At 36.8% G+C, this 144179-nt stretch overlaps 2 protein-coding genes across 2 annotated transcripts; both read right to left on the reverse strand.

Moving 5' to 3' along the window:
* Nucleotides 1-8478: 8478 nt before the first annotated feature.
* Nucleotides 8479-8721, reverse strand: CTXN3 (cortexin 3). Its single transcript, XM_070935683.1, has one exon. It carries the CDS (start codon nt 8719-8721, stop codon nt 8479-8481), a length of 243 nt encoding a protein of 80 aa, XP_070791784.1.
* A 29268-nt stretch (nt 8722-37989) lies between these two features.
* MEGF10 (multiple EGF like domains 10) lies at nt 37990-113801 on the reverse strand. Its single transcript, XM_070935684.1, has 24 exons — nt 113686-113801; nt 111659-111760; nt 110133-110233; nt 105203-105295; nt 82011-82257; nt 80161-80281; nt 79298-79434; nt 77415-77627; nt 70767-70941; nt 70271-70391; nt 66805-66968; nt 65597-65699; nt 56125-56271; nt 53584-53718; nt 52465-52593; nt 49861-49989; nt 48729-48857; nt 46946-47074; nt 45271-45507; nt 43723-43850; nt 42668-42791; nt 42482-42526; nt 41030-41236; nt 37990-38150 (listed from the first exon to the last, which is right to left on the reverse strand). Exons 1-24 carry the CDS (start codon nt 113799-113801, stop codon nt 37990-37992), a joined length of 3393 nt encoding a protein of 1130 aa, XP_070791785.1.
* Between the last annotated feature and the right edge of the window lie 30378 nt (nt 113802-144179).

The raw sequence follows: 144179 nt of genomic DNA on the forward strand, positions 1-144179 counted from the left end.
AAAAGGAAAACCAGATGTCAGCACTTCAAGCTGCATTTACTCTAGTGCTGACATAAGAAGGAGAAGCGGAGGCATCTGGAAAGGGATGTTTGACTTTTCACCTCCTTATTTTCCCTAGGAGATGGAATAGGAGGGGGGAAATCCTTTGAGCTGGAGCAGTAGATTAGGGATAGAGTGACTTGGAAGATGGCCAATGAGTGCAGGGGAGTGGGGAACGGAAAGGGAGGGTTTTGGGTCTGGAAGTCAGTGTTGGCTACAATGGAGTCAGATTTAGAATGTTGTGCTCAATAAATGGGAGTTTTTATCAAAGACTTTGTTTGAAATGCAATTTCAAACCTTGGTAGTACAGTGGTTTAATGCACCCTGTTATTAACACAGCTGCCTGCAATTTCTGCAGGTTCGAATCTTACCAGGCTCAAGGTTGACTCAGCCTTCCATCCTTTCTAAGGTAAGTTAAATGAGGACCCAGTTTGTGGGGGCAATAAGCTGACTTTGTATAAATATACAAAAGTATGAAGGCTATTACTTAACGCATTGTAAGCCGCCCTGAGTCTCCGGAGAAGGGTGGCATATAAATCAAATTTAAAAAAAAAATATTTGAGATGACCTCGAAACCTGACACCAAATGTAAACTAAACTCCTCAAACTCAGCCCCAGAATCAAAGACGCACCAGAGCTTGAATGGGTGATCAACATGTCCAGCCAACCTCTATCCACTGCAGAACACAGTATTCTACAGAAAGGCCTCAAAACCTAACACTGATGATGTTACCTAATTTGGTAATGAAACGTCTGCAGGAAAACAACCAAGCTCAGAGAGCACCAAGGACCCCCTCATTTCAACCAGGAGCTACAAATATTCTCCTTTAAAGGTGCAATCAGACAATTGATTTGCTACCTAATGAATCAAGTAGGAGATATCAAAAGAATCTTACTCCCACATCTGAGGATTACCATACAGAAAATAACAACTGCCAAACATTTCCATCGTGCCAAACCTATTGCAACAGTATCACTCAAAGAGCAGATTACTTGAATCCTCCCATGACGCCAGCTGATCTTTATTATGCCATAAGGGATCCTTGTTTTTCTGTTGTTCCCTGGTTGAAAGCTTTGCAACCTGATACAAAAATTAGGAGTGGGGGTGGGGGGTGGGGGTTTCCTTGAAGAACATTGTAACAGAAATTTCAGCTGTGATATCAATCTGCAAACCTTTAGATGTACTGTGAGAAACAGCCTGGCCACCTACGGTTCATGTGTCTTCTAGAAAGGAAAATGCTAGGAGCCCAAATTAGGCTCTGGGGCTTGGCAAAAGTCTTCCTTTTTCTTTGAAATGTGTGATACTGACTCATCTGTGAAAGGTGGCATCAGCATATGCCACAAGGGAACAGGAAACTAGAGAAGAACATTTAATTGCATTGTATTTCCATAATGTCCGAATAAGCATACGTTCAGTAATTAACTATCACATAAGTAGGGGGATGATTTAATAGCCCTGTTTACTGTTTTAATACGTATGCTATAGTAGGTATCCATGAAGATATGAGGGATTCTAATATACAGGTCAATGAACACAACTCTATTCATAATTGTTCGATTGTAGGCAATTTCCAATCCTGTGCTCTACAGGATTGCTACACTGGATTACTACATAGAAAGTAGTACATAGAATCATATATTTGAAAGGGCTTATGTGTCATAAGGTACAGCCCGCTCAGATACAGTGGCTTTAAAGAGTTGCAGGAAGAGGCTATCATTCCACCTTTGTCCTTGAAGCACATTTAAGGCACTGAATGTGAAGCGTCACACAATCCTTCTTGCAACATACAGAAAAGAGAAATATCAATTTGTCTTTTCAATTTGTATAGTCGCTCATAGTAACTATCTTCTGTGCAGACAGTCATTGTTTATCGGATGCCTTGTTATAAAAATCCAATGGTACATAACTTTTGAGAGGCAGGTCTGTTCGGCATCAGTTACCCTTTTACTCCTGTGCCCTCCAGAATCCTGAAACTGCTAAAGATAATAATGATTGTGTGTGTGGGGGGGAGGTATCTATGTGTGTGGCATTAAGTCAATATTGCCTGGACAAGTCCTTCCAGTTTTCTTGGCAAGATTTCAGAAGTGGTTTTCCATTGCCCGTTTTCTAGGGCAGAGAGTGAGTGACTGGCCCAAGACACCCAGCTGGCTTTGTGCCTAATGGGGGACTGAAATCATAGTCTCCTTATTTCTAGCTTAGTGCCTTAACCATTACACCAAACTGGTTATCAGTGGTTATTTAAAGGTAAAGGTTCCCCTCACACATTTGAGCTAGTCGTTCCCGACTCTAGGGGGTGGTGCTCAACTCTGTTTCAAAGCCGAAGAGCCAGCAGAGTCTGAAGACATCTCCATGGTCATGTGGCCGGCATGACTAAATGCCAAAGGCACACGGAACGCTGTTACCTTCCCACCAAAGGCGGTCCTTATTTTTCTACTTGCATTTTTACGTGCTTTCGAACTGCTAGGTTGGCAGAAGCTGGGACAAGTAACGGGAGCTCACCCCGTTATGCGGCACTAGGGATTCAAACCACTGAACTGCTGACCTTTTGATTGACAAGCTCAGTGTCTTAGCCACTGAGCCACCATGTCCCTTAGTGGTTATTTACATAACCCCAAAATGTGTATGTTATTTGCATTTGCACAATTACAGGTAGTCATTGACTTAGGGCCATTCAGCAACTGCAATTACAATGGTGCTAAACTTGGAACTTATGACCTTGCCTGAAGTTATAATCACTGCAGGGCCCCTGTAGTCATGTGAATACAATTTGTGTGCTTAGCAATCCATCCACCCTTACAACCAACTGCAGAGATGTAACAGTGTCCCCACCAACTATTAACTCCATCCTCTCCTGCTAGGTCCCTGCAGGCCTTGTGCCTGCTTCCCAACCCTCTGGGTCCCACATCTTCCTGTCCACCTCCCATCTCCGACTGGTTACTTACCTTTTTGGGTAGATCATTGGGAAGCAAAGTGCCATGCGACCTTTCTGTGCAGCAGAGGCCACACAATGCCATCTCAAAAACAGGTGCTATTTTGGGAGCAATTGCAATGAATTGTGGTTGCTCCAAAATGGTACCTGCTTTCAGGAGGCTAAGGGATGGAGCAGCCAGTTCTCCTTCTTCAGCGCAATCTCTGGAGATCACATTTGAGAAGAAAATCTGGCCAATCTGCCCCTTGGCTGCCCTGTATAGTGGAGGCCATGTGGAACCATCTTGAAAGCTTAGTGACCAAAATGGGGAAAGCAGAGACTGGAGTCATTAAGTAAAATGACCATGTCGGCACCTCATTTAATTGCTATGGTGATTTTCGACCATGATGGTCATTATGATTGTAAGTTGAGGACTACCTGTATTACCATATTTATTGTCATCAACAATAATTTTTTTTGGTACTAAGCATCACTGAAAACAATTTATAAGGGAAATATTAAGTAGATAATTTGTCCAAATTTCTGCGAGGAAGATTCTTGAATCATTTCCCAAGGGCACAATTTTCCATTAATATTAATATTAGTGGTAGCACCACTGCTGATGAAAATTAATAGGAAGATTTCCCTTATAGTATCTTTTCTTGGGTTTTAATTGTAACATACAGAAGCTGCAAGGCTTCAGAGAGATAATTGTGCAACAAAAGAGAGAATTTTCACCCATGCCTCCAGACCGTCTCTTAACTAAGTTGGAGAATATCCAATTTCACCCAAAGAATTTATCTGAAATTCTCTTCTTTTGGGAAAAAAAAACATCAAAATGAATTATCATGGATCAAATTGGATGAGACCTGATTTGAAAACAAAGCAATACAAGATAATTTTTCTGTTTGCCCTATTTCTGAAAGCAAAAAAACCAAGCCTTTTGTGGCTGTGTTATGTCCAGTTGGAAATAACTCTGATCTCTTGTTGACATTGTCAGCCTTTAATAATTCTATCTGTGCTGCAAAGAACAGGGATGAAGACAGCAAGAGTTATACCAGTTCTTTCTACCCTTACTTAATTTTTTATTAAGTTCGGCTGCTTGGCATTCTCTACAGTGTTTATTCTTGATGTGGACTGAAGTAGTTAGAAGAAAGATATAAAGCCAACATAATGAGCTGTTAAAACCTACTAATAACAAATAGATTCAGATGGAAGGCTGGGACTCCTATTACATATCTCTTGGAAGGATAAATAGTCCAGGACATGAGATGACAAGGCTGGCATCACTGCACTGTGGAACGTGTAACTCATCTGAATCATTAAACATTCCTGAGTGCAAAAAATTCCCTAGGGACGCGTGACTCCAAAAAGATTGGCAGTGTCCTCAGACCAGCTAATGCAAAAGTGCCATCTATCAAAATTAAACAACGGTGAACATTGGCTATGCAGTTGGTATGGAAGGGCAGACATAGGCAGCATTTTTTGAGTCAAGGAATATATCTGGACTTTTGAAGGTTGTCCCGGACACCTTCACTGGTTGCCAGAACGGGTGTGAGGCTTAGTCTTATTTGGAGATGGCCAATTGTAAAGCACTCATTTATCAGAAACCGAATTAGCAAAGGTGTTCCTTTTAAGCTCACAGAATGTCTTTCTTTTCTGAACAAGTGAGGCATATAGTATGGCCAAAGAAAGCATTGGTCTGTAGATACCCACCATTTATATTTTCTAAGAGAAATAGAAAACACAGAGGGTATTCTTGTAGACAAAGAATGGCACTTGCTTTACAGATGTCAGCTCCTCTTTTTTTCTATATATTCTCTATATCAGGGGTGTCAAACTCACATCATCACGTTGTCATCATGTGGCGTATCATAACTTTCCCCCCTTCAGTAAAATGGGGGTGAGCGTGGCCAGTGTGTGATGCATCCGGCCCATGGCCCGTGAGTTTGACACCCTTGCTCTATATGTATCCATGTCTGTATTTTTATTTAACACAATCTAAAGAATTATATTCTGGTGAGTCAAGAACACCATCAAGGGTAACTCTCATAGGCTCAGTGAAGTTCCAGGCGCTGTTGCCTACCCCCATCATAGAGTTTGCCTGGGGCTATTGTGTCAGGCCCTTTTAGAATAAGCTCTGGATGGTTATGTATTTATTTTATTTATATAGCTATTGAAATAATTTATATAGCTGCTCACCTTGTAAAGAACTCTGGGCAGCTCCCAATCAACAGTTATGTACAGTACCCTTTTCTGAAAACAAACAAAAGTTGTTACAGCATATGAAATGAGTATTATTCTTGTTCTGAAAGATTGACAGTATCATTGGGAGGCAAATACAAATATCAGTGCTGAATTCTATCAGGTTTTCCCAAAATAATGACCATTTCACTTGCAACTAATTGCTGCTAGTTTTTATGCTCCCAAAATAGTACTGTACACCAGATATGAATTTTGTATCATAGACCCCAACAGATGGATTTCTAATCATGGGTAAGTTTCAGAGGTGGGCTGCCGCTAGTTCGCACCGGTTCAGGCGTACTGGTTGTTCAGATTCTGCACAGTGTGGCAAGCAGGCAAATCCCACCACTGGCTCACCCCACCCACCCCACCCCACCCTATCTTGCCTCGCCCATCTTGGCAGGTAGCTAGAGTCATGCCCATGCCCAGATACTCTCTGGCTCCTTTGCTCACTCACCCAGATCATGTGGCCCAGTTGATCTCTGCACCTCAGCTGCTCTGCTTATCACCTCGGCTGCTCTGCTGCCCACGAAGGTAAGGTGCTCAGCCGAAAGGCCACCTCGTGGTAGACACAGCGAGGCTTGGCTGCCTTTCGGGCCTGGCTCTCACCATCCTTCCTCCTGCATGCCACCTGCTCGCCCTCAGGTTTGGGGATGCGCCAGTCCCTGGCTCTGGCCTTCCCCAGGCCTCCTCCCGCATGCCAGGCTGCCACTGTGAGAACGATGGGCTAGAAGGTAAGGTTGATGGCAAGGAAGGAAGATCCGCTCTGGGCTTGCTGTGCTCAGCTGAAGGACTGCCTTGGTGGTGGGGAGACACACAGTGAGGTGAGCTGCCTTTTAGGCCCAGCTTCGGCTTCCACGGGGCCTTTCGGGTGAGAGACCTGAGAGAAAATGCCTCCCCTGAAAGCCGCCTGGTCACCCATCCTCCAGCCAGGCTGGCCTGGAAGCGGCATATCCCCTTGTCGCTGACTGGATGCAGTACCCGAGGAGGTCAAGCAGGCAGCAGCCCAGAGCAGGGCCCAAAAGGCGGCTGAGTCTTACCATGCCCCCCCCATCAAGAATCCTGAAGCTGACACCTCTTTGATGGTGTGAGAATCCTCCAGCCACCGCTCCCAGCTTGGTTCTGGCTGGCAAAGAGGCAGCTGCTGCAGGCCCTTTGCGCCAGCAAAAAGGGGCAGCTGCAGGCTTCTCATGCTGAAAAAGACCGCCGGCGGCTGCAGGCCAGTGCTCGGGGCAGGGTCGTGTGCCCAGCTGCACCAACAAAAGCCAGAAGTAGCCGTCCACTGTTTGCTACTGAAAAAACTTTTTAAAAATCCTGACTGTCAGGCAGTGAGACCCAGCAAGAGATGAGGTGTCAGAGAATCACCATTGCTATTGCTGCACAAAGGTAAGTCTAAGGCTCTGGCCACTGCCACTTCACCCTGCCTGCTCTGCCCCATCTTGCTGTGAGTGACATCAAGTTGGCCATGCCCACTCAGTCACATGACACTTGCCCAACCGCACCCACTCGGTCTTTAGGATGAACTGGTTGTTAAATTGCTTGGAGCCCACCACTGGTAGGTTTCCTTGCTTTAGAATCAGACTCCATCTCCATCCCATCTCCAAAAATTTCTGAATGCCTAAGCAAAGTAGGAGTCTAGACTTTTAATGACTAACATGTTTGTAGTAGAAATCAAAGCATGTTCCATTGTTTGTTTTGTTTACACACAAAAATCTTTATATAACAAGAAAAGAACAGGAAAAGGAGAGAAAATGTTTAACTTCACATGATGGCTTGACGTGACCCTTAATGTAAATAGGTCATAAAACAATCATTATTTACACAAATTACTATGTGCAAGCAACATCTTCTGTTAGTACAGCGCAAAGAGTTGGAACAGATGCAGGCAATGTGACCATTTATTTAAGAGCAGCTGTACAAAAAGTTTATATAAAAAGGAGCTGAGACCCAATTCCTTTTGGTAACCAGGGAGCATAAAATAAAACTTGGCTTCATGTCAAGTGTGAGTAGATTATGACGTATTTGCATCTGATTACCTGCAGCTTCCAAGTGTGGGTAGATAAATTTCAGCTTACTGTAAGCTTATGCCATATTTGCATCTGTTTACCTGCAGCTTTCAAAGTGAGTCTTTTGTTGCAAAACAGGCGATGCATTGTTGTTCCATCAAGCTGAAAGGATTGCCAAGGCTGACACCAAAGCTTGCCAGAAACAGGCACATGCCTAGCCCAGGCCTACTTCCTGCTGGTGCTTTCTGCTATCCCTTGGAGCCTCATAGTACTCCTATGGCTCTTTTCTGCTGCTTATTTTTATCCTTCCTGAAGAAGTAAGGAAGCAGCTCTGGAGGTAAGAAGATGAATCAAAACCTTGATAGACCCTGAAGCTGACTTCTGCTGATTCTCTCAGTTCTCTTGGCACTGTTACAAAAGTACAGGTAGTCCTCAACTTACAACAATTCATTTAGTAACCGTTCAAAGTTACAACGGCACTGGAAAAAGTGACTTATGACTGCTTTTCACTCTTACCATCATTGCAGCATTCCCATGATCACATGATCTAAATTCAGATGCTTGGCAACTGGTTCATATTTATGACAGTTGCAATGTCCCAGGGTCATGCGATCACCTTTTTCAACCTTCTGACAAGCAAAGTCAATGGGGAAGCAGATTCACTTAGCAACCATGTTACTAACTTAACAAATGCAATGATTCACTTAACAACTGTGGCAAGAAAAGTTGTAAAATGGGGCAAACTCACTTAAAAAATTTGTCACTTAGCAACATAATTTTTTTTTGGGGGGGTCAATTGTGGTCGTAACTCAAGGACTATCTGTAGTTAACTTTGGCTTCTTCTGGGATATGTCCCCCCCCAATTATCCAGTCTATCAATGGAGCTTGGACTTCCATGGAGTCATGGAAGCTAACCCTGCTTTATTTGTATGATCAGGCAAGGTTGACTAGATTCTTAAATCTGCCACTAGATAGATTTCAGGTTAGAACAGCATTCGTCTCAAAATAAATCATGCCACCAGATAAGTCGCTTACTTTGTGAACAGGATTGAAGTCTTACATGGCACTGATATGAATTGAAGTTCTTACAAATCAATTAGTTTGACACAAAAACAAACCAGAAATTATGTCTGTCATCCTTTTCCACCTGGGCAATATCTAGCTATGATAAAACCAGAGATTTTTTTCATCAAATGCTCACCATGTTTCCCAACTATTCATCCAATTTTAGCTTATTTTGTGAGAACAAGAAATGTTTCTAAGTAGCTACATTTCTGGCTCTAAGCTAAAACATAATCAAATTGTCCTTTTTCTAGCCCCTCCAACCCATCTGTCCAGGTGGCAGTTGGCATAGTCCTGTAAGGGTCTAAGAGGATTCGAAAACATCGGACAATGAGAACACCAAGGAAAATAAACAATAAAAGCACAAAGGCAAAGGTCGTCTTCTGTTCCAAGGTAATGCCAATTTCAGAAGGGAAGTTTCCAGAGGAAAAGAAATTGGAAGTAAAAGACTCTCCATCCATTCTTCAGAAATCTTAAAACAGGAGTTCTGTAAGTTTCCTTTCATTCTTGATGCACAAAAGCCAGAACTGGAGTCACCTTGAAGTCCATTGTCCTCTGCAATCAAAATGATGGGAAACAGATGTTACAATTGGGATGGTTTCGAAATATTACAGTGTGAAGGACTTCTAGATTGGGATTCCAAGCACTCAGCTCTCCTCCCACAGTAGTCCATCCATATTTCCTGACCAGTGAGTGATCCTAGCACTTATCAAGTTCTTGTTTGATGGGGAACTCACCCTAGTCATAAGTTTTCATACCATTAAAGTATTGCTTATTTGTGAGACTTCCGTGTGGGTGCCATTTTGACTTTTGGGGCTTTCTCTAAAATAACCTACCTGTGCTGAGCATAAAGAATGTAAGGAACTGTGTCTCAGCCTCTTTAGTAAAACAGAAGGCAACCAGTGGCTATTAATATCTGGCTATTAGTATCAATATTACTGGACACTTATTAAAAAGGGCTCAGAGAGAATTCAGGTGAACTAACAAATAATGCTTTGGAAGAAGAAATAATAATTAACTAAACTGAAGATTATCCAAACAATTAAATAAAGAGGGGGAAAGTGGTTACGCTGTTCCTAGAAAATCTATCACATCTCTATCATCTGTCTGTCTGTCTGTCTGTCTACCTATCTATCATCTCTCTCTCTCTATCTATCTATCTATCTATCTATCTATCTATCTATCTATCTATCTATCTATCTATCATCTCATGTTTTCAATGGAGATAATCACATTTCCTGACTACACTCTGGCTTGCAACCAAACATTTTTATTGTCTAAGAACATGTTTGTGGTGCCCAGAGCCATGTTTTGAGATAAAGAAAATAATAGAAGTATTTGTTAATTAATTAACTTTTTTTTTAAAAAAAGTAAAAAGATAGTTCTAGAAGTATCAGAAACCTTTCCCCCCATCATATATATTCAGATAAAACAAAGCTAAAAAACCCCAAGTTATAGCAGCAGGGTTGTTGGGATAAAACACAACAAAAGATAAGGAAGTACTTAGAGAAGAACAATCAGGACAATCCCAAATCGGAACAAGTACATTTGTGTAATATATTAAATGAGTTTTTGTATGATGTTATATAACAGATTGGCATTATGACTTCCCCACCTGTGCAAGAAGTTTGGCAACAAAAGTTCACTGTGCTGAAAAGTTTGTAGACAAATTGTTCTTCTCAACCAACTTATGACCAGCTTCTTTTGCAATGTTTGTTTATTCTGTAATGGTTGCCAACTGAGGAACTGTGTAGTGTCTTTGGAAGACTTAATTTCAAGGAAGCCAAAATAAACAATGGGCACTCCTCACTTTGTTCCTACATTTTACATTTTACTACCAGAAGAAACAACAGCAGGTTATTTGACATCTCCTGGGGAGTTCAATTTATCCTCCCCCAACTTTTTTAAAAAAAGTAAAATTGGTTCAGGGACCTTATTCCTGCAAGCAGCCTTTTTGTTTTTGATTCAATTGTTCAGTGGCTTTCCATATTTTTGTGGCCCAGTGAGTATCAGGATTGTCCATCGGTAACTATTTCTTTGTAATGGTGTCTTTGAAATCATAAATATTATAAGGTGTTTATGATCTAAGCTGCAGCTGGAACCAGAACCTATTCTGTCTTTCTTTGAGGAGCGTCTCAATTTGTTTTCAGGCCAACTTGATTTTGATATTGTCCAACCAATGTTGTCCAATAATTGCCACAAATATTGGGTTTTCTTGGCAATGTTCCATGAGTCTGTTTCCTGCTTTATTTTGCACATGGGGGCTAAATTTTCCTGTTATCCCACATGTTGTTTTGTTTCTATCTTTAGCATACCAGTGTCCAAAATTAATATGACATCTTCAGGGTGAGGGGAACGGGGTTGTCATCCAATTATTGCAAATCTTCATAGAATTGTTCAATTTATGCTTCCTCTGCATCTGTATTAGGAGCATAGATTTGAATCACTATAATATAGATTGGTTTGCCTTGGATTTGAATTGAGATCATTCTATCTTTTTGAGATTGTATCTGTGCCCTGATTACAATGCTATTTAATAATAACTCCTCCATTTTTTCTCTGATTTTCCTGACAACAGTAGATCTGATACTCCTCTGATCTGAAGTGACATGCTCCAGTACATTTCCATTCACTGATTCCCAGAATGTGAAAGCTCAATCTTGATGCTTCTGCTCTGACAACTTCTAGTTTGCCCTGATTTATGATTCTGACTTTCCTCATACCAATGAAATTTTTGCAGCATCCAACTTTCCTTTTGCCTGCAGTCAGTATGCAGGGGCAAACCATCCCTTTTGCTTTAATCTAGCCACATGAAGCACCACTGCTGTTCCCATTTGCCCCCGGCTCTTCCCCTTTACTTCACAGGATACTTTCAATCTCAGAACTCATTTTCCAATATCATGTTGATAGTTATGTTTTACTTATGAATGTTCATTTGGGTTTTCTTGGGAGAATGTTGCAGTGGGCTGCCAATTCCTTCTCCAATGAATTGTATTCTGATCTCAGTTACAAGCTGTTCATCATGTACAGCCCTTCTGGGAATGTACACTATAAGATAACAGTCCGTGAAGGGGAACAGCCCTTTAATCTCCAGATAAGACAGTCCTTCTGCTCAAAATTAGTAGTGTTTAATCTTGGGGTCATATTGACTAAATTGCAGTACAAATCAGAGAAAAAGGTTATATCTTCTTCCTCCAGCACCATAGTGCATAAGAAGAGAGGAATTGATAGGAAACCTACTTTAACACCAAAGCAAGTCTTAAGGGTTATATTATTGACACTCACCAAATGCTAAAAACATCTCAATCGCTTTTAAAACCAGGGGTCTCCAACCTTGGTAATTTTAAGCCTGGCGGACTTCAACTCCCAGAATTCTGGGAGTTGAAGTCCTCCAGGCTTAAAGTTGCCAAGGTTGGAGATGGAGATCCTTCTTTTAAAGTGTTTTTTTTTTAAAAAAAAAATATTATTTTACAGAAACTTAAGTGTAATCAATTGGCAAATTTCTACTGCAAATATTTCCATTTATTGTAACAAAAATAAACCAGGGACAACCTTACTCCATTAAATGACTTCTTGATCCATTGGATTACAATTCCCTTCACCCCCATCTTGACCTGTAGGTACCAGTGAAAAAAAAGGTCCTGATAAGGAAAACAATTTCCCAGTTGATAATTTTGAGAAAGAATTGTGTGAAATGTTAGAGAAGGTTTAACAACCTTCTCTGCCCCACTGCACACAATGATGTATTGTTTGTTAATCATTTCTTCAAATAAATCCACAAAGCAAAAATTTCTAGAGGGAATATGTGAGCAGTAACAGAAGACACATAATTCATTCACGAATGTTTTGCAAAGCTGGGTAATATTACAAACTCTAAAACTAGTCTATGGTTATACAAAATCTATTCAAAGTCATTGAATCCCAAAGTAGGGAAGCTGGAATATTACAGTGCCTTAACTTTGAATATTTATCTGAAAACCTAGCACAAAGAATTCATTGGATTTACAATTAGTAAGGAAGGGAGGCAACTGTCATAGAAAGTGATGAGTAACCACAAATGGCTCTCAACTGCACGAATCCTTCACTTTGAGAGCGGAATAGTTAGGGTTAAGATTAGAAACAATAAAAATACAGAAACTTCTCAGCAGATGTGAAATGACAATAGGGAGAACTCAGCAATATTTCTTCAACCTTAGCAATATTTCTTCTGAGTTGTACCAGTGGTGAGATTCAAAATTTTTTACTACCGCTTCTGTGGGCATGGCTTGGTGGGTGTGGCAGGAGAAGAATACTGTAAAATCTCCATTCCTACCCTACTCCAGGGCAGGGGTGGGTTCTACTTAACTTTACTACTGGTTTGCATTGTGCCCCCACGCGTGCGCTTGTTATACTCGCACACACGCGCACTCTTCTGCGCATGCGAAGATCAACTTCATTGATGTCGGGGTCGGTGGGCAGAACCTCCCACTGGTTTTACTACCAGTTCTTTTTTTTAAATACACTTTATTAAACTTTTATTACATTAAAAACATAAAAAATTATTTCACTCAACAACAGCTTTTTGTGGTGTTTTTCTTGTGACGATAATTCGTGCATTATTTACAAAAATTAAATTGTGCGTATTTACATTCTTATTTTATCTATTACTTATACTTAATAACTATCTATCTTTAATCTATCTCTGTTATATCCAGTTATACCACTGTTCCCACACATTGTCAAATATCAATGTCTCTTTATCTTTTAGACTCAGTGTTAATTTGTCCATTTTTGTGCAATTCATGCCCTTTTGTATGACCAGTTTCTTGCGGGTGTGCATGGCTGTTTCCAAAATTGAGCATAGGCAATCCTGGCAGCGGTTAATATGTGTAGTACTAGATATTTTGTGCCCTCACATTTTTTTTTTGAAGATTCCCAATAGGAAGAGTTCCAGTTCTAAGTCTAATTGTTCATTAGTAATTTCCTGTAGCCAATCTTTAATTTTTAGCCAATATTTTTGAGCCTCAGGACAGGACCACCACATATGGTAGTATGTTCCCTCTTTCTTTTTACATTTCTAACATATGGGGCTCATTTTAGGGTACATTTTTGCTAATCTTGAAGGGGGTAAGTGCCATTTACTACCAGTTCTATAGAACTGGTCAGAACTGGGGGCAACCCACCACTACTCCAGGGGAAGGATACTGTAAAATCTCCATTCCCTCCCCACTCCAGGGGAAGGTTACTGCAAAATCCCCATTTCCACCCGATCAGCTGGGACTCAGAAGGCAGAGAATAGATGAAGGCAGGGCCAGTCAGAGGTGGTATTTACCAGTTCTCCGAACTAATCACAATTTCCAGTACCAGTTCTCCAGAACTGGTCAGAACCTGCTATATACCACCTCTGAGCTATACGCTTATGTACATAGATCATGAACCCTGTGCACACATAAGGCATAATAGGTCCACACAAACCAGTATTGCTAAGAAATGTTAATTGTTTCATCTTTATTGAGAAATAAATTAAGAAACTGAATGATTCCCACTCCCAGGAACCTTGCTTGCACTACATGAGAACTTCCCACTGGTTCCTTCAGCCCTTTATCTCAGTGTTTTGTTCCTGCCCTTGCATTCCTGCCAACAGTCTGTGAGACTCCTGGCACCTTCAGTGGGACTGGCTGGTAGAATGGGAACATCAGCAGAAGCTAAATGGCTTACAATGTTGCTGGTCAAACTGGGAGGAGACAGATCAGACTTGGTCCCATGGGGGGGCACACCAAAAGAGCTATTTCTTATTGTATCCATGCAATTGTCTTAGTACATTAAAAGTAATTTTTTGGAAAAAAATATTTTTTTCAGTATCTGCCAAATTTCATTAGCTTCCGTATCTGCCAAAGGTCTTGGAGAATTATAGTGAAAACGTAGGAAGGTGTATGAAAATTTGAGTTTTTGAAGCATCATTTGTTGAATAAATCACATATAGTTGGTGTACAAAGAGTAAGAAATTGGGAAAAAAACTTTCACAGGAAGCTTTGTGTGGTATGCAGTTTGAAAGCTTTCTTGTAGTGCCGTGTTTATTATTAAGTTGTATAATTATTTTCATCAAAATTAAGGCAAGTGTTTAAAAGTCTGTTTTAATTATATGACATATACTTGAGTATCTTTGTCTCAAGGTGGACATTGGAAATCCAGTTGAGAAGAAAACTCTTGTATATACAGTCTAACAAAAATCAGAAGGAATGTTGCTCTCCAAGTTTCCTGTGACTCATCTAATAGTAGAAATAATCCATCATTAACACAAATACAGTACATCTAAATATTTATAGTTGCCATAACACTGAACTGCCAGCATGAAACATTTTATTTCATAAACATTTCAATTTTCAGGATTGTGATGGTTCTTCCTGGTGCAGCTCAGGCTTCTGCTCTATTAATCCCCAAGAATCCTCAAGAATTCTGGATTTCAGTTTTTGTTTATGTCTATCTCTGCCAGACAAGAGCTGAGAAGAGGCACAACATGATGAAGAAACAGTAAAGAGTCAGGCAGTTATTCAGTTGGGGAAGTAGTAACTCAGTAATCCAGTCAATACTGTATACCTTTTCAATACCTTTGTATACCTTTCAATACCTTTGAAATGTAACCACATACAATAAGAAGGTTAAGGGAGAGGCAGGAAGAAATCTACCCCATATTTCTGGGTAGACTTCCTTTCCCCTCATTTCAGACAGGTTGTAAGTAAACATTGTTTCCAAAGTACTTCCCTCTGTGCCAACTCACTGCTTCTATGCCATGAATAGATTTTCCTAGAAGATCCACATCAGTTGGGTGGAAACATAGTACAGAGTCCTGGTTATTTTCTTGGTGCCAAGCAATGTAGTTAAAAACAGCACTTGTAATTGCAAATGAAACTCAGTAGGAAGCACATCAGTGGTGGGTTTCAAACTTTTTTTTACTACCAGTTCTGTGGGCGTGGCTTGGTGGGCATGGCAGGGGAAGGATACTGTAAAATCTCCATTCCCACCCCACTCCAGGGGAAGGTTACTGCAAAATCCCCATTTCTTCCCGATCAGCTGGGACTTGAGAGGCAGAGAATAGATGGGGGCGGGGCCAGTCAGAATTTTTACTACCAGTTCTCCAAACTACTCAAAATTTCCACTACCGGTTCTCCAGAACTGGTCAGAACCTGCTGAAGCACATGTATAACAAGCTAATATGTCAGGTGAAATAAATTGACATTAGTAATATTGCAATTATTGTAAAAAATATACAGTAACTTCTATACTGTTTTAGATTATAGTTTGGATTTGCAATTTAATGTATCACAAATAGACCTTTAAAACTGATCATGTTTGTTCCTGCAACACAACTCAGCAACAGAAGCACACCTGAGATAATTTACTACAAGAAGATGCTGTAGAAATGGCAGAGAGGAGCTTGGGATAGACATTTCCTGCATAAAATTCAGGAGAATATATCTTGTCAAATGGTCTTTTTATACTGTTTTGGCAGAGTCTGCTGGTGTCTAATTATAGGCTTTTGAAACCAACAGAGCAATTAGACTTGTTCCTAATTTAAAGACAAAGCTGGGAGGGCACCAACATGTTCAATGCTGTTTCATGGCTGCTTTCACAAGTAACCTTTCCTTATGTGTAACCTAGAAATAATGCATGGGTACTTAATCAATGGTTTTGAAGTCAACAAAGTTATTAAAGTATACTTAAGAAGTTCTGAAATGTTGATTTTGGAAATGATAACAGTTACTCTTTTATAGTTCATTATTTGATCTCATACTTGATATGGTAAAATAATATGCAATGGGAAATTATGAATTACATTATGGAGTGTGAACATCTAAAGAATGTATTGTTAATGCTGTAGGCTAAGATGCAAACAGAATCAGTCAAAAAGCTTGATTCAATGTTGCTTCTGCATTGTCAGCATTAAAAAAAAGCCATACAAAAATTAATGCCTTTTCATTATTTTTGCTAAATTATATCCTATAATCATTTGAATCTTATATGTTATGTGGAACTATGAATGGATTTGACATGAACATAATGGAGGCATGGGAAAGAAGAGAATCCATTAAAAATCTGGATCACTAACATTTATGTACTACTGTTAGCTTAGCAAGGTAGTCCAGACAAAAAGCACACCCAGAAGAACCAGCAGTATTTGTAAGGTTGTATTAAGAGAACCTTGCAAGTCTGAAAGTATATTTCCTTCCATCACCATTATTGTCCAATAAACTAGGGAAGATGATTGCTGAACATTTCTCATGTCCACGTTCCTGCTGCTATATTCTTCCTCCGTCTCTTGAGGTCATTCTCACGTACCATAATAGACCAACATACCAAATATGTTTCTTCTTACTTGGGTTTCTAAACGCTATACGTCATAGTAGACTCACACACTACTTCCCGTATAGCAACATTTTCCTTTTGGTTTGGCAAAATATTACATAGAATTTAGACATAATGGAATGGTTTGGTCAATTGTATTGGTCTCTGATTCGGCATGTCTTGGAAAACTTTCAAAGTTTGGGTTGAGCCATCTGGTGACCTCTTTTTCAGCAGTCTGTCATTTTGGCAAATTAATAGCATTTAGTAACATCAAAAAAAGGACTGACCTATTATAACCCATACACTATTATGTCTTGCCATGGCCACACAGAGTTAAAATTTGCTAGAGATTGGGCAAAAGGCAGATAACTAGACCAATTTATAGATGCCATAAAGAGTATTTATTAGAACTTTCACTGAAAGCATAGTCTGAGAAGCCTTACTGCAGGATAAATGCAGCATTTAAAAAACACCTGCTTTGGAATAGGAGCAGTTTTGGGTATAACAAAAAATTTCTAATTGGATTTAAGATAGTACGTTTTTTCCTGGTTCTTTTTCCAACTAAGTAAAATGTCTCGTAGCCCCCTGTAATTTAAAATAGGTAACCCTAGGAACATCCCAGTGAATGTGTGAACAGACTTATGAACGTGATTCTGTTACTGATCACAATTCCTGAGCTGAGCATGTATTTCAATGCTTTTTGGACTTTAATTCTTAACATATCTTGACCACAATTTTGCATTTACAATTGCAAAATTGATGAGTCCTGTTTTAAATGAAAAGTTAATTTTGATGGATTGGCCAGATTTTTCTCTACCACATTTCTACATCAATAAACAAATTAATGTACTTGACAATAATAATAAGCATCAGTAGCAATGTGTGACTAGCATAACATAACAAAGCAGGTGTGCAATGTACAGTTACTGTATACACATATAAAAATGTAATTAACCAATACCTTTTTCTATCTTGATTAAATGTAAGCTCAAAAACCCTAATTCAAACTGAATGTTCTTGATTGTGGTGGATTCTATGAATACTAGCTTCTATTTATGTCATCTCAATTATTACGGAATGCTATCATTTTCAGATGCTAGATTGACACTGGTAAAATTTATATTAGCATCAAGTTACTGCAATAGCACTTAGACTTGGTGCTTCATAGTGCTTTATAGCACTCTCTAAGTAATTTACAGAGTCAACATAAATTCTAGTTATTTATCAATGAAGCATTGTTGTATTTGATTTTCTGACTTATTTTGTGATAACATTCAGTATACTGACAGGAGCATCATGCACCTTTGTTCTTTTTTATTGTATAACTTTCATTAAAACTTTTAAACAAAAAGATAACAGCTAATAGCCTGGTCGTGCAGTGGACTAAACTACTGTTAAAGTAGTATTTAGCTGCCAGCTGCCAGCTGCCAGCTGCCAGCTGCCTGCAATTACTGCAAGTTCAATTCTCCTCAGGCTCAAGGTTGACTCAGCCTTCCATCCTTCCAAGGTAGGTAAAATGAGGACCCTGTTTGTGGGGGCAATAAGCTGACTTTGTATAAAATAGAACACGGCTTAGGGGGGGCCAAAAGCCCTACTAAGCAGGTATATACAAAAGTATGAAGGCTATTGATGAAAAGCATTGTAAGCCGCCCTGAGTCTCCGGAGAAGGGCGGCATATAAATCAAACTAATAAAAAATAAATAAATAAATAAATAAATAAATAAATAAATAAATAAATAAATAAAAATACAAGCTAATAGAAAGAAAAAAAATGAGAAATTAAAAAATCAAATGATGCAAAAAAGAAAAAAATTAAGGAAGAATAGAAAAGAAAAAATCCTATACAGATTCCAATATTCTTCACAGCAGTTATACGTACAAATATATATTTAACCTCTCTCTCTCTCTCTCTGAGATTACATTATATTACTCTTCTTTCTATAATTTGTCCTGTCTAATCATCAAAACCAGAAGTCACAAGTTCATTTTTTTTTATTTTTATGCAAAAAGTCCATAAGAGATTTCTAGTTAGCAATAAATTCAGATAATGTCTTTTCGCTAATCATAGAAGTTAATTTTATTTTTTAAAAAATAAAAAAAATCCTTGCTTGAAGCAAGCAATGCTGAGATGATATAATTAAACTCCTGAAACTCATTAAAAATTCACCCAGGAGAAACTTTAATTTAAGTCCACTTTTTACTAAATTTTGGGTACTTTTCTACCGTTGAAAATACTCTTAAGTATTGGACAATATAAACCAAAGAATTATGACAAAGCACTCTCTATTGCTTTTGTACAAACATTGCATTTTTAAACTAAATTATTTTAGATCATCCTGGTGTGTGATTGTAAAAGTGATTGCAAATGAATTTGGTAAACAATGCAAATCCGAAATTTTCTTAAACAACTTAATAGGGCACATAATCACAGCCAGAAACCAGCAGAGGTCTCAACAGTAGAACAGTAACACTCTATAGTTGTCAATGACTAGCAGAGTAAAATCCGCATGACTCTTTTACCTTTTACCTCAGGCATAAAGAAGGATCCTTCTTGTTAAGTCCTCGGGGCTACGACGTCACCCACAGACTTGCTGGCTGCTGGGCAATCCTGATTGGCTAAGACGCGAGCAGCCAAAAGAGCGGGAAAAATGCAAACCTGTCACTGGTTCTCCATTTGACAGCTCTCTTATTTAAGCAGCTGTCAATTGTTGCTCTTGCCCTCATGGGAGTTTAGCCTGTAAGCTGTTATTATTGTTAGCAAAAAAGGTTGTTTGTTAATTGCAGCCTGACTCGCCTCAGTTCCTACCCACCGAGTTCTCCCAACAGAGCACTTCTAATGGCTGCCAAGCTCAGGCATACTTTGTGAAGACCTCTGAAAATCTTTAGGTTTAAATAAGTACATAAGGAAGACAGTTTGTCTCTGGTAATCTGGATTAGTTACTGTATTTTGAATTTATCAAATTGCAGGCACAACATTATATATTCTTAATTACATGATTAAATTACCATGCGGTGATAATAAAATCATATTCTAGGGACTTTAATATTCCTATTGTGGTGATGTATTGTACTTAAATGGTGAAGTTCCATTTTTTTAATCCAGTTTGGTACTGTAAGGAAATATGCCCGTTTTCTATGTGAAACTACCTTAAGGAATACAGCAGTATTCCAAGGCCCCACATTTATTCAAATCTTTGAAAATAAAATAGAAAGGCATTGTTTCTGTGAGGAAACAGTAATTTCACATTTTGTTGGAAAATCCATAAATGCAGTGCAAGTGATAAGGTGTGTAAAAACACATTCTTCTTATTATGAAAGATAAGCCTTATTACTTATTACAGTCCTTACAAACCTTATTAAAAACCCCATCCATTTGCTTGAAAATATTCCCTGAAATTAGTAGGAATAAATGGGTATCTGATATATTATTTGTGATGAAATATTATATGAAGACATTTGACTGGTTGGCTTTCATCCAAGGACAATTTGGCAAGATATATTATTGTACTAATTCAAAGGACCAAAACCTGCCAGGGAATCAGCAATGAAGTGAATCCTTTTGCAACTATACTGTGTACCTTCACAGAAAATAAATATAAATTGATGGGTTCTATCAGCACAGCATAGAAGATAAAAACATTTTTAGACAAAAGACACAATATGTCTAATTCTTTTAAAATAATCTCTCTATACTTTTACAGATTTGCTGAGTAATTGGTTGCAGCATCTTGAAAATGCACGTTAAAGCATTCTCCAATTGAAGTAATAAAACATACACTGGAAGCATTACTGTAGAGACAGCCATCAAAGCAAGGTTACTTTGCCTGCTCATAAATGCAAACAAGTGGAAATGTTTAGCTGCTGGCTGAGCCTTCTAAGAGCTTGCTCACTCTAACATGCTTTGTGGAAAAACTCCACTTGAATGTATTGCAAAACCCTCCTAAGTAACAGCTGTGCTATTCGGATAGAAAATATGCCTGGACCAAGTTCTGAAGGTAGGGTTTTATTTGACAAAGTTTCAATCAACACCCCCCAAAGCAGATTAATGAACTGAAGCCAAATCACATATTAATACTGCAATTTGAATCAAGTAGCTGCAAAGCCCTTCTCAACACTGCAGATTCAATTGCTTTTATTACCATACATAAGGAAAAGGGAGACATTGATTGGTGTGAGTAATCATTAAACTCTCTGCCAGGCACAGAGTTTTTGGGGTGGCAAAGCTGACACTGCTTGGATTTCATTCACTTTTTCTGCTCTTAGCTTTAACTTTGTTCTTCCTTGTCCTAATGGAATGCTATAGTTCCATGCTGAACCTGTCAATGCAAGCGGGAATTCAGTTCAGCTCTCAGCATGCTAAATATGGGTTTAGGATTGATCCCGTTGTTAAATTCTGCACATTTGGGGTTCATTTAAATCACTGAACATGGAAGTGGAAGAGTAACAGCCACTTTCTTTGTGCTTGCCATTTTCCCCAGTCTATTTCTGATATTGTTCTCATAGATATATGAGAACCAGTTTCTGTTCTTTCTGCAAATCAACTCATTTCCAGCAAACCACAATCCTAAATCAACACAGTCTTGCTCACAAGAGACCTGACTCCCAACCAAAGGTAGAGATAATTTGGTACTTTCCCCCCCAAATCTAATCCATTTGAATCTTGAAGCAGAACTCAAATACAGTTACACCCTTTCCAATCCTGATCAAATCAAGGTTGATTTGCCCCAACCTCACTCACTTTGAGGCACTGGTTCCTCTATGGAAAACAGATTTTTGCTGTTGTTATAAATTATATGCTTTTACATTCAAATTCAGGGGTGATAGGGAAACCTTCCTGGATTCTATAGAAATATGGAAAACAATATTTAGTCCAATGGATGGAATTACACCCACCTTTATTTAAAAAAAAAGTAATAATATCCAGTTGTCTGTGTGTAAAGATTTATTTAAATAGCCAATTCAGATTTATGCCATTTGCTGACATTTTCAATCTTGTAACATCTTTCATTCCTTTTTTTCGGTATATACAATAACTCTACTTTTTGTAAAAACAATTTTATCTGGGTGTAATCATAAGAGATCACTTAGAAACAAATTTAGTTGTTTTTTTTTTAAAAAGAAAGTTTTGGCAGACACCCCTCCACCCAAAACATTTTCTGCCAAATCCTTGTGCAATGCCTTTCACTAATTTATAATGTAAAAACTATAATATGGTTTTTGTTAAGAAAAGAAAAATTGGGGAGGGGGAAGCTGCAAAATAGAAAAGGAGCCATTTTACACAAAGGAAACTCTATTCTGGTCAGCAGATGCTCTCTAAGGTCTCAATTGGTTTAATACTTGCCCCACAATTAAATTCAGGAGTCAGGTTTGAAAAGAGAAGCTAGAGGAGGTTAACAAGCCAGAAACATCTCGGGTGTGCCTACATTGTGCCTTATGCTGCCTCTGCCCCATATGTGAGCCAGTTGGACTCTACTCTGCTTAAGAAAATTCTTTCTAGGCTGGAAATGCAGCAACATGACAGGTGTTCAGTCCAGACTGCCAGATGCTGCTCTCTCTCCAATTGGACAGTTCCTTTGCTGTTGTGCCCTCCCAACTTTCTGTGCCAGAGAAGGATTGCCAATCATCTTCTCTTTCTTTAAAGAGTATAGGAGTTTTAAAATACATTTACATAATGAACCTCAGGAAATATGCATTCTTATCCCCAGACTAAGCTGATTTCCAGGCAGGTACGGGGAGCAGAGATATCACAGTCTCTCTCCTTACCGATGATCAGAAATAATCTCTTCAAAAGCCTAAAAAAATAAAAACACCTACACAAGCACAGAATTGTAGCCACAGGAAAATAAATGAATAGAGAAGAAAATTGGATTCGGAGAGAAGAGAACTGGCAGGAATAGCCAACACCCGTGAAGATCCATCTCAAAATCCAGATGGATCGCGACAGCCTGGGACAGCCTGGGACACTGGCCCTATCTAACAAAATAAAATTCAAGGTAGAGAAAAGTAAGGTTTTACACTTAGGCAAGAAAGAATAAACATACAGGTACAGATTAGGTGAAAGGTGGATCAATAGCAGTAACTCTGAAAGGGATCTTGGAATCCTAGTGGACCATCACTTTTAAATATCACTTTATGGGCGCGACTCATTGTGCCCATGTGACACCTCTCCTGCGCGAGCTGCACTGGCTCCCAGTGGTCTTCCGAGTGCGATTCAAGGTGTTGGTCACCACCTTTAAAGCGCTCCATGGCTTAGGACCCGGGGGTACCTTCAAGACCGACTTCTGCCACTAGTAACCTCCCAATGGCCAGTCCACTCCCACAGAGAGGGGCTCCTCAGGGTGCCATCGGCCAAGGTATGTCGGCTGGCGACACCTAGGGGGAGGGCCTTCTCTGTGGGAGCTCCTGCCCTGTGGAATGAACTGCCCCAAGAATTGTGCAAGATCTCCAACCTCCGTGTATTTCACTGTTCCCTCAAGATCCTGCTGTTCTGCCAGGCTGAGCTATCAATGTAAATGATTTTAAATTGGGTGTTTTAAATTTTTGGGTTTTAATTTGGGCCGAAATTATTTAATAATTTTAATTATTTTTAATTGATGTCTGTATATTTCTGTGTTTTTAATAGGCTGTACATCGCCCTGTACAGGAGAAGGGCGGTATAGAAATAAAATAATAATAATAATAATAATAATAATAATAATAATAATAATAATAATAAAATATGAGCCAGCAGTGTGCAGCAGCCGCCAAAAAAGCCAATGCAATCTTAGACTGTATTAAGAGAGGGATAGAATCAAGGTGATGTAATGTACTAGTACCACTTTATAAGTGGTACTAGGAATACTGCATCCAGTTTTGGTCACCAAATTATGTAAAAAATATTCAGATCCTGGAAAAAGTACAGAAAAGAGCAACAAAGAGGATTAGAGGATTAGGGGATAAAACATATAAAGAAAGGCTGCAGGAGTTGTGTAAATCTGGCAAGGCAAGAAACAATGGATGGAAAGTAATCAAGGAGAGAAGCAATCTAGAAGCAAGGAGAAATTTCTAACAGTGAGAACAATTAACCAGTGGAACAGCTTGCCTTCAGAGCATTTGTGGGTGTTCCATCACTGGAGGCTTTTAAGAAGAGACTGGACAGACACCTGCCTGAAATGGTATAGGGTCTTCTGCTTGAGCAGGAGGTTGGACTAGAAAACCTCCAAGGTCCCTTCCAACTCTGTTATTCTGTTATTCTGACTAAAGCAATTAGTTTATACAGGTAGTTCTTGGTTAACAATATTGAATTTCCATCACTACGCGCAACATCACACGACCACATTGCTTAGCAATGGCATTGCTAGAATTCACTGTTGCCATTGTTAAGTGAGGATGGTGTTTTATTAAGTGAGACTAATTGGTTTTCAAGCAGGCTGGCAGGGATGTAAGTGGATGCTGCTAGGTGGGGAGGAGTCCACAGGGGCATGCACGGTACATCACCAACATGTAGGGCTAGGGTTGGTTGCTGATAGGTAGGGAAGAGTACGAGCAACTAACTGGAGTAACTTGTGAGCTTCCCTGCCAGCTTTCCCACTGACAACTTGTGGGAAGCTTGCAGGGAAGGTTGCAAATGGTAATTATATGATTGTGGGACACTGCAACTTTCATATTACAAGTTGGTTGTCAAGCATCCAGATCACAATCACATAACTGCAGAGGAGCTAGAACTTCAAGGACAGGTGATAAGTACCATATATTAAGTGTTGTAGCTCCAAATGTTAATTGAACAAGTGGTTGGTAAACAAGGACTATCAGTAAGTATATATGATGCTGGCCATCACTAAAAGTAGGACAGAAGACAAACAGAATAACAGAGTTGGAAGGACCTTGAAGGTCTTCTAGTCCAGGCAGCGGCAGTGAACTCAATTATGTCTTTGTCAATTGTGGAATGCCTACTCAGTGAAATCCTATATAAGATTATTTGCAAGATAATTTTAATCTTGTTATACTTTGATGTCAGCATCGTCAGCGTCATACACTTCCTCTTTCTAAACAGTGATCCCAAAGTAACACTTTCTTCTACTTGTTTATGTTGCTTTCTGCTCTGCACCTCAGCTTTCTCAAGTTGCTTTCAAACGCAGTGCACATATAAGAAGGCCAACCAGTCGGTGGGCCAAGTAAGCACCGAGAAAGCTAATTACCAGTTTACTTTGGCCTTTCTAAACTCTTACTAATCAAGTCATTCTGAATTACCAATCTTGGGCATGGTTTGAATTAGCAGATCAGTAAAAATGGCTTGTGAAACCTTTCCTGGAACCTAAAAAGAAGGTCAAGACTGTGGGTGTGTTTGTATGACTCTGAATCACAGCTAGCCAAGTGTATATTAAACTCAAATATTGTGCAAACCCAATTCTTGGCTCAATGTGTTGGGTAATGCAAAAAAAAAAATTGCATTACTTGATAAAACCACAGTTAAATAATGTGAACAAAGCAAGCAAACTTCTTACAGTATAGCAATGAAGTACAACAACCTATGCAAATATTCCTTTTGGTGAAATATATAAATTTTAAAAGGAAACTGGACAGGCCTAGTCCCTTGCGTCATTCTTCTTTCAACATTTATTTTAGGCCTGTGCCATTTCTCGTTCCCTCATAACCCTCAAGTGTGTCTCGGTGAAACCTCTTCCTTCTTTTTGGCTGACCTACAGAACTGCCTGCCACTTTTCTTGGGGGAAAAGGAACAAAGGAAGCAACAGACCACAAGAAAAACTGAATCCCTGCTCCCCATTCTGGCATGTCCCCAATGGCCCCCTGCATTGGGAGGAAGAGAGCTCATCCAAATCCAGTGCACTCCTGCCAGCCCTGCCTCACTAGCCAGCATCTAATTCAGTCAAATATGGCTCTCCCCAAAACGACCAATACAGCCTAGCATACATTGCTAGCAGACTGGCGGTGGGGGGCTGGAATCTATTGCTGTTCTTGTTTGACTCCATTCTTTGAGACGATTTCCATTTGGTGTTGATTGGGAGCCAGAGATCTGTCCCTCGGCCTCTGCTTTGGGTAGGTGCTTACTCCACTTTTTCCATTCCTATTTTAACATTTACATGAAAGCATTGAGTGAGATCATACATCACCACAGGGTGAGCTATTATCAGTATGCCGATAATATTCAGTTGTACATCTTTGCCTGTGGTGAGTTAAGTGATGCCATGACGACCCTTTCATGGTGCCTGGAGGTTGTTGATGTGAACTAAACAACAACTTATGAACCTGCTGCCTGATGGGGAACAACAGGTTAAAACCGAACCCTGGAAGGCCAAGTGACTGGGAATCCTTGGTTTTTCCAGAACTGTTGTGGAGGTTGTGGGGATTCTCCAGAAACTGCACTGCTCCAGACAAACCCGGTGCATGATTTGGGGGCTTTCCTAGACTTGTGACTCCAGATTGAAGACCAAGCAGCAGTCATGGTCAGGAAGGCCTTTGCACAATTGTGTTTTCTGCACAAGTTACACCCTGGACCAACAGGCCCTTGTCACAGTCACCCACCCCATGGTCCCATTTGGACTATTATAATGTGTTTTACATGGGTTGCCCTTGAACAGCATCCAAAAGCTACAGTTGGCTCAAAATACAGCAGCCTACATGGTTTTGTGCAAGTCCAAATTTGCCTATGCAACCTCTTTTATAAGAGCTGCACTGGTTGCTGATTTGCTTCTGGGTGCAATTCAAGGTGCTGGTTACCACCTTTAAAGCCCCTACAGGCAGTGGTGGGATTCAGCCAGTTCGCACCACTTCGGGAGATCCGGTTGTTAACTTTCTGAGCAGTTTGGCAAACTGGTTGTTGGAAGAAATCATTAGGGCAAAGAACCAGTTCTTAAATTACTTGAATCCCACCACTGCCTACAGGGCAACCTACCTTTCTCTGATTACATCTACCCAGCCCACAGAGCAGGAGGACAGGGCATATTGCAAGTCCCAAAGAAGAACATCTGGAGGGATCTAGGAACAAGAACTTTTCTCTGGTGGCTCCCTCCCTTTGGAATATCATTCTCCCAAAGATATCTCACCTTGTTGCTTTTCTGCAAGATCTTGAAGATGTGTTTTTCTCATCAGGTTTGGGAGCCCCATTCAGAATTGAACATGTGGCTTGTTTGATTCTGTTGCCATTGCCACAAGGTGGGGGAGGGGGGATTTAAACTGTGAATATTTAATTGTAGATTTTTAATGTTATATGCCACCCAGAACCACTTTGTGTGAATTCGGCAGCTATATAAAATTTGTTTAATAAAATAAATCTTTATCTTAGTTTATATTATTATCATCCAATGTTTATTCAGATTTGCTCACTTACTATTTTTGGCCTAGTTCTTTTGGCCGCTTTTATGTTCTGCCAGTTTTACCACTGCTGACTTTAAAGGTCCTTTATTGTTTACTTCAAGTGCATCTCTTCTTTTCCTCAGTATTCTTCTGACTAATCTTCACCAAGTCCTTTCTGGCAATTTATATATTTTCGATTGATTCTGTATCTATCGTAGTACTCACTGTACTATAGAGACAATTTTCTTTTTTCTCATAGAAGCTGAGCTTCATGAATTCTGATAGCTTTGTTCTCTGAATAACTGGATATTTATGGATATCCCCACTCTCATCCTCCCAGTTTCCCCAGTCGTCATCAAAATCTTTGATTTAGCTATGTTATTCATTAGAATACACACACTAAAATGAAAGGTATGCTTTATACAGAATTCTGTATTGACTAACATTCAAAAGAATGACAAACATGAAAAAGAAGATCTGTTCTATTGCTTGCAATTCTATATCCTTAAGAAAGTAATAAGAAAAAAACCCGTTCAAAGTATTACATTGCATTGTATTATATTATATAATATTATTATATATGAGATACAAACAGGACCTACCTTAGATAAAATGTTATTAAATTCATCATCCCAAGGCTTCCCTTTATATACATTGGTGCAAGGAGCCATTCGGAAAGCAGATCTTCTCCTGCCTGCCACCTCTTCCACTAGAATCTGATGTCGTGTTCAGGCTGCTTATATATCTGGACTCCCACCCACTGCAGGCACTTGGCATCATATCCTACTTGACAACCATGGTAGCATGATTGGCCACTATCCTTTTAATTCTCTCACACTTTAATTCTTTTTCACTTCATCTTCCTAGCCAGATTAATATTATCCTTTGGAGAAATCCTCAAGATGAAAAAAAGTGCCATATTTGTCATCATTAATTCAAGGCTAGTCCAAGATATTGAAGCATGGTGCTCACCACTATCTATGTCAAATTGTGTTCTATCTACCTGGGGTCAACTAAAAGATCTTACACCCGAGTCAGAAAATCCCACAAATGTAAAATCTCTCTCATTCTGACAGTCTAGTTGTCATCATCTTATTTTAAAGACAACAAATCACTGCCAGGTGTTTTCACCCACTTCACTTTGCCAGATGGTAGTCTGGTAAAATCTTTTGAATTTTTGTGTTACATTTATTGGCGATCACAAGCAATCAACAGCAAAGTTAAATTCTACAACTGACTTGTGGGTAAAGCATAAAAGCTTCAAGAAGAGCAGTTAAGTTCACAATGTGCTGAAAGAGAATCAGAAATGTACTTTGCAAATCAAGCTGACAATTGGGATTGATTGGCCACGTAAAGTACAAAACTGTTGGGTGTTGTGAATGATAACCATTAAAACAATGTAAGACAGTTGTTTGGACTATGAAGGGGAAGCAAGGTTTTAATTATATTATTATGATAATCATTATTATTATATTTGAATGGCATAGAAAAGGAGATTCCAACATAAGCTAACTGGCTTTGGCCTAGTTTAGGGAAATGTGACAGCTCTAACAGTCTACAGACACTTAGAGAATCCTTAGGGTGAATAGAAGAGGATTCTTTAAGAATCTGAGAAGTAAAATGGGACTTTAACATTATTAAATTAAATTATTAATTGAATAAATTATTAAACCATGTAGAAAGTGAAACAGCCAATGAGGATTTCCAGTGAAGACTGCAAACTCTCAGAGATAGCTGTGTGTCTCCTATGTCACAACGCTGAAAAGTATTGAGTTATAGATGCTGCTCACAGTTCTCACCTCACCATTTCCCCATATCCTCTGTTTTCAGACTGGCTTTCTACTTCAGCTTCCTTTGAAGCTTATGAACCCGCTGCCTGAAACAGAATGGTCCAGGCCGAGTGAAGATCACCAGGTATATATACAGCTATGTCCTACATGACAATCTTCTTTTTTTATGCAATTCGAGGCAGGAAGAATAAATAGGTGGCTTGCTAAGCCTCTAATGAATGGCTATACATGGTGCTAGGCTATGATTAGATCAGGTGGGTCACAGGCTGGATCTAGAAATAGACTTATCATTTCAGGTCCATGGCATTTGCCTGTACCTTTGAACATAAAAAGTGCCAGATAATTTAGCTGGATTTTCTCAGATCAAGATACTGATTCCAAGCATAACTGCCTGGGTCTGCTTGTTACCACTGTGAGAAACCATGAATTTGATGTGGAAGAGATGGAAGAAACCCAGAAAGAAATGAATAAATTAATATTGCTTTCAGACCATTTTGCATCAAAGTCAGCAGAATATTGTGGCATCTTATAAATGTTTTATTCTACACACTTTTTTGGATCACTTTTTATTTCATGAGCTAGACGGAGTATACCGGGAGCACTGAGAGCAAAAAGGAACCAATGACATCACACTTCTAATAGCATGCTGAAATTGTGGAATGACATCATGCTATGCATGAAACTATCATGACTATACTCCCATAGATTGAACATTATGGCTGCCCATCTCAGTCAATGACTCTGGGTGGCTTACAATAGAATAGAAATAGAAAATAGAAATCAAAAACAATAGAATGAGTGGAAACATTAAAAAAACATCCAACTCAAGTTACACAACAGCAAGATATTTGGCCTGTTAGCAATATAATCAGAAAAACGTGGAATATTCAGCACCCCAAGCTCAGAATCATAGCCAGATTTTTAAAGTCTTATGAAAAGCTAATAGGGTTGGGCCCATTCTGATCCCCAAAGAGAGGGTGTCCCAGAGAAAAGGGGTCACTGCAGAAAAAGGTCATCTTTGATTCAAGAGCTAAGATTCTTTGTCTGATGGGATCTTCATCAGGCCCATTTTGCTTGACATAATTGAATGGTAGAGACTCTTGGAAAAAAGTGATTGCTCAAGTATTCTGGTCCCAAGCCATGTAAGGCTTATTTATTAATATCACGTGAAGTGTTAATACCACTTTATAATGCCTTGGTAAGGCCACACTTGGAATACTGCATTCAGTTTTGGTCGCCATGGTGTAAAAAGGATGTGGAGACTCTAGAAAGAGTGCAGAGAAGAGCAACAAAGATGATTAGGGGGCTGGAGGCTAAAATATATGAAGAACGGTTGCAGGAACCGGGTTTGTCTAGTTTAATGAAAAGAAGGACCAGGGGAGACATGATAGCAGTGTTCCAATATCTCAGGGGCTGCCTCAAAGAAGACGGAGTCAAACTATTCTCCAAAGCACCTGAGGATAGGACAAGAAGCAATGGGTGGAAACTAATCAAGGAGAGAAGCAATTTGGAACTAAGGAGAAATTTCCTGACAGTTCGAACAATTAACCAGTGGAACAACTTGCCTCCAGAAGTTGTGAATTCTCCAACACTGGAAGTTTTTAGGAAGAGATTGGACAACCATTTGTTTGAAATGGTATAGGGTTTCCTGTGAGCAGGGGGTTGGACTAGAAGACCTCCAAGGTCCCTTCCAACTCTGTTATTCTATTCTATTCTATTCTATTCTATTCTATTCTATTCTATTCTATTCTATTCTATTCTATTCTATTCTCGGTGTGTTTCTCGATTCAAGGTGCTGGTGGTTACTTATAAAGAAGGGGTATCAAACTCACGTTGTCACAGAGGTGTCACGTGTCGTATTGGGACTTTTTCCCCCCTTCGCTAAACTGGGTGTGAGTGTGGCCAGTGTGTGATGCATCCGGCTCCTGGGCTGGGAGTTTGACAGCCTTGCTATAAAGCCTTATATAGGTAACCACCAGCACCTTGAATTGAACCCAGAAACACACCAATAATGTTAATACTGTCTTTAAGTATGTTGTACAACTATATGAATTGCATCAAGAAGCCTTTCAGATAATTTGTTTCCTCCCAGGAATGTTCAGAAGACATCCATGCCTTGCCAAAGCTTCTCCTAGGAGATCAGGATCCATGACAACGATTAAGAACAGGGTATCAGAAAAATTAGTGGGTGGCTAATAAAGAGGCAGAGGACTCTCCTTGAGCTTCTTCTTTAGATCAGATGAACAATTTGGATGAACAATTCTGCACTGAGTAGTGTGTGTAGTGAGGGTAGAGCAGGGCAAGCAGGCAAATGTGGCTATAATTCAAAACCTAAAAATAAGGGGCTAAGGAAAAATATTTGAATATTGAGACATTATATAAATAGCTTTTGTTCACTATGTTAAAAACCCCTTAGCTTTGTAAATAAAGTTAAGGCTAAAATTTTCAGCTACCAGATCTGAGTTGCCAAACATGTTCTGTTGATAACTTGAGGATTTTTGCAGGCCAGATCTGGTAACCCTATTAAAGCCAAAGATAAAGGTGAACGGGAAGATTCATCCCAGCAGCCTTCCTCAAATGCTATCTGCCTGGACCATTAAAATAGAAAACTGTGAGTTTGATTGTTGTTTTAGTTCTTGGACTGTTCACAAGAAACTGCCTACCAGACAGTCAGGCAATAGTGTCAGGACATAGTTGTCAGACTTCACTGCAGAACTAGTGAGCTGTCTGTTTTCTGCTGGCATGAAGGAACCAATCTAAAGAAACATAAACACAGCAACAACATGCCTTTCATGGGCACCAATATCTATTGAAAGTATTCCCCTACCCCATGATGGCGAACTTATGGCACATGTGCCACAGGTGGCACCCGGAGCCATGTCACTGGCACACGCGGCTGTGCCCATTCCTCTTCTGGGTTTCCGGCGCACGCATGCGCAGTGGCCAGCTAGTCTCAGCAGGCCTTCATGCATGCGGCTGTGCCAGAAACCGGAAGTTTATTTCCCGGCACACGTTGGAGGCTATTCGCGCCAGCAAAGCAGCGCTGCCTCTTTGAGGCAGCGACAGCTCCTCCTCCTCCTGCCAGCCTCGCTATAAACCTCGGGGTTTGCTTTAAGGGGGGGAGAAAGGTTCTGTGGGGGTAATGTCCATGGTGCCAGCGGCTGCAGCCATGCTCCAGCGAACTCCCATTGGAGCGCCGATCAGCTGTGTGCATGGCATCAGCCAGCGTAAGAGAAGCAAGATGCCAGATGCTCAGCCCTGCAGCCCTGCAGAGCTGGTTGGGCGGTTTCCAGCATGCTGGTGGGGCCCAGGGCTTGCCTACATAACTTAATATAACTACATAACTGTTTGCTGGTTCTAACGGCCTTCCCCTGCTACCTCTTTGCAGAGGCAGTGGTGCCAGCAAAGTTATGTAGGCAAGCCCTGTGCCCTGCCAGCGCAGGCCATGCCGGAAATCACCTGACCAGCTCCGTGGGGCTGCAGAGCTGAGTGTCTGGCATTCTGCTTCTCTTGCACTGGCCGCCATCATGCTCACAGCTGATCTGGGCACTCCAACGGGGCTTCTCCAGAGTGTGGCTGTAGTCACTGGCACCATGGACATTCCCACCCAGGACCTTTCTCTCCCCCTCCCCCTAAGGCAAACTCCGAGGTTTACAGCAAGGCTGGCAGGAGGAGGAGAAGCCACTGCCTCTTAGCCGGCACGAACAGCCTGCCGCCATAGCCTACCACCACCCTCTCTGCCCTGCAGCTGCTCCTGCCACTGCCAAGGAAACAGCAGCACAACAACTGCTGTTGCCGGGGCTGAGGGGGTGGTGGTGGCAAGGATGGGTGGGCCGGGACTTCCCTGTCTCTCCACCCAAATGGGCTTCTTGCATAGCCCCAGGCCTCCAGTGGGGAGGGAAGGAAGTTTCTTCTTTAAAAGAGGAGGGGGTGAGTTCTCTTCTAAGCAGCCTCGCCTCCCCCTTTTCCTCCTCCTTTAAAAGAGGAGGAAAAGTGCGCCACCAAGAGCAACTTTCCAAGCCAGGGGAGACATCCTGCCTGGGGGGAGGGTGATGTGTGTGTGGGGGTGTTGCCCAGGCAGGGAGTTACTGGTGCAGATCTGTCTTGGCCGCTGGTGCTTTGGCTTTGCTGGATACCTCTGGAAAGCTTGTGAGAGGAGGAGCATGCGCGGCTCTGGCCCCATCGCCCAACCAGGAACTTTTCTGGATTTTGGGTGTGCTGGCAGGTGGACGGAGGGGTGTCTGTCACTGGGGAGCTTCAGGGATGAGATGGGCTTGTGGAAGAGGGGTGAGGGCCAGGACCCCTCCTTTCCCCTTGCCCTCCCAGGAAGCCCTCCTCCTGAGTGCAGCATTCTGCCCCCTTGCCAAGGGAGATGGCACTGGCATTGGGATGTTCTGGTCCAAAAGGGCCGGGGGAGAGGAGATGAGCTTGGGTCCTCACTTCAACTGGGGAGGGGGTGGTGTTTGAAGGGGAGTCAGGCAGGACTTGCTTCAGGATCAATCCCAAAGGTAGCAGTAAGAGGCACGCCGGCTGGGAATGATCATGCTCCCTTGGAAGAAGTGGTGGGAGGGGGTTGCACCAACTTTTGCCAGTGTGAACAGCCTCACACTCCAGGCAGTGTCCAGCATGGCTGGCTGGCTGGATGCTGCACAGAGTGCGAGACTGGCAGGAGGAGCCTCCACAGCAGACCATTGGTGCCGGCAAAGTTTGATGCAGGAGGCTTCGAGGTCCAAAATGGGGCACGGTGGGGCACATGCATGGGGGAGCGCAGGGGAGGATCAGGGACACACATTGCATTATGGGTGCCGGCACGCACGCACGCTGTCGCGCATGTGCACATACACTTTTGGCATGCAAGGACAAAAAGGTTTGCCATCACTGCCCTACCCACATATTTTTTTCCAAGACAATTCTGGCATCCATTTACGATCATCTCACCCTAAAGATTATTTCACAAAACCCAAACAACAGAAATAAAGAAATGAAACTTATTTCCCCTCCCAATTTTTTTCTCCTGCAATAATAGCCAGTAACATTTCTTTTTCATACCACACATAAAAAAGATGACAAAAGGGAGCAGATAGGAAAAATTTCTCATATATGTCTCTAAGAATGTACATATGTGGGAAACAATAAATCAATTACAGAAAACTTATGCACATAGGCTTCAAAGGTTTGTGGGAGGAGAGTCTATCATTGCCCAAAATCCTACATCTTTTTAGCCATTTCAACCATTTCATGAAGGAAACTGTACTTCATAAAAGCAAATGCCTTTTAATAAAACCCGATAAATGCTATCATTCCTTCTAATTTAGAGCTTCCAAAGTGATTACTGTGTATCTTCTGGGTTACTATTATATTTCATGTGGCAGGTTTGCGATCAGAAAAGCAAATAAATAAAAATGTACTGGTGTAACTGGGTAGGGGTTTTTTATATTAAATTGATTGAAAATATACAAAATTGGGTGACTGATTCAGGGCATATTCATTTCAAAGGGAAAAATTGTGGTAAGTCTGCCCTCTCCTGGACCTTCAAGATAGTGGCAAGGACTTAATTCTGTCACTTGCATTTGGTGAATAAAATTTTTGGATTTCAGAGAATTGTTCCTACATTTCTTTTAATTATAAAGCGATTACAACTTAATTTTAAGTAACCTGTAACTGCCGTAAGATAATTGCTGGCTATATAATGTTGGGAATTCTAATGGACTAAATAATGTATTTTCTTCTTATGACAAGTAAACATGAATGTAAATGAATACAGTAACAATGAATGGATAATATTTTTATTTAATACAGCATCTGGATTTCTTTGCTTTCTTTATAGGAAACATAGCTTAAACAGAAATTCATCTTGCATCAGTCTTCATCAGTCAACATGTTTGTTTTGCATCCATATTTCTAAATCCTCAGTCTTGCCTTCTTTATCGCTGCTCTTTAATATGTAAGTCTATTTGTTCATTATCCCTTGGAGTATGAACCCAACATTGATAATATCCAATCTCATTGTTTATTGCAATAAGATTTAAATAAAAAACAGATGCCCTTCCAAAGTAGGAATTTCTTCTACTTACCATAATTCCACATATATTTTCAGGGCTTCTTCTGATACCAGAAATAACAGGAAAGAAACTTGTAAAACAGTATCTATTTTTTTAATCTTCTCTTGATGAGGACCTGTACAGTTAGAACTGCTGTTTTCATTCTCTGGTTCTCTGCTAAGCTTCCTGATAGAGGTAAAGGATGGTGAAATAGACAATAGGCAAGCTACACACTTATTTTAACCACATGCGTCAGGTCTAAAGTATTATTATTCCACCCCACCCCCCTGAATTCTTCTGTAGAACTTGGGAATCTGCAACCACTTCTGAGACCACATACTTAATGTCTCACATTTCTGTAGGTAAATATCTTCATGCTGGATATCAGAAGAATCTTTATTATCACTTAATAAAAAGAGGAGTGACAAACACTAAACGTGAGGTCCATTTTATAGAAAGGTTGTTCTTCAACCAGCAATGACATATCACTACTTCCCCTTCAATTTAAAACATAAAATGACAATAAATACTCCTTTGCACAATAACATACTGAAAAGTATTAAAATTATGATAACAATATAACAACAAACTATCCTAGGAGCTAAATTATGATCTACACATTTTCTTTTTTTCAGCCACAGTTAAATCTGGTGTGTTATAAGCCAAAATGTTATCAGTTTGAAATTGGAAATCCCACAATATTTTAACTACTTTTCAACTATATGAAAATTATTCCTGCCAATTGAAACGGAGATAAAAAAAGAAATGATTTTACAATTTTAGACTATCTGCTAGTGTCCTTTTATTTAAATAAACATTTACAATTATTTAACAATTAACACAAAGACAGGAATTTTGGAATAGGGAGCCTGGCCAGCACCAATGGAGACAATGTGCATACAGTTGAGTACCCTGTAACATTTGAGAGCCCAGATTTTATTTTCTTTATATAGCTTTTCTTTTACTGACATTTTCCATTACATTCTTTCTTAATATGAGACAAAATGAAATTCAGGAATTCTTCAGATACTAATCCAATTTGCTTTACTCTTAAATTGCTGATAAATTAAGACTGAAGTCCAGTTCAAAAAAAGATAGTCTTTATTTGTAAGCTTTATACCGTGACACAAAAGCCAACAGAGCTATTTCAGACACTATTCCAACCTTATCCTTCAGCAAGATATTTGAACTGTTTAAATTGCAAAACGCTGTTCTTTTGTCCTTAAGGTTTGCATCTTCCAAGCATATTATGTGTTTTAGTATACAAAGACATTGCCTACCAAGTTTAAATCAAGTTGTGGCAGCACCTTTTGATGGAGAATGCCTTTGAAGTAAAATACATTTTAGTTTCAATCCAGGTTTATTTTCTGGAATATCTAGAAAAGTTTTTCTTTTCCAACCCTACCATTTTGTTAGATCTGAGCCATTAATATTTTAAAAAATTTAATAGCCCTAGGACATATGATTTATTTTAGGAATTGAATGGTAAGAAATAGAAAATTGGAAACTGAAAACTGAAAAATCCAACAATTATATTTAATACATATATAAGGAATAATCTCTTACTGTTAGAGCTAAAAATGATATAGTAATGGATAGCTACATTGCACAAAACAATTCTAGATTGAGAGCTGATTGTTTGCCATTTTTTTATCTTTTATGTGAAAATTGCACATAGCTATTGGCACATTAGAGCATAAGAAAAATGCCCTTGAAACAGAGATATTACATTTTTAATTAAAGAATTAATCACATCTAAGTTCTCTCCAGTTTAATATTTTTCTTATAAATAAACCCTTGCCTTAATATTAAACCTGTCTTTTAAAAATCTGAATATTGTCACAGTTTACACACTGGTAAATTGCAACTTTTAAGTCTGTTGGGAAATTGATGTACTCCAATAATATTTTCCTTCATAAAAGCAGAACCTCTAAATCTCATGAAGCTGGAAATAAGGGGAGTTGACACGATTATAAAATATAATATTTCACCATTGTTGTTCTAAATCACTAGAAAACACAGCTACATTATTTTAAAATACAAGTTAATGAAATGTGGGCTACGCATGCTAAGTTTTCAACAATGCAAAAGTCCAGCTTAAGCATATTTTTCCTATTCCTTTCCTATCATAAAAAAGATACCTTTTCAACAAGTATACAAAGATTGGTTCAATTAATTTCAGATGAAGAATACTCTTCCTTGTTGATGAATTGAAACCTTTTCTCATTCAGAATGTACATATGTTATATCTGGGTTCTCTCATCCAGTCCTTGAAGACATTTTGGTAAAAATAAAACCTTTAATTTATATGTTTACGCAATGCTTATAGGTATATGTATTTGTTATATATTACTCACATATAACAAATATTGTAGTTAGAATAGCCAGTATTGAACCAACAACAGGTATGACAAATCCCATTTCATGATACAGGTCTCCAGACATATTCATTCAATCTTCAATCTTCACTGATTCACTCCTATTCAAAATTATTCCTGTTCTGTATTATAGTTCCATTATCAGCAATGTGATAAATACCTTGGAGGTTTGTCCAATCAGTCCAGGATTGTGATGAGTATACTCTGAGTATCTCCTTATACCATCTTTGCCATTGAAAAAGTGGTATCAGTTTCTTGTTTATAGCCCCTACCCATAATTAGTAATCCTGGCTACTTGGCTAAGTGAATATTTGGCAGATTATGCTGTCTTGATTGTATGTCAACATTTATGAGCAGTGTGGGGGCCTAGTAATGAAGATGTTTGCCTCCCACTCAAAAGTTTGAGAGTTCAATCCTATTGTAGCAGCAGATGTTTCCCTCTCACGGCGCAAAGAGAAAATCTCTACTGCATGTAGGCATCAGGAAGGGCATCCGGCCAGTAAACATTCAGCTCCATTCAGTCATCCCGACCCTACCCTGAATAAAGGGTTTACAGGGTCATAAAAAGAAAGAAAATGTATGTCAACATATATAAGTTGAGATAGTGAAAGATGGCTGCTTCTTCTGAGCAGTAGAGTTCTCACAAGGATTGTTCCGTAAGCTTGGATGTTGAGCCAATGCATCACAATGTAAATGCTTGGCTTTTATTTTTTTTTTAAGTTTGATGGAAAATCTGACATGACCTTCCAAGCTTAACATCTATTCATCAGTAGTGAGTATATAGAAACTGTAGTTTGATTCTCCTCCTTTATGTACAGCAAATGTTTACTGGATGCAGGTAGGAAAACAGAAGAAGAATAACCAGATTCCACTTTTCAAGATAACATGATTATGTTCATCAAGGGTTATTCACTGTTTTCATCTTTGTCTGAAGATGCAGGGCTATCCCGAGGAGGCAGCAAGTCATAGTGGCAAGGGATGTGGCTGTTTTTTGGTAAATCATAAAGATCTTGGCTGATGGGTCCATTATTACTTAAATTGCCTTGGACAACACTAACTGTTGGTTCTGCAATTGAAAAAAAGTATGCGTTATTACTCTGTTACTGTAAGCGAGAAAGAATCCTAAAATTTAATCAAAATTAATGAATTCATTCATTTAGGACCTTCCATGATTTAAACAGGACTCTCAAAGGGAGGAAGCTGCTAATAGCAAGTAGCTTTGCCAGAAAAGGAGACATCCCCATTTGCTTGCCACCCAAAGGAGGTAGCACAACTTCCCTTAATTGCCTCAATCAATGGTAAATATGAGGCCAATGTCACCCAGAGACTTCCTGTGTTTCACAGTTGTTATGGTGCAAGACAATGGCCAATTCAGGAAAGTGTGAGGGGATATATACATTATCTAACATTGCCCCCCCCCCGATAAAGGTGGGATAAAAATCTAATCAACCAATCAATCATAGAAAAGGTGTTTTATTTCCAGGAGTATGTGTGCTGAAAAATCTTTGGGTCATATTGGTAATGAAACTCATAAAACTTAAATCTTTGGGGAAAATCTAATTTAAAAATAGGTAATAAAATGTTCTATTCAGGGGTGAGTTCTACTTACCTTTACTACTGGTTCACAATGGGGCCACGGGCTTCTGTGCAGAAGCTTCCTGATGACATCCAGGTCAGTGGGTGGAGCCTCCTGCCGGTTTTACTACCGGTTCTTGCGAACCGGTCCGAACCAGGGGCAACCCATCATTGGTTCTATTGGAAACCTGGAGTAGAAGCTTTTGTGACTTTAAACTATTTATTATATAATGGTTGTTTTTAGGATTTAGCCTGACTTCAAATTAAATTTGGTCTTCCAGTTCACAACAGCGGTGGTATATTTCAACTTAAGTATGTCCTAATGGATCCATGTACACCAGATGCTTTGGCTGCTTCAAAAGCATCTGAAATACTCAATTATTTGAAGGAATCCGTGGAAGAAGTAAAATATCTCTATTTAAAGTTTAAGTATATTTTTAAAATGGAACTTCTGAGATATTCAAAACAAGGACTCAAGAATAAAAATCTTTGCTAATGCCCTGTCAAGGGCTTCATGTCCTTACAAACTTTAAAATGTATCAATGTATTTGATATTGATTCATCAAAAACTTGTATTATGACCATATTGGACTCCCCAAAGAAGGTGCTTGAAAGGATAATCAACTTTCTTTGTTGGAGGTATAAAACAATTTGAGGAATCATTGATTCATATTGTGGGGTTATATGATCATCTGGTATCTTTTTGGAATAATATTTTAATGTATATAAAAAGTGGAATGGTATTTTAATATACATAAAGTACATTAATGTACATGTCATTATTTAAAATGGCTACACAATGTGTTATAAAATAAAATAATGAAATAAAATAAAATAATAAGATAAGATAATAAAATAATAAAACAATAAAAGCAGATTTATGGAAAAATCTTAATATGTTAATGTGATGTTGAAATCAATATGAAAGCTTTGGAATTATCTAGGATATTTGACTCTCCAACTTTGAATGAAAGTATTCAATGATGGTGCAGCAGCAACTCTCACTACTTATTCATTCTCATGGTCCTGAAATTCCTCTTTATTTAGAATTTGGATTTCCTTTGCTAAAACTGCCATCCATTGGTTCTTGTCCTATGCTTGAACACTATAGAGTTGCTGCATTTGTTTCCACAAAAGTCTTTCTGCTGGGCATCTTCGTCTTTCATTACCCTGGAGCAGTAGTGGGTTCCACTTACCTTCGCTAGTGGTTTGGAACAGTGAGCGTGCAGTGTGCGCGCTCACTTCGCTCATGTGCCGCGCTTCTGTGCATGCGCAGAGCATCCATGATGACCGCTGCCACTACCAGTTCGCCTGAACTGGGGTGAACCGGTAAAAACCCCCACTGCCCTGGAGCTTCCAGATAGACTGTCCTATCTCCTTCTTGGCCCTATCTTATTTACCATGAACACAGACTTTCCAGGGTAACTGATCCCACTTTCTGCCTCAAGCTGTTTAATGTCCATCCGTGACAGCCAAACAAGATAAATGAAGCTTAGGCTCCAATCTTAAACTTAATTCAAAACCAACTTCAGTGCTTTCCCATTAATAATAACTGGAAAGCACAACATATCACCTGTTGTTTTCCCGTGTCACTTATATGTTTATTTAATCTATTTTACCCTGCTTTCCATGACAAGAAATCTGAAGTTGAGCTGAATTTTCAGGAATTGTAGTTGAATTACATAACAGGATGACACATGCCAAATTGAACACAAACTTTTTTTAAAGAGCTGCCAATAACATTTTCATTTCTTCGCAAAATTGGAAATAATTTTGGCCATAGTTGCCTCTTATGAGAAATAAGTCCTGCCAAGTTTTCAGATGATAACATCCAACAATTTTATACTGTAATTCAGAAAATACCAAATAACCGAAATGAAATTGTGAAAAGGTTCTTCACTTTCACAGTATTTTTATTTCATAAATGAATGTTTATTGGCATAATAAATTTAATTTTCTTCATTTTGAGCTCACTAGCAATTTTTTAATCAGTTATATGAAAAAGCTTTAACGTTGTAGCTTTTCAACTAATGAATTAGTCCTCATGTAGCACTTAAATAATTTCTGCTTAAAATAATGTTTTTCCCCTTTTCCCATAGTAATTTATCATGACAACACAAGATAGAAGGGAGCCTCCTAGGAAACCATCCTAATGCCTTCTAATTTAAGATTTTTTTTAATCAAGCTGTTCATTACCAGTATGTATGTATGTATGTATGTATGTATGTATGTATGTATGTATGTATTTTGTATTTAAATAGAAGGTAGAGTCACAGAAACTGACAGACTGATGATGTGGAAGCAAAATCGAGAAAAACAGAACAAAGGTTACTGTCACATAAGTGGTAAATTTCTAAAATTGGCACTTACCAACTTCGTATACATTTTTGTTAGACGAAACAGAGTTATTAATTTCTGCATAGGCAGAATCCCTGTGTGCTGGTGATTTCATTTCAACATATCCACATTCTGAATTTTTTGGCATAAGCGCTGGTGGATCTTTAATAGTAGCATATGGATTTTCAGAACTACTTAAGGAGCAGTTACTTAAATTATATTCAGAATTCTTTATTAGGTCTAAGAAAACACAAAAATTATAATTTAACAGTACTATAGAATGACAACGAATAACACATTAGAATTATTCTTTGAAATGTTTTGGTTATTTGTCAAGTTTCTATTTCTAGTGCAACATATACAGCAATAACAGTGAAACAAATCGGCAAATTAGTTCATGCTAAGCCAATGATTTCTTCTGCATTGTTTCAACTATTCACAGTGAATTTAATGAAAATGAAAGTCCTTGGAATAGTAGCCAATTACGAATTTGATATAAATCGGTGTCATGATGAGGCTGTAGACAGAGCCAACATTGTTTTAGGCTGTATCTACATAAACATAGTTTCTGAATCATGGGGATTAGTATTTCCACTTCAGTATTGCAATGAATTCTGGGCACATTTCTAACATTCAGATAAAACTGAAGAAGTTCAGAGAATAAGGAAGAAAAACTAAACCTTAGAAAGGGAGATTGAAGGAGCTCAGAATGTTTAGCCTCAGTGTAGGTTATGGGGTATTGAAGATTCATATTTTTTTGCTGGTGAAACCAAAAAATGTAACCAAAGAGATGATGGGCTAACATTCATTGGGAGCAGAGGTGGTGCAGCTGTATATGGAAATAGTTTAATAAGGATTTCTTGACTGAGCAGAGGGTAGTCCTAATAACCAAAAAGTTTCTAACTCTGTTAAATAAAATGATGGGTGGAAAGATGCTCAAAGGGCCTAAGGGAAAAACCTATTTTTGTATTCTTTTCCTTTAAGTTCAGGAGTAATGCAACATATTAAAAAAACTTTACATAGTATCAGAACATACAGACAGTCCTCGACTTACAGCCACAATTAAGCCCAAAATTCCTATTGCTAAGCAAGATAGTTGAGATAATGAGTTCTGCCCCATTTTACGATCTTTCTTGCCACAGCTGTTAAGTGAATCACTGCAGTTGTTAATATGAGTCAGTTGCAAGTGTCCAAATTTTGATCACATGACCATGGGGATGCTGCAACTGTCATAAGTGTGAAAAAGATTCATAAGTTACTTTTTTCAATGTTGTAAACTTTGAATGGTCACTAAATGAAAGATTGTAAGTTGAGGGCTACCTATGTTTCTGAGGTTCACGAATTAACATATTCTCAGTATTACTTTATAGTTCCTACATATTTTTATGGGTTCTATCCAGAATAGGATCAGGTCCAGGATTGTCCAACTTCAAGAAATCTGCCATATGCTGATGCATTTTCTTTTGGGGGAAATTTCATACTCACCTTTCAAGGATTTCCCCAAACAGCTTCTGTCAGCTCCAAAAACTCCTGTAAATAATGGATAAGAAGAAAATCTAAATATATTAGTAGTCTCTTCTGCTGGGAATAGTTATATTTATTGCACTAATTGTTCCTAATTTCTAAAATCTACAGTATCAGGTTCAGAACTGTCTACTTTTATGTTCCTACCTAATTCATTGTGGTAACCTCCATGCTTCCAATCAGCTGGCAATGTCCCTGTGTAATCCATGATGGGGGCTCGCTTCTGAGGATCCATATTTTTAAGATTCACAAACAATTGGTTCTTGTTTGACTGTTTCAAATTAAAAGAAAGGTAAATAATAATATATTTCATTGTATAGAAGCAGTAGCAGAAATCAAATAATTTAACAACCGGTTCACCCAGGGTCAGGTTGGCTGTTGTGGGAGGCATGGCCCATCCCTGTCCTCCAGCTCCACTGCACATGCAGGACGAGCCTCCCACAATGGCCAACCTGACCCTGGGCGAACCAGTTGTTAAATTTCCACCCTTTGCCAAAAGGCTGTTTTCGAGGGTTGCTTGTCTGCATGTTGGTCTTACGGCTGTTTCAGCCTTCTGGATGCAGCTCCTTTAAGAGGCAAGGTTTCCGAGGAACGAGGAGGGGAGATTATCATAGAGACAAGGAGTTGATGATCCTGAGAGTTCACGCAGGAAGGTGAAGAATTGGGGGGAAGTGGAGGGAGGGATTCCCCCTCCCCATGGAGCTGCATGCAGGGGGTGTTGTCAGTCTGTGGGCAAAAGTGAGAGGGGTGAGGAATTAAGTTGGCAGCATGATTGGGGCCCAATGTAGGGGAGACTGCAGGGTTAGTTTGGCCAGGCAAATTATCCCCTCCCACCCCCACTATCAAAGTGGATCCTGGGTGCTGCGCTGCACTGCAATGGAAAAATGGGCAAAGGAGTGGCCGGCATGAGGGAAGGAGGAGGAGCAGAGAGAAGAAAGAGGGAAATCAGCCTTCTCCTTCCCTCGCGCCAGCTGCTCCGTTACCCGTTTCTCCATTGCAGCACCCTGGATCCACTTTGATAGCGGGGCTGGGTGGGTAATTTAACAATCGGGTCACCCAAACTAGTGCGAACCGGCTGAATACCACCACTGTAAAGAAGACAAGTTCTATACAGTGTGGTGTTTTATAAGTATAGTCTTTTTTGAGATAGGCAGTTCATACATCCATGTAGCACAAAGTATGCAGGCTTTTTATTTTCTTACCTTTGACAGAGTCATCCTATTCACGTTGTTGGCATTTGCTGTATTTGAGCATTGTGTTAGAGTGTGATAGCTGGGGTTAGAGAAGTAGTGACTATTAGTGCTTCCACCATTATTATGAGAAATGGTTTCTGAAAAGAAAAAAAAGTAGATCTTTATCACTAACCATCTTTGGCTTTTATATCGTGATTCTTAAGAACTATCAAACAGCTCTCCTAGAATTAAAGCACAGATTAAGAATGGTTTATATCATTGCTTTGCACTACTTTTTCACTCCTAAATTCATCTTCTGAATTTAGTCTCTTCCTCAATTATTATGATTCTTTAAAAAAATATACTAAATGGTCATTTAATATTTCACAGCTTTATGAAAATAAAATGCATGTCTCTGTCTGCACTCTAAAAATTTATTTAATAATTCAAATTATTGCTGGCCTTTCATCAGTTTTTATGTGGATGTTTCAAATGCAGCTTGTTACCAAAATGAAATATAATTGTTTTTCAGTCTCTATAAAGGTCAAAGCAGATATAATATTGCTCAAGCCATGTAATTTGCAATGTCATACATCCATTACTTTCCCACACCCACATATCAATTTCTTTTTAAATAATAGGTAATAAGTTCATTAGCAGGAGCAATGAATGTTGATCTGTTTGGTTTCCCCATATATTACTGAAATATCTGTCTATAAATTGTCCTGATAAAGCAAAACAGGTAACTAAATTTTCCAAATATTGGATTCCCATCATTGTTTAATAGTAGCCATTCTTGCTTTGGCAGATGAGAACTGGAATTCAACAATATCTGGAAGATCAAATATTGCTGGATTAAAGACATTACATTACATTTGGGGATTGTAATGACTACAGCTAAGCAATGTATAGGAAGTTAGTGGTTAACAAGTAGGAGATGCTAAATAATTTCAACTATAAAATACTATACTGAGGATATAAGAAAGAATTCTAGATTTTCATTTTTCTTCATAGCACTGTGGTCTATGCCATGGATGTCAAACTTGATCATGTCATGTGATGTCATATGACATATCATGACATTTTTTTTTCTCTTTGCAGAGCTGGGGTGGGGCATGGTCTATCTGTGATGCATTTGGCCGATCGGCCATCAGTTTGATACTCCTGATTTATGCAGTCACTAGGAGTCGAAAACACCTTAATGGCACATAATCAACTAATCAATCAAAGCAAAATCTTCTGTTCCTATAGATTTTGCTAATAATGTACAACGCCCCTAACAACTGAAACAATTTTTAAAATTTCTTTGCTAAAATTATGTCTAACAGATGTAGTCTATGGAGATTCTCAGTCATCCTGGTCATGGTTGTCCCAAAGGTGCTTTTTCAAGAGGCAACTGGACTTTCTGGTTTTTTTTCTTTGCAAACGTTTCACTTCGTATCCAAGAAGCTTCTTCAGCTCGGAAGCTCAGAGCTGAAGAAGCTTCTTGGATGAGAAGTGAAACATCTTCAAAGAAAAGCCAGAAAGTCTAAATGTCTAACAGAGATAGAATTAATGCTTGCAGTACTATATTCCTACCTGAAATTGTATAATCTGCATTGATAACTCTCATGGCAGGTGTGTAGGTAACTGCTGGCATATTTGTTTCTTTCCCTTTCTGCTTTTGTCTATAAATAATGAACAATGCAAGCAGAAAAAGGACAACAAGGACAAGAATTATGATTCCAGCAATGGCTCCAATTTGGTAAGAATCAGATGGAATGGCAGCGCTAGTACGGCTTAAACTGTTCAGGTTTCCTACAATGATCACCCCTGCTGCAAAAACAAGAAAAGAAAAGAAAAAGAAAAGAAATGAAAAAGTCAGTCATAAACATATAAAAGAAGTCCTATGTGCATATTTTAATTCTGATTGCCTAACCGGAACAATATACAGTATACTAGAAGCATATGACATGTTTTGAAGTGAAAATATTGTTCAATCTCAACTCTGTTCTAATCTACTGGCAGTTTTCTGACACTGTAGCAATCCCCCCCGCCCACCCCATCTCTGAGTTAGAACATACTATTAGGAAATGGGTACAGTTCCTGCAATAAATTATTTCTAATTCTAAAATTAGAAATTAATTTTAGAATGGCTGTTCTAAGGTGGAAACAGGGCATTTGGGGATCATCACATTTCAATCTCAAAATGTTTTGAAAATGTCTAATATACACTAATTTATAAATGGTTTAAGTATGCTTGAAAATGGATAAGGTGCCTGGTACTCAGATTTTTTTTTTTTTGAAAATATGCTTTCACATAACAATTACATTACATTATTGAGTTATATATTTAAAAGAGTTGCTGTAAGAGTCCTGGTTCTTAAAAATCACTTCACAGGGAGTAGTACATTAGTTAAAGCACTGGAATAGAATTGGACTCAAATTTCCAGTCAGCAATAAAGCTGTCAGAGACTTTAGAACAATCCATTACCGGCATTATCTAACTGTTGTGATCTGAGGTTCATCCAAACTAGTTTTAGTTCCGCCCCCCCCCCCCCCTTGAAAACAGTCTGCCAGATACTGCTAAAACTTGGCAACCTACACTAAGTATTGCTGATTAATCTCTACATCAACAAGTCTTGGCATTATGCAGAGTGTCTGCACAATGCTTGCCACTTTGGCTAACACATATCTTCCTCTGCTCAATTCAGCCATTTTGGAGGCAGTGAGTCAGTGACGGGAAAAGGAAGCAGCATAAAAGAAAGAAGGAAAACAAGGGTCTGTGGCTTGAAGGTGCTTGCCCAACACCTTTGTCTCTTCTTTTCTGCCCATCTCCTGTGGGGGACCTGCAATCAAACTTGTCACACTATATCTTGGCCAGTGGAAAATCTGATTGGCAGACATGGAAATGTTACTTAGATCAAATAGGTAGATGTTTAATTTTTAATCCTGAATCAATTTAGTTCAGATCAAATCCTCTTAATGTAAAACAGTTAACATACATTAAATTGTGCATTACGTCCGATCTTAATCATGCTTAGGAAGAGGTCGGTGCCATGTAAAGTATAAAGAATTGTCTCTGATTATGCATATATCGAGTGCGAGTGAGATCCTAATAAGCTTCACATATTGTGAAATTAAAACTCTCAGCATTCTTCATCGTTGTCTAGTATTCTAATCCAAAAACTGAAATAACAAAAGCACCCACACAAATATACTCTGGGAGGCAGTCATGTCACCTTTTTAATGAGCAATTTTTAGAAAATATTACCTTGGTCACATCTTGCTCCTTTCCAGCCAGGGCTACAGTAACAGGTTCCAGTGATATGGTCACAAGTTGCGTTGTTCAGGCAATCGCATATTTGCCGACAACCATAACCGTAAGTACCCGGGGGACACTCTTTAGAAAGCAAGAAAAAAAGCACATAGAGTTTTTACTTTATTCTAGTTTGCAGTCAGATTCATAAACTAGTCATAAGTGACTATGAGCAGCTTAGAGTAAAACTAGGACTTCCAAATTCTTAGTAATGGCGAGTGAAGATTTGCTACCTTAATGGGTATCGGTTGATCAGCAGGGCAGGAAAGAGTCTATTTCCTATGCAACATTTCTCTCCCCACTGTTTTATGAAAAGCAGGCCTTAAATGAATTGAGTGTATGCAGGAAGAAGGAGAAATAAAAGCCCTATTTCATGATAGGAAGTTTTCCTATGAAACAAAGTCACGTATGTATGTTTACAGTGCTGTAGCCGGATTAGTTTATAAGATTAGTTTTTCTTGAAGCTCTATGAATAAATTCTTATGGAAAGCCTGCAGATGCAATCGGTCACCACCAGATGGCGACGTTTCACAAGAAGACATTATATCTAACCCATACTCTGATGTGCTGAAAGATTATTATAAATGCAATCAAATACAATTTAAAATAAATGCATGTATAACATAGTATTAACTCAATAGAAGATAATGTTGTCACCAATTTTCTAAAGAGGCTCTACAGAAAATCAGGTTGCTAAAAATAGCTGGGAAACCATTCGTTACAATAGAAATCAAACTACCGGAATAAAATATATTGTGATGTTTTACATATATTATAAAAATATGTTTGTTAGTAATTGCATTAATTGAAGTTAAAATGTAGTTTCCTGGGTATTAACTGTAAACATTTTCTTTAGAAAAAAAAAGTTTAAGGGAAAAATACTAGTAAAATGTTTCTCATCATACACCAAAGCCAACTATAATATTCAGAACATATACCAGTTTTTAGAGGAAAAGAAAAAAAAATTGTAGATTGTTTTTAAACTGATGAAATATTATTGAAAGTAACTTCACCTAGAATACAAACCTCCATCTAAATCCCCCTGTTTACATTACACTCCATTGATTTCAAAGAAATGTGGATGCCAGTGACTTTGCTTAGAATTGCAATTTTAAGGAGCTAACTATGCACTCTTAAAGGTAAAGGTTCCCCTTGCACATATGTGCTAGTCATTTCCGACTCTAGGGGGCAGTGCTCATCTCTGTTTCAAAGCTGAAGAGCCAGCACTGTCTGAAGACATCTCCGTGGTCGTATGGCCGGCATGACTAAATGCCAAAGGCGCACGGAACGCTGCTACCTTCCCACCAAATGTGGTCCCTATTTTTCTACTTGCATATTTTACGTGCTTTCGAACTGCTAGGTTGGCAGAAGCTGGGACAAGTAACAGGAGCTCACCCCTGAACTTGAACCCCTGAACCCCTGAACTGCCGATCTTTTGATCAACAAGCTCAGCGCCTTAGCCACTGAGCCACCGCGTCCCTTCTCTTAATCCCACCAAATTCAGTGAAAATCATGATTTAAGATCAAACTTTAAATAACCTCACTTTGGATTGAATTCAGGATGTGTACATTACGGTTCATAATGTATTAAGTATCATTGTCTTTGTCTTATCCACTTAGTTATCCGTGTAAAATTTTATTATAGTCAGCCTAAATCTAAATATGAAAAAAGAGTTTAGTAAGTTTTAATTATACATACATCTTCTCTTAACAATGTGTGGAAAAGTTTCCAACTCACTCTGTTCACAGTATTTTCCCATGAATCCTGTGCGACATGTACACTGGCCTGAAATGTGATCACAGTCAGCTCCATTCTCACACTGGCAGATTGAAGCACAGTCTTTCCCAAAAAACCCCAGTGGACATCCTTTAAGAAGAAAGTAAGAAAATAAAATGAAGCCGTTTATGTTCAATAATCACCACTCCAAAGCAAATAACCTATGCCTAAAAATACACAATTCATAATCCAAAGAAAAGATAAAATGTTATTATCTTTAAAAGTGTTTATAATTGAACTAACACTTCTCTAATAAAAATTGCTGAACTTCCTTAGGAGGATCTTAGTACGGTATAATTCTAAAGTTGTATAAACTATGTTCTAAATCCCATGACTTCATTACTTTGAATGAAATCCAATCGATTTTCAAGAGAGAAAACTATTTTGCATCAGAGCAGAAAAGAACTGAAGTTTGAATAGTAAGGATTCTGGTAACCCAGAGTAACAGTATGACTCTGTATTTCTTCCTAAAATTATGTAATTCTGGTGCAATATAAATGTTGTATCATTATTATAATTGTAGGAGATGAATATTCAGAAGCCACGCCCCCCCCCCTCCCCATCCTTCCAAATCAATAATTGTTTGAGAACTAATTGCCATTACTAGTAAAAAAATAGTAGGACGGCTACACATTCTTTATAAATGATCCTGGGGAAAAAAAGCTATGTGAACATCAAAAAGTATGGCTGCAGACCTTCCTGTAATTCTTAAAAGCAACCTCACTTTCTCCATGCTTCCCTTTAATGCACTCATTCAAGTCTTAAAGCATTGACACTTTGAGTTGGGAAGGAGGGGATCCAACTGTTTAAATGAATAGAAAGGTGCTATATTCATGCAAGTCTGATGCATTTGTAATTATTTTCGAAACATGCACAGCTGTTGGAATTCTAATTTTTCATTCTGGTTTATATTCTATATAATACCATTTCTCACTTTCTGATTTATGAATAATATTACTAGAAGGCATTAAGAATTCCTAAAAAAAAACCCAGAAAGCAGATGGATTATTTTGTCACCCAACAGCAGTTCCACTCATTTTTAATTTTGATATTACTGTTTCTGCATTGATCAAGGTAAATATGTCTAACTCACTTTGTGTGCAATAGAGACCAGTCCATCCTGGTGTACATTTACACTCTCCATCATAAGCACTGCAGTGAGCGCCATTGTGGCAATTGCATGTATGAATACAGTTTGGGCCCCAATGAGAAGGAGGGCAAGCTGAAACAAAACAAATCAGTTAGTCTTATTGCAATACAAAAATATGCAGAATAAATATAGAATGAATTTTGTCTGAGAAAATATACATAGCAAAATTATCCAATTTTTAAAGACAATGTTTAAAAATATAGCAAGTAGGACTACAATGAGACTATAAAAATTTTGGTTAGCTTGGGTTTTTTTTAAATGTCCTCCATAATGAACAATTTGCTGTGGAGAAGCCAATGATGAGTAAGGGTTGCCAAGTCACGCATATATTTTTAAAAAATCAGAGTTTTATGGAAATAATTCCAAAGGCTTTTTAAAGTAATGGGGATACTTCTTTCTTTATATTCCTTTCACAGGAATGACATAAAATAGATTTTCCAGAGTTTAAAAGTCAGGCTTAACACCTGTCTCCTTTCCTTCAATTGGCACATTTACTTCTTTTTGCCAATTTATCAGTTGCTTATTGGTAAGGAAACAAGAACCATTATCATTTATCAACAGTAGCTGGAGGCCAAGGTTGACAACAGTCCAGAACTGGACCCAGGTGAGAAACAACTGACTCAGAAGAAAAGGGATGCAACACTATTAAGTCCTGTTCTTTTAACTAACTTTCCCAATGCCTCCACTACCATATTCCTGGAATCTAATCTAACTCCCAGTCTCTCCACACCATTCGGCCTGTTCCATTCATCCATTCCATTAGCATTGACCACCATATGCAGAACACATCTGAAGATAGGTGCGGAAGATTCATTCAGTTGTACTAATCACTGGCCACTTTGAACATGAGCTTCTGCCACCCTCTCACTTCTGTTGCAAAGATCGTGACATTTCTTCCTGACAGACAGCCAGAAGGATGCTGCTTGCACACATCACTTTCCTCAGTCTGTACTACCCTTGAAGAGTAGCAGCAACCCAGCAAGCAAACATTTCTCCTGAAATTTCCCAACTGTCTTAAAAAGTCCTCCAATTCCATCAACTTCTTATGCATATATAAGCAATTAGCTAAATCTACATTAATCAATGGGATAGGTAAGTTACCCATGAACATTTCTTCTAAGTCTTCCAATTATTTTTGCTAATAGAGGACAGAATTCCTCATTTAGTAGGTCACTAAATGAAGCCATTATCAGTGAAATATACTGTTGGAAGGCAATAGTAACTCTCCCCCACTTCTGTACTATTTCCCTTAAGTATATGACTTCTATACTAGTCTCTTCTGTGCCCACTAATTTTGTCAGCCAACTTCTCTCAGAAACATTTCATCACCAAAAGCTCGTTTCCCTCCCCCCCCAAAATCCCCCTCTTTAAATGAAGGGATTCTAGTTCTCAAAAACATTGGCAACAATATGATAGTAATTACTGTATACATCAGGGAGTACATTCTTCTTAAATGACATTTCTCAGTTTTCCCACCTTTCTAAATCGTTTTCACTTTCGGTCTCTACACAGTCTTTTCTTATCCTACTAGTTGTTACTGTATCTATTTCTCTCTTGGGGAATCAGTCACTTGCAACTAATCTTCATTCATTTCAAGTTGTAGACTGTTTCTCCCTAGCTTTGCTCTATAATGACAATTTCTTTTTACTGGCCCCCGATGACTCAGTTCTCCTTTTAGCTGTGCCTTGCTGTACTTTCGCTAGATTAAGTCTTAAATTTTCTTTAGATGAACTGATGTGTGCAAAGCTCAGTATGCCAGTTCCTTCTTCATTACAGCCCAAACTCTAGTACCATCAGCCAGTCAACAGTTCAGTACTCTAATGCAGGGGTCTCCAACCTTGGCAACTTTACGACTTGTGGACTTCAGCTCCCAGAATTCCTCAGCCATCACATGCTGGCTGAGGAATTCTGGGAATTGAAGTCCACAAGTTGTAAATTTGCCAAGGTTGGAGACCCCTGCTCTAATGGACAACCATTTTGTTCTCTAAACATTCTGGTCTTTATCTGAGTTTTACTTCTTAGTTAGCAACTGGCCAGTAGGTGGTGAGCACACAAAGGTACATATTTTTCCAGAAAATGTGTGAGTCTACATATAGGAAAGAACTTGTATCTTTGAGAAACTTGACTTCTCTCCAAAACACTTTACATGAAGGGGAAAAAACCGACACTGTTTTAGTCTGTTACAGCTGTGCTTGTCTTTATACACTTATCAAGGACAGTCCCATATTTTCCAGCCTCTTCTTTGTGAACATTTCCGTGGATAAAATACACGAATGTTTTTATTTATTTGTACAGCAAATACTTAAGAGCTACTGAATTATTTATAGAGTTTATATTAGTGGCTATGTTGTAAAGTTTGAATTTTTCAAACACAGAAAATGCACATGACATATATTTCAGGCACTATTAGATATGTAAATATAGTGAGATAAATTAGTCATGCTGCTTTAATCATTTTATTTGTGTGGAAAAAGTTTTTATGAACTAAGTTCTAATGAAATATCCCCCAAATAGAAACTTCCCAAAGAAGGAAATGCTAGTACTTACGCTGGGAGCAATCACTACCAATCCAGCCAGGATAACATTGACAAGATTTGTCAATTGGGTTACAAGTTCCATTATTTGTGCATGTGCAAACCCCTGCACAGTTCTTTCCAAATCTTCCACTTGGACAAACTACACAAATAAAATACAGAGATCATGAATATTTATGTTTTTATCTTTCTGCCTTGGTGGCACAGTGGTTACAATGCACTATTGCAACTAACTCTGCCCACAGCCTGGAATTTGATCCTGACAGGCTCAAGGTTGACTCAGCCTTCCATCTTTCTGAGGAAATGAAGAACCAGATTTTTGGGGCAATATGCTGATGTTCAAAATCACCCAGAGAGTTCTCTAAAGCACGATGGGGCCTACATAATAGCTATCATTATTGCTATTTTTAAGATACTTTTATACTAATAATCAGATGTCAGTATCGTTTTTTTCTATAACCTTTGTTTTTCTCATCCATTTCTCTGGTTTCCTTCTCTTTATCTTTGCAGACTTCTCACATTCTCTCATTATCCAGGACTCACTATTCTGTCTGTCTTCTGTTTATATCTTCGTTCTTTTTCCCTGCTTGTTTCGGTGTGGTATATTTACCAAGGCCCTTTCCTTTTAGTCCTTGTTCTCATTTAGTACTCAATAGTCTTATTTCAGTAAGTAAAAATATCATATATGGAAAACTATTTCCATGACTTATTTTTTGTTAGCACAAGGTAACCAAAAAGTAAAAGTGTCTGGAAGCATTTTTTCTGATTAACAATCAACTTTCATGAACTGCAGTTCACCCCATCATATGATAGTTGGGAAAGATTTTACCAGACTCCACATGATGATGATGATGATGATGATTGCCACCAAGCGAACCATGATTTTTAAAGAATATTTATATGTATTTAGATATAAATTTTATATATAACAATGAAGTTGATGCTTGAAAATGCAGAACCACCATTTGGATCTAATTTTCTGACTGTAAATAATAGGCCTATGTATCATTTACTGAATGAGGCTATGCTGCTCAGTATAGCAACTCTTACAATGATTTGTACAAACCTAGCAAATAAATGTGTTATAAGGATAAAACTGCAAACAGTTGCTGGCATTATTTGGTGATCCTACCTTCATTACAGAGAGCTCCAGTAAAACCAGGTAAACAGTCACATAGTCCTGTCACATGATGGCATGGGCCACTGCTGTGAACACACTGGGGGCAGGCCTGGTTACAACGATGTCCATAAAATCCAGGAGAACAAACTGAAAGAAGAATGGTGCTATCATATTCACCTTCCACACATACTTATCTAATCTAAAAGAACTGAGCTGAATTCATTTGGAGAGATTTAGAAATACTGGAGAAGTTCTAATTTATGTAGATTTGTTTCATACAGTTTCAAGTATTAAATCTTCTTCAAATCAAGCTGGTCTCCTCATCCAGTTGAATCCCCACTGACATTATGGACCTATTTTTTGTTTTCTTGGCAACATTATGAAAATAATATACTATTGCTTCTTTCAAAATTCGTTTTCAACTTCCAGTGAATTTCCTTCAATTCAATTCAATTCAATTCAATTCAATTCAATTCAATTATTAATTTAATTAATTTAATTTAATTTAATTTAATTTAATTTAATTTAATTTAATTTAATTTAATTTAATTTAATTTAATTTAATTTAATTTCCAATTTATATACCGCCCTTCTCCCTGAGGACTAAGGGCAGTGTACAGCCAAAATAAGAACATAGAATACAAATATTAAAAACAGTTAAATATATATATAAATTTGGCCCAGAAATTAAGAAATCACAAACCGATTAAAAGAATTTAAAAAATTTCTTCTTAAGCCAGCCAGGCTTGCTGGAAAAGATGGGTTTTAAGGGCATGACGGAAGGCACTGAGGTCATGGATTCGCCTTATCTCAAGGGGCAACTCATTCCAGAGGGTAGGAGCCCCCACAGAGAAGGCCCTCCCCCTGGGGGTCACCAGCCTACATTGTTTGGCTGATGGCATCCTGAGGAGGCCCTCTGTGGGAGCGCACGGGTCGGTGGGAGGTCGTTGGTAGCAGCAGGCGGTCTCGCAGATAGATAATAACTATTTGAGATTTAAAGGCAGCTTGATACACAATGAATTTTACCTAAAATTGCTGTTATTTTTATTATAGTGTCACTGTATATAGAACCATTATGCTTGTAATTAAATGTTTCCTTGTCATAATTGTCACTACAATTGAGTAGTTTAAATATTTTTCTCAGTACAAAAGCAAGTGCAGACAGCTGCATGCTGCTGTTTGTTTTTGTTCCATTCATGATTTAAAGAAAAAAAAATCCTATTCGCTCTAATGCCAGTCCTTTTTTCAGAGAGAGGGAGATCCCCATTTGGATTGACTGAGGAAGAAATAAATTGTTGGGTAGAATTTATATCTTTATAACTCTAATATTCTGGCATTCCTTTAAAGGACCAATCAATATATTAACAAATGTTTCAAGTTATTAAACAGCATTTAACATTTACAAGGCTAACTTTTGCCTTTACATTTTTAGAATTGTCTAGTTAACCAGCCTGATGTCTTTGAAACAGGTTCCTTAAGAAGGAAAAAGAAAGCATTCCAGTTACATCAAATTCTCAGTAAAAAAAATGCCCATTCATAATTTTCCCCTTCTCTCTTCATATAAGTTAGCTACAGTTATATAAACATCTTTAGTGCAACTATCCTTTTAAATGCAATATTGTCCCACATATACTAAGAAGTTATCCTGTCTCATACTATATATAATAAAGAGAGTCTCCAGGCTATGTCTATGTTATAATGCCATTACTTCATTTAATTTACAGCGCTTCAGCACTAACTGAATGATTAACTCTGAAAGTCATTAGAGATGGTAACAATTGTTGTTAGTCTTGCAAACTATTCATTAAGGACGGCTTCCAAGTAGCATCAGTTCAATTCAATGGGGTTGATGTGGGAGTAAATTTGATAGATTAAATATCCCATAGATAAAGGGATGGTTTAACATTAACCACTAAGATTGTTTTGTTAATTAAGAAGTACCAATTTCTATAGCTTAGACTACTACATAAATTCTCATGTCATGAGTCAGATTACTTTATAATAACTAACACAAAATGCTTAGAAGAATTAAAATGAAAATATAATAAAGTCATATTTTTCCAGCTTTCAGAGTGAGGCTATAAGTGTCCTCTCACAATGTATGATAGCATGATAATATAAAGATATAATAGATTACAGAAAATGTCCATTCTTTGGTAAGGTTTTATGGATACTTTCAGAAAAAGTTTATGACTAAAAGAAGCACAGTTGGAAAAAATATAATTTGGGAGTAGAGTGCATAGAAACATGAGACTTAGAGCAGAGAACAGTAATTAGATAGAGTGGGAAATAGAAAATGAAAAGTAAATCAACACAACTATATTATATTACATATGTAATATTACCGTATATTATATATTATATTAATACAACTATACAAGTATATTAAGAAATAACCCCCAAAGGTGTGGTTTTAAAATATGATTTGACCATATAATTGCCATAATTTATTGCCATTATTTTGTTTCAATTGGTTCTTCTTAATCAGTATCTTCTTCCTTTTCCATATATGTTAGTATTATAATCATAATAAACTAGGAACAGGAAACTTACTTCTTTGACAAGTAGCACCCCTGTAACCAGGTGCACACTCACAGATTCCTTCATCTGGAGAACATGATGCTCCATTTTTACAGTAACAAGACAATGAACAGTTTGGACCCCAATGTCCTTCAGCGCATACACTGTCACAATGTATACCTGAAAACAATCAATATATACAGTTATCAATAACAATACTAGAAGATCAATAAAACTACCAGAAATAAAATAGTGAATGAAGCATAATGTAAGTCTGGAGTTTCAGCACGATTTCCATAGACTTCAATACACCTACTAACATACCAAGTGATGTGCTAGACTCTATGCCCCATATGACTATTTCTTTCTATCTAAGGAGAAGCTTGCAAATTGCAAAGCAAGTAATGCTCATCTGACCAAAAAGGAGCATTGATATAGAGATTATTTATGTATATCTGATTATTTACTATATTTGAAGCCACAAGAAGTAACTTTTGGGTCCCTGTCATTAAACAAAGCTTCTTGTTAAAACAGGGACAGAATGAGCTCAAAGTATTTATTTATTTATTTATTTTAGTCAGATTTATATGCCGCCCTTCTCCCGTAGGACTCGGTGCGGTTCACAGCAATAGGACAACCCGACAATAAGTGAAAATTAAATAATATTAAAACCAATTTAAAATTCCCAAGTCCCCAAGTTAAAATCCGCGGCAGATCAGGGTAGTTGGTGGAAGAGCCATGTCTTTAGGTCGGCGTGGAAGGTGTGGAGGTCAGGAAGTCCGGAGCTCGGTGGGCAACCCATTCCAGAGGGTTGGTGCGGCCACAGAGAACGCCCTCATCCTGGGGACCGCCAGCCAACACTGTCTAACTGAGGGGACCCGGAGAAGGGCAGCCCTATGTGAGCACACTGGGTGGCGGGAGGCCGGTAGGAGATGATCCTGCAAATGCCCCGTGCCCGTGCCATGAAGGGCTTTATAGGTGAGTACCAGCACCTTGAAGCGGACCCAGAGGACCACTGGCAACCAGTGCAGCTCGTACAATAGTGGTGTTATATGGGAGTAGCGGGACGCACCCGTAACTACTCGCACGGCCGCATTCTGAACCAGTTGGAGCCTCTGGGTACAGTAGGGAGAAAGGGGGAGAATTGCTATAAGAAATAAGAAACCAAAATTATTAGGTGACCAAAATAGTTAGTGATGTGCTATTCAGTTATGCCAATGATGGAATCAATTGAGTTTCAGATCAAGACCGACTTATTTTCAACAGTATTCGCTTGTCTCTGCAATTTATGAATACGTTGCCTTAAAGCATTGTATAATATAATCGCAATATTTTGTGATTATATTCTCTTTTGAATAGCTTAAATATCCCAGTTTAATCTATTAGAAGGGCAAAAATTAAATAATTTTAGATGTTATTTATTCAAAAATATATAGATTGGGAATACAAAAAACCTAAACAAAAGTTCACTTGATTGTGCAAAACAAGTCAATGGAACTATATTGACTTGTTTTCTTTTACAGTTAATAAGTTCATAACATCATTTGACATATTTGGGAAAACTAAACTTTTTTCCCTTTTTAAAAATCATATATTGTATATTATGTCTGGAATTATCATGCTATCTTGCTAATTTACATCTATACTTGAAAGGTATTAAAATAGATATTTTTATTTTATTCTCTTTCCTTTCCTTTTTTCTTTGTAGAGTAAAACTAAGGGAAAAAAATCTCCTTTCAGCAATCCATATATTAACTCTTATGGGAGATGGGAACAGAATCCTGTTTGGAAAATATCTTTCTTGGTTAGAATAAAGGGGAATGTAGGTTAAACCTATTATGACCCAGGTCTTTTTATCAAATTTGCTAGCGAAATAATGACAGAAATAACTGTAGTGGAAAATGAATCACATTGAAATTTGACAAGAACTCAGAAACTAATTTTATACAGGATACTGAACAAGTATAAAGGGGCTATTTTTCCCGATTGAATGAAAATTTGAATGGACTTTGAATTGACTGTCAAGACATAAAAGAGGTTGTACCATCAACCTCTTGCAAGCTGATTCTTGTCTAGATAGCTCAGTTTTCTGAATCAAGTCACAAAGTACCGTAACTTATTTTTCAATAGCTTAGAGCAGACATTTTCTACTAGAATTTTAAATTCAGCTACCTATATTTGCAAATAAATTAAATTTCTTGTTGAATCTATGCTGGGTGTCATTAGATCCACTGAAAGCTGTGCAAACATCATACCTTAAAAATTGGATGTAGAAATTAATTTACATGAGTTTGAAATAAGCAATTTAAGATAATTTTTTTCTACTGGGACCAAACAAAAAAGAGAGATTTATTTCAGAGGTTGTTTTCTTGCTTTTGATGTTTTCATTCAATGTATTTTATCCAATATAAATAGTCTCTTATTTCCCATCTCCCAAAATAAATCACTATTAAATTTAACAAAATTTATTTTTGAGTAGACAGGTTAATTTAATTTATTCTGTTAATAAATTAAATAATTTATTTTGGTTAATACATAATATGATATGAATATATTATAAATATATTATTTGTTAGTTTAATAATCTATGGAAATAAGAGAAATTAATCTGAAATAGCATTTATGATTACACTTGTTTACAATCCCAAATTACTGTTTAGCAAAATAAATATCATCTACAGATAGCTTGAAATTTGTGTGTTCTTCTTTTCTCCTTCTGTGGCCCAACGGTGATGAGGAGACTGGGAACCTCCATTTTTATTTTGCCTGAAATCTAAACTGTGGTTAACATTAACAATGAATTGTTATAAACAAATCAGCTTGTTTTTCTTTTAAATAAAAATCTTATATGGCTAGAAATCACAAGGTTACATTAATGGATTTCTCTGATCATCCCTATAGCTCAAGTAGAAAAGAAGTTCAGTGCAATCTTACATGTTAAACTGTTCTTAGTATAATATGACTATATATCTGACTCACTGGTGGGTTGCCCCCTGTTCGGACCGGTTCACAAGAACTGGTAGCAAAACTGGCGGGAGGCTCCGCCCACCAACCCCGATGTTATCAGGAACATGTTATCACACGTGTGCGAGCAAAGCAAGCTTGCGCGTACGGCCACGTTGCGAACCGGTAATAAAGGTAAGTAGAACCCACCTCTGATCTGACTGGTAATGAAAATGTATTATTTTTGTACACATGCAGAGCAATTATTTCCCTGATGAACTGTGTTCTTACATAAGCTTTTATTAATACATGTATTTAACTAAACACTTCTAAAAGAATTAGGAACACAAACAGGAAAAGGAACATATTTGTCCACATTCTTGTTTTGAAGGCCACATGTCAGCAAGCAACTCTGTCTTAATGTTTAGATATTTCAGCCCCTAGATGAATGCATGAGTACTTGGCATAGAACTTTTATAGTAAAAATTACACAGATCCCTTTTTTGTGTGTGTATATAAAACTTGAATATTTATTGTAAAATGCATTTTCCAAAAACAAAAGAATTATTAGCAAATAAGTCCATTAATTTCATTCGTGATGAACAGATCGGTCAGGAAATGTTTTGCCAGGAGACTAGACAAAGGCCTCTTTTATGGCCTTTGCAAGTTGCTAGGCAATAGCAAAATGGTCATGATAAACTTCAGCTAAGCAGCTCTGAAGAAATCCTCGAACTCGGAGAACTATGCCAAGAGCTTCACTTCTAAATTAGCATTCCTGTAGCACATGCAATGGTGTGAATGAGGGGAATGATTACTTGGATAATATTATTTATTCCACTATAAAATTTGTAGCCTACATGTAGTCTATATATATATTAAAAAATTCATATATCTTAGCAATAATAATACTATGGAACACTGTGGTAACATTGACATGTGGAAAACCTAATCTCTGTACTGTGTCGTTGGGATCTAGTAAATGATCCATGCTGACAGCTGCTGGAGTGCATATTGAATGATATTTTATATATTCACTCATGTTTCAAAGGTACAAACAAGTCACAGGAAGACCCTCTTCACAAGCAGTAAATACTGGGATTGTGCAATACTTTGGATTCAAAGGCTAGAACATGCTTTGCAGTGTGCAGGATTGCAAATGTGTCTACATTTCCTTGAACCAAACATATTCTTTTCCAGGACTATAAGGAAGAGCCTACACTAAAACAATAGATAAATATCTGTTTTTCTAAAGCAAACTATGGAAATAATTGCTCTGTCAAAAGAAGTAGAAATTTTAAAATTAGAAAAAAGAAAACCTATATTGAGTTTGATAGATTGACTGGTCCATACCCAGGATTGTTGATCCCAGCAAAGAAAAATAAACAAAATTTGGGACTAGGATTGGAGCTGTTACATCAAAATGTTGAAACCTCCATTGTGTCCTATTTATCCATACTATACTATATTATAATTAGATTTTGATTGTACTTTTGGCAAAATTGACCCTACTCTTAGCAGGGAATTCCACACATATCATGGGTATGACTAAGGCTGAAAACCTATCCATTAGTTTAGCTATATCACTAAAAGGTTTGTGTAAATGTCTTAATTGCACAAAGCCATGATTGGTGATAGAAGTCAATATCTATGAACTGTTCTTAATAGAATATTAAGAAATATTAATAGAATATTAAGAAATGTGATAATAGAATATTGAATGGAATGTAAGAAGAATAAACAATAAAGAGCATGAATTCATTAATGAAATGAAATAAAAGAATATCTATGTTGTCTGTCTGTGAAAGTAAGAAAAAGGCAAAGGATATTGTAAGATTATATTGTGCAGTGGAATTGAGGAATACATGCAGAGAAGAAAAAGTATAAATTAAATCATGAATGGAGGCAAATAATACTGTATATAACAGAAAATATGAAACTGTGTTGTTTAGTAGTGTTTCATATGCATATGAAAGTTAAGAATCCATAAGTCATTATAATCGTATGTGCTCTGTTGAATGATGATAATATAAATACCAGAGATGAGTTTGGGGAAATTGTCCAACATTCTAAATTAATATTATTTGAGGAAAGATTATTCTGTTAAGTGACAGGTTAACAGATTGATGGGAACAAGAAGAGAATGGGCAGAAAAAGTGATAGGGCCTTGTTTCATTGACATAGTTTTCAGGGGTGCTTAAATCTGGCCCATGGAGCCGGCCTGGAAATAGCAAAGGACCAGCCCATAGTGCCTCTGGCAGCCAAATTGGGGCATGGGGGCCCACATGCAGCCTGCCATGCCCCATTTTTGGCCTGGCTGGCCTCCTGCAGCACTTTCCCAGCCAAAATCGGGTGTGGGGGGACTGTGTGAGTCCCACCGTGCTCTGTTTTGGTTGTCAAAGTGCTATAGCAGGCCAGCCAGGCCAAAAATGGGGCATGGGGGGCTCACACAGCCCCCCGCAACCCATTTTGGCCGGCCAAGTACTGCAGGAGGCTGTCCAGTCAGAAAACAGAGTGTGGGGGGTTAAGGTTAGCGTTTTGTCTGGCAGGATGCTGCAGGAGGTTTCCGTCCCGTCTCCCCCCTCCAGCCCACTGGCTGGCACAAGGAGGAGAACTACAATACTGATTTGGCCCTCAAAGAAATGCAGTTTGACACCCCTGGTTTACATTTATAGATGAGAAAATGAATGTAAATCTAAAAGCATATTTAATTTGATTGTTTTTGATGAAAAATTGAGACTTACTGAAAGATACGTGAGTGATAAATGTCTGAATGTGGAACAGGCTATATTTTGATAGTGTCAAGAGAGGATATCTGGAAGTGAACATGAAATAAAAGGAAAGACAAAAGAAATGAAAGTAGAACAGGAGTCAAAGTATGCAAAGGTATTAGAAGACAAAGAAATTTCCCAACAGTATTAATTAAAAAATGAGCATACAAAAATAAGATGTGGAAGTTTCTCTGATGTGAAATATATCAATGAGTGAACTTACAGTAATGAGAAGTATTTATTTCTAGATTGGGTGAATGGTGAGGGTGAATGGTGAGGGGAAAGAGACTATGGATGAGCAATAGTACATAAAAGAGAATGACTGTAGAATTAAATTAAGTAAAAGTTATATAGATAAATATTTGCAAAGGAACACATAAAATTAAAAGAAACAAGAAAAAGAATGGTTTTGGTTTAAATAAAAACTTGTTTGGGAAATGGATGAAGAAGGCTAAATAGACAGTCTTTGGCAGAATGAATGGAATTGAAAGAAAACAAAATGAGTAACCGTATTTTTCGGAGTATAAGATGCACCAGTGTATAAAACGCACCAAGATTTTTGAAGAAAAAAAAAGTTTTTGCCCTCCCTGGCCCTCAGGAGTACTCTGCAGGCCTCCCAAACCCTGTGTGCGACCCATTTTTTGCAAAAACGAGGCATGCAGAGGGTTTGGGAGGCCTGCAGAGTGTTCCTGGGGACTAGGGTAAGGCAAAAATGCCCCCGTTTTTGTGAAAAACGTGCCAGTTTTTCGCAAAAATGGAACAAGTGGGGCAGGCCTTTGGGAGGCCAAAAATGGCTGTATTCGGTGTATAAGATGCACCAACATTTCCTTTTAGGGGGAAAAAAGTGCATTTTATACTCTGAAAAATACGGTAGATTGGGATTAAACTGAAGAGACAGAAAGTTGGAAAAAAATAGTTCAGAGACTTATAAGGAAATGGTAATAATATCTTGAACACATAATTGAAAGAAATACTATAAATGTTAGTGTCCAAGAAAAAATTTGAACGAAGAGAAAGTCATCTGTGTTTGAATAAGAATACGTTTGTAGGTAGTATAACTTAACATGTTAATGAAGATTGTATCTGACAATTGTAAGAATGCTTTCATTGTCCTGTTTATTGAAGCATAGGTGGCAAGAATGAATTAAAAGTCTACTGAGGAATTAATTTTAAATTTGTTAATTTAAGTGTCTGGTAAAAATTGGTCTGGTTCAAATACCTCTAATCAAAAAGAACAAGAATTGACAATAACTCAATTGTAATACAGCATGTGTTTTAAATGCCTCTTGATATTTTTTTTAAATCTTTGAACTGCGTTCCACATTTAAAGAAGTTTATAATCCAAAGGATTGATCCAAATTTCTCATTATCCTGAGAAAATGGAATCAGGTCAGTTTGCTTCATGGACACTGAATAAAACCTGAAATATATCTGTCATGGATAACAAGTATTACAAATCTTTACATTTTGGCCTACTACTGTAATATCCGATTGTATTGTAATAAATGCAAAATATCCTACTAAGACATCTTTATATATTTTTATGCTCTGCTATCTGTAGTCATGAACAGTTGGTTTTAGTGTGTTTTTATTTTATTTCATAAGTACTGTACAGTATATACAATTTCAGTCTACTTGGATTGAAATATTAAAAAAAAAGAAACATGTCAGTAATTTCTAGATATATAACATGATACAAGCAAGATAACTTTGCTGGTACTGAATGTTTCAAAAGCACTCTTGCCCAAAGGCAAATAGCACTATAGTCAAACATAACACTTATTCTGGCATGTGTGAATGTGAACTATGAAAGATGAAGATGCGCTTTAAAATATCTGTATCTCATACAGATTTGTCATTTTGTGTGATATTTAGAACACAGTAAGAAGATTTTATTAAATTAGGAAAGAAAAAGAAAAAAAACATCTATTCATGTGAACAAAATAATGAAATGCCACATTTGCATTAATTAAGAAACCCAGTAAATGAAAAGCATATTTTCAGAAACAGCTCTATAGGGTACCGTCAGATTACAGAAGAGTTGCCAACATTAACTTTGTAGATATAATACTGATATTTTTTTTCTGCTAGCATCAGAGTTGTAGTTGTGATAAAGTTCAGTGTGAGCCTTCGTTTTGTATCTTGTTAAATATTCTAACCATGCAATTAAATCAATATATGTAACTCTAGTAATTTTTGCTGCCAAGATGGTGATAGAAATATATTTTAAAATACATGCTAATAAAAATAGAGTGGTGCAGTTTTAATAACATGGTATACAGTAAAACCTCTGGTCACGAACACTTCTGACCACGACCAAATCGTGTTCCGACCAAAAAATTCACCCAAAAAAATTCCCCTTCCGCATCATTTTTTTTGTAAACGCCAAATTTCCAAAATTAGGTTCGGGTCACGACCAAATAGGGTTGCGACCAAAGTTATGGAATGAATTATGGTTGTGACCAGAGGTTCTACTGTACTATGAAACTTTAAAGGTCTAGAGTAAACAAGTTTAGGTTAGATCTAAGAATCACAATTTAGAAGCAACTCTATCACAATAGCTATAATATAACGTTTGAACATATGAGACTATTATGCTTTTTTTAAGAGACTGGCTGATTAATCTGAGTTTTTTTCTGATCAACTTGCCATCATCATTCTAGTTTGACATGTATTGTATTTTGGGAGTTATGCCTCTGGTACCTAGTGTCAGAGGCTGGAGACTGGAGAATGCAAGGACATCTTTAATGCAGTTTTCCAGGTTGTACTAAGATGGGTGTCCTTGAAACACAAACAATACCCTTACCAGTCAATGAAGATTCTCAGTCATCCAGGTAGAATTACCTGAAAGTTGAGTCATGGCAACTGCATGTATTTTTTGTTGGTTTGACATGTTTCACTGTCCATCTGAACAGTTTTGCAGTCTGAACAAGTTGGTTGGGGAAATCTGAGTTGCCAGACAGTCGTTAGAATGTGCCAACTCCTAAAATTATTGGGGATATTGCCACACCAATCTCAGGGCTTTTTCCCCAAAGTGCATGACAATATGCTGATGAAGATTGTCAATCATCCAGGTAGCACTGTCTAAAAATTGAGTCATGGCAACTGAACTTTTTTTTTTTTTTGGTTTGAGATGTTGGGCAATGAAATGTCTCAAACCAGCAAAAAACAAGTTCCGTTGCCCTGACTCAATTTTTAGACAGTGCTACTTGGATGATTGACAATCTTCAGACAATACTCTACCAGTATATTTTTAATATTTTGTATTCTTATGAGAATGGAAGCAATGAAATTTCAAAACTCCAGCCACTGCAGTATGCAGCAGCCTATTAATATATATGCTCATGTGTATACCATTCAGAAACATATGAAGTAATTTACAGGATTTTGTATATGCCTTTTAAATATTACATTGTTGCAAAGAAAATAAGTTTTGTCTATGACTTATATTATGAAGAAAATTTAAGTTTTGAAAGCAACTTGATGGCACAAAATCAATCAATGGGATTCTGTCATGATAGGTTAAATGCCTACAATTGCTTAGATAAAATTATTCCATTCCAGAGAATTACTCTATCTCCAGATGTTCATTTTCTGAGAAAGGTTTATGCAATTAATCTGAATTTCACAAATATATTTGGACTCATTGTGATTAAAATATCTATCCTAAAATTTATCCTAAAACTTTCATATATTGATCAAATATATGAAATATATTAATTTACCCAAGGGTGGCTAAGCTTAATCAAAATTTGGATGGCACTGTCCTATTGTTACAACAATTTCAAATTTACCTGACCATCCTGGAAGGCAACGGCAATAACCTGTTACTGGATGACATCCATCTGCATGACTGCAGTCACAGCGCTCTGAACAGTCCAGGCCATACATGCCATCCTGCCAGGAAGAAAATGAAACAATGTTAAATTTATTTTAGTGCAGTTAACATGCGAGCCTTACATTATTGACCTAATAAGAGATTTGATTTGTGAATGAAACATATTTATTTCTTCATTCATTCATTCCCAAATAGCGTTACCACCAAGCTCATGAATGAGGTGTTCTACATTGTTTACACTTCAAGGTGAATGTAGGAAGACGTGGAAAAATTACTTAAAACTGGAACATCAAAGAACAAATTTAAAGTATCAATATGACGATAGACTAAGGATGAATCAAAGGCTGTGCCCTGAAGATGTGTCCTCTAAAAGGGATGGGATAACATCCTTGTGCCATAGTTAATAGGTTATATGGAAAAACTGTTAGTTTTGTTGTTGTTGTTAGTTGTGAAGTCATGTCTGACCCATTGCGACCCCATGGACAATGTTCCTCCAGGCCTTCTTGTCCTCTTCCATCCTCTGGAGTCCATTTAAGCTCATGCCTACTGCTTCAGTGACTCCATCCAGTCACCTCATTCTCTGTCATCCCGTTCTTCTTTTGCCCTCAATTGATCCTAGCATTAGTCTCTTCTCCAGTGAGTCCTTCCTTCTCATTAAGTGGCCAAAGTATTTCAGTTTCATTTTCAGGATCTGGCCTTCTAAAGAGCAGTCTCCTCTAGGACTGACCGGTTTGATCGCCTTGCAGTCCAAGGGACTCGCAGGAGCCTTCTCCATCACCATAGTTCAAAGGCCTCAATTCTTTGGCGCTCAGCCTTTCTTATGGTCCAATTTTCACAGCCATACATTGCAACTGGGAAAACCATAGCCTTGACTATACGCACTTTTGTTGGCAGGGTGATGTCTCTGCTTTTTAGAATGCTGTCTAGATTTGCCATAGCTTTCTTCCCCAGGAGCAAGCGTCTTTTAATTTCTTGGCTGCAGTCCCATTCTGCGGTGATCTTGGAGCCCAGAACTGTTTGTTTATATACTGCAATACCTCTGATAATATGGATGTGTTTTAATTAAAAATACAGCATATAATATTGTGATATTCAACACAGTTATCAAGGCATTGTATTATTACAATCTCCAAATCAAGCTTTGAGTGGAGTCTGCTATATTACCTGACAGGGGTATTCACATTTTTCTCCTCTCCAACCTGGAGCACAGGTGCAGGTTCCATCCAGAATATTGCATGCTCCTCCATTAAGGCACTGACATGTTAAATTACAGCCAAGACCCCATGTCCCACTAGGACAATTTATAGAGCAGTCCACTCCGTGCCAACCTGACACAGTAAAAAGAAAATGTCTCTTTTCAGTATAGAGTATATCTTACTTGATAAGAACAGCTGAGAGCTGATAAGCACCTTTTTCAGGTTTTTACCTATATCATTCATTTGCCAGAATTATAGGAGGATAGCTGTGTTGGTCTATGGCAGCAAAAAAAACAGGAGTCAAGCAGTATCTTTTCCACCTAGCCATTGTTTTTAAAAGATATAAGCTTTTGTGAGCTGCAACTCACTACATAAGTTGCAACTGACTTCACAAGATGCAGTTATTGATACAAAATCTTTAGATCTACAAATGTCATTAAGCAATTTGAGGCGAGGAGTTGTAAAAATATTGTTGTTGATGAGCAATAGCTCTACAAATGAAAGTTAAAGAAATGTCTAAAACTTAAAATATGAATATTTTTAGAAGAATAAAGACAGGTATACTTTTGAAAGAGGATAAAGTACAATGATGGAAGGAATTATTTGTTTCCTCGTCACTCTTTCTTAATTCTTTGGAACTGAGGTCTGCTAATTTGTGCAGCTGAATAAAGTTCCAATCAATGGAAGCATACCTTTAAACTGAACCTTGAACTGAAAAACCGAAAGGAATTGCCAAACTGAATTAAATGCCTTCCCCCCAGAATCCTGAGTGTATGGTACTACATTACATACCTTCCAACATGGTGGAATGCAGCAATAGTATATTGACCTAATATAGTATGAGTGTCTTTTAGGTAAAACTGGTCTTTATTTATGCTTGCACCAGAGTGCCAAAATATACCAACAACTGAATGCTATTATCCTAATAATTAACAGAGAATTCTGCAGCTGGCATGCATAAGATTGCAACTGATTTCAACTTATTTCATCTCTCTATTTTACTAAACAGAAGAGTTATACAAAGGCTTCAACTGACCGAAGCTATGATGGACAGTATCCATGTATCCATTTGGGTGATAAACATGGTAAGTGGTAAAAAGAGTGAATTAATGAATAAAATGAAAAATACAAGAGTAAATGGAAATGTTGTCTGTGCGTTTACAACCGAAAAAAAGAGGAACAATGTGATCATTCTGGATAAAATTCTGATCTTTAGCATTGATGAATATATGCACAAAATGAAGTTATGGGTTTAGTTATGAACAAAATTGATAGCACATATGCCGGAAAGTAAAGATTGGTAGCATTTAGCTTGTTATATAGCATGTAAGTAGGAATCTATAGGTGAGTAATACTTGTGATACTTCACAGTGACTGGTGGTAATAAAAAAAAACAGAGATAAGTTTGAGACAATTGTGAAACTTGTGATTAAGGGGTTATACTCTGGGGGTCTTCTTTTGTGAAACACAGGAAGTGTGCATTCTTTATTACCGAGCTTGCCTCATCAAGTAGCTTCTATTAAGATCTAGATATCTCTGATTGTGTTAGTCTTCCAGAAAGATCAAGCTTACCCCTCAGGCATTGGGGGTTACCCTTCAGGCATTAATACAGCATTGTAGTTTTTATACTTTTTTTATTGTGAGATGCCTGGAACCATGGATGAATTTCTATACAGTATATATTCAATAAATTAATAAAATTCTATTAGATATCATGAATGTAGGAGTAGGGAATGGAATAAAATGGCGGAATACAGAAAAAGTGGTTGGGTCATTCCAGTGGGTGAAATCTGAATCGGTTTACTACCAATTCATTGGCTGTCCATGCGTGCCAGGCAACAAATGTGCACTGCATGCGCGCATGCACAGTGCACATCAAATGCAAGCTGTGCATGCGCATGCGCAGTGCGCACCAAAAGGAGGCTTGGGAAAGTAAGTAGAACAGTGCAGGGGGTTGGGTGATCAGCCGTGACACACATGGGAACCTTTTTAAAAACTTTTTAAAAGCATTTTTTACTACCGGCTCAGGCGAATAGGTAGTAAAAAATGCTTTAAAAAAGTTTTTAAAAGGTTCCAACGATTGAGTGGCACAGCTGTGATTGTCGGAGCCTTTTTTTAACCTTTTAAAAGCATTTTTTTACTACCGGCTCAGGCGAATAGGTAGTAAAAAAATGCTTTAAAACAGTAAAAAAAAGGCTTCGACAATCGCGCGGCACAGCTGTTATTGTTGGAGCCTTTTTTTTTACTTTTTTATAGCATTTTTTACTACATATTTGCCTGAAATGGTAGTAAAAAAATGCCTAAAAAGAAAAAAAAAGTTTTGACAATAAGCTGAGCGATGCGTGATCGTCGGAACTTTTAAAAAAAACTTTTTTAGAATTTTTATACTACCCGTTCTCTGGAACTGGTAGTTAAAAATGCTTTAAAAAGTAAAAAAAAAAAGTTCCAACGATCGCACATCGCTCAGCTGATCGTCAGAACTTTTTTTTTTACATTTTTTTACTACCGGTTCAGCAAACCAGTAGCATTTTTTACTACCGGTTTGGGAGAACCAGCCTGAACCGGTAGCATTTCACTGTTGGGTCATTCATAGATGAGTGATAATCAATGGTGATATTCAGCTGGTTCTATCTGGTTTGGGTAAACCACTAGTGGTGGCTGCAGGAGGCTCTGCCTCCCACCCGCCCGGATGTCATCATGTCCCGTTTTTGACGCTCTGCAGATGCGCGGAGGTAGCACATGCGTGCGAAGCAAGCGTGCGAGCGCTCACATTTGCAAACCAGTAGCAAAGGTAAGTGATGATAATGTTGATAATGTTGATTGGTTAGTATTTAAAAATCTGATTGTTTCAAATATGTACTTTAATCTTAAGTCTATTCTTACATTTACAAAAATAGGGAATGGATCAACAGCATGAATTATTTGAATGTTTACTATGAAAGACTGGAAAAAAATAGCGAAGTATATAGAAGTGATGAGGTGTTCTAAATGTGGGATTATTTGGCGGTGTCAAGAAGGGATATTATGGAAAAAGTGGACATCAAAGAAAATGTGAAAGGAAGAAGGGAAAAAGAATAACTACTATGCACAAGAAAAATGTATGCAAGGATGATGCAAAGAGTATAAACTATATTGAGAGAAAGCTAATTGCAAAATAAGTATCCAAAGAGATTAAGGAATAAATATTATTAAAAGGCAGAGAAAACACACAGGAATCTTGACAAACATTTCTTTAAAAAGGTTTTGGAATGATCAAGAAGAAGGAACCTGCAGTGGAATGCACAGAATTAAAATGTGAAAGTTAATTCTGAGAGTGCTGGAAGTAGCAGCACGGTGTGGTTTATGATCGTCATTCTTTTAAAAGTATTTAATATGTTTTATTAAAATGTTTAGTATGAATTTCATAGTACCAAAATGCAAGTTAGGTCACTTACCAGCTTTGCAGACACAGGAACCATCCACTAGGGAACAAACAGCCTCATTTTTGCAGTTACATATAGATGAACAGTTTATTCCATATGTTCCAACAGGGCAAGGAATAGAACAATCAGAACCCTAGACCGCAGTTGACAAAAGATAAGAAAAATGCAATGTTAAGGAAAACGATTTAATTAGATTTTTAAATAAAAAAATAACCTTATCAGTGTAATGATGTTCCCTAGCTGGGTATCTGCAAGATGATAGTACTTAGTGGGGTAATAAAATGGCTGCAAGCAACCACTACCAAGGCTCAGAGAACATCAAGAAGTCCACAGTTCAACCCTGAGCTCCATATATTCTCTTTTATTGAAACGAAGGTGTCTTATCTGCACTCCTGTGTGTTTTGAAGCACCTCTTCTGATGGAATGTCATAATCCCAGTGGGGACAATAGAAGTTGCTTCTATCTTCAAAGGCAGACAACCAATGAAGTAACAATCAGAACTATTTACCTTAAATCCTGGAGCACAAATGCATTTTCCGGTCACGCTGTCACAGTCAGCACCATTTCGGCAACTGCAAATTTGTTGACACGATTCACCATAGAATCCTGGGGAACAGCTTTCATTGCAAGAGAGACCAGACCAGCCAGGCTTGCAAAAGCACTCTCCAGACATTGGGTGGCAGCTGCCAAAAAGGAATGGATGGATAAAGCATTTGGAGAGAATATGATACCAAGAGCCCAATGAAGAAAAATGGACACATTATACAAAGGATTTCACACAAAGAAGTTATTTAGAAAAATGCCCTCACTTGGGCACAGGGAATGGGTGGAATTAGAGGACCATGCGGTCTAATATTAATTTACTGCAGTATTAATATTCTACTAATAATAATAGCATCTACATATTTTATGTTTTAAATCAAAATCAGTGCTGAGAAAATCTACTGCTTAAATATCATTATAAATACATTTATAATTAAGTTTTCGGATGAAATTTGACAGGTATTAGCCAAATATGTACAGGTAATCCTCAATTTATGTTGACAATTGAGCCCAAAATTTATGTTGCTAAGTCAAACATTTGTTAAGTGAGTTTGCCCCATTTTACAACTTTTCCTGCCAGAGTTGTTAAGTGAATCATTGCATTGTTAAGTTAATAACATGGTTGTTAGATGAATCTGGCTTCCCTATTGACTTTGCTTATCAGAAGGTTGCAAAAACTGATTACATGACCCTGGGACACTGCAACAGTCATAAATATGAACCAGTTTCCAAGGAACTGAATCTGTAACTTTGAATGGTCACTAAATGAACTGTTGTAAGTCAAGGACTACGTGTAGTTATATCCTATAAAATCAAATGCAAACTCATTGATTCAGTATTTCATTACCTTGGAACTGTAGAAATAAACAAAATAGGCTACCATGAAGATTAGGAACATAATTTTGTATTCTGATTGTTTAAAATAATAATAAAAATGAAACCCTATTGAAATACATTATTAGACTATCTTTATGAGTAATCTTTCCCCAGTACTCAGGAAAATTAGTCTTTAAGTTAAATGTATGTATGTATTTCTATCCCATCTTTCTTTGAAACAACAATAATAGAACTCCCTTGTCCATGTTTTCCCCACAAAAATCCATGAAGTAGATTAGACTGGGGCATGTGACTAGCCTGAAGTTTCTCAGGACACTTCCAAAGTTAAGGATGGATTTCGAACTTGGTTTCCTGAGCCTGGGCCAACCCTTTATTGACTATGCCATACAGTAGATTTCTTAAGAAAAATAGTAGCTTCAAGGAATGTATTCTTGTCAGGACTGCTATAAACAAGGTTTAATCACCCCATTTATGCTAACTGCAACTATTGTAACTATTCCCCAGAATTTATTCATTTTCCATAAAATCTAAACCAAATTCTAATTAACAGATACATAATTTGACCTTGCATGAACCTATGAGCTTTCATTTAAATTCTGGTAGGTGTTTAGTATGCAAGTTTTATATTTTTTTTTACTTAGAAGCAGTGCCAAATTGCTTTACAGGGGAAAGGTCAAGGGCACTCATAGTCTTCAAGAATGTTGATATTTTAGCTTCCATACCTGGTGTCGGGCCATCTGTTCCTACCTGAAAACAGCAGTTTTATTCAATGCGCAACCACACAGCTGTTATTTTGCAACAAATGGAACCATCAGCTGTGCTAAAATATATGTGCCAAGACAGTAAACACAAGGACAGTTCTGTGGTCCTCTGGCAGGAAAAGCACTTAGCTTAACTCTCACCAAAGGGAAGCCTTAATATCCAGATCAATTATATTTACAATAGGCAGCCTGTTTAAAGATGACTGATCACTGATTGAAGTAATATTCCCTAAGGCATTCTGAAAGGGGGGAAATGTACTCAAGTCAAGACATATTAAATGAACGATGACAGAAGAGTGTCTTTTCTGTGGGGTTTTTTTTTTTTAAATGCCTCTTTTCAATGCCTCTTACTCATTTTGCCAGTGTAATTCCTTACAGTGGGCTGTTCTATATCCCTATTATTAAACTGCAGTCAATCTTTCCTCAAGATATCACTTTTCTTCTGACAGAAACACATCTGTTTGTGTGTAAAACATGTTTTCAAACAAATATATGGAAAATCAAAAGGGCATGGTTTCTCTTATTTGTCTGTGTTTTAAATGTTTTAGAAGAAAAGGCCAAATTACAATGTATTACTATTGTTATTATTTAAAGTACATTAGTCTCAAATGTCATTGTAGCCTTGTGGCATATTAGACACACATTATGCAAACCCAATGAAGCAATCTAGCTCCCAAAATCTTCATCTAATCTCAGTTGGGGAATGTTGCTCTCGTTCATATTTTGTAGAGAAGTTATAGCTCTAATAATTAGTATATATTGACAAAATGTATTTTAGGTTCCAGTCAGAAATTTAAACAAATTCTGACTACTAGCTGGGAGAATAATACTTCACTAATAGAATAGGATTTTGCCACCTCTCTCTTTTTAGTCATGTTCTAATGCTGAAGAATTCAACTGGGTCAAAGCCAGATATTTCCCAAGTACCCCTTCAACACAAGAGATTATGTCACTGACCCAGGACTAGGATAAATGTTATGTTGCTCCCAGGCAGAAGTGCTTTGAAGGACTCTTCCCTGGAGCCAGCACTTAAAGGTGCTTTTAACAGGGAATTGGTTCCTAAGGAGCTTGATTCAGTCACCCTTTATCTTCTCTCTCTGAAGGAAAAAGCAGAGGATGCTTGGAAGTGCTTTTGAGAGTAGCTCACACGGGCTTCAGAATCATACTTTTTATTCATAATCATTTTTTATTTTGGCTTCAAAAATAAGGAAAACATCTGTGTTATTTTAGATTAATGAGACATTATATGGTAAAACCTGACAGTACTTTGGAGATAAATAATAATGAATTATTGTACTTCAGGAAGTTATTTTAGCTCTGGTATCCATGGGCAACATCATAGCATAAAACCAATAAAGAAACAGAAAGTATAATCATTTTAGAATACTGCTTTCTACCTCATTTTCTCTTTGTGTGTGTGTGTGTGTGTGTGTGTGTGTGTGTGTGTGTGTGTGTGTGTCTGTATGTGTACATGTGCGAGGGAGAGACAGCAATGGAATCCACATACAATGGAACTGAGGCCAAATCACATTAATATTTATATACCTATTCTCCTGATATATGATAAGTATCTGGTGCACACATACACTGATTGAGTTCAAGATTATACATCATAATCCATGATTAAATATAGGAAATTAAAATACTTGAATGCTTTTGGGGTAGCTACTTTAACTGGCAGTACTTAGGTTGCATAGAGTTTGAAGAATGATATAAATACATAACTCTTTTTAGAATAAATCTTGGGAAATTAGATTACATGAAGATCAAAGTTGAATTATCTAGGACCAGAGTGTTTAGTATATTTTAATTGTTTTTTTTTTTAAACGTTTGTATTACATGTATTTTTATCGTTCGCTGTTCACCACCCTGAGTCCCTCAGGAATAGGACGGTATATAAATTTAATAAATAAATAAATAAATAAATAAATAAATAAATAAATAAATAAATAAATAAAAGTGAATCTATATTTAATCAACAATTATTGATAGAGAAATGTGAAATGCACAGACTGTCAGGGCATTAGTGTTTACATTTCTCCAGGTATAGCCACAATACACTCATGCTGACCAGATTTTTGAAAGATTTTTCACATCCTAGGCCTAATATTGGTGTGTTTATTTTGTTGATATGTATAAGAAAAGCCTCTTGATTATAAAAACCAGAATTTGAGTAATATAACTTTAACTTTAATATATCTGCAGTATTAATTTTTGGCATTGACTCTGACATTTTTGCTGTTTCTGCTCACATGCACATACAAATATATAAACACATACAATTTTTCCACTTACGTTATAAGCTAAATATCTGTAATATCAATTATAGTTCACTCTTCTGTATTCTAAAATAACATTACAATGCTGCTATACTCACATTACTGCTAAATCCATTCAATTTGTTACAGAAAGGAAGAAATGTTTAAAAACACTTTCTAAAATAAGTGCTTCTATTTGAATCAGAACATTTTTAGTTTGACTTCGCCACAACCTTTCCTTCACTGGTATAAATGAACAGCTGTGTTGAACATGAATCAACTTAATCCTTGAAATATCAGAAATGCTATATAATGTTGTGCCATACATTCTTGTCAATTTAAAATGTCTATTACAAAATTTAGTTATTTTCTAAGTTAATGTCTAAATTAATTGCAGGACATTTGATAAACATTCCAGCCCAGGTCCTATTAATTGAACAATGTTGTTGAAGGACAAGAATGGAAAAAGAGTGAACATACCACTGAATAGACAAGTTAATGGAAAAGTTGCTGGCTTCCAACTCTAGTAGTAAACATAACAAGCACTTGGAACTTTTAAGTATATATATTCCTCATGAACAATGATATCAGAGAATGAAGGAATCATTTCTTTAGAAGTTTCTTTGCTAAATGGACCACTAAAGATCTCTAACTAAGCAAATCATGCACGATTTATTGTAGGGATAAATAACCTAGTTTAACTGTTGTCACAACAATTGAACTGAATACAACACATGTTATGTGATGGCTTCAACTCAGACAGTAGCTCTTTGATTTTTCAGAACTAGACCAGCTTCCTCTCAGTTGGAAGATAAAACTGTTCCATTTATTTCTAATTGTGGCCTAGTGCATCTATTTATCTAATTTCTTCTATTGTCCTAATTCAATTACACGTAGTCCGCAAGGTACAACCATTTGTTTAAGGACCATTCAAAGTTACAACAGAACTGAAAAAAGTTACTTATGATCATTTTTCACACTTAGGACCATTGCAGCATCCCTATGGTCATGAGATCAAAATTCAGAGATTTGGTGTGATATATATATATATATATATATATATGAATGAAGCTCAAATGTAGTTTTGTATTTTAGGTTCTAGTTTAAAATGAAGGGTTCCCCCCCCCCTTATATATAATACTTGTGTATTTTTTAAAGTTAGTAAAATATCAAAACAAGAAAAAGTGTTTCTCCCTTCAGGGTTAAAAAAAATTGAAATAATATAGAGGATTATCTTAATATGAATTATGATAAAGATTAATGAATTAACAGAAATATATATTATTCCCCACAGCAAAGAGAAGTAGAGATGGTATCAAATTGATCTTTTAGCCAAAGAAGAGAAAATATCTAACCTTGTTTCTATTCTGAAATTGCTTCCGGATTTTGAGCTTGCAATGAAAAAAAAAATGAAACTTTGATTTTGTTTTTGCTAATTAAATAGGTTTATTGTTAAAGAAATGGCTTGTACATACTGTTGTGGAAAAGTAAAAAGCTGCAGTTGACATGTTCTTATCTTCTACCATGCTAAAGGGAGTCAGAAGTTTTCTTTCCTTTTCCTTCTTTACACCATATTTTCCCCTCCCTCTCCTCCTAGTTTTCTATTACTTTTTTGAATTTTCTTTGTATTTTATATTTTGATAAACCAATAAAAAAGTTTTTTAAAAATTCAGACATTTGGTAACGTCATGTATTTATAACAGTTGCAGTGTCCTGGAGTTATATGATCACCTTTTGCGACCTTCTGACAAGCAACATCAATGAAGAAGCCAGATTCACTTAACAATCATGTTACTAACTTAACAACTGCAGTGACTCAACAACTGTGGCAAGAAAGAGGCAAAACTCACTTAAACAAATGTCTTGCTTAGCCATGGACTCAATTGTGTTGGGCTCAATTGTGGTCGTAGGTCGAGGACAACCTGTAATAGCTTCCAAAGCTCTGTCAGGAAAAGCTTTGTTTTTATTAGTAGGTCATGAAAAATGAAACCTACATTCTTAACACTGTATTTGTTTTCCTAGAAGAAACACATAGCAAAAATCAAGATTTTTCTAGGTATTAGCATTTATAGAAAGAAATCCAAAGATTTTAATCCTTGTGAACAGCTTTAACTACAATACCAGGATATCTGGAAAAACGAATCCTTCCTCAGATTCTTGTATTTCCTGTCATATTCTCACTAGTGATTCATGGTAATATATTGTTATTACTGTGGCAATATAAGTTTGCCTGCATTAGTGATTTGTCACAATAGTTGAGCAGCAGGGGTGGGTTCTAAATTTTTTTACTACCAGTTCTGTGGGCATGGCTTTTTTTGTGGGTGTGGCTTCGTGGGGGGGTAATATGACTGGGTGGGGGTGGCCAACTTTTTTTTTTTTTACTTTTAAAAGCATTTTTTCTACAACCTTAAGAAGTTGCAGAAAAAAATGCTTTTAAAAGCCTCTGACGATTAGGCAACTCAGCTGGAATCGTCAGAGGCTTTTAAAGGCATTTTTTTTTCTTCTCTTCGGCCAAAGAGGTTGTAGAAAAAAATGTTTTTAAAAGTAAAAAAAAAAAAAAAGCCAGCCAATGTTATTACTGGTTCTGCAAACTACTACAGATTTTTACTACTGGTTCTTGCGAACCAGGAGCAACCCACCACTGGTTAAGCGGCATTATAAGAGCATTATTAAAAAAAACTACTGAAAAATTTTCCCAAGACTAATTGGCAAACGGAAGTTAATTCCACACAGATGTAACAAAAATATCTAAAGTACCTGTGAGTATTTGGCAAATAACAGGGACACCTTTTGTCGCATTTAAGACCATAGACTATTTCAGCACATAGCCTTGTTTCACAATGTACTCCGGTATATCCTGGCTCACAAAGACATTCTCCGCTAATATGATAGCATTTTCCACCATTCATGCATTGGCAGATTTCTGCACACTGTATTCCAAAAGTTCCAATTGGACATTCATCTTGACACCTGGTGAGAAAACCAGGAAGAAAAATGTTCACTTTCTATAAAAATATCCTAAAATATACATTGAATTCTTCTCAGGTAACAGCACTATAGCATAACAGATGCAAACACAACCATGCATACAGATACAATTTCATGCAATACAAATCCCCTTTTTAATTATGGTATTCTGGATAACAATTAAAGCAAACTATACTCTTATGTCTTAACCAGGATCATATGTACCTCTTAGCAGAAATATTATGAGATATTACAAAAAGAAGGCATGGTTACAGTGCTCTATAACTCTAAGTGCTATTGCGATTGTTTTCCTTTCAAAAATTGTTCCTGCTGACTGGCCATTATGAAGGACACCAATGAGGTAATTCTGAATATCTCATTTCTATATAAATGCAGTGAATGTTATTGCTGTTGCTAATGTTGAGCTAGGCAGGTACTGAGCTACATAGAAAAATAGTTTAAATATATATAAGAACAGCTTTTTAAAAATTTCATATAAACTAGGCAGTTCCTGATTGCTCTAGTGAAGGACATTTTCCTTTGTCAATTTTCTACACTATACTTCCAAACATCTAACAGAATTTTTGATGCATGAAACAGAAATTTGCTATGATATTTAAGCAAATGCTTACTCCACAAAGTGCCGTTTGATTTATTATGTGAGCATTTATTCACTTAAGTGTCCATCTCTAAATCACACCCAGTAGGACAAACTAGATAATATGATATTTCCTGTGAAAGTTGAAAGAGGAACACCCCAGACATCTGTGTGCCATTAGATGTTGCTCTTTATAACATAAAATACGTTATGTAGAGATAATTGAAGGTTAGGAAAAGAGGCCAGGGTTATAGCCAGCTGGCTACACATTCCTTTCAAAAAACACACATAGTATGCAAGATTTTAGAAAATACAAAAAGTTCTTATAATTCAATAGCTAAAAAAGAATCCAGTGTAAAGTTATTCTACACAAATCCCATAAACATAAGAAATAGTAGGATAGTAAATTAGTTTCTAGCATAAAGTTCACTTAAAAACTTCTGGGACAAATTTTTCTCCTCTTCCCTTCTGAAATTGATTCTTGTTATCATACCAAGAAGATTAAATATAGGAAAAAATAAGACATTAAGCCCCTAACATCTACAGGGATGAAAGAGTTTTATTGTTGTGCCCCATAGTTTCCCCAACTGGGGAAAATGGCAGTGAAGTGATGATGTTTGGAAAAAGAATAGGTGGAAAAAAATACAATTACAACTTTGCTCAGAACCATGGGAGTCTTCACATGACTTATGTCATCACATAAACCAGTCACTGATTAAAGAACAATAAAATAGGAATAAATGTAAAAAAAAAAATGAAATGGGTCAGTGCTTTTTAATTTTTTCATATTATAAATTGCAATGAAGTGACCAAACTACTCAGAATGAGAAAAAAAGACAAAAAAATGCAAATAGTTTTTAAAAATATGATAAATGAAAACATAGCTAAAGAAAATCACTTAGCTTTATACAGTAATTGAATTTCAATTAGTTTCTTAAGTAAAATTGAACCAGCTTGGTTTTTGCTTAGTTTTGACTGGAACAGTAATCAAGTTTGCATAATATTGTAAATTCATTCAACTTTCCTTTTTTCCACAATCATGATGATTGAGTGTTCTGAAGAATTGTCTTCTTACCGTTCTCCTGTATACCCTGAACTGCAATGACATTGACCAGTGGCTAAATCACATGTTCCTCCATTGTGGCACTGACATTCTTGGGAACAATTATTTCCATAACGTCCTTCTGGGCAAGGCTGACCACAGACTGTGCCCTGTTTGAAAACAGAACTTCACATTTATTCATGGGGCTGTAGTGTGAGATTGCATGAAATGTAAAAATGCCAATAATAATAATAATTTAGTTTTGCAATACTATAGACTGTATGTTTTCTCATGAGTGTTAGATTGTTAATTTGTTGGAATGTTTACGCTGTGAAAGAAAGCTAATCCAAGATGTCAGTCCTACATTATGGTAATAGATTCAAACAAATAATTTCCCTTTTTTTCCCTGCATTTAACCTAGAATTAAAACTCCTAAAACAGGGGTGTCAAACTCAGGGCCCGGGGTCTGGATCCGGCCCATGGGGTGCTTAGATCTGGCCTGCGGGTCCACCCTGGAAACAGCAAAGGACTTCCCCACGGTGCCTCTGCCAGTAAAAATGGAGCTGGCAGAGGGTTGCAGGAGGCTGTCTCAGATGAAAATGGAGCTTGCAAGGGCTGCAGGCAGTCCTCCTGAGCTTTGTTTTCGCTGGCAGAGGGTTGCAGGAAGCTATCGCAGCCAAAACGGAGCTCAGGAACCTGTTTTTGCTGGCAGAGAGCTCGGGTCACTACAGGCACCCCCAATGCGAGTGACATTGAGCTGGTCATGCCCACCCTGGCCCCCTGAGGTCAAACACAACCATGATGCAGCCCTCAATGAAATCAAGTTTGACACCCCTGTCCTAACCCATGAAATCTCAGAGTCAAAAGTGATGAAATTTTATAGAAATTATAACTACCATCCATCCAGGAGGGCAGGCACATTCCCCTGTTACATGATGACAAACTCCTCCATTCTGGCATGGGCATCTTTCTTCACACTGTGGCCCATGTTTGTCAGGTGGACAAAGATCCTCACAGCTAAAAGTAATGCAAACACACACACACATTCATAGAGTCACAGAGAGAAAGTGTTTAATTAAAGTGTTTCTCTTAGTTATAAGAGGAATGGTGAGATATTTATGTTTCTAATATAGTTAGGGGTGTTAATCTGTAAAACTAAGGAAAAAGTATATAAATAATTTCTTTACGTAAGAAAGTATTTCTATTTATAAATGCCAATAGGTTTTTCTTATTTTATCAATTTAAAAACAGCAAAAAATATTTCTCTACTTTATAGAAATTTCTAATGCAGGTAAAGAAGCTGTAATGTTAAAAGTTTCTATGTATTTGCTGTTTAAAAAATCCTTTATCTATTTTTGATTAAATATTTTCCAAATTGTCTCCTGAATCTTGCTCTATTTTGTGGCAAAATACTATGCTTGAATTAGAGATTGTATATTGTTGCTATGTGTGGTGCACAATTACCTAGCCAATATTCTTATATTGCTTATACGCATGGCAAATAATGAGCTTATGCCTTGAGCAATCAAATATATTTATTATACAAAGTTAAAATAAGTTATATACAAAAGTAGCTTATAGTCCTGCTTTCTCTATTCATAATTAACTATTCTTTTTTTTATTATTATTGATCGCTACCCCTGTTTTTGCCTCTACAGAATGTTGTATTCAGATGAGTTGCTGAAATGTTCATTCTTTGGATTGCTTTGGGAAAAGATGCTGCCTTCTCTATATTCTGGTCTATGAGCTAGACAATTTGAAACAGTGGTGGGTTGCCCCCGGTTTTGGACCGGTTCACAAGAACCGGTAGTAAAATCGGTGGGAGGGCTGGCTCACCACCCCGGATGTCATCATCGGCAATCTGCGCATGCGCAGAAGCTTGAGCGATCTGCTCATGCGCGATCCCGTTGCGAACCGGTAGTAAAGGTAAGTGGAACCCACCTCTGATTTCAAAGCAACTTTTGGCATGAAGAGGCTGCTGATGAATTCATTCTAGCTTTATCTCACCTTTTCCCAAATCAACTCCAAGCAATTTTGCTGTCGGATCTATTTAGTTGTGATAGAATGGTAAGAGGAACATAATTGTGACTGCTATTGATTCTAAGTCATAATGGAGTGAGAATTTGAACTTGCATTTTCTTGGTGCAAATACACACTGTTACCAGTGTTTTCTTTCTTGAGAGTCTTTCTCATATTTACTGCCATAATCTATTGTTATAAAAATATCCTGAGAACATTCATTCTGGCTTTTATAAATCAGAGTCCACTGTGTCGGTTGCATGAAATGGTATCCTCTCACATCTCATCCAATGGGAATCTGGACCATGAACTATTCAGCTGCAGTATATTGGTTAGTCTTGAAGGTTCAACGAGAACCTGTTTAAACTGTTTCTACCTTGCCTAAGGATAAAAACCCTTCCAACATATTAAAAAAGGAATCAAGCATTAATAAAAAGCAACATAAAAACACATTATATACATTTAATATTCCTCAAAATATTAAAATATAGTTCCTCTTGTCATATTTCTGTTGCTTATTAGTTATCCATGAGTTGGCAATACTGAATTTGGAACTGAGAGGCCATTTCAAATCCCAATAGAACTACTCGCAGTGCAAATTATTTTTCTATCTTCACCAGAAGAATAATCATAGCATGAGGACAGTATTGCCAACTTCCTTGTAAAAGAAAAAATAATTGTGAAATTCACTAATATTCTACATATAACCAATGTATCAATCGCATACAAAGCTCCAGTATATCCAGGGGGACATCTGCATTCTCCAGTGATGTGGTCACAGGTGGCTCCATGCTGACACTGGCATTTTTGGTGGCAATCATTTCCATAGGTATCTTGGTCACAGTGTTCCTCACAGCGCCATCCCTTGAATCCTGCAGTGCAGTGGCAAGCTCCAGTGATGGGATTACACAAAGCTCCATTTTTACACTGGCAGCGACTACTGCAGTGAGGTCCCCAGTGGTAACTATCACATGCTGCACAGAAAACAAAAAGCAAAATTATAGGGGCTGCCTTGTCAAGATATTCTCCCAGCTATTTAATTAATTATGATACTGTGGCAAAGTGAATTGCTCAATTTTCATCTTAAAATTAAGTGAGAGAAAACATATCATTACACTGTATTTATAATTATAATGATATATTACGGTATTAAATATAATTTGCCTTGATATAATTATATTATTACACATAATGTATTTACATATTATATTTATAGAATTATAAATTATATTTTAAAAAGCAAAAGCAGTCTTACCAGTTGTATTACAACAAAACATATGATGAGAAATGTTAAAAGATCATTTGTAAGCAAATGTAAGATGAAGTTTTAAGTAGAAAATACGCAGGCACATCTTGAAATCTGTTTCCTTCCTGACTTTCTTTATGGATTTTTACTTTTATTTGTTTTTTGCTATCTGATGTGGATCAGCACTGCCTCAGTTATTTGGCAATTTGGAAATTAGAGTTCATCGTTCTTTCTAACCTATCTCCATGAATGGAGTGATAATAAAAATTATGCCTCTAGTGCTTATGGAAAATGCAGAATCTAAGAAAATAATATTTTTTAAAAAATAAAACATACTACTATGAATTAGTAGTCCAAACAGTACCAGTTATGGACATTTGTTATATGTAGACCTTGAAAAAGGGCTCAAGAGCTGCCAACTGTAAAGTTTAATAAGATAAATACTTCTAAACACGTTCTTTTCAAGTTTCACAGAGAAAATGTTCTGGAATATTTTTTTTAATGATAAAACTGTAAATAACCTCTAAAAAGATCATATGAAATTCACTAAGAATTCACTATACATATGCTTACAGCATCTGCTTTCATTTTCATGCTGAACTGAAAATAAAATGGCAATATCCTTGCTAATAATTGTCACTGGACCACTTTAGTGACTATTATTCCCATAGCTTTCTCCTGAGGCAAAACAGACCTATTTTTTCAGACCTTAAAGGAGACAAAAACAACTCATGGCGTCTCCTCAGACCAATCATTACTCTAGCGTAAAGTTAGATTCTTCAGACTGCACAAATAACAATAGTGGGTTCTTAACAAAGATTTTTTCCCATTAATGTGTCTTATACATTACTTAGATATGACAGCTTTGTCATGGACACAATTGTCTAATGATGTTGTGATTTGTAATACACAATAAAACATAGTCGAATCTAGGGGGAAAAAATCCTCCACTCAACACAACATGTAATTTTTTATTACTCTTTACTCATTGCTATGCTTCTTTACCACTCTAGTAAAGTTTACTGCTAAACTACTACCTTGCGTATATAGTACACAATATGCTCTTCCAAACTGTGTTTTGTATATGTGTGTGTGTGTGTGTGGTAGTCCTCATCATACAACCACAATTGAGCCCAAAATTTATGTTGTTAAGTGAGTTTTGCCCCATTTTATGACCTTTCTTGTCTCAGTTGTTAATTGAATCTGGCTTCCAGTTGACTTTGCCTACCAGAAGGTTGCAAAAGGGGATCACATGATCTTGGGACACAGCAACGGTCATAAGTATGAACCAGTTGCCAAGCATCTGAATTTTGATCACATGATCATGGGGAAGCTTCAAAGGTCATTACTGTGAAAAACGGTCGTGTCACTTTTTTCAGTGTTGTTGTAACTTTGAACAGTCATTAAAAGAATTGTTGAAAGTCAAGGACTATCTGTATAATGTAAATAATTTAAATGCTTCCAGTGTGCTAGAAAAAAGTATGTTCATGCATAATTGTAGTGGAACATCCAAGTCTACAGGATATACTGTATAAATTTAATTATAATAATAATTTAAAAAACAAAGTCTAGAGGACAGAAACCCGGAGATGTTAAACTTCCTACCAGAAGCCTTCTGGGTTTTCACACCCTGGACCTATTCTGGGATAGCACTTTAATAATTCCTATTGTCACCCACTAATCTTCCCAGCAATGCCTTATACGATATCCATCTGCAGAAAGATTGGGGATGTAGCGTACATATCAGAAGTTTCCCTATTTCTTGGATTATAAATGCAAGAAGGGAGAGATTTATTTTCAGACTTGCACTACTCTGTACATAAAGATAGAATATAATAAAGATATTCCTTTTTGTTTGAAGTATCTTGAAGGGCTGACAAGGTCTGAGATGAAAAGAATTTCTTCAGGTTTTCAAATCCAGAAGATCATGACAGATAAAACAAGAATGGTTTGAATAAATACCAGGGTAGACTAGCACTTCAGGATCATTAGGATCCTACATACTGGAACTGAATTGGAAACTAATCAAGGAGAGAAGCAATCTGGAATTAAGGAGAAACTTCCTTACAGAGAACAATTAACCAGTAGAATATCTTGCCTTCAGACATTGTGGGTGCTTCATCACTGGAGGTTTTTAAGAAGAGACTGGACAGTCACTTGTCTGAAATGGTATAAGGTCTCCTGCTTGAGCAGGGGATTGGACTAGAAGACTTCCAAGGTTTCTTCCAGCTCTGTTCTGATTGATTAATTGATATTATAGTGGCTGAATACCCCGGTATTTACAAAAGCAAATATTTGATAAGGTCAGTGTTCTAGCTAGAAATTAGATTTTAGATCACATGACTGAAGAAAGTAAATAAGATGACAATGTTTAATAATTGACTGTTAATTGGGAAGAACAGATTGTTAATTTGTCCTCTTATATTTTAACTATTTATATAGGTTATCTATAATCAATTTGGTATAGTGATTAAGGCATCAGACTAGATACTGTGAGTTCTAATCCGTTTTAGCCACAAAGCCATCTGGGTAACCTTGGGTCAGTCACTTTCTCTCAGCTCTAGAAGAGACAATGGCAAACCACTTCTGAAAAATCTTACTAAGAAAACCGCAAGGACTTGTCCAGGCAGTCTCCAAGATTCAGATAGGATTGAATGGAGAGGGGGGGAGCTTAACTACCTTAGAACCACAAATTCACTTATCTTTGTTTTTTAAAAATGCTAACAAAAACAAAACAACATATTACCGTAAAATACGAATTGTGGTGGTTTTCCCATTAATTATATATCTTTCTGACTGTATGATAAATAATAGAGGTCTATGAAGACCTCATAATTCACATTTTTCTTGAACGTTCATTTCATTTCAAATGACTATTATTTTAGAACTCTATAATACATATTGGGAAGATCATAAAAAATATGTAACAGCAAACATTTACCCATATCTCAAGTGAAAAACTCACACTGGGGGTTATAATATACATTAAATAAATAAAATTAAATTCATAGGGTTCTCAAAATATATATTCACTATCAACAACAAGAAAAGTAAAAAACTTCATGTACTTCAATGATAAATGCAACTGTTTTTATAAAAAACGCTTTGGGAACAAATATTTTTCAACATAATTGGAATCAGAATTATTATTGGGACTCTGGTACATTTAAAGATTCATATTAGATCATTTCACACTATAATTAAATTTCAATACCATGTTTCCCCGAAAACAAGACTCTGTCTTATATTTTTTTTAACCCTAAAATAAGTACTTGGCCTTATTGCCATGTGCTCAAAAGCCCGATTGGGCTTATTATCAGTTGATGTCTTATTTTGGGGGAAACAGGGTACATATTATTAGGCTGTTTAAAATCCTTTTTTTGTTTGTTTGTAAATTACTTTCATAAATTTGTAAATTGAAATGCAACTTTGTGATTTTGTACACTGTAGTATAAAATTTAAGACATCTACATAGATTTCTAATGGTTTTAAAATATGTTTTTGAATTAATAGTAAATAAATCATCAATCTATGGAATGATTATTCTAGATTTTTCATTCCATCTACACTTTTCTTTTTTTAATATCTTTTGAAAAATAGGGAAAAAAACTTTAATGGATCCCAAAATTGATGGAAGAGAATATTTGTAAGAACATTTGTAATATTTGAATCCAAGAATATTCCTGCTGATTATAACAGAATTGCATGCAGTTCTATTTTCTTCTACAAAACAGCATAAAAATAATCATAGAATACCTGATAGTTGCAAAGAACAATTCAAACAAAATAACTAGCCAAACTATACATTTGAATCTACCATATGATTTTCCATCAACTTATTATTTGTGATTGTTTCAGATGTTTTGAAAATTATTCAGAATATAAGCTTATGTACTCGCAATTCTATTTTTTCTTCAGTGTGTTCTTTTCAACTTGCAGTCCAGACTATATACCAAGCAAATAGTAGCATTTTATGCCTGAATGCAGCAACATCAGACACTGTTAACAAAGCCGATGGCTTTCTCAATAGGAACATATGGCTTTGAAAGCTGTACCATCTGAAAAGCTAGACGAAGACAAATTTAAGGCCTTTGAATTGAGGTGCTGAAGTAAATTGTTAAGAGTACTTCAAATCAGAGCAGGACAAATGCTTTATGAAGTAAAACAGATTGCTCTCTGAATTTACTAAATTGTAAATTGTAAAGCTAAAGCTTACAACTGTTGAGGGCATAAGTAAGAGTTCTCGGAGAAGATCCTGATGCCTGGAAAAATTGAAGGCAATGAAAAAATATCAAAAACAATGTGGATAGATACTATTACTGATGTCACAAGCATGAGAGTTTACAGGAATTCAAAGAAGCAGTTATTGATACACAATCCAGCAAGTCACAAAGAAACAGGAGTGATTAAATAACTCGAAAACAACATGCCTAGTGTTCCTTTAAATTGAGTGACCCGACTTCAAATCCCTACTCTATTACAAAGCTCATTTGTGACTTTCTTTCAGCTATTGGGCTGGTTCCAGAGTCAGTCTTTGAAATACATGTAAGTTAAACTTGTTCTGACTAACTTGAGCTATTAATTTCTGTGGGAAAAGGATGACTAATCCAGGCTGAGGTAACCTTGGTTAAACTCAGAAACAATAACTGTGATCACATGGTCATATGTGTTAAATATTTTAACTATTACATAGAAACTGCATTTAAAATTTTGATTACAGAAACAATTTTTCAGGAGGCTACCACTGTTTTCTATTGTTCAAGAAAACTACTGACCTGCCTCCACACTCAATATCTAAAAACACATTTTCAATATTAAATTATGTATAATTCTGAATGTGTATCAATACACTACATATATAACCACATTGAGGGAATGTGGAGAACAATAAGTGGCTTGCAAGTTCTTTTCTAGATTGCATGGAATAGTGTGAGCAAATTTGATTGGCTATACTTGACAAAATCTGCCCAAAAAGACTGGTATTATCCCCCAGTTCCAAGGACTATATAGTCTATAATTTGTCAATCTGACTAAAAATATCATTTGACAGCTTTAACTGACCAAGGGCATGATGAGCAGCAAAACATCTATGATGATCATAACATGCTCCTTAGAATGTAAGATAAGAAAATATATAAGAGAATGGATTAACAAATGAAATGCATGAAAGAGCTACAGTATGTTGTAGATCTATGAAATTAAGACAAGGAGAAATAATGTAATAAATCTAAATGAAGGTGACATGAGCTAGTGGAATGAATAAATACATAGAAGAAAGTGAAAGTGTTGATTAATTCTGAAAGAAAGGGCTAAAACATACATCCTAAAATATGCCATGAAACAAGTTTTCTATATTCTTGTGCGTCCATTTCAAAGTAGGTATCATGAGTTTATCCTCCTTTTTCATATCTTTTTCCTTCACAAAATATCCATTTAGAAGAAAAAGGTCAAATGGCTATATTATGCCTTTTGACCAGTAAAATCAATTTGTTGTTCATTTGTTCCCCAAATTTTCATTCTGCTCAGTCCTACTAATTTCCTCATAGTTTTCAAAGGATGTGTTATGTTTATAAAAGGAATATACATGAATTGTGGGTTGTGTAGAAGAAGCAAACAGCTCTATTTTTTTTTTATGTGAAAGAGACGAGTGGTTTTATTGTTTGGGTGTGTGGGTATGGATTTGGCTGTTGTTCAGTCTCAGAATTCATGCAAATTTTAAATACAATGGGAAGAAATCTGTAGATGGACTGAAAAACAACATTAGCAGTAGGACTACCTTTAATATTCAACTAAATACTTGAGCATTCTCTACCCATAATAGAAAGAATAAAGTAAAATGAATGTGATATATTATTGAAAAGAAATGGGTGATTGATAATTTGGATAATTTAGATGTATTACTGTATATAACATGGTAACATTTGTTTGTAAAATAGCACTGAAATGATTGACAGAAACTTATGCCATAATAAATTGGCTATTTTTTTTAGGATGCTGTTGGATTCTTCAATCACTGTTGCTATTTTGGTCACAAGATATAGATCTCATGTTATGTTTCATATGTATTCAAGCAATATATATTCACATTGTTGTATGTATAATTCCTTTCATATCTAGTTTCCTCTAAAACTCTTTGTTCCTATTTTATTTTATTACATTGTAGGGGTTTTTTTCCCGTTTAACATATTCATCATTCTAATTTATTTATTTTTGAGCCATGAAGACAAAAAAAAATGAAGCATTACTGATGTACATTAAATTTTTTAAACTGTGTTTTTTATTTTTTCACAATATTCATAAATAGATTGTAACATGCAATACTGAAGAACGTTTATAGCAAAATTGTTTAATCATGTACTGAAAACAGGAAATATTGTGTGGGAAGAGAATCATGATGACAGCAAATTTAGAAAACACAAATATGAGTGTGGTTTACCACTGAGCTGCATTTTGTGGTGACTTTTGGATGTTATTGTTATCTGTTGTGATTCCCATACCACTGACCATGAGTATGGAACTGTATTATTAGCATCAATGATGTCTTTTAATAGTGAGATAAAATCTAATTCTGGTTGCTTGCCATGTTTAAAACCTCTTCTATGCTCAGATAGCAGCTTCATTTCCTATTTCCCTGTATCTTTTCAGCATCCCTTTGCAAATATACAAACTCCCTGAAGACAGGTTACTACTAGTTTTTGTTTTTTGCTGATTATAGCTTGCTTACATAAATGCCAATGGACCCACTCTTCTACCCAAATAGGATGCCAGTTAATGTAAGTCACCCTATTTAAAAAGTGTAATACCACACCATCTTCATTATCATTCCTAGTCACTTTAGTTAGTCATTTTTCCTAGTTTTGTTAATTCATTCCCAAGTGTCCCTGTTTGTCCATGAAGTCTCTTCTGAAGTCTCTCTACCACTTTAAATCAGTGAATAAGATGGTAATCTAACTCCATTTTCAGTGGATCAATTTTCTGGTATAGATTTGATGACAAACTTGGTGCCAAACATTTAAGGAAGATCTTAAGTTTATCAATAGTAGTAACTGTGAGAAGGATCTTGGAGTCCTAGTAGACAACCATTTAGTTATGAGCCAGCAGTGTGCAGCAGCTGCCAAAAAAGCCAACACAATTCTGGGCTGCATAAACAGAGGGATAGAATCAGGGGTGAAATGTAAAATTTGTTACTACTGGTTCTGTGGGCGTGGCTTGGGGGTAATGTGATTGGGTAGGCGTGGCCAACTTTTTTTTTTTAACTTTTCAAAGCATTTTTTCTAATGCTTTGAAAAGCCTCTGCCGATCAGGCAACTCAGCTGGGATCGTCAGAGAGGCTTTTTTAAAAATACCTCTCTGCCGATCAGGCAACTCAGCTGGGATCTTTTCAAAGCATTTTTTTTACCATCTCTTCGGCCAAGAGGTTGCAGAAAAAAATGCTTTGAAAAGCCTCTGACTATCCCAGCTGAACCGCACGATCATCAGAGGCTCTTTTTTTTTACTTTTAAAAGCATTTTTTCGTCGGAAGAGGTTGTAGAAAAAATGCTTTTAAAAGTTAAAAAAAAAAAGCCTCTGATGATCGTGCGGCTCAGCTGGGCATGGTGGGGGGGGTGCAGGGATTTTTGCTACCGGTTCTCTGAACCACCCGCCGCCATCACTACCCGATCGGGCAATCTGGTCCGAACCTGGAACATTTCACCCCTGGATAGAATCAAGATCACGTGAAGTGTTAATACTACTTTACAATGCCTTGGTAAGGCCACACTTGAAATTTTGCATTCAGTTTTGGTTGCCACGATGTAAAAAAGATGTTGAGACTCTAGAAAGAGTGCAGAGAAGAGCAACAAAGATGATTAGGGGACTGGAGGCTAAGACATATAAAGAATGGTTGTAGGAACTGGGTATGTCTAGTTTAATGAAAAGAAGGACTAGGGGAGAGATGATAGCAGTGTTCCAATATCTCAGGGGCTGCCACAAAGAAGGAGGAGTCAAGCTATTCTCCAAAGCATCTGAGGGTAGGACAAGAAGTAATGGGTGGAAACTAATCAAGGAGAGAAGCAATTTAGAACTAAGGAGAAATTTCCTGATAGTTAGAACAATTAATCAGTGGAACAACTTGCCTGCAGAAGTTGTGAATGCTTCAACACTGGAAATTTTTAAGAAGATGTTGGATAATCATTTGTCTGAAATGGTGTAGGGTTTCCTGCCTGGGCAGGGGGTTGGACTAGAAGACCTCCAAAGTCCCTTCCAACTCTGTTATTCTATTCTATTCTATTCTATTCTATTCTATTCTATTCTATTCTATTCTATTCTATTCTATTCTATTCTATTCTAATGACCCTTGGAATGATGCCAAAGATGCTGCAAATGATTGAAACTGCTGGAAAACACTTGCTGACCAATGTGTTTTGCACAGGACCTAATGATGAAGATGAGGAATTTGGATATTGACACCCCTATTGTACAATATTTCACTCTTTCTATCTTTCTTTAAAGTTCTTTGAATCGGTTACTATCTGTCCATTGGTGTCCTTTAGTATTCCAATTAAAGATTGGAACCTCTTTCTGAATACAGAGACCTTTTGGAAGATTTTCCTTGTCTTTTCATATCTGTTTCCATCTTCAGTGTCTTTACAGATGTCACTATAAAAGTAACTTTTTTGTTTTTCATGTCTGAGTAATAAACAAAGTGATCTATTTACTGAAAATGTCTAATCCTGGTCTAACTCAATTTATTAATACCTAAGATGTCAATTATTATCATTTATACTTTAATTAACATCTTTGCCTTCTACTGTATGAAGTAAATGAAATGGAAAAATATGTCCATAAATGAAATGGGATTAAATAACATAGTCATATCAAAAATTATTTTCCTGAAAGTTATACAATAAATTTAAAGTATAAAATTTATAGTAAATTGTTGAATTTATTTAGTAATATATATATTTTAAAAAATCCTCCTTTGAATATATACAGAACTTTAGTTGCTATTTTCCAAATATTTTCCAAATATTACTTGGAAAATTATTTTATTATTTTACTCACATTTGGGCAGTCATGGTATTTTCGAACGATAGCTGAGACAACACTTATTTCTTTCCACTGGGTATCCACCATGTTATATTATCAGAATTTAATGCACAAGCAAAAGTTTAATGTAATTTTGGTACTATGGTGGTTGGCTGCCACAAACTGATCTCAGCCAGTTCCATTCAAAAGTAACATCATATGCAACAGAGAAACTTGGCAGATTAAGATTACTAATTTAGGTGATAAGCATGTATATCCAAGTTCATTCATCTCACTTTCTAAACATACCATTATGTTTTTATTCATGATTTTACAGTCATCTCTATTATTCAAAATAGGTTCAGAGCCCGATCTGTGAAAGAGACATGAAGTACAGTAATAGCAGATTTTAATTACTCCAACATATGTTGGAATATAAACTCTGCCAAGCATAGTCCTTTCAGGAAATTCCCAAGTTTTTTTCTCCTTCAGAGAGGGGAGGAAGACAGATGTTGGAAGTTCTTTAAAAAGAAGATCCTAAAAGCACGACTGCAAAAAGTTCCAAAGAAAAGTAAAAATAGAAGACAGTGGAAGAAAACAATATTCTGTTCAAAAAAACAAAACAAAAAAACCTATCGAGAATCTGAAGAAAAAAAGAACCTGTGTAGGACATACCCTATAGGTTGTTCAGAGTTAATTCTATGGTATCAGAAAAGCTAAAGCTCAGAATGAGCTGGGGCTGGTTGGCAAAGATGGTTTAAAAAAAGCTTGTTATAAGAAGTGGAATCCAGTATATCAATCTCTTAATAGAGGTAACATTCATTCTTTAAAGAAAGAAAACAAAGAAAAGGCAGAACTACTCATTTCCTATTCTGATTCTAGATGGAATAAGTTCTGCCAGTCAACTGTGAGCAATAGGATGAAGGGACGGGACAGAACTGGACAGGACTGAAATTCAAGGTAAATCGAAACATGTTACAGAATTGTTGGAGTTGAAACATTCCGACTGGATGTCTAAGCATTCTTGAGAACAAGTCTGACCCAAGCACGGGTTAGTGAAGCAGATTTTACTACTATAGCAGAAATGAGGTTTATTTATAGGAAACACATTATAAACCTGGAAAGAAATACCTCAGATTAGCAATCTTGCAGACAACAAATCAGTCTCAGTGCTAAACGAAGAGGGGACAAAGTAAACTCTTGCCTATTGTCATCTTCTGGTCATAGATAATGAGATGTTAAAGAAACAATGCTGTTTGATTTGGACCCTCAACACCCTTTGACATTAGCTCATGAACAGATCCACAATTTCATCAACACTTGAAGGTTCCCAATGAGTTTATCTGCCATCTTCTCGTGATGAGAAGTATTTTAGTGAAACAAGGAAATTCTAGGTACTCAAATATTAGACTCTACCTATCTCTATCATGTACTTCCTGTGAATAAATCTCATTTCAGTTATAGTTATAAAAGCTGATTCACTAATCCTTGTTCAGGATAGTATCCTGCTCTCAGAAACAACCATGTGCACACAAGAAGATTTCAACTTTAAACAGAAATAACTCTTTAAAGAAATGGAAATCTCCAGAGCCAGATTAATTTTATAAAATTAATCTTAATTTTCCATTTTTAAGAATAAAATGCCAGACAACTGAAGGCAGAAAAATATTACCCTTATGTTCTAAAGCAAAGGAATAGAGAAGCAATGAAACAGATATCAGAACGGTTTCTAGAATAATTCATAAACAGACTGAGTAATAAGCACCTTCAAAGCAATGCAATAATTAGGCATGGATTGGCAACAAAAAGTCTTGCCAGATCCATTTTACCTCAATTTTTGATTGGATGATTTTCTTAGCAGATTGTGGGAATGCTGTAGATGGAATTCCAGTAAAGCATTTGACAAACTAGCCATGGCATTCTGATTAACAAGCTAGTTAAGTGCTGGCTGGATGGCATGACAACTAAGTGAAAACACAGCTGGATAGCAAATTGTACTCAAAGTGTATTCATTAAAATCTCTTTATCAGACTGGTGGAGAAAACCTAATACTACCACTAGGGTGATGTAGTCTTCTGTATTTTTTAATGAATAACTTGAAGAATATGGGAGGAATGATTGTCATATTTGCAGTTGACTTAAAATTGGGTGGATAGCTCATACTTTGGAAGTCAAAAAGAAAATTCAAAATGTTCAGGTTAAAGGAATGGACTGATTCCCATTTCAGTTTGGTTCAATGAATATATCCAAGTGGAAATATCTATCAGGGATGTATTAATTTATATTATTGCATTGAACTGATCTTGGTTTCTATAATTTTATAAATTTGGCTTGGTTGGAAGCAACTTTGAAATCCTGCCGTGTTTTGAACTATTTGGATTTTTCATTTTTCAAAAATAGCTTCATATCCAACCTAGATATAATTAAGATATACAGGTATAAGTAACTATGCAATTTTTTTTAAAGTGGCATATAAATTCTCATCTGAATAAAGTACTAAAGAAATCCAACCATTATTTGAGTATCCAGGACCATGGTTGAATCCAAAAATGTTGCCAAATTCTGAAGTCATAGGACAAATTCTGTGCCATCTAAAACAGCCCAAATATCCCCACACAATAAATATTTGTCTGAATATTCCCACACAAGAAGCATTTCTGACTCGTTACACAATTTATCTTTCTAATTCCCAGTAAATATAAAATAGCATGAAGAGTAAATCCTGAGGGAGACCAATGAACAACAACCAGATGAAAGATTGCATTACCGTCCTTAAGAAAGGACAAGGGTTATGCCAGAATAATATGAATAGTCTACTGCAAGATGGCATGAAACACCAGTAACAGAATTAAGATTTCTCAAACCCAGGTCTGATTCTTATTGTATAAGTCCAGAAAATGGCCTGATATTCAGCTGATGCTTTAATACGACTTCTATAATGGTTCAGTTAAAAAAATAGTTTAGTTTTCTTATTCTTTGATTCCCTGATTATTCTGCTTCTGGTTTGAGAAAATGCAATTGTCTACTTTGGTTAAGTTCAGTCTTTCAGCGGTTGATTAAAAACGAAATGCTTCTCTGAGAATCTGGCAGAGGTTGTACCTCGTGTGAATATCCCACAGAAATTGTGCCAAAAACTACTGTTTCTACTCTCTTCTGCATCTGCCAGATCCTGTGAGAAAAATAATTGGCAGTATGGAACTTTACAAGACCTTTACAGACATTCTTGATGGTAAATGACACTGCAGGGAAGCATGAAGTTTGTGTCTGAAAATTTCCATAATAAACATGCGCTCCGAAAGTAAAAAAAAGACATGGAGTTTTGTTTTGTTTCTGTTTTGTTATCTGTCACGCCTGGAGACTTAACAAGAAATATCAGCTCAGTTCCTGAGTACATGCTTTGCATTCAGAAGATCACACATTCAATCCAGGGCATAGTCTTAGGAAAAAAGGGATTTGACACCCTAGAAAACTACCATCAGTCAATATAAATCACAAATAAGCTATTCTGTATACATTGGAACTACAGGTCCAACTGAAGGTGGGGTTTTTTTTAATTTCTAAAGTCAAGATTTTTACATGAAAATATATTGAGATCTTATAGGATCTCATGAGATGCGATCATTTTATATCAGAACTTACATGATTTCAACTGTGATCTTGCCAGTTTTCAGATGTTTAATGTAAAATGGCATAATGGTATCATGATGCCAAAAATGGATGGCTGACTCCTGCTTTAGATTATGATTTTTATTTTCATAAGCAGTTTCCTATTTTTTACATTTTATCTTTATCAAACATCTTCACTATTACTATGCTCCAAGAAACTAGAATTGTGCTGTTATCAGGAGGCTGGATCCTTAAACATCTTTTGCAATTCCTTGAAATTTCAGAATACAATGTAGAGCTAACTGATCTAGGCTGTAAATAATTTTTTTCATTAAATAGGTGCAAACAGACACAGGGTAATGCTCCCTCTTTGCTGCTGTTATCCAGATTTTTAAAATCTGGTAGCCCTAATACCATAAAGTTTGTTCATTTGCCTGAATTCAGTAAAAACAGGATATTCTCATTTAAAGTAGATTTAAGTGCACTATTTTTTGCACTGTTGATGGCAACAGACTTATAGGTGTCCTAACTAAACTCTCTTTTTTTATGATATATACAAATATATATTCTATATTTGAGAAGAAGGAAGAAGGAAGGTTAAGAAGATGAGAGTTTATATGCCATTTCTGGAGTAAGTAATAGAATATGCATCTCATTTATAGTTTCATACATAGCATTAACAAGTATTACCTTGTGGCAGTAAGGAGAGTGAAAGCGACAGCAGTTCTCTGCTGTTATAGAGCCTATAAAGATTGCTGCTGCACAGCTCTGTTTCAGATGTCACAAACCTTCTTGTGTAGAGAGGAACTTCAAGAACCTCTTGTAGGAAGGTTCCGAGGATTTTGCCCAACATCTGTTGTACAAAATCACTTGGATTTGCTAGCAGCTGGATGCCAGACTTGCATAGTAAATCCAGACGAGATACGTGGGGGTAAAGTCTTTTCCGGTGATCCTGGAATGATTTCAACATAAACCATTCCACACAAATTTCAACTGAACACTAGGAAGACTGAATGGTTTTGAGTTTTGGATCCTACTGGTTTTAGGATTATGCCATCTTTAATGCTGGATGGGGTGGCAATGTCCAAACAGACCTGGTATGCTAACTGAGGATTCTTCCTGACTCACAACTCCTGCTCAGGGAATAGATGGCAGTTGTGACTGGGAGGGCCATTGCATAGCATGGCATTGTGTTATGTGTCAATGGTGCCCCTTCCTAGATCAAGAGGCTCTGCTCAGTCATTCATGTCCTTGGACTACTGTATTGAACTACTTTAATGCACTCTACATGGGACTGCCCTGAGGAGTATCCAGTTTCAATTGGTACAGAGGGAAGGCACAGTGGCTCAGTGGCTTAATGATGCTGGAGATGCTTCAAGTCTTAGCACTGTGGGGTGGGATGAGCTCCCATCAGTTGCCTCAGCTTCTGCCCACCTAGCAGTTTGAAAGCATGTTATACGCAAGTAGATAAATAGGTACCACTTTGGTGGGAAGACCAGCTGGAGTTTCATGCGGATGGTCAGAACGCTGGACTTTCTCAGACGTGACAAGGCAGCTTCAGTGGAGGGACAGGATCCCAGATGATGCTACAAGATGCTGTTCATCTTTCTTTCTTTCTGGTGTGAAGCTAGGTCATCCTCTGTGGTGTGCCATGGATAGTGCATGACTATGAACAGAATGGGCTAGCAGTCTCAAGCAGTCAAAACCTACTATGTGTTAGTCTCCTAATTGTAGTCTCCTGATTATTGTAACATTGCCATACCCTAAATAAATAAATAATCTGGTGCAGTATGCAGCAATACAAGTTGCTAGCTTCTAGAAGAGCACATATTACACTTCTGTTCTACAAGCTGCATTGATTGCCAGTCAACCTCTGGATCTAATTCAAGGTGCTGTTTGTTTTAGCATCCTAAAATCTAGATGGACTACCTGTCTTTAAATAAGAGATAATAATCTTGTATTTGATTTTATACACTTCAGTTTGTCATGGCTGTGAGGCCCAAAAGGGCAGTACAGCTGTATCTGGTCATCTTCACCCATTTAGCACTACCCAGGGAACATGTGTAGTTTAAGGAATGCTACAGACACAGGTGATTATTTCTCCCACTCCTCTGCACTGGTTACCAGTACTTAGTCATATCATACTTCCCCACATTAGATGACAAGCTTTCATTTGGCTATTGTCAAGGATGCTGAACAATATCCCTATTCACCAGGATAATGCACAGCCTATCACAAGATTAAAATCCTGTAGGCCAGCTTGGAAAACAGATATTCCCTTAACATCTACCCACTTTAAACCCGAACATACCTGGAGTGAGCAATGGTCCAAGGTATCTTCTTGTCACCTGACTATTAGTGATCCCTCTTCCAAATCATCTGGCTTTTACCTGCCTTGCTTTGTCTTGTTGAAATTTAATAGAATTAGGTGTGATACTGGAAGAAGTGCCTCTGCCCTATATCAGTGGGGATGGAAAGATTCCCCTTGTTGAGATTGTAGTGCTGATATGCAAAGTATTACACGTATTGTGCAAGATTGCTCACAACATATATTCTTTGGTTCTCTAGAAGGTCTGCATGAACCAATGCCATAAGCAATTGTCTGGATAACTGAATTGGACATCCAGTTATGCCATACCACTGCCATAGAAGTTTTACTTTTAATTACGTCGATTGTGTAGATATGTTTACTTCTCTTCTGTCAAGTTCTCATCATACGCTAAATAATAATAATAATAATCTTGTATTACTTCTGCTGATGAACAGTCTCTAATCACATTTATTAAGATTATTATTATCACGTAATTGCTTTTATTGTGGCTTCCTTAAACCATAAATTCTGAAACTGACATAGCAATCAATCTTCCAACTGCTTTAGAAATCTTTCTCTTAATGCAATTCTGACAAAACTGTAAACTGATATCCAAATTCCAAGGGATAGCTTGTTGTTTTCTTTTAATCTCAAATTATATTGATCTACTATATACAGGGAATAAAGTTTTAATAACTTGATTTTATGTCAGAATATAAATATCAACTGCTTTGCTGAACGGGAAATATTTGTAGAGATATATTCTTTCATATTAGTAATTTTTGTTTTCGGTAACAAAGCATTCTTTTTTATCAGTTTTCATAAAACACATTTCAGGCGCTAGAAATATCATTAATTTTTTGATGGGCCAAAGACAAGCATATAGAAGCATAAAATAACATGTTTTTACCATGCTACTTTTGGGGACAACATACATTCAGATTTTTTTTCTTAATGTTTTGTTAGAAAGAATGTTTAAACTTGTAATATGTGCTTATTAAATCATTAAAACAAATGTTCACTGATTCTATGACTAATTATAGGGAGCAATGCAAGAAATTTGATGTTTGGAACTGGTTTGAGTGTACCCTCAGGGTAAGATATAAAAGAGCTCTGTTTAGAAACAACATGAAAGGCAAAATGCAGTGAAACAGTGGCTGATCTTAGAAAGAGTAGAAAAGAAGGGGCAAAGGGGGGGGAATCAAAAGTTACTTGAGAAGTTAGGAAACTATGGCACATCCCTTGGCATCCCTTAGTATTACATTAAAGTGGGTCTGAAGCCATTATGAAAGGAAGAATGACATTATCAGTGCTATCTCAACCTTTCAGTGGAGTGAAGTGATTCGTTCTGATGGCAGATCCTGGGAAGCATCAGCAAGGTGCTTGGAGGAAAAAAAAATCTGTTTTCCTTTAGCCATCCTGAAGGCATCCCATCAGCAGCAAAAAATTCAGTGTTCAGTATCATTTGTTTATGCAATAGAAAGCGGCTGTAGCAAGCTCTGGAGTAACCTAGTTGTGAAATCTGTAAGAACTATTCATGTAATGTTTGCTAATCTGACCTGAGAAATAAGTCCAGGTAAAAAAGATTTTTCTTCCTGGAAATAGTACCTAAAACTCTTCTGAATGTTAAAGTTGCATCTGAGAGAAGGCATAATACTTTTAATGCAGCAATATTATTATCTCTTTTATTCATTAAACATGAAACTCAGTCAACTGAACATTCAAAAAATGCATCACAAATACCATTGACTGGTGCTAATGGTTGATATGATTTGCTGCCAGTGTCCGAGGTATGAACCAAGTACCTTCTTAAGATGTACGATGTTCTGAGTAGCGCAGTTTCTTGCAGTTCCGCTGGTGTTATTGCAGGAAGCTGCAATTTCTTGATGTATTTTATAAAATTCTTGGACATTGTACCCCAAAGACAATGGGTATCACTGTTACATGTTTCATCCATAATCGTGTAGTTTCGATGGTTCGTGCAGGTTGCGATATTTAGTGATTTTTTTTCCAGTTCTTTTTCTTCGATTCTGGCGTCTCCTGGTACCGCGATATCAATAATTGTACATTTTGGTTTTCGACAAATTCAAATTCGAATCTTTATTGTCAGTGCACAACATAGGTACAATAAGATTCGTTGAGCTCCCTCAGTGCACCCCACAACACAATACAACTCACAGAGAAGACAGAAAATCCCTAATCTAATAAATCATATTAACAAAACACCCAGTCCTATTGCACCAGTGTGAACATGTTACACATTGCGCCGGCCCTGCAGTCCCTCATACTACATAGTTATGATGTTATTTCTCATTCAGGAGTCTGGCATCCCATGGATAAAAACTGTTCTTCCCCCTTTTTTTGCGGCTTCCTATACTTCTATATCTCCTTCCCGATGGTAGGAGGGTAAAGATGTGATAACCAGGGTGAGAGTCTGGCATGATATCTGGTGTGTTGTGTTCCAAATGACGATTCGTCTGTATTCAAAAGTCCCACAAGATCTTCACCTTCTCATTTTTGATAACTTTTTCCACTTTATGTTCCCATGACTTTTTGGATACAGGTAAATCATATTTTTTACATAATGACCAGTAGATTAATTTAGCAACTTGGTCATGTCTAGCTTTGTAATCAAATTGTGTGACTTTGCTGCACTCACATATTAAATGTGAAGCAGTTTCAACTTTGTAATTGCAAAGTCAGCAGTTTGGATTGTCAGTGGTTTTTTGCCTTTTCGCTTTCATGGCATTAGTTTGTATGCTTGTTCTTGAGCAGCCAGTATTAAACCTTCCGTTTCTTTCTTGATAGTTCCCATCTTAAACCATGCCCATGTCAAGTTGTTATCACATTTTCCTTCAATGTTTTTCAAGTTTTGTCCATGCAAAGCTTTGGTTTTCCATCCATTTAATCTGTCATCCAGCTGTTTTTCCTTATATACTGACTGTCTTTGTTTCTGTTGTTTTTATAATGTTCTCCGTTTTCACAGCTTGCAGCAATTTTTCTGTACTTTGATTCACATAGTCATTCAAACTTCATTTTTCTTCTTCTACAGTTTGATGGATTTGCAATAGCTCTCTGCCCCCTATTCTTCTTGGTAGGTACAACTTGTCGATGTCACTTTGTGGATGTAAAGCATGATACATATTAAAAAGTTTGCGCGTTTTCTGGCCAAGATTTTCCAGTTCAGCCAAAGTCCAGTTGATGATTCCAGCTGGGTAGCGTATCACTGGAACTGCCCATGTATTAATGGTTTTAATTATGTTTCCAGCATTCAGCTTTGATTTTAATATTTTGCGGACCCTCGTGTTGTATTCCTTTTGTGTTGACTCTTTGACTTTTCCATTCAAGATGTTATCTGTTTCCAATATGCCTAGGTATTTGTAATAGTTATGTGCCCCTCTTTCCACTTTTTATACTTGTCCTTTTTGTCATTCAATTTGTCAGGAGTTCTTTATGCAGCCATGCTGGTTTCTTTTGAGAACTGTTATTTTTCTTCTTCATTGGTATTGTTTGGTATATATGTTGGTATTATATAACAATTCATTTCATTTTCCAGAAGATAATTTCAGGATGGCATGGGGAATCTCAAGGGGGTAGGAAAGCAGCAAAAGTATGTGCAATGAAATAGATTTTATTCAGAAATCCAGGAATTGAATTAAAATTATACATTCCATCTTACTTTGGCTTCCTATGCAACTGTCATATAATGGCTGACTTTTAACTACTACAGTATAGCATTATTTGCTCATTTGTAATATTACCCTCTCTAGGTAATATCAATATCTAGTTTTACCTTAGCAAGTAAGTAACATTAAAATAACAACTAGCAAGTAAGACATCATGTAAAAGAATCACCTGAGTCTTTTTTTCTGGACTTACATTTTACGTGTTATAAAATACATATCTGCCCATTAATAATCAAAACTGAAAGGGTCCAAAATTTGTCAACTATAATGTATTTATGTTTCCCAAGTTAATGTGCAACATTAAAACTAGGTTTGACATTAAGGAGAATTTTCTGAACATCACTTAGACATGGAAATACAGAGAAAGTCTACAAATCTACATTTACCAGATTATTACTTCTATTCAGCTCAGAAATCATGTTGAAATATAAATTTGATATTATCTATGTCACATTTTCACACTTTTATATTTGATAATAAAAGAAATTAGTCATGCACATGGCAACCTGAATGAAATATAGGATAGGAAACTGATAAACAAATGGATCAGTTCAAAAACAGGGATGAAATTCAGTAGGTTCTGATAGGTTCTGGAGAATTGGTAGCGGAAATTTTGAGTAGTTTGGAGAACTGGCAAATACCACCTCTGGCTGGGTTCAGAGTAGAGTGGGAATGGGGATTTTGGAGTATCCTTCCCCTAGAGTGGGGTGGGAATGGAGATTTTGCAGTATCCTTCCCCTGCCATGCCCACCAAGCCACACCACACCCACAAAGCCATGCCCACAGAACTGGTAGTAAAAAAATTTGAATTCCATCACTAGTTCAAACTTAGCGGACTTAAATAATAACAAACTCCAGCAGTTGCCATTTGCCCTACAAGGGATAAAAGACTACTGATATTTACAACAAACCAGCACTTTTGTGCAGCTGTTTTTTTTAAAAAAAGTTTGAAAATCGAATAGGGGATTGACCCCAATCTAACCACTGTCTCACAATACTAAGTTCAAAGTTAAGTCATCCTCCCATTACATATTAAATTACACACCAGACACAAGTCTCTAACCCTTGCCCTCTTGTCTGCCCTTTACTCACTTAGTTCTGTTATACCGGAACACACTTTCAAGAGGACAAAGTATTGTAATGCTCCTTTTAGTTGCTACTGTAACTCCACTGTCTCCAAAATTCTTGCACTGAATTGAGCACATCTGTACTTTGTTCAGAGGTTTTATTCATATATAGTTACTATCAAATGAAAAGATAAGTAGACTAGAATATTCTTCTGATTAAGGTCCACGGAATTCACTTAGGTTATTGTCTGAGTAAATTGCATAGAATTGCTGTGTTAGATCAAAAAAATGATTCAAGGAAAGGAATCCTACACCACTGTTGACATTTTAGTAAAATTGAATGCATTAACAGACATGATTATGTGAATTTGACTCTAACTATCTTACAAACAATTCAGAAGTGACAATGCTAAATTCTTACTGAGAAAAATGTAGATATTTAAAATCCATTCATAAAATGGATGACCTATGCTGAATAGTAACAGGATGTAAAGGGTTATTTCAAAATCATGTTTTGAATACTGTTTCCTTCTACCAGCCTATTTATTTATTATTTATTTATTTTGTCGCATTTCTATGCCCCCCAACTCCCAAGGGACTATATACTTCCTACATACAGATGTAATAAGTCCTGCTATGTGATCAACATGGGTACTTCATTCCATTGGTGGATTCCACTCTGGAATAACATCTATGGATATAACATTTAATTGTAATGATTTTATAATTCATAATAATGGGTTATTTGTGATAGATAAAAGATTCAATTTTTAAAAAAGCTATGGCACTAGCTGATTTTGAACCTTTTAATGATAGGAATATTTATGAACAAACCAAATTTTGATGAAAAAATATAACAAGAAGGAAGGAAATAATTTCATTTCAAACTGTGTTATATTTCTTAGAACAAGTAGTCCAAATAAGTTCAGGCCTATTTTGTTTGCAGATTGCAACATATCTTTTTCCTATTTTTTAATCAGAAGAATAGTTTGAACATTACATCTACAATATGAATAAATTCCAGATATTTATCGAAATGTCCCAGCACTTTCTCTCGTTATCTCTCATTTGGTTTTTTTTTTTTTTTTTTTTTTGAGTGAAATATCTCGTGCTACTCAAGAAAAACTATGATCGAAGAAGTCATACGTATCTTACTATGTGGCAGTAACAAACTGAGGTGTTATAAAATTATGCAAGCTAAATTTGCCCTTTCATTTTGGAATGACTAGAGAAAATAACCTTTGGAGCAATACAATGTAATCAAAACACCCTCTCATTTCTCCTTTTGTCTGCTATGGTTAAATGGATGCATACCAAACAGCCTAGGCCTCTTGCTTACAAAATCCTGCTTTAACAGCGTGTGAACAAAGCAGTATATTCTATCCTGAAGTGTCCTACAAAAATATTTTTTTGGGAAAAAATGTTCTTTAGCATTTCAAGTCAGTTGTAATTAGTATGCAAAATTTTTTTATAAGGGATCACTAACATCCCAGGGGTTTCTCAGCTTCTTGTTCACTCATTCAGCAACAACATGTCTTCCACATAATCCTGTTGTGTAAATAGACAACATTTGCACGGCTGAACCTGATGAACCTGGCATCAAGGGGAAATGGAAAGGAAAGGAAAGGTAGCAGCAATAAAATAAGCTTAAATCCAGCATAAATGATAAGGGAAGCATATAAAAAGTCAGTCTCCAGATAGAATCAGAAAATAATACATTTTTAATTTTAGACTGAGTGGATCAGACAGTGAAGAAGCTTCTTGGATGAGAAGCGAAATGTCTTTAAAAAAAAAACAGTAAGTCCAGGAGCCTCCTGAAAAAGCACCTATGGGACAACCATGCCCTGGATGACTGAGAATCTCCATAGACATGTCTGATCTCAATTTGTTCTATTTCATTCAACACACTGTTTCATACAGGCAGTATTTTCTGGTGTCTTAGAGTTACTTCTTTTAAGAATGTTGCTATTGTTATCATCCTCGGAGAACATTTTCCCTTCTGATGACTGTATAAACAGGTCCAAGGTGTTTGCTTGTCAATATTTCAAAAATAGTTTCCCAATATCTTCTTGCTAGGGCTGAGAAAGAATGGCTGGCCTGAAGCCATTCTTCTGGCTTTTCTGCCTAAAAAAAACCTTGAACTTCCCGTTCCTAGTTCAGCACCTTTTGTGTATGTGCTTCAAGTCAGTATTAACTTTTGGCAATTGCCTGGACAAGTGCCTGCAGTCTTCTTAGCAAGATTTTAGAAATCGCTTGCCATTGCTGTCTTCCTAGGGCTGAGAGAAAGTGACTGGCCCAAGACCATCCATCTGGCTTTGTGCTGTAGGTGGGATTAGAACTCAAAGTCCCCTGTTTCTAACCTGGTCCTTTTAACCACTACACTAAACAATATCTTTTACACTTCACCATGCTGGTCTTCCTTTAAGCACAAAAAAAGCATTAGTCATGAGGTCAATTCCACGTTAGTGAGGACTATTTTAACAAGCGGTACAGCTTGAAAAAGCCTGACTTAATGACTGGTAGTCCTCTTCTCTTCTAGTTCTCTGATTCCTGAAAACTATATATCGAACGACTGGGCGATTTATTGCCACATCAATCTGACAACCTTTCAGGTCTAAGTATATAAAAATAACTTTTATCAGAAAGCCTGAAACCTGGGCATGGAAATTGGGTTTAAGTCTATTACCTGCTGATATTTTGGCAGGAGATATTTCCAAAATGGAAGAGAGCAAATTATTTAATCTTTTTTTTCCCCTGTGATTCAGATGCTCTCTCTATTTAATTTGCTAAAGAATATGCTATATAATAATAAAGCAACGTTGGTATTTAATAAATTGAAAACAAGACAGACTGGATCACATGTGGAACGTTCTATCCCTTTGGAAGTGATATCTCAAATGCGGAAGAACTATAGCACAACAGCGTTTTAATCTCCCTGCAAAGAAGAGCAACAGAACAGACAGAATAGAAGACTGACAGGAGCAGATGCAAACTTACCACTTGAACAGTTGGGTCCACCCCAGCCAGGCTCACACTGACAGGTGTTTGGAGCAATGCAACGGCCATGAATGCATTTATCAGTACAGTGAGCTGTCAAAGAAACAGGGTGAGTGAAACAGATAATGAAAAATCAGAAAGAATAAAAACAATGAAGGGGCAGGTTGCAGAAAAGCAACAGTGAAGGTTGCTTTTCTGCAACCTGGCCATTTCCAGTTTCATCTTAAAATTAAGAGGCTAAGTTGTTCCATTCTTGTTTGCATTTGTCCTCTATATGTCATTATTCTTTCAACCATCTATATGCATTTATTTACTAGTTGTCCTCGTTTGCTACAATTAATACAAAAAGACAAAAAGAAAAGGAAATAAAGAACATAATATTTTAACCCTCTAAATAGAGATCCCAGTGATGAAAAACAAGGAACAGTGGTATTAAGTAATATTAACATTTTGTATAGGAAGGTTTTATAAAATCTAAATTTCATATTTATTAAATATCATTCATACACAGCTTTCTAATCAAGCACTAAATTCATAATCATGACTTTAAAAATTACAGTTTCTAATATAAAAATGCATTCAAAGAAATGTCTCCTTTCATCTTTTCTTTATTTTATGTCTTACTAAATTAATGTAAAACAATACCTTGGTAATTAAAACAGAAACTTCTGAAAATTGTTGTGTTTAGATAATGTTAGGTCAATGTCTGCAAACAGTCAATGCGAACAGCTTCCTGCCCCCTTCCTTTTCTATTTTTATCATCACCTCTTTTATTCTTTGATTATTTATTTGAAATAATACCAATATATATTGATAATGTTTCTTATGGGAATAGGAAACTGCAGTGGTATATTTTAGTCTTTCTGCTCTAAGAAGCATTTAAAAAGAGCCAAGAGATAAATCATAGATTAGAAGCAATTAGACTATGGCTGGTTGTTTAACAACTGTTCCCGGTCCCAACAGCCTTGGAACAGAAACCTTACAGCAGGGGTGGGGAACTACGGCCCTATTATGATTTGTGGACTTCAACTCCCAGAATTCCTGAGTCAGCACCTATTAGTCTCTGGTTACAATTCAAGGTGTTGGTTATTACCTTTAAAGCCCTACATGGCTCAGGGCCAGGATATCTTCGAGACCACCTTTTACCGCATAACTTCCAATGACCGGTAAGATCCCACAGAGTTGGTCTCCTCTGGGTCTCGTCAGCTAAACAATGCCAGCTGGCAGGCCCATGGGGGAGGGCCTTCTCTGTGGCTGCCCCAGCTCTCTGGAACCAGTTACCTCCTGAGGTGTGGACCATCCCCACCCTATTGGCCTTCCGAAAAGCGGTGAAGACCTGGCTTTTCCGGCAGGCTTGGGGCCGTTGATCTCGCTCTTGCGATCCGGCAAGATCTGGCCATGAATGGTCAGATGAATGAGTTTTAATGTTTTTAATTTTTAAATGTTTTTTATAATGATTTTAAATGCATTGTGAGCCGCCCTGAGTCTTCGGAGAGGGGCGGCATACAGATTGAATTAATTAATAAATAAATGTTAATTATCTTTAAAGAGTAATATCTAAGGTCTTAAGAAAACATAACATGAGACCATTAATCTGCTAAATTTGAAGTTATGAAAAAACCTTCTAAGTAGTCACTATTGACCAATAATACTTATCTGTCTCTCTTATTTCAGACAGATGCCTAATCTCTATAGATTAATAATAGTTGATAATGTGCAGAGTAACAAATAAGTATATGTTGTTTTTTTCTCTTGTAACAATTCTAGAACAAGTTTCATAATTGGGGGTTGGGTTAGTGGTATATTTGCGTTTTAGAAGCAAGGACCTATAAAATAACTGCTGGTTAGGACACAGCTAATAGAAAATAGCCATGAGATTGCTAAATTACCGTATTTTTCGGAGTATAAAATGCTCGGACTATAAGATGCACCTACCTTTTTTGGTGAGGAAAACAAGAAAAAGATATCTGTCTCTGCCTCTGCCTCCCAATAATTTTGCCTCATTGCAGCAAACAGCAAATAGCCTGCTTTACTTTCATTTTCATTTTCAGCATAGCTTGATTAGCACAAGAAAAAAAAATCTGCTCCCAGCAATTTACCTCTTTGCAGCAAGCAGCAGAGGCCCGGGCAAAACAGCTGAGAGCAAAACAGCTGAGAGTTGGGAGGCCGATCTAATCAACTTGTGCTAATTAGGCTGTTTCTTCTTGCTGCTTGCTGCAAGGAAGTAAACTGCTGGGAGGCAGAGTCCAAAGGGTGGGGGCCAGTGGGTGGGCGGGGTTACATTCAGTGTATAAGACACACCTAAATTTTCACCCCCTTTTAGGGGGAAAAAGGTGTGTCTTATAGTCCGAAAAATACGGTAACTACTGTCTAATGTCTCGAGATTTTTTCCACTATTGCAGTCTTCTGTAGAACAAACTTTATCTGATAAGATAAGATGGTATCAAAAGAGGTATCAAAAATTGGTCTCACAGTCCAATATCACTTAGAAAACGATGTTTCATTAGATCTACAAAAGAAACTGGTTGAGGTTTTAAAATTTAAAGGGGGAATACAAATGACAAACCAAAAGAGTAAAATGAATATTTTTTTCTATAGGATTGATAAAGGAGGCTTGTTAAAGCCTTGAAGAAGTCTGTGAAAAATGTCAAAGAAGAAATTAAGAGAAATCAAATCTTATGACAATATTTGAATGAAATAAAGCTTAGACCAGGCATGTCAAACTGGCAGCCCACAGACCAGATGTGGCTCATATAGGCCACACCCACCCTGGCTCTGCAAGGGCAAAAAACATCCTGATATGTCATGATACGATGTGCAATGCGATCGGGTTTGACATCACTGGCTTAGACTGATAGAAGTAAAAGGAAGGAATATAAGGATGGTTTATTCGATCAAAGTTAAAACAAGATATGTTGTTACCGTAGTTCTGGCAGTCCTTTATGGACTTTCTGCTGACATCACAACTTAAAATATGTTGTTTTGGGGAGTTGTTTATAGATAAGAGAGGTGATATAGAATGAAATGATAAATGTTAATAACTTTAGTGGAGGTGAAGAATCACTATATTTGTTTATACTTGTGGGGGAGAAATCACATCTAAATACACATTTTTTCTTTCTTTATTATATTCTTACTTTTCTCTTTCTTCTCTCTTTTTCTTTTCTTTTTCCTTGCACTTTTTATTCCTTATTTCTATACTTTCTTCTTCAAGTTTAATTAGTATTATATTTTACTATTATAATCTAAATATATTCAAAAAAGGAGTTGATCTGTGGAATCACTTCAGGCCATGTGAAGCAGTGAAAGAGAAAAAGGGGAGCAATAAAAATCCCATGTGTGCCCAAGAAATAAACTGATCTTTTTTTATTATTAAAAAAAAATACAAACAGACGGAACTGTTATGGAAATTGGTGTTTGGGAATAATAACTTTCCATCATGCCCTTCTCACAGTCAGTGTTTGTGGAATCTATGTCATTTTCTTGTATACAAAGAGACTACCGTTTTGTCTTTAGTTGCTATGCTGTATGATTAAACTAAAGGATATTCCTTCCTTCCTTCCTTCCTTCCTTCCTTCCTTCCTTCCTTCCTTCCTTCCTTCCTTCACTTAGTTCTAATTTGCTTAAGAAAAACACTATCCATTTTTAATCTTATAGTAGTATCTTCCTTACTGACTGACAGCTGAAGAAATAATCAGTGACTCTTCTAATTCTGGCACCAGAGATGCTAGACAAGAAGTCAAAACTGCCAACTGGAGCTGTCAATCAAAATTATGTACACATTAACATTGCACTTCACTTTGAAGGAAAAAGAATTCAGGGAAATGATTTAAATCATAAAGAGGTGCATTCAATCTCTAAAATGCTGACAAATGGCATGCAAGTTGTCAAAATGCCTCATAAGAAGATCTATCCAGGCAAATCAGGTTTGTTTCTTCACAATAAACTCTCTGCATGGCACAAATGACTGAGTTCTATCCACTTAAATTGTGTGCATTGAGACTCCGAGGCATGTGAAAGAGCTGCTGTTGTGCTTATGCATATATCAGTATTCTTTTAGTTAATTATATGTTAATCTACAACTACTAACAAGCCATTTCCCAATGTCTAGGCTGTATATTAATATTAGGACAAATAGTCCTAAAATTAATTTGAATATTTTTAACACTCTTTTTAAGAGTGCAGCAGGATCATTTCAATTCACACTGTACACACATTCAATGCACTAAACTACTGCATCCAATTTTGGTTGCTATGACATAAAAAAGATGCTTTAGACACTAGAAAGAGTACAGAGAAGAGCAACAAAGATGATTAGAGGACTGGAGACTAAAACATATAAACAACGGTTGCTGGAATTGGGTATGCCTAGTTTAATGAAAAGAAAGATTAGGAGTGACATGATAGCAATGCTCCAATATCTGAAGGGCTTTCACAAGGAGGAGGAGATCAATCTATTCTCCAAAGCACCTGAAGGCAGAACAAGAAGCAATGAATGGAAATTAATCAAGGAGAGAAGCAACATAGAACTAAGGAGAAATATCCTGACAATTACAACAATCAGTGGAACAACTTGCCTCTGGAAGTTGTGGGTGCTCCAACATTGGAGGTTTTTAAGAAGAAATGGTATAGGGTTTCCTGCCTGAGTAGCGGGTTGGATTAGAAGACCTCCAAGGTCCCTTCCAACTCTGTTATTCTATTATGCAACATTCCTTTGCCTAGTGCCAAATTGATAACTACTATATTCACTAAGACCTTTCCCCCCCCCATCAATTAGTGTCAAAGAAGCATCCCATACCTGTAAACCGCCAAACTCATCCCACTGCTTTTCTAAAGACATTTTGTTTCCCCATTTTGGGGAATTTTCATTAGCATTGTCATTAACATATTATCAAGAGCTGGATATTCTTATGAAAATAATTTTACTTACGAATGCACATTTCCCTGCTTTCATAAAATCCAGGGCAACACTGAGATTTCCGTCTATACATAGTCTTTTCTCCATGCCTATAAGCAGTTCGATAGCTGATTCTGTTAAAATATGAACATGTAAAATTTGTGAACAACTATTTCAAAAGATTCAGCTATGGTTATTTAAGGATAAATTGGATTGTTCTATAAATCAGCTACATCTCTTACAAAGAAAAATAAACAACATTATCTGCAAATGGAGATCCTTTTCAAGATCTATGACAAATATTGCAGCTGATGCTATATGGATTTGTAACCTACATTTGCTATTAAATATTTTCACTAATGAATTGGTACACATTCAGACCAATATTTAATTTTGAAATGCACAAAACCATTGTCAGACAAGTGAGCACAGCAAGAAGAAAGTGTATTTCTACATGTCACAAATTTACAAATTCAGAACTTTTAAAACTCAAAATGATTCAACATTAAAAACAAATTCTGTATTGTTCAAAAAGAATCAGTAAATAAATATATGTGTTTATTTGTTAAACTAATTTCTATAACCACCCAACTCACACACAGTAGCTCCACTATGCATAGCTGAAGCCATATTTTCACTTCTGCCCTGTACAAGCAGTAGTTTTACTACAGAACCACTTTAAAATTTCTGTTCTCCAAAAATAATAATATATCCATTTTACTGAATTATCTTTTTAGAGAAAGAGAAGATCTTTGCAAGTCACACAGTCCTCTTTAATCTAGTAATGCATTTCAAAATTCAGGATAATATTTTCAAGGCTATCTTACAGAAGATATACATGTAAATATCAGTGGCATTGTACATGTAAATATCCATATCATCTGATTTTGCAAATGCTATCCATGTGCCACTATGCTTCAATATGTTTTCTACTGTTTCTAATATGTATCATATTATGGGTGAGATCATCCGTGGCTTCGGGGTGGAGTTCCATCAGTACGCTGATGACACCCAGCTGTACATCTCCACCCCAGGCCACCCCAATGATGCCCTTGAAGTGATGTCCCAGTGCCTGGAGGCCGTGCGGGCCTGGATGGGGAGAAACAGGCTCCGACTCAACCCCTCCAAGACCGAGTGGCTGTGGCTTCCAGCGTCCCGATATAGCCAGCTGATGCCATCGCTGGCTATTGGGGGTGAATCACTCGCCCCCACGGAGAGGGCTCGTAACTTGGGCGTCCTCCTGGACGCACGGCTGTCTTTAGAAGATCATTTGACGGCCGTGGCCAGGGGGGCTTTCTATCAGGTTCGCCAATTTTAAACTGATTTTAAATTGGAATTGTTTTAATTACGGCCAAAATATTTAATTATTTTAATCAGTTTTTTAGATTTTGTATGTTTTGTAATGTCTTGTTTTTACTTTGGCTGTTCACCGCCCTGAGTCCTATATTGGAGAAGGGCGGTATAGAAATTTAAACAAATAAATAAATAAATAAAACTATTAAGTACTTATAAAACATCACTTTAAAAGGGTAATCAAAATAGAGTTACTAAAAAATCACCTGTGTCGTGTACACTTAAACCAATTCAGTATGTCTGTACAGCTGGTGTAGTAAATCTGATCAAAAGGATGGGGATAGGATTCTTGCACTGTAACAGAATAACTGCACAGGAAAAAAGGAATAAAATTATTAAACACGCAGTTCATTAGAGTAATTAAGTAAAGAAATTTCAATAGGATGGAAATAAAGGTGAGAGTGAAAATAATTACATAATTACATAATAAGATAATTATTATTACTCCCTACTGCAGTGGCTCTGAGGTTAAACCTAAAAGTAAATAACAATGGGGCATTGCAGCGGTCCTTCTTTTGAGTGGAGTTGGTAAGTATCTTTTAGGGGATCTGTTGTAACTTTGAATGTCCATTAAGTGACCATTTGTAAGCCAAGGACTATCTGTACTGTCAACAGGAAACAAGCTTAATTCAAGAAGTCTATCTTTTCAAGCTTATCTAAACAATGTAATTTTTTAAAAAAATAAATAAATATACAATGTCTTACAAATCTAATAAGACCCTACTGTTTATGACAATCCAAGAAAGTTCAGCCCATTCTATGTCAATTTAGACAATGTAAATCCCAAACACAACAATGCAGATTTGCAGCCTTTAGCTAGGAATTCTGCTTATTAAATTCAGATACAAGATTATTTCTATATACTTAGTACATATACTCTTCCACACCCTTGAATATGGGAAGTCACATGAAAGATTGCTATACTTAGAAGAAACCACTAGCCAGGTTCACAGTTTTTTATTTCTTTTCCTTCAAGTAGATTGTGTTAGAATGGTGTATATTAGAAAAAGAAGACACATTTTGCTGATTCTGCTTCTTCCACTTATGAGCCCAAGGACATCCTCAGAAAATTTAGAAGAGAAGTCAATTATTGATCACATCAAAACTACAAACAACACTTACAGTATGCATTAATACAGGAAATGTTTGATTTAATTTTTAGATTATTGAATACTATAAAATAATAAAATATATTATTTTATGGGCATACAATGAAATGATGAATATTATGGTTGGGCCAGTGGTGGGTTGCCCCTGGTTTGGACCGGTTCACAAGAACCTGTAGTAAAACCGGCGGGAGGCTCCGCCCACCGACCCGGACGTCATCATAGGTGATGTGCACAAGCTTCGAACTTCAATGCGAACTGGTAGTAAAGGTAAGTAGAACCCACCCCTGGGTTGGGCACACAGTTAGCCAGATGTTTAGACTGTTTGGGGCAGTTTTGTCTAGCTATTGAGTCTTTCCCAAAGACCTGGAATAAGCAGATGTTGTCATTCAATGATATTAAAGGATGCAATGATGATATTACAAAATGCAAGCAGTTCCAAGCAGAGCTGCCTTTTGCAATTAAGTGATGATGATCACGATAGTGATTTTGTCAATGCCAATAGGATTCAAGTGGCAGTCTAGATGTTTTGGGACTGCATCCAAGGAACCAGTTATTATTGGTACTACCTTTGCTTTCATTTGCCACAGTTGTTCTACTTCTATTTGCAGGACCTTGTATTCAGACTTTTTATGCTTCTTATCAACAATTGTTAAATTTGAAGTTATTTGTGGCAGATGTTTGTCCCATAGTACTTTAGCTTCTTCATTTTCTATTGCTTTGTCTATTTTGTGGTCCGGCAATTCTTGCTTGCAAGCAAATGATATTTCTTGAACATATTCCAAAGTACCATTGTTGCTACTTTGTCGTGCCATTGTTTATAGTCAGTCTGTGCAATCTTCTTGGGGCAGTTAATCTTGGAAAATAGAGTCTGCCTACTTCATAAATGAGGGGCATCATTCATTGCTGCTATTTTTGTTTTATACCCGTATCTTGTTTTAGTAGTTTTATGCCATTCATAAAAATACATGTACACACTTGTGTCTTGGTTTTATATCTTTTAATATAGTCATTTCCTAATGTCACCCATGTCTTGCTGTTTGCCTGTGATGCACACTTTACATATACATTGATTAAAATAACAATGCTAGAAAAATTACAGAACTTTTAATTAAAAGTAATGTTACCTTTCCCAGTGGCTACACACATTTGGATCCTCAAGATTTAGACATATGGTTGACACTATCCAATGGTTCAATAGCATGAATGTGAAATGAACAAAGGTGTCCAAATAAAGAACCATCTTTTCAACAAAATGCCTGTAAAAAGAGAAAAGAAAAGGATTGCTAATATTAATGGCCAGATACTATGCAAGCTACTATAGAGTCATATACTTTGGGTAAACAACTAAAGCCAATCCTGCTATGCAACAGAATGAGAAAACCTGCTTCATGCAGCATCTTAAGGAAATAATAGAAAGCAAGTGATTGTGAATGGTTTAACACAACTTCCCATGCTCAAATGCACTAAATTTCAGCCTCGTGCTTCTTCTTAAACTGTATGTTGGTTTTGCACCTGTTTTAGTGACATGCAAAAGTTCAGAAATTAACATTACATCCCTTATTGCCGGTCTGTACTTTACAAAATGTCCAAGCAGTTTCAAGTTGAACTATAACTTTGTTTATTTACAGTAACAAACTATGACAACTGCTCAGTTCTTAATCTGCTTTTCCTAATCAAAATTTCACCCTCCAGCTAAGTTCCAGATATTTTGGGAAGTGGTAGTCAGCTCATCCTGCATCTGTTGGCTTCAGATTTATTAATTAAATATAACATTGGATAAATAACCCAACCCCAAGGTGAGTTAAGGGAGAGTACAGGAAAGACAGCAAGTTTGGGAGGAAATAAAACGAGTGTTAAATCAGAAACCTATTAAGAAATAAATTTTGAGTGTAGTAGATAAGTCAATACATTCCAGTGTCTACAATGTACATCAGGCATATTGTGGCTGTTTGCTTCTGTTTTCAATTTCTCAGTACTTAAATTTTTGAATTTATTTGTACCCTCATGTGTATTAATGTTTTAAAGCAGGGGTCCCCAACCCCCAGTTCATGGATTGGCACCACTCCGCAGTGTGCCAGCAACTGGGCTGCACAAACAAGAAAAGCCCCATCTGCGGGATGCAGGCAGCATGTGAAACCATGCTCCCTCTGATCTGTGGAAAAGCCTTTCTCCAAGGAACCAGTCCCTGGTGCCCAAAAGATTGGGGACAGCAAAGATAAATGTAATGTGTGAATTCAGGCGTAAATTGTGCTGATATTACTGATTGCCTGGTTTTTCAGTTTCTCACAAAATATTATCTTATTAACTGTGTAAATTCATGTATAATGACAAACCATGGTTTGAAATTATATTGGAAAGTGGCAGTGAGTGAAAATCAAACTAAATATAATGGCATGAACAACCAGATGTTCTTAGCAGAATTTTTTTAATGACACAGAATGCAAGCCTTGATTAATCAATTTAAAGAGCAAAAGGACTCATTCCTGCTTGCAGAAAAGGACTTACATTCAATATTAAAACGCATCTGATAAAAAACAACAATAGTGGTATAGGACAAAGGTAACAAGGGAAGGGATTACAATTAAGCATGCCTGCTCCTAACTTTAAGTATGTCTAGATCCCCTGATCAACATCAACATTTTAAAAGTATATATTTTTTCAATAGTGAGTCAGTTACATCAAAAAAATAAATAAAAAATTGTACCCACTTGTGCATTTTGATTTCAGTATTTTGATTTCAGCAGTATTTCACTTATTAAGAAGGTAATTGTATTTCTTTTTTTTAAAATGTCAATAGTTTTCCTTCTGAATATATTTAACAATAACAGAAAATCAATGTAAAAAAGTTTTGAGCTATTTTCATGAACCCCCTAGTGTAAAACATGATTGCATCCTAGATCTTTTGCCTAATTATTAAGAAAAATCAAAACAGAAAATCAGTACAGCTGATTAGCATTGCTAAAGTGTCATATGAGCAATAAAATGTAGAAGGTATATTTAACTCTTACTATTTTCAATGCTAAGGCACACATTTTAAAATGTTTAAGAGAATATGTTAAGAGAATAAAGACTATTTGATAAATGCATCAAATATTTTATATATTTCAACCCTGCAACACTGAGAATGTATCCTCTAAAGAAGACTTACATTTAAAATGCTGGTGATGTATATAATAAAGACACCTAATAACTACTATTCAGGCCATACTTGGCTTAGTGTTCAGTGACAGAATAACTCAATATTAAATTATGTAATGAGAACATTTCAGAGCAATCAAGAAATGCTGCTATTCCTTATTTAACAATGATAATTAGAACTGGCAACATCATCACTAAGGAACAGAGTCAAAAATCAGGATATCATATGACTGCACCAACTTACAAAAGTAGTTGTGGCAGTGGTTAAGCAAACCTTACATAGTTCTTTAGTGCAATGTTACATGAGCACTGTTTGTGACTTCCTGCCAGATTCTTCATTACTTTTGTTTGTCAGAAGCTGGCAGTAAAATCACAAATGGAAATCATGTGACTTTGGGCCTCTGAAACCATTTGCCAGTTGCCAAGTGCCTGAATCTGGATACACTGTTGTGGATGCAACTGTGAGGACCATTCTTAAATCTTGTTGTTATGTGCTGTTGTAATTTCAAACTGTTGCTGTTGTTAAATCTGTGCTGACATTAATTATAATAGGAAAATTTTTAAAAATTTTTTAAAAAAATCAAAATCTTTGTGAAGATACTATAAGTTTGAATTGAGGAGGCACTCACTGCACTCTTTGCATTGAGAAACAAGAAAATGTTTAGGAAGTACTGTCCACTTTACATTGAATGGCCCCAGACTGGCATTTTCTCCATTAATCTTTTGATAGGAAATTCAGAAGTTAATTCCTTGCTATGAGCAATCATGTGAGTATATTTTTATTAACATAAGCAAAAAGGAATTTCAGTTTTCAAACAGTGATCCTTACAAAATATTTGAATACATTAAATCTGACTTTATTTTCTTTTAGAAAGTAGAAAGAATTGACAAAGGATATTCTACACAAAGAGTTTTCATATATTTTATAAAAATTATTATTGTTTCTAGTATGACCTAATTAACTACTGAGATACTGCATTAAATAAACAAAATTTTAGTGAAATATTAACTTAATGAGCCACTTTATTAAACTTATGTACCGTCCATACTAAAAATTAAGAGAGAATGTTCTACAGCTCAGTTGCAACATGAGTTGTGAGGTAATTTACAATGATTTATTGGAGTGTGCATTACTCTGTGCCAAAAAAATAAGGAGATGATACATAAGTAGACTGTACATCCAACTAGAACTGATAGTTTCTATCACACAGTATCTTCTATTAGTTTTTAAAATTAGTCTGTTATAAAATACTTGTGTACACTGGTTATTTGGTACTTTTTGTTACTGATTACCTGACTCTTTTATTTTCAGAAGCCAAAATCAACAATCGTTGTTTTAACTAAGTCCTTTTAGCTCAGCTACATCAAGCAGAATAGAGAGAAATCAATGGGGAAAATATGACAGAATTTCACTCAAATCATAATAATTTTTAACGCTCTTACTTTTTTTTACTGCATGCAAACTGATAAAGAAGAGTACAAATAAAATGATGGAGGGAAAAAACCTGGTGTCTTCTTTATTAACTTTTCCTATCTTTTTAAAAATATTCATATGTAAATAAAGCCCTCTCTTCAAATTTTGTACTAAGTTTAACTGACAGGTACATTTTGGAAACAGTTGTAATCTGTCTGCTGAAGTAAAGATTAAAAGATCAAGTTTCCCTTAACTTCCAAACTGGTCAAACCACAGCTGGTGCATCAGATTTTGAGCAACTGTTCAATGTATATACAACAAGGCTTCTGTCTTACTGTTGGGTTTGCTCAGGTCATCTGCATGTGGCATGGATTAAAGTAGCCATAAAGCTTTTTTTAAAATATAAAACTAGGCTAAATAGTGAGATTATAAACCAAATTCTTCTGACACTGGTAAATTTTGCCTTCTAATATGTTCTTTAGAGGGATTAAATTCACATGGCAAAACTGTATGAACGTACATTTTTGCAACAGTATTGAAAGAATGAAAAAGTTGTGATTTATCCCATGCATTATTAAGCTGCATGTAAAAATAAGGCAAAGGGAATAGAAAATAATATATGGAGGGAAGTCTCTTGGACTAGCAAACAAATATGTTTTCAACAGGAACAATTCATTTCCTTGCACCAAAAAAACCTACTTATATAAAAAGTTAACTAACAAAGCATCTCTTTTATTAATGCAATTGATTCTTTATCTTCAGAATTGGGTATCAGAATTTTGCTGATAAAAATCAACTAACCTAGTTCATTATTTTTAAATAATACATAAATTTAATAAATAAATAAATTTAAATTATTTTTAAATTATTATTAAAAGAAACATGTAAATTAATAATATCAAATTATGAAAACCTCTTTTCATAGGAAAAAATCATATTAAGTTATGTTAGGGAAACACCAGAGTAAATAAAGTATTTTTTTTTCCATTTTCACAAAGTAAGCTATCCCTAACCATACAAATAAAGCATTTTCTGATAGCGAAATCAGTAGTGACTATATAAGTGCAGCTTATTAGTAAACAAGGACTGAACTATCAATGATTTTGTAGTCATTATTCCACTTTTGAAAAGTATCTTGTGTATTCTTACTACAGAACAAATCCCAAACAACTTGGATATGAATATGTTTAAGAGCAAAGAGTACATTCATTACTGCCCAGAGAGATTTTATTTCTTCTCTCCTTGGGACTCAAACAGGCCTCTCCAGATATAGAATGTATGGCAGTGGTGGGTTTCAAAATTTTTTACTACCGGTTCTGTGGGTGTGGCTTGGTGGATGTGGCATGGTTTGGTGGGCCTTCCTGGTCAACGTGGCAGGGGAAGGATACTAAAAAATCTCCATTTCCTCCCAATCAGCTGGGACTCAAGAGGCAGAGAATAGATGGGGACTGGGCCAATCAGAGGTGTTATTTACCAGTTCTCCAAACTACTCAAAATTTCCGCTACTGGTTCTCCAGAACTGGTCAGAACCTGCTGAAACCCACCTCTGGTGTATGGGCATATGCAGGAATAAAGAAAATACTTACATTATATTTTCCAGTTGCATTCAATTAAACAACTTCTTCACAAATTGAACAGGATTTCTCTGACAAGAGTTTAGGGCTGATATAAATATTCTTTTTGATGTAATAGAAATCAGTTGAGATGAAAACAATTCAAGTGTATTTATATATTACACCTTTTCAACCAATGGCACCAAATATTTCAACTTCAGATTTTAACCACAGGGCATGATAATGTTCTAGACATAACATTAGCCAGTCTGAACCAGTCTTATCACACAGAACTGGAAAATCAATTCTGATTCATTTTAATCCAAATGTACCATTTAAAAATGTAGGTAGTCCTCAAATTGCCACCATTCATTTAATGACCATTCAAAGTTACAACAGCACTGAAAAAAGTGACTTATTTTCACATTCAATGGCTGTTGCAGCTTCCCCACAGTCATGTGATCAAACTTTGGATGCTTGGCAACCAGCGTGTAGTTACAAGGGTTGGACCATTCCAGGGTCCTAGGTTTGTCATTTGCAACCTTCCTAGGGTGCTTCTGGCAAGCAAAGTCAAAGGAGGAAGCCAGATTTGCTTAACAACCACATGATTCACTTAACAACTTCACTGATTCACTTAACAAAAAGGGCGTGAAATAGGGCATGATTCATTTAACAACTGTCTTGCTTAGCAAGGAAAATTTTGGGCTCAATTGTAGTCATAAGTCAAGGACTGCCTGTACATGAATCTGTCCTTAAGTACTTGATTAATAACAAGCAAATGAAACTGAGCTGCTACATATGAGTTTATACAGCCAGAAGCCCTTTGCTAGATACTTCCAATTTAACCAAAATAAGATAAAAGATCAAGTTCACTAATCCCTAGGCTGAACCTAGTGCTTGCATATTTATTACCATTACTGCAGAGTTATTCTTCTGGTCTGAAAATGAAATCACAGACAATAATGTCTTCTTGTAAAATTTTGAATAACATAATTCCTTACTTTCTTTATTTAATATATTCTCACTAAGAACTATAATAACCAAATTCCTTTCCTTTCCTTTCCTTTCCTTTCCTTTCCTTTCCTTTCCTTTCCTTTCCTTTCCTTTCCTTTTAAAAAAAAGCAAATAAAAATTCAAGGAAGTTAGTTTATTCTAAATGTCTCTATCATCCAAACAGGATTTAAGGTGGTGTACAACTATTTGAATAATTACAGCATTAGAATGATAATGTTAAATGAAACAAATAATCATCAAGACGATAAAATATAGATGCAATAATCAATGCTTAGGAAAGCTTTGAAAATTTATACAGCTGGTTAAAAACAAGTTATTTCCCCTTTTCTATCTGAATCTCAGTCATTACTCTTTCTTTTTCTTATTCTTTGAAATCACTAACATTCTTTTCCTATGAGGTCTGTCCATTTTTCCACCTGCTTTTTCCTCAAGCATATTATACAAAATGCTCAATTTGAAATAACTTCCTATACCTGAATTCATTTGGAATTTGCTTTGTCATAGTAGCCCTTGCAGTTGTTTTATAGCCTAAAGATAGAGTCCTGCCATCTTGTCCTACTTAATTATTAAATTGTTTAAATGCATTTACTATATATTTCCACCCAACTCACACACTGACTCCAGGCAAATTCCACAATATAAAAATCCCATATACCCCACTGACCCACCACCCATTCTCCTGGCAACAAGCACAATCACACCAGTCACTTGATTAGTTCTATTAACATGGAGTCCCCAGATCCACTGACAGAACCATGTCTTCAGGGCAATGGTGGGTTTCAAATTTTTTTACTACTGGTTCTGTGGGTGTGGCTTGGTGGCCATGGCATGGCTTGGTGGCCGTGGCTTGGTGGGCATAGCAGGGGAAGGATACAGTAAAATCTCCATTCCCTCCCCAATCCAGGGGAAGGTTACTGCAAAATCCCCATTTCCTCGTGGTCAGCTGGGACTTGGGAGACAGAGAATAGATGGGGGCGAGGCCAGTCAGAAATTTTACTACCGGTTCTCTGAACTACTCAAAATTTCCGCTACTGGTTCTCCTGGACTGGTCAGAACCTGCTGAAACCCACCTCTGCTTCAGGGCCTTCTAAAAAAGAATCAAAGTTGGCATCAATTTTATCTCTGGAGGAATGATATTCCAAAGGGAGGGAACCCTCACAGAGAAGGATCCCACTAGATGTACTTTCCTAACAGATGGGATCAGTAACATACCTTGTTTTCCTGCTCTGGTGGGCTGGGGAGATGTAACTAAGGAACTTGTGAATTTACTAGAAGCATCCTAACAAACAGGATGCTTGACCAGGGGTTCTGATGCCTGATGATAATCTTGCCAGAATTCTTTGCCCTAAGGGTGTGTGTGTGTGTGTGTGTGTGTGTGTGTGTGTGTGTGATATAAAAGTCCTATATTTAAGTGATGTATTATGGAAGCAGCATTATTAAAACTAGAAAATAATCATGATTATTTTTGAATTACAATTCTTCAGTTACTCTGTGCTACATTAGAAAATCCTAAATTTTGATTTTTTTTAGTTTAAAACATATTAATATTGCAATAGAAGATAATATATGTAATTTGGAGTTCATCTGTAGAATCCTTCATGCTTCTAAGCTTGGTTGTTTGCTTGCAATGTTTCATTAACCAACTAGATAACAACATCTATTCAGGTAATAAAACACCTGCAAAGCCAAACTCACCAAACTCAGAGGGCCCCAAAAACTCCATGTATTAATATGATTATTTAATATAGAAATTGTAACTTTTTGGACAGAGAAAAAGATACGGTAATTAAATTATCCTATAATAATGCACTGCAGTTTAAGACATATTTCACTGAGAGCTCATGCAAGCCTTCCAGGCATAATTTACAAAGTATTTTTGAACAGCATATGGTCTATTACTTACTTTCCCACCCACCATGTCTGGTATGGCTGAAAATCCCAAAGGATTATTTTTATATTTAAATAAAGGTTCTTCTTGTCAAAATTGCTTTCTACAAATAGTAACAGTCTGTCTAGCCTTTATTAATTTAACCTATTCAGCTGTGTTGTCACTTTTCCTAGAAGGCTTGATGTAGTTGGTAGAAAGTATATTGTCATTAATAGACAAATTCCATTTCTGGACTAGGCACAGATGTGTTAATTGTTTCTTCAGCTTCTTCCTTGCTTGGTGCTAAACATAATCAGAAAGTTATGTTTTATAAAATAATCCTATGGGTTCTATTGAATTATTGCAGATCTGTAACTACTAGTTATTGTTTTAGGTATGCTGTTAGCACAAAATAGTTTGTTATTTAGATGGTATATTATTTCTAGACTGAAATAATAAAATTGAAATATTGTATAATTGCATGTTATGATAGTTTATTTATTTATTGTAGGAGATGACCAGGCTGAGCCGGAAGATTTGGTCAAATGTGTCACAAGTCCCTGCAGGCCTGCAAGATATCTAAGTTTAGCCCACCCTGAATGTCTATTTTATCTCCCACTCAATTCCCTTGACTGTTAGTTGGTCAAATTCTTTTAGAGAGCTTAAGTTGCAATAAATCTTTATACTCATTTGAACTGCCTGAATTTCCTGATTTCAGTGCTTGACATTTATTATTATAGTTTATGACAATTGTAATTAAAAATTAAGTCAGACAAATGGTTAACATAGTGAAGAGACTATGGGATGCTAGAAGCTTGGCATTCAGATAAACCAGCCATCAATAGACACATAGACATAAATCACATATACACATCATTCAAAAGAGACAATAAAAAACTACAAAAGAGAGGACTTCCGGCTGATGTTGCGGCGAGATCGGACATGAGGAGCGGGTCTCCATGCTCCCACACGGAGTTCTCCCTGTTGGAGGGCTCCAAAAGGAGTTAAAGCCATCCTGTAGGGATGGTGAAGTAAAGAGGGGCACCCTGCAGGTCGCAGAGAGCTGCAATTCTTCTGCTTGACCCAGGGCTTCTTCCCTCTCATCCATGACAAGGAGAAGAGGCAGCAATCATGGTTGCCATGAAGCTGGGACAGCCGAGGCAACAAAGAAATGTGCAGGAGCAGTGTAGATGAACAGTGACTGGAGCTGTGTGAGAAGATTCCTTTTTTATTTAGACCCTAAATTTAAAAGAAAAGAAGAAGAAAATCCAGGAAAAGATACTGTTAGAACTATTTGTGATGACCCGGGGCATGGCACGAAGGCAACACAGCCAGAGAACCGGTATGAGTCTCTTAATTGGCACCAACTTTGCCCCCAATGTCCCGTTTACTCTCCGGCTTGGAGAAAATCTCTCCAACAAACCTGCAGCAGCTTCTGGCTGCAAGTGCTCCAGTCCAAATGCTGTAAACAGAATGATTGCAATCAATCACTCCAGCAGGGCAAGATAATGAGTCCCTGAAGTGAAGAATCATGTCAATAATTCCAGCGAGACAAGATAAACACGCAGAAGCACGGCACTAATTCAAACATTTAGGAGGAATGCCAGGAATGCAGGCCACAACTCTCAACACTAGATGAATTCAATGTTTGTTCCTATCAAACGCCCCTCCCAACTGCCTCTCCTTTAAACTCCATCCCCAGGTGTGCCTTGTGAAGAAAATTGGGGCCCTTTTCTTCCTCGTAAGCCACGCAACCCACGTTGCTCTCTTCTGTGTTCTTCCCTGTGTGCCCTAGGATGAGGAGGGGGTGGGCCTTGGTCTTCATCTGAACCCCTTCTCCCTCGTTCTACCTCTCCCCTGATCTGCCCAGCCTGACTTTGCGCTTCTCCAGTTTCCTCCACAGCCAACGGAGCCACTCTCCCACTCTCTGTCAGCTGTTCATCTTCCGTCTCAGATTCAGACTCCAACAGGGGCATGACAATATTTCTCAAAGTGGCAGATAACCATAGAGAGAAATATCCTAGACCCGAAAGAAAGGAACTAAGGGGGGGGGAAGCTAAGGACCTTTAGTTTTAGAATTATCTACTTGAATATCTGACTCTGCTCCCATAAATTGAATTAAATTTGAATTAATCAATTTGTTAGACTCAAAAACAACACTGAAACCTAAGTTGATACTGGTGAATGGAAAATACACCATACCTCTACAAAAATTTCTGATAAGAGAGATAAACAACATTCATCTGGAGGACTGTGGTGATACTCATTGTTCTATAACTATCTATTTTATGATTACTGAACTCTATTGTGAGAATAAGGAAGACCTTTAAGTAAAGTAAAGTAAAGTGAGTTGATTTTTGGAAAGCTGGATCACTTAAATGGAACAGATTAATAATCCTGAGATGTAAAGAACTTTCTGACGAACAACATTGGACCTGAATATATTGTTTTTGGATTATTGAGTAAGAGCGGGACTTACCAAAATAAGACAAAATGCTCCAACAGGGGGAAATGAGTGAGATTTCAAATGAAATGGCAGTGATGTTTCAAAGTATTAGGGATACTATGACAATGAATCACAGAGAGATGAAGAACCTAGTGCAAGGCATAAATGGGAAAATAGAAAATATGTTACAACTGATAATGAATGAAGATCAAAGAGTCCAGGAAAGAGAGGAGAGATTAGAAAGAATGGAGGAAAAGACAGAACAGACAAACCAGCAAATAAAACAAGGAGATGAGAAGGAGAAGACGATAATAAAGATAATAATGATTGATGAGATAAACCAAGGGGAAAGTATTTTAAGAGATTTAAAAATGGAATTGGAGAAGCAGGAAGATACTTTTGAAAGGGAGATAGGGGCTTGGGTGAACACTCTGGAGACCTGGTAGCTTAGAGGGATAGAGATGGGAGAAATATTCAGACTGAATGGTAAAGACGCAGATGTTGATAGAGACAAAGATCTAAGAGAGGAGTATGGGAGGCAAGCTAAAAAACAAGTAAGAATTAAAGTATTAAAACGGGCAAGAGATGATGGATAGAAAGGAATTTTTTTTCTTTTTTTTTTAATATAATGATGGCCTTATTCAAAACTTGAATAGAGCTAGAAATCAGAATGCACACTTTTCTATAAAGCAATAGTTAGATGGGAAAATTGGAGGTTAAAAGATGGTATTATTGTGTATGTTTAAACAATATGATGATTGGTACTTGAATGGTGTATTGAAACATTGAATAATCAAATAATGAAGGACTATGTCTTAATATAAACCTATGTATTAACACTAGGATTAGTAATGGTGGCCTGACTAGAAGCTAGAATAGAGGAAGAAATAAGAAATAGGGGGAATATTACCATATATAATTTTTATATAATAGAATATAAACAATAACTAGATGGAAAGATTAGAGGCTGAAATATGGTATTATTATGTATGCTTAAATAATATCATTGGCATTAAAATGGAACATTGAAATATTGAATGGCTACTTTAAAACAAACATGTATATTAATACTAGGATTACATAAATTTGATTAATGTAACAAATATTATTAATATTATTATTGCTACTTGTATCAACATGAATTATACCCAGAGGCCACTGTTCATGTATTGATATTGATGTATATTTAAAAATAAACATCCAATAAAACTTTTTTTTAAAAGCTATAAAAGAAACAAAAAGACCAGAACATATCCTTTCCAACAATCAACATCCAGAGAAGCAGGAATTAACATGAGACAAATTAGTTGCCTCCAGAAAAAGCACCTTTGGGACAACCATAGCCTGGATGACTGAGAATCTCTCAAGACCTTTAGCTATACAATTTGGGATGAACACCCTTTGAATGGTGCGGGAGTAGGATTGCAGATTACAGGAACCATGAGTGCTACTCAGGTGACTCTAAGGACACAGATAAACCTCCAAGTGCTTCACTGACCCTCTAAAAGGATGCAAATGACCAGCTGTCTGCAAGGAATATAAATCCTTCAACTGCCCACTATCCTGTCAGAGCTGAAGAAGCTTCTTGGATGAGAAGTGAAATGTCTTCAAAGAAAAACAAGAAGTCCAGTTGCCTCCAGAAAAAGCACCTTTGCTTCCAGATTGAAAAAAAAAATCACTGTTATCTAGTTTAAAATATTCAGCCAATGAAGATGATATCAAATTAAAACATTTCATAACATTTAAATATAATTTATTGGCTCTACTTATGACATGATCTTAGAATAGGTAATTTAAGTAGTTAATTAACATTAGTAATTTAATTAAAGCTGACCTACAGTTACCTGGTTTCATATGTCATTTTTAATGTCCATAGATGGTTTCTTAAATGGGCAATTTGAATGTAAAGAAAACATTTAAAAATTTGGTTTGGTGGATATGTGGGGGGAAATCATTTTGTACTACAAAATACAAGGGGAAATGAAAGAAATGACAGTTTCTTACCTCTAATTAACTGGGATTGTAAGAGTAGCTGGGGGGATGACCACATTTATTGTCAATTTTAGAATGTTCCTTGATTCCAAAATCCAAAATGCTCTACTTTTATATTTACAAAACAAAGCAATTACTGCAAAATAACTGTAAAAGAAATAAAGCCAAACAATTGAAAGTTGTAGCTGTTTGCAAGGAAAAGTGAATAATCCCAGATATTTTCTAACCTTAATTCTGCCAAGTTTCAATGAATTTAGGCAGACTGAAACTGCAGTTCAACATGCATAATGGTTTCTTTGTCTAGCTGTCACATGAATAGCATTGTTATCATTATTGTTACATAGGTTTAGAATGGAAAAGATGCTTTCCTTTAAACTACTAGCTTTCCAGAGTTGCAGAGCTGTTAAACTGATTAAGTAGTAAATAGTTTTCCTACTGTTTGTTATATCAAAATTTTAAGGCATGAGTTACTTATTTTTAGTTATATAACAGTCATATTATACCAATTTTCTGGTGTCAGGATTATCTGCAAGGAATTAATATCACAGTATAATTTAGTATCAGTGTGATATATCTAAGAGTTTCCTACAGAGCAGTTTCCCTAAAGATCACTGAATTCTTCAGCATTATTCACAATCACCAGTTGCCTCACTGCTGAATGAAAGAACTCAACATATGTTAACCCCATCATATTAGAAGACCAAATGACAATAAAAATGAGTAAGCAGATTGAACTGTCTTCACCCTGTGATCTGTCTTACAGGATGTTGTTGAAAAAAGTCAAAACAAAAAGGGCAATCTTTATTTAGTTAAAATGTTTTTAGTGCCTTTCAACCAATAGATCGAGATGTGTTTGCAGCTGAGTATATATATCTTGACAAAATATTGTAATATGTTTGCATCTCTTTGTGTAAAGATGTGGATTTTAAGGAGGGAAAGACAAAGCTTCTTAAGGATGTATGTGCACTGAATGTTCATGACATCATGTATATAAAAAACTTCTAATAGGTTAAATTTAGAATATTTATAGCCACATACAGAAGCATTCCATGATATTTCACTGTTGGAAGCAAAACAAAGATCCACACGTTGGGGAAATAACAAGATGAACTGTCCAGAGCCTGTACTGGTTAGGTGGAATGTCATTAGGGTTAATTACAGTGAAATAAATAAAAAAAGAAATTTCCATGTACTAAAAACTAGTTGAAAGTCTTTTCCTTACTTGCTTCCACATGTCTGAAGGCAATATTGAGATATAGGAAGAGCACTTAAAGCTTTCCAGAATTTGCTGCATAAGATTTTGCCTAATAGTATGGCTGGTTCTGTCCAAAATCTTTCATAACAGCTAAAAGGCCAGAATTTTAACCTTGCCATTTAATTGATATATTGAAATCAAGTTGGTAATATGTAGGAAGTTATTAAGTACTATTTGCTCTGATGAACTCAGTCTACTATTTCTATTGTAGTATGCATATAGAAATAGCAATGACACATAGACTTATATACTGTCCCCTAGTGCTTTACAGACTTTCAGAGTGCTGTTTACAGACTCAGCATATTGCCCCCAACACTCTGGGTTCTCATTTTACCAACCTCAGAAGGATGGAAAGCTGAGTAAACTTTGAGCCAGTCAGCACTGAACTCCAGACTATGGATAGAGTCAGCCTGCAATACTACGTTCTAACCACTGTTCCAACATGGTATATGATATGTTTATCAAAAATTCAGGCCTTTTAGCTGTTATGAAAGATTTTGAACATTTTGTTCAAAATCCCCCTGGGATCCGGCCCCCGGGCCTTGAGTTTGACACTCCTGATTTAAGGAATTAGGCCCTAAAAGGTAGTCTGGAAGACTAATAATCCTTCCGGTCTTCCTATCCTACAACCCAGTTTGTAGATCCAAGCCCATGTAAATGATTTTCCCTTTACATTGAAGACTAAATAACAGTATTGTGCAAGAGCACCAGGTTTCTTTGGAATCATGTTACTTATATAACTCTATTTAACTATAACCAATGAGACTTGAGCATCATTATGAATTAATAAAGATGAGCTAAGTCTTTTTGTTACATAAAAGAAAAAGTTGTTAAAAACAAGATCTGTTTGACTTCATGTCCTAATGCGTCAAACTTTGACTGGTTTGCTTACTTACAATTTGAATCTCTGCTTTTACTTTGAATATCAGCTAATCCTTTACTGCCATTGTTTTCTATATAGAATATCTGATGCATGCATTAAACTTTGACTCTCTTGGAATAACTATACTGACCTTGGTATAACTTTACTGACCTTGGTCTAATTGACTATAATTCCATATTTGAATAATTTCAAGATAAAAGTTAACTTGGTGTCAAGATTTATAGGCTTCTGGAGTTCTTAGAAGATTTGTTTCATTTTTCTTGAAACTGTTCCACTGCATTTTGAAACCAATTATTACATTTTATTTTAAAAAATCAAGATATATTGTTTGGCTTAGCTAAAAAAAAAGTCACATGGCTAGCACAGTAAATGCTCATCTACCCATAAAATAATTTTACAACAACCTTTTTCAGATTAAGCAGTTTAAAGTGATTTCTAACATTGATCAGTATAAAGTAGTTGTTTTTCCTTCAACAGCATAGACAAGTAGAAAAATGTAATGAACATTTATTTTCCTGCCTTACTGCCTTTCCACTGTACAAAGGGATGTTATTTTCTTTTTCTTACCGATAACGTTGAAACAAACAACACTAAAATTCCAATCACTGTGTGTTTGTTTATCAAATAATGTTAATATTTAGCATGCAACAAAAATGCAAAATCAAATATTATTTTTCAAGAGCAAGCTGGAATACATGTCAAAAAGTGCACATATTTTTAAACTCACACATTGCATAAATATGCTTTGTAATATATTCATTATTCAATTATCAAGGTTCTCCATTACAGTTGACTGCCATTCTTAACTTGGCCTTAAAAAATGTAAATAAACTATTCAGCAGCATGTTAGTTACTCACTTTACTTTTGTGCTAAGCCCATTTCCTTACATCCCATACTGCATGCACATCATGAAGAACACACATTGTTAATTATGTATGCTCTCATTTTGAATAGTGTTACTGGGCATTCAGGAATGTTTACAGAGAAAAATGAAGTCTGAGGCCAGTTTTCAGTTTCAGCCTTGCATCACATATGGAGCTCAATCAATGGGCACATTCTTTTGAAGTACAAAACAGTGACTTAGCTGGTTAGAAAACTTCCACTTTCACAGATCTGTTATTAAGCTTCCCAACTGCTAAACATTTACTGTCAAAGCACTAGTCTTGTATCTCGCTTAACCAATATTGAGGAAATAAGCAATCTTGATAGTTTTGAAATTGAAAAAGAAAAGGGGTGAAATTGTATTTTATCTATTTCATATATTTGTTAACCATCCAATGACCTTGATTCTCTTATAAATTAAAAACATAGAACACAAAGGAGTAAGTAAGTGATGGTAAAATGACTGATACAAAACAGATAAAACCAGCAACCATACAATTCAAACACAGAAGGAAAGTAAGTTAGAAAACTGAAAAATCATGTGTGTTTGAAGGATGTCCCACTAGAGGCAATGTAAAGACAATTGATACAATTTAAAATATTTAAATCCTATTTGTTTGTCTAACAAGTATTATAAAAATTAAAAGTATGACAAAAAAAGTTCAATAATAAAACAATCAAAACAAAGTATACTGTTCACCTACTAACCCTAATCCTATTAAGACTATCACAGAGCATAGTTATACTTCTTGAAGGGTTTCAGAAAAAGGAATAAAAACGACAATCAGGATCAGACAAGATAATCAGTATGTTTTTTGGTGTTTCTCTTAAAAATTCCATTACATGACAGAGTCATATCAAACTATTCTACCACCAATAAAATCTCATACCTTAAGTTTGTGGATAAGTTATCTGTTATCCTAAATAGATAGTTTAATTTGCTTCAAAGTTCACCACGTAAGTTTAACTTGTCAAATATTTTGAATTCCAACAAAGTTGAAAGATTTCATTCAGACAAATGACTGAAATGTATAATCAATGAAATATGAAAACAATGCTGCCTATCATTAGTACAAATTACTATATCGAAGGAAATAAAAGGATTACTTTTGTTTTATTATTTTATTTCTTTTTGTGAATTCCTCTATGCTCACGAAGGCCTCATGGAGGTAAATGAGTAAATCTTATTTACATGCTAGAGCAAAAAGTAACCCTGCTGTTACTCTGGTGTCCTGATAGATGGGATCACTGATCCTCCTCCTCTCAAAAATAGCCAAGAAACTATTTCTAGAAGTTCATTACTGATATTATCCACGCATCACAATTTAAGAAAACAAGATACATCCTCTCTTTTTGTACATGCACCAGTGAGAAAGGTGAATCAGAGAACATTCTATTATATCCATGTTGAATACAATTCTTGTGAACTGTTGTTTATTTATCCTGTTTATGTTATTAGCTATAGCTATCAGAGCTGCAATAAAGCATTACATTGTGAAATGAACTTTTAGCCAAGCATTTTTCTATTCCATCTCCACTATTTATCCCACCCAATTAATAGTCACCATTTGAGCTCACTCATATTTTATTGGCCTATTTCAGTCACCCGAGAGATTTCTCTAAACATTTTGTTGTTACAATGCACTTCTGCTAATACTCCTTGTACCTGAAGATTGCAGAATAGAAGCCATTAACAGCTCTAATAAAGTAAATACTATAGGACTTAATCATGTCTGAGACAAGTAAACAACACCAGAGGCTTTTGTAACTGTGCAAATCCGAGACCTACAAAAGATTCTCTTTTAGGGCAGGATGGGAAAGTGCTATGGAATGTCAAACCATCAAATCTAATTAACTGGTTTATTGATACTGGTCAAGGGTTTGAAGACTAGTGAGCCTGCCAAGCTCTTGTTGGGGAAAATCAAATTACAGACAGCTAGCCTTTAATTTGTAAAACAAGACATTCTGTCAGTCAGTCTATCCTTGCTATTTTTGTTGTCCAAACAGATGACAAAAAGGGCAGCTTTGTAAACAAGACAGTGTACCGTCACTCAGTAAAAAAAAAAAAAACTGTACAGATTTTGTATGCTGCATTGTCCTTCAGAGCCACTGTCACTGTCAAAGTAATGACAGTGACATTGGTAACATAATAAAAAAACAGATTGATGCACATGGACATTGTTTAGTTTAAATTTCATGATCAGATGATGGGAAAAAAACCTCTGCATTAAACTAATCAAATGACAAATTATTAATGAAACAAAGGGTGCTGGCCCAACTTTTCTGGAAAATAAAATTCTTACTGAATGGAAGAAAAAACTGCATGAACTTCTGGATATGGACATAAAAGGAAAGGTACTACAGTGCCTCTGTTTTTTTCTCTCAAAACAAAGTTATATTAAGAAAAGAAAAGTCTTATAAGAAGACAGTGAAAATTGGAAAGCCAGAGATAAATTGGTAAAATGTGGGCAAGTTAACCTAGAATAGCTGAAAGAGTAATCACATCCATTATTTGGGGTTATTTATGGGACCGGCTTTGATGGGAAAACCTGCTTCATGATGAAACAAACAAACTGCTAAAAAGTTATGATATTTATGTAGTTGCTTACCAAGCACATTTAAATAATATTAAACTAACCAAAATATCTTTACAATCCCCAAGACATGTCACAACTTTTGAGCACCCCTAATGTTTGGAAATTGAAATTGAAAATTGAAAAATTTGACAAGCCCTAGAATCATATGGGCATTTTGGACTTACAAAGGCATCCTTCCCTAGTCCATCTCCATCTCCAATAACATCATACCAAAAGACAACAATTTCATTTTACCACTTGGAAGATCACAACTTTACACAACAATGGCACAGGTGTATGTATGTGTGACTCCCCATCTTTCCTTGCAACACGCAGAAAATCAGTGTCAGAAAACACGAAGGGGGAGTGTTAAGTTGTTCAGAGACTTTTCTGAACCCTCCCCTCCGCACGTTCACCTACCAGAGATTTCGCGTGTACAGCCAACTAACCCTCACCCCCCCACCCCACCATCCAGACATACCTGGGGCGTCCCACAATCACCTGAACAGGTTTAAGTTCTCTAACGCGCTCTAACACCCGTCTGGCCACGCTTCGGGGGAGGGGGACATCCTTCGTTTTTGAAGTGTAGCTCTCTTAGGTTATCTATATATTATTTTGCATCCGATGACTTTACGAACTCTTAACGGGGCGAACTAAATCGCCACCTCCCCACCGCGAAGTCCTTGGCGCCCCCCCCCCCTCCAGCCTTTCTCCCCGCCCGAAAAAGTCCTCGACAAATCGCATCCCCGAAATAAGGCACCTGCCCCTCTCCCGCTTCTTACATCCCTCACCTTCTAAACTGAGCTGTCGGGGCGGCGGACCGGGGTGGGGGGTGTCTCCGGGAAAGATCTTCCGCCTTTAATTTTTCCTCCTTTCCTACCGCGCTTTCTTGGAAAGCGCCATCGTTTGCTCCGGTTTGTCCGAGCTGAAGACAGCGAAGTCTCTCAAGTTGGCCCGAGTCGAAATGCCGGCGAAGCTCCGAAGACGAGACTGCTGAGCTGCTCCCGTCCCACGGAGTTCTTCTGCCCCCGCTCTGTGGGACAAGGCGCGGGGACTAGGGCTGGTGAGGGGGGAAATGGATCGCCTCAGAAGCGCCAAGCAGCGCCTCCTGCTGCCTTTGTGCCTTGTCGGAAGCGTTTCTTCTCGGGGATTCGCTGCAAGGCTCTCTTCAGCTATCCAGCCGGGCCGGCCAGTAAAGCGCAACTGCTCTCGGCAAACTTGGAGCGGCGAAACTCCGGTTCAGAGATGGTGTGTGAGGAGTGAGTGGGACGCCTGCTGATTCCTCGCCCGGGCTAGCAAACAGGTGCCCGCCGTCCAAGAGCGTGAAGCAAAGGGACATTTCATTCTCCTGCCAGTCCAAGCAGAGACGCACGAGCCGAGCGGCATGATTCCGTTCCGCACGATTTGGGATCGAAGGAAGGAAGGAAGGAAGGAAGGAAGGAAGGAAGGAAGGAAGGAAGGAAGGAAGGAAGGAAGAAGAAGAAAGAAAGAAAGAAAGAAAGAAAGAAAGAAAGAAAGAAAGAAAGAAAGAAAGAAAGAAAGAAAGAAAGAAAGAAAGAAAGAAAACTGTATAAAATATAGCAATTCAGTTCAAAACTGTATAAAAATTAGCAATTCAAGCATCTTCCGTCTATTTATACATACTTGTCGGCTGGCGTTATTTATGGATGCCAAAAAAGAAATCAATGTAATTTATTAAATTTTACAATAAAGTGTATAATTCTTCTCTCAGAGACACAACATCAAGCATTATGGCATTTGTTCCAGAACAGCTATGGGAGGCACTGGGTCCTGCTTAGACAACAATCAGTTTGGCCTAGTAGTTAAAGATCTAAACACCAGAGACTGTGAGGCAACCACCAAGAATGTTCCAAACGATCAGGTCTAAGGATGTGTTCTCAGGACTTTATGTTCCGCTACCTTGGTTTTAGATCCATGTCTCACCTGGCTGGCTAAGGCTACCTGGAGATGACATATGATAAGTTTTGGATACAGCCCAGATAACCAAGTTAAGATGCAACTTTAGTCAATTTGATGGGACTTGCATGGAAATCCAAAAACCAATTTTGAAGTGAACTGGAATGATTTTATCCACAAGATGCCTGCTATACTCCTCATTATGTTTTTGAAAGTGGCTCTCAGCCCTAATTCCACAGGAAGAAACAAGGTCTCCTGGCTATCTCTTAATATGGACTGTAAAATGTGTTCAGCTCTATGATGGATTCACTCAATGTTGCTCCTATGTCATCAGCCCTTCACAGTAGAAAAGATCAGGAAACAGACTCCATAGAAAGTCTGCAACTATGTTATAATAGCAGAATCTTGCAAGCCTGCTTGCATTTTAACTTCCTTTCCCCCCCCCACACCACAGTGTAAAAAAAAAGTGACTCTCTTCTGAATATTATCTGGTTTCTCAGGACCCAAGGAATGCTTCAGATAAGAGTTATTCAGTGACTCTTACCTATTTCCCTAAAAATCACCTTCCTGATGCTGTAAGGCTCTTTTGGCATCTCTTATCTTCATCTCCCTAAGCACCTTCATAAATTGAGGGGAGACCTGGGATCTACTGGAGAAGGGAGACCACATGAGCAAGATGTGATCCAAGCCCTCAGGAGCAACAACAGGTTCCCTCTGGAATCCTATTGACAATGGATATCTTGTTAAGAGATCTGAAAGACCTGGTTGGAGACAGATGATCCTGCAGAAGGTCTATTAGCTGCCATCATGTAGTTACTGGGTGTCAGTACTTATTTGATGTCAGATAATCAATTCTTGAGGAAATACACATAGATGCATTCAACCTGTTCAGAAGTTTCAATGCATAGCAGAAGTCCCCAACCCATAACTTCACTGATATGGGACAATCCTCACTGTGCTCATAGTTGCGAAGACAACTATGCAAGCAGTGAGGATTGTCCCATATTTGCCATGTCAAATAAAAAGTGTGTACCTTGTTTTTCCATAAACATGAACGCGATTGAGTATTTCTATACTCAAAAGTTTGTATCCCTTTGTTTCTGTGTGGAGGCTGTGATCTATATTAAAAAGAAAACATTGTATGTATCACAAACATATGTCTAAATATACATCTGAAAGGCAATGTGTTTGCAAAAAAAGAAAGCTCATTGCTTTGCAAAAATCTTTTAGTAGCCTGGTCATGAATACAGAGAAATACAACCATGAATATATAATTAATAATGAACTTTCAAGTTGCGAAATTTTGCCAATACAAATAAATATGCATATGCGGTATGCTGGAAACTAATTCTCTCCCACCCTCTCTTGACACACACACATACACTCCACACCTCCGAAGACCTGGGCTGGAGTTGCAGATAGGAGCAGCACATTTGTTAATCCACACAAGCAATAGTATTGCAGCAAAACCTGAGAAGTCCAGCAAACCTTGGGCTGCAGTGGGAGAAATGGGAATGAGCCAGTTTCCAGTGCATTTATGTGGCATGCCACATGCCAATCCCCTCCTGCTACCATTCAAAGCCCTCTGGATCACTACTCATGCAAAGTAAGAACTGCACTGCACTGTGCATATTTTTTATGCTTGTTGGACTTGCAAACAAAACGGACTTAGGAACAGTCTCTTAGAATGTAACCCATTTGTAAAAAGGGGACTGTCTGTACATTGAAACTGACACAATATGAATTCAATGGGAATTCACTGACATTCCTTCTTGAATAAGTATATTTAAGCTCAGTGGAGAAATCCAAATTTTTTTACTACCGGTTCTGTGGGCGTGGCTTGGTAGGCGTGGTGTGGCTTGGTGGGTATGGATTGGTGGGCATGGCAGGGAAAGGATACTGCAAAATCTCCATTCCCACCCCACTCTGGGGCCAGCCAGAGGTGGTATTTGCCAGTTCTCCAAACTGCTCAAAATTTCCACTGCTGATTCTCCGAACTGCTCAAAATTTCCGCTACCAGTTCTCCAGAACCTGTCAGAACCCGCTGGATTTCACCCCTGTTTATGCTTGTACTGTTCGGAGCACATGTAGAAATTTATTTGAAAACAGAGCCATCTGCTGTTTATAATAGTCTCCTGCCAGTTGCAGCCTTATTTTCTTGTCCATTGCAGTAACAAAGAACGGAACAAATTCATTATTTTATAAAATTAATTATTTTAAATTAATTAATGAATCTAATTAGAATATTTGCTAATGATTTACAGATAGTCCTTAACCTTTGACCATTTGATCAGGAACTGTTCTAAGTGCTGAACACACTCTTGCAGTCTCACACACCCATCCCAACCCCTCTCCCACCCTTGCAATCTTCCCTATGCCATGCCATGCCATGCTGCTTGTGCAGCCTCCCTAAACTTTTTCATCCTTCTGCATACTCAGGCACTCTCTCCAGCCCCTCTCCACATCTTTGCACCCACATCCTTTCTCATCCAGCAGCAGCCATCTACAGCATCTGCAAGCCTGCAACTTGTAATTTCCTGCTAGCATATCCCACTGATATTGGTTTTGGGAAGCCAGCAGAATGTTGCCTTGCCTAATAACCATAGGATTCAGGTAATGGAGCAACCAGGACCAAAGGCATAGCTGTCACTATGTGATATAATCATGCTTTATAATCACCTCACTTAGTGAGGGAAATTCCAGTCCCTATTACCATCATATGTCTAGGATGACCTGCAATTTCTAGAATACAGGAGGCAGAGAAAGAGAGAATAAGAATGAGAATATTAAATGTTACGAGAATATTAAATGTTTACTAAGTCTGCACTATTATTAATAAGTGCATAAATGCACAAGCGTGCCTACCGTCCCTGTCCTTTTTACTTACTCTTTTCATGTATTCAAATTATGTTTATACTTTTACCTGTTATCTTATATATATGCTTGACAAATAAACTTATGATGAGGATGATCATTCCAATCACCCATCTCCTTCCATTAATGACTATATGACTGTAACTTTGTTGCTTGTATCCTTATGATTAATATTGTCTGTTTTCTAATATGATTTGATTGCTTATTTGTACCCTATGACTATCATTAAGTGTTGTACCTTATGATTCTTGATGAATGTATCTTTTCTTTTATGTACACTGAGAGCATATGCACCAAGACAAATTCCTTGTGTGTCCAATCAATTGACCAATTATTACTTGGCCAATAAAATTCTATTCTATTCTATTCTATTCTATTCTATTCTATTCTATTCTATTCTATTCTATTCTATTCTATTCTATTCTATTCTATGAGAGCTCAGAGAATATTGTTATTTGTGACTGTAGACAAATACAACAGTGTAATGGTTATGACTGAAAAGACTCAGACTCTAATCCATTCTTAAGCCATGGGAATTTATTTGTTTGACAAGCAGTTGTTTTTCCAGAGATAAAATGGATACCCTCATGTAAGATGCCTTAAATTCTTAAAGGAGAGGTGATATATAAATCCAACAATTTTTTCCATAAAAATTCATATGAAAGCATTACTGGAGCAACATAACTGTTTCTATACAGAACATGCAGAGGTGAAATGCTCATGGTTTGGACCAGATCGCTCGATCCGGTAGCGATGGCAGTATAATGACTACTTCTGCTAAATAAATTTTCCAGATCAAATTTAAAATCCTAACAATTAAGGAGAAACACATAACTTATTTCAACTTCATATCCTGCTTTGTATCAGAATGATTTGGAAACTCCCACAATGTTGTGGTTTTGAGTTTATTTTTTCGACCCTGTCTTTTGTCTAAGTTGTTCAAGGGGAAATAAGTGTTCTTTTAACTCAAAATGTAAAACATGTATCTGGGCTGCAAATCACTTGTCCCTTGTTTCTGTATTGGCAAAATATTGATTGTAAATTCGATTGGTTCTGAATTAGTGTTTGAAATATGAGTTCAGTTGATGCAGTCTGACTTTAGTTTCATTTTTAATACTGTCTTAATGTTTACTAATATTTAAATATTATATTTAAATAATATTTTAAAAAACAGTCCAGTAGATTACTTCTTTTTTCTTAAATACTCATATTGCTCACAATATCAATTAAATTGTGTTTAAAAAACCACAGTAAATATTAAATATTAAACACAATATTAAACACATTGTGTTTAAAAAAAACACAGTAAAACCCATATTCAGTTGTGTGAAAATGAACTATTCTGAAAGAAGGGAGTGTCTGCATCATTATGATTCAAAGTAATAATCTTTCACCTTGTCCATATTATAAGGAGTACATGGAAGAAAATGACATTCCTGATATATAATGCTGAATATTCATTTAGCGATGCAAATCAAAAGAGAACACAGTAATTATTTTTATGATGAAACGTCAAGGTTTATGTTTGCTTTGTTATTGAACTGCCAACTTGTGATTATTTTGGAATTATTTTTGAAGGGGGATTTTGGTTAGCTTTTGATATCTTACTGTTTTTATGTTATTTTATAGTTGTGAGCCACCTAGAGTCCAAACTGAATAAAACAAACAAACAAACAATGGTTGGGTAAACTATATACAGGTCAGTGGTGAAATCTAACATTTGTTACTATCAGTTCTGTGGGCATGGCTTGGTGGGAGGGGGAGTAATGTGACTGGGTGGGCATGCCTTTTTTTTTTTTAACTTTTAAAAGCATTTTTTTTGCCAAAGAGGTTGTAGAAAAAATGCTTTTAAAAATTAAAAAAAAAAGGCTCTGATGATTGTGCGGCTCAGCTGGGCATGGGGGGGGGACAGGGATTTTTGCTACCGGTTCTCTGAACCATCCGCCTCCATCGCTACCGGATCGGGCGATCCGGTCTGAACCGGGAGCATTTCACCCCTGATACAGGTAATCCTCAAGTTGCAACAGTTCATTTAGTGACTGTTCAAAGTTATAATGGCACTGAAAAAAGTGACATGATTATTTTTTTAAATTTACGACCGATGCAACATCCCCATGGTCACCTGATTAAATATAATATTTTGTAGCAAAAAAAAAAAAAAAATTCACATTTTAATTATAAGTGTTCAGCTTCTTAGATGTAAGAAATGATATTCCAATTTGCAATGTATAATAATTTGAAGTTTGCAAAACCACAAAGTGCTTTATTGAACTCTTAACACAATCTGAGAGCCTAACATTTTTCAACTTGTCAGAAAATCTCTGTCTGATATTATCATATTGACTCTGGTATAATACTAAGTGCATCTGCCATCTAGTGATTGCCCAGATTTCTGCAGCCTAGATACATTAAATCTATCAAAAACTTCTGAAAATTCCTGAGCTTATAGTCTACCTAATGTAGATTATAAATATTTCAGAGTGAAGCATTTTCATGCTTAAGGTTTTCTGGAAACAGAAAGCAAGTTCAATGTCTTCATAATACATGGTTGCAATGTCCTGGAGTCATGTTTTCACCTTTTGTGACCTTCTGACAAGCAAAGTCAATGGGGAAGTCAGATTCACTTAACAACCATGTTAATAACTTAACATCTGCAGTGCTTCACTTAACAACAGTGGCAAGCAAGGTCGTAAAATGGAGCAAAACTCACTTAACAAATGTCTCATTTAGCAACATAAATTTTGGGCTCAATTGTGATCATAAGTCAAGGACTACCTGTAATTTGAAAGCATTACCAGAGTATTTTACCTATGTTTTTAATTGTTTTACTGGCCAGAGAAAAATAAGGACCTGGGAATGGGGAATGAATGCTTTTAATGTTAAAACATCTCTGATTTAACTTGGTACAGTTTAGGAGTGTACATTCCAAAATATTCTTGGTTATACTTTGGAAAAGACAAAGCAAAAAACACGGAAGAGATGGAATATTATGAATTGGCACCCGTTATAAATCTTTTTATATCTTTTATTAGCTTTCAGTTCATTATTGTCCTATTCTGAATCTGAAGACAATAATGGGCCCAACACAAGTAGTGATTAACTTGTTGTTTCAGAGCCTGGGATTAGAATATAGGCTTTAATGCTTTCACATCCATTATTCCTCATATTCCGTTCCTTTTGATGCCTTAAAAAAAATAAAATTGAATTTTGGCATCCAATCTAGCTTTCTTTCATCTCTGAGCTCATACACGATTTGGTTTTGGAGATGATGCCAGCTTTCCATATCTCAAACAGAGTCAGCCTTTGTGGCATTTTTGTTGATCTTTTTTCAACTGTGGATATCATTTTGTATGTCAAAACTGAAATATTTCCAGCAGAGGGCACTCTAATATAACTTTGTGATAGCTTTCTTAATAGTTTTTTTTAAAAATAATTAAGGCTATACTTTTTTTTCACTGAAATATCGTATGTCAAGACTTTCAAACAAATAATATATTAAAATAAAGACTGGTTAGGTTAAAATCATAGAATAGCAAAATCCACAAAATATGTTTTTTTAACTAGTAACAGCAATGAGTTATTAAGAATATTGAAATAAGGAATTATTTTAAAATATTATTCATTTCTCTTAGATTTAATATATCAGCTTTAAACAATAAGATAAATAAGCATGCACACAACAATATATTTGATCAATGTGTGAACTGAAATGTTTAAAAGGAAGAGTTAATATATAGCCCAGACGATGACAGTATTTGTTTGTGTATGTTTTGCAAGTGTTACCTATAATGAGTGCTGAAAATCCATTTTACAAAGCTCTGGGGTTTTTTTGTTAAAAAAAGAAGATAATAGGACCGGAAACTCTTCATTTAAAAGCTCACATTCTCTTTTAACTTTCCTCCAAAAGTCTTCTAGAGATGATCTAAAAAAAAAAAACCACAATCCATATTTTATTTTGAGTTCAGGAAAGAAATTTGCTATCAGCTCCTTACCATTCATGAATAGGATAGTGGTGTAAGTACTGTACAAGAAGTCTTTGACGTATGACCACAATTGAGTCCCAAATGTTTGTTGCTAAGTGAAACATTTGGCACGTGAATTTTGCTCCATTTTACAACCTTGCTTGCCACAGTTGTTAAGTGAATCACTGCAGTTGTTAAGTTAGTAACACGGTTGTTAAGTGAATCTGGCTTCCCCATTGACTTTACTTATCAGAAGGTCACAAAAGGGGATCACATAACACCACGTTACCTCATTATCTGACACACCTAATTGAGGCCTTTTTTTTTTAAAGTCCAAAAGCAAATAACATTATTTTTAAACTTAGGATCATTCAAGGAAACCAAATAAAGACTGAGGCGTGACATTACATGGAAAAGTTCACCAGACACAATGATAAAATCAAACTGGTTATATGGATAAATAAATAAATAAATATAAAAGTCATCCTTAATTGAATGTTGGACAAAGGGGCAGAAACAAACTTCCAATGACATCCTGCTGAAGTGCAAGATTGCATTTCTGAGGAAAGAGCATCTGGATCTAGGCCAGCTAAATCTCCCCAGAAGAGAGATGTTGAGATCATCCATATGATTCCAGATAGCCACTCTTCAAAAGTAAACTGTAGATACTGCTGTTATATCAGTGGCTTATGAGTTGAGTGGCTGGTAGTTGAGCTCCATCAAACTCACCCCATAATGCAGTGTTCTATAGACATTAAGCTCAACCAAGCCTTATATCTTAACTGCCTGCCTATTTTTTAGAATGTGATTCCTGGTATCCTTTGAGACTTGATACTGGTGCTTACATGACAAGTCCATGAAGTTCTTCAGGCAGCATTTTTGGATGTAGTATGCCACTTCTGTTTTCCTATGACTGAGAAGAAATGATTGGCCCTCAGGTCATCTAGCTTTCTTTCCTACTTAAGGCAGGACTAGAACTCAGATTCTCTACTGCTACTCCAATCCTTTGACCACTAGACCATGTTTGATGTTGGCACTGTCTTTCTTTCTTTATCCCTATCCAACCCCTCTCCCACAACCTTTTCTTAATATCTTATCTCCCAAAATTTCCAGAATGCTGAGAATTCCTGCAATGATTGAAGTCTAGATAAGTAGACAGGCCACATGTTTGTGAACAGTGAGAAAGAAAGCATACACGATCACTTCCTGAATTCCTATACAAAGAAACAGAGTTAGGATATATGTTTCTGGATATTTTTATTAATTAACAAATAATAGCAATAGAAAATTAATGACAATAGCCCAAGTGGCTTATGGGGGAGGGAGGTTCTATACAACAGATTATGTCATGTAGATTATGAGCTGATTTGACATCTTTTCATCATCTCTATCAAATGTGATGGGATTTTAATGTTCAGATCATCAAAAGTATTTTTGCCAATTCAGTGTCATTCCATCATTATAGTTTTCTGTTTATTTGTTTGTTTGTTTGTTTGTTATTTGTTTCATAAGAGACATGATCTTCCTTGAAAATGCCTTTCAATGAACTCATCAGAATAATCCTGAGTAAAAAACAATATTTATGGTTAGTGGGGTAAAATGCTTGACATTCCATGTTCAATGCTAGTGAACAAAAACAGTCCACCTTCTAAGGGCATACACATTGGGGGGGGGGGGAATAAGATAATAGGTTATCTGCATTTTAGAAATATTTTCTCAACCTTTCTTCCAGGGGAATAAAAATGTACATTTGCAATAATTTCCCTGCTTTCGAAGAACATAAGTTCTCCTAATGAAAGATAACACATACATAAACACACCACACAAGAGCTACAAAATCACCAAATTATCAAAATTTGATTAGATCAAGCCTAGCATCTTAGAAAATCCAAACTCTTAATTTATGTCTTAGTAAAACAAAAGTTAAGCAATTTACATAAGAGTTTCTCCAACTTCCAAAACCCAACATATTCTACAGTCTGGGAACTGGAATTGGGAGAAAAAACAGCTTCAATATAGCAAGTGGTTAATGGGTTTGAGTTAAATGGAATTGCTTTAGTGTTTTGAGGTAGGGCCTCAATGTAGAAAAACAAGTCTATCTACATTACCTCCACTTTAAATCATTGTGATGGGTTCATTTATTCTGATTACTTTATTTTGCTGGAAATGCTTTCTGCATATATGCAAGGGTATATCGAAAGTTGTTATGAAGCAACCAGTTTGATGCAACAAGTTAATTCTGATGTGGCTTTTTGGAACTTCATCAAAGAGCACTTCACTGAATTCTTGATGAAAATTACCTGTCATTTTGAAATTTTGTAATATGCCTAGTGGTTAAGGTAGATCCAGCCCACTTAGCAGCAGGTTGGTATATGTGCATACTAGAATTTCTGATTCCAATCACAATAGTAAGTACTTTCTCAGTCCAGAAATCACTATGTTGCATACATCCATTGGAAAAAAGTCTCAGGTGGAGGATGCTTCAGTCCCTAACTGAGAGAATACTTGTAGCTCAGGCTTGAAATGAAGGATCCTTGGTACTTTCTGAGTTGGTTGTATTCTTGGAAAACTCCTTACTAGCGCTGATTATATTACCTACGTAGTTTGAATAATAAAACATCTGCAAGAAAACAACCAAGCTCAGAGAGCACCAAGGACCCTTCATGTCCAAATGAGCAGCTGGTTTTAGAAAGCTCCAGTGGGAATTTGGTGGATCTATTATTATTAAAAGGTACAGATCAGTGGTGAAATGTAAAATTTGTTACTACCAGTTCTGTGGGCGTGGCTTGGTGGGGGGTAATGTGACTGGGTGGGTGTGGCCAACTTTTTTTTTTTTTACTTTTAAAAGCATTTTTTCTACAACCTCTTCAGCTGAAAATGCTTTTAAAAGGCTTTAAAAGCATTTTTTTTTTTGCTTTTAAAAGAAAAAAAAAGCCTCTGACAATCAGGCAACTCAGCTGGGATCATCAGAGCCTTTTAAAAGCATTTTTTCTACAACCTGTTAAGCCAAAGAGGTTTTTAAAAAATGCTTTTAAAAGGCTCTGACAATCCCAGCTGAGCTGCGCGATCATCTGAGGCTTTTTTAAAAAACTTTTAAAAGCATTTTTTCGGCCGAAGAGGTTGTAGAAAAAATGCTTTTAAAAATAATAATAAAAAAGGCTCTGATGATTGCGCGGCTCAGCTGGGCATGGGGGGGGGGCAGGGATTTTTGCTACTGATTCTCCGAACCACCCGCCACCAACGCTACCAGATCGGGCGATCCTGTCCAAACCGGGAGCATTTCACCCCTGGTACAGGTCCAGTAATCAATTCAAGAATTGAAAGGACAATGGTGGAGATTCAACATCAGAAATCTTAGAAGGCTCTCCTGCAGAAAAAGTCTCATCGGGAGTAATGATCTGCTAAAGAAGTTGCAAGTTCTTGCTTGCAAGTAGTTGTGGAGGTATTGGGGGGAGTTGTTGTTGTTGTTGGCTTATAGTTTATGATGTCAGAATAGAAAGAATTGTATGGGTGGGTGGGAATTGCACAGAGTGCATGCGAACATGCATGTGAGTGGCCTGGCATAAATATGAATGGGGGAGGCTATGCTACAGCTCAGCACAAGGACAACTTGGGCACTGTAAAATGCCAGCAGAGGATGCCATGGGTGGATGCATGATGCAAGAATGAAATCCTTGGAGCTCTTTGGAGAAAAAAAGTGATGAGAGTGGGAGTGACTTATAGGAGGGATTTGTGACCTTCTCTGTTGACTTTCCCCTTGACTCTGCTTGCGAGAAGCTGGCAGAGAACGTTGCAAACAATAATTATATGGCCATGGGACACTACAACTGTTTTAAGTTGCCAA

This window comes from Pituophis catenifer, unplaced genomic scaffold, assembly GCF_029215685.1.
Source record: "Pituophis catenifer annectens isolate HBS135680 unplaced genomic scaffold, rPitCat1.0.hap2 SCAF_2, whole genome shotgun sequence".
In the NCBI taxonomy this organism is placed as follows: domain Eukaryota; kingdom Metazoa; phylum Chordata; class Lepidosauria; order Squamata; family Colubridae; genus Pituophis; species Pituophis catenifer.

What these genes read in the sequence shown, in the direction of transcription:
- CTXN3 (XM_070935683.1), bottom strand. Translation starts at nt 8,721, where the DNA reads ATGGATGGAGAGTCTTTTACTTCCAATTTCTTTTCCTCTGGAAACTTC.
- MEGF10 (XM_070935684.1), bottom strand. Translation starts at nt 113,801, where the DNA reads ATGGTTCTTTATTTGGACACCTTTGTTCATTTCACATTCATGCTATTG. An exon ending in AAGCAGGGAAATGTGCATTC is followed by an intron (nt 105,296 to 110,132) that starts GTAAGTAAAATT and finishes TTTCTTTGACAG; the next exon opens with CTCACTGTACTGATAAATGC. An exon ending in TGGACCCAACTGTTCAAGTG is followed by an intron (nt 82,258 to 105,202) that starts GTAAGTTTGCAT and finishes TTTTCTGTGCAG; the next exon opens with CATGTGATAGTTACCACTGG.